The following is a 127,680-nucleotide window of genomic DNA, read 5'->3' as shown; positions in this document are numbered from 1 at the left end:
ATTCTATGTTATCGTGGGAATGTGATACTCGAAAGCGGAAAATTTCTGGAAGATTTTTTATTACCATCTTGCAATTTTGAGAAGATCACGCATTAGGTCTATAATTAAATGGTATGATGTTGACGATTATAGTATATAAATAGTTTTGAATTACAACAACATCGATCGACAACATCAAGGGAATTACAAAAATCGGCATGAAATAACAACTTCAATAAACAACAAATGTATATTGTTCAGTTTTGTGTTAATTGAAGACAAATACTGGCAAAATAAAAGGATTTGCCAAAAAATTACACCCATTCATTACACCCTCAGCCATATGGCTACAGAGTGTATACAGGGTGAGATAAAAAACTGCAACAAAGTCAAACGCCATAATTTTTATTTTTTTTTTATTTTTATTTTTATTGAATGAAAGCAAAAAATTTCGGAAATAGCATAAAATTTTAGAAAAGTTTAGTTTTGTTCGAATTGGTCATCTTTGGCACGAACTATGGCCAAATGATATTGGTCCATTCCTGGCGAAGCGCATGTTTGGGGTGATCGACACTTCGGTATTTTTTAGTGCCAACCTTGCTTTCCTAAATACTCCAGACACAATAGTCCAACGGATTGGTATCCGGAGATTTTGGTGGCCATTGTGCGCTGGAAATGAAGCGAGGAACCTCATTTTGTAACCATTCTTGGGTGGCTCGTGCTGAGTGCGATGTTTGAGTGCCCAAGGCTTTAATACACCCTCCAGAAAATTTTCGAGATAATATTCGACATTTATTCTGATCCCAAGATCGATTAATACGAGCGGAGAGCGACCATCGGCTGTTATGGCGGCCCCATGGCCAGCGCTTGAGTTCCGATGGCCGACCGAAGGTGCACATTTTCAGCTGACCTCTTTGGCAAGTAAACACGGTCATTTTATTTGTTTACAAACTGGACAACGAATGTTTTCTCATCGGAGAAAACCAAATTCGGCAGTTCACCACTTTCGGCCAAGCGAAGCAACTCTTTAGCTCTTTTGGGTCTATTTTCTCTCTGTTGCGATATAAGTTCTTGCACTTTTTGCAATTTCAATGGCTTTACCCTGACGCGGGTTTCGATAAAGTCGCTTCTTTATTTTCGAACCATTTCTGCTGATGTTGCTGTTTTATTCCGTCCACTTCCTTGACGTCGGACTACGCTACCAGTATCACGGTAACGAGAGATGGTACGAGACATAAAAGATGTATTCACATTTAAAAGCGGGAATGTTCTAACGATAGCCACTTGTGGTTTTCCAGCCAAATATAAAGAAATCACACTATCACGCTTGAATTCCATCACGAATAACTTTTTTTCTAGAAAATTCTCACCAAAATGCTTTTGTATTCTTGTAAACAATATAATGAGCTGTCACTGGAATAATTTTAACAGATGTCGGACGAGAGTCTTAGAAATGACAGGAGTCTGAAGTTGAATGCAGTTCTTTCATCTCACCCTATATATATTCCTGATCCGAACAAAATTATTAGACAATTTAGCGATGTCCGTCTGTCTGTCTGTTGAAATCACGTCTACTTTATTTAATCTAGAGCTTTGAAATTTGCCACAAGGGTTTATATTATACTAGAAAATGCCCGCTACTTCGGGCAGAAAAAGGAATTTATATTAATTAAATTTATGTGTCAGTTTTTATAGGAAATGTAATGTATGAAATAAAAGACATCTATTCCTTAGTTTCAATTTATAACTTTGACGATTAATTTCAATACTTTGTACTTAGTACACATTTGTCTGTCTGTTTGTTGTAATCATGCTATCTTTCGATCGAACTGAGATACAAGGCTAATTCATACATATGTATTTTGCCAGTAGGCAGGTTCAGTTCAAAAATGGGCCGTATGGGTCCACATTTTCGTACAGTCTCTATATAAAGATACCTCCCAACATAGAATATTTGAATGATTTTAGCGACATTATATACCGGAATTGTTTCAAATATCGTATTGGAAGATCTTAATGGGTAATACAACCTATGACCAAAAATTACTCATGCAGGCCCACGTCATTGTATAGCCCCCATATAACGGTACCTCCCAATATTGGGTATTTTTAAAATTTTAGAGTCATTATAGACCGGAATTGTTTCAAATTTCGTATTTAAAGTTCGTAATGTACGTTCTACAAAAAATGTGTATGCATTTCCTCGTCTTTGTAGAACCCCTTATGACGATACCTCCCTTTATTCGGTATTTTCAAATCGTTTCATATTCTTATTTGTTTATATAATTATTTAAAGAATAAACTTCTACCCATTACAATATAACTTGGGTTAATTCAAAATATCAAGACCTCCAGCGAACATTTTTAAATTAAAAATATTAAGTGCCCAGTGTGTGATTTGAGCTATCCATCTTTAGCGTAGTTACTTTGTTGTTGCAAAATAGCCGAGCTTTATGTTATTAATGTATAAAACTTAGGTTTAGTTATTATTGGAGATAAGTAGTTTTTTTTTTCTTCGTTTCTGTAGTTTATCTTCTATTGAGCTTGCGAGGAGGAGTTCTTCTTCAATTACTCCACTGAAAAACCAAGGATTGTTGGCTCTTTCCGAAACCATCATATTCCCTGCCTTAGGCCCTGTAAAAAACATTACTATTTTCCCCACTAAGAAATAAACTCTGTTTTTATAAAAATTGACTAATTCGCTTCATTTTAATCACACTTTGTAAGAAAAACAATAAACAAGCCCTTTACGATTATTATTCAGGACTTGGATGGTTAGATACTTCGTCGAACGACAAGTCCCATATAACAAAACTTATAATATTAACAAGGAAAATTTTTATTTTATGCCTTTCTATTTGTAAATATAAATATAGATTTTTTTAACCATGAACATTTTGTTTGTTTTCCAAAAGCAGCAAAACTTAAAATGTTGCCAAGCTGACAATAAAAAGACCAAATACTTTTAAGAATTCCCCTCTCCAAATGATTGACAGGAAGTTCTTTAAACAAGATATACCTACTTTTTTTTGGGCAATAATTATAGGTTTCAACACTCATCACAATCATCAGCTATCATTGTAATCATCCGTCCAACGCCCGGTCTTTTTCAACTCATTTGGTGGCCATATGCTGTCGCCGGGAGTCAGTCATCGGTGCATCTTCTAAAGAGTGTTAGCGCCATCGTTTACTTTAATGTGGAAAACAATTTTGAAATATTCGTCTGTTTGTTTGTTTGTTTTGGCAGTTTGTATCAATTTTCAACAAATTTCAGCCTTTAATAATTTTTTTGTGCCGCTTTTGTGTTTTTACGGGTGTGCGTGTGTTGATCTTGGTTTCCAAGGAAGGCAATTTTAAGAAATCATTCAGAAGCGGCTCCTGAAGCTTCCTAATGAGTGTTGGTAGGTATATATGAATACATCTTTACATTTTTACTTGGCAAAACTTTTGAGCATTTGAACATTTGGTTAGATGTCAAAGAATCAGAAGAGACTAAAAAATAGATAATTATACAGATGGAAGCTGATTAAATTATATAATATTTTAATTTTATTACAGCAAACTTGCCAGTGAGATCAAAATTAAGGGGACAACTTGCCTTACTTTTTGTAAATTCTGTTCTATAACTGCTTTGTGAATTATATAAACATTAATTCCAATAAGACCCGTATTTAAATAATTGAATCTTGAGTCCAAGGGCGTTTGTATTTATTTCACATATTAGACGGAGAGCAAAACTTGACTTGTCTTTAGAGAATGCACTCTACTTCGTATGTGGAATTTATGTGTAATTTCATACTGTGTTAAATAAAATTCAAGTCATAAATTGAAAGACTTATTTCAATATACGTGAAAAATAGTACCTTACATGTGACAAAATCATATGCATTTATATAAAATCGTACGTCTCTGTTTAATAACTTTTTTTTCTGGAATACTCTAATCAAAATGCTTTTGTACGCTTGTAAACAATATAATGAGCTGTTACTGGAATAATTTCAACAGCTGTTGGACGAGTGGCTTAGAAATGACAGCAGTCTGAAATTGCTTGCAGTTTTTTCATCTCACCCTGTACAACGACATACAATTACCAATTTTTAGACATTTTTTATTGACTTCGCAATAACGAAAAGTTTAAATGTCAAATAACAGTTCATTTGGTAGAAATTGTAAGAAAAACTTGCAAAAGCACGAATTTTTAGTGGTATAATTAAAGTTTAAAGATTAATTTAAATATTTCGCCTTTATTGTGATTGCAACGAACGGCCGCATACACAGACGGATGTATATTAATGGCTAAATCCTTTATAACACTGATAATTGAGGTTTGAAAATTATATTAAACACCATGATATAACGAGTATAAAAAGGTATTGGGGAATAGAAAATAAATCGTAATGTGGAATTTTGTTATAATTTTTTACAAATGATTTATAAGCTCGAAAATACCTGAAATCGGCCAAATTAGAGCACATTTGGTCGACGAATATTAGGAGATAATATTATATGAGGGCAAAGATCGTCCTAAGAATGATATTAGAGCCTGTGCAAAGGTTGAAAGACACATCTTAAATTTGGTGACCTCTGTTGTAATTGCAAATGGTGAACGGAGAGGCTCACGGGCATAATTTAATCGACAAAGATTTCTACTCTTTATCATACTTTATGGAGTCCCTAACTTTTATGTTATTTAGGTTTTTAACTGTCAAACTAAAACCTGAAAAGTGGGATCAGGTTATTAAAAAGTTTTTAAAAACACTATAAGTCGCCCGGTACGTGAACCTGTATTGAGATTTATGCGATGCGTATTTATTTCTATTTAGTCGAATCATCATTTTTACTAAAAATGATGCCATTTATTTATATATATATATATATATATATATATATATATATATATATATATATATATATATATATATATATATATATATATATATATATATTTATATATATATGGACTTTGGGTTAATATAAATATTGGGATGTGTAAAATTTGAAGACAATCGGAATCTTACATCACATTTTATAAGAGTTGTAATTATTAAAAATTTTGACCATTTGTGGGGAGGTACTTGATGGGGTGGACCGATATTGTCTATTTTCACTCCTGCCTAGCACTGACGCAAATATTAGGATATGCAAAGTTGGAGCAAAATCGGATTATCATTTCCCTTTCTATGCAAAAATATATATTTTGAAAATGTCGACCTTTTATGGGGGAGGTACCAAAAGGAGTGGACCGATATTGCCCATCTCCGAAATCGATCCCAGTTTGGTGCAAATTGGATACTCCCTTCGAGAGTTATCGTGTGCATCAGCCAGACAGACGGACATCGCTAGATCGACTCCAAATGTTCTGAAACGGATTTGGTCCAAAGAGACTTAGGGTCTAAAACCTTTATTTTGACCAGGCACGTTTTGTCTATATCAACCTATAGCCATATGGCTGAGGGTATAAAAAAACATACCGTCATTTGTTTTTACCTAATCGTGCTTTGAGCTGGGGTAAACCGACTGATATCTATTAACTTGTTCTTGCTTTCTCATACAAAATATCAACGTTTATCTCAGTAAGAACTAAATTAAAAAAATATATTTTTGGTATTTGGACCTATCGATGAAAGCTTTTGGTGTTAATAAAAAATTCACAGACCCGTCCTAAAAATTACCTTAATCCTTAAACAAATTCTACCTGCAAATTGACAAACACAACCACAAAAACCAATTACTTAGACTATAAATAGGCATCAGTCTGCTTTAAAAAACCTAGTCATTTCCAATTTTATAACAACAACATGCACACCTGAAATACCATTCCCAAAAAAAGACACTTTGACACTTCATAAGGAAGTCTGAATAATTATTCGAAATCCCTTCGTTTATATGCTTGCAAATGTTTCAACAAATTGCCTTCCCACCCAGAACTCCTTCCTTTCAAGAAATTCTCGAAAAAACGAGACAAAGACATAAAACAAACAGACATTTGATTGATTATTGACCAAACTTGTGGACAGTTTCATGTTAAACTAATCTGTTTATGTACGACGAACAATGTCCTTTTAATGTAATGTTCGAAAGGAAGCACAGAACGAGCCAAAGAAGAATGCCAAACAAAGAGGACTATTCAATCAAGGGTAAATTAACTTTTATGTATGACCAAAATGAAGACAAACACATACACACACTCACACCCACACATGTATATTATCCTGCAATACTTAACCAATCAACTGACCAACCAGCCAACCAACTTTGTTCATTTGGATAAAATCTTTTAGCCTTTCGTATTCCTCATCTGTCGAGAAAATAAATTAAAAGTGAATAATTTTACCAAAAACAAAAAAAAAAACAATGAGAACACCAACAACAATAAAAAATAAAACCGAAAATGAATAAACAAAGAAGTCAAACCGACCAACCAACCATCCGTCCGTCCTTTCATTCTATCCAACAACACAATCAACTTATCGCTTTGACCAAAGCCGAGAAAATGGTCAGAAAGAAAGCAGAAACATCATGTGAAAGAAAGGAAGAACATGGAATATATCGTGGTCGGTAAGGTAACATCAAAGATGAATGAGATTCTGGTCAGGGAGGGAGAATAAAATCCCAATGATGAGGGACATATGCACACGTGTGTCCAGCTTGAAATTTGATGGACATGTACCATGTATTCATCTCGTCATTTATTCCTGAATATGTTAGCAAAAAGTGGTCACCGTGCCGGGCAGGATAAGATAACAATCCTGCAGATTATGCTGATAGTAAAATTAATGGGTAATGTCTTTCTTCTGAATAGAAAAAAGCTTCAAATCAACAGGCACGAGATTTGTGTTAAGGGGTGGAATTCAATTTCGTATACAATTTTAGATTTTTTATCGTCAAAATTTAACATAAAAATAGGATTCGTGCTTTCAAGAAACTACAAAAGAAAAACACTTGATATTACTGTAGTTAGAGTGAAGAGCTTTCCAAGAAAACTGTCTTTTATGCAATTCCAAATTCAAAAAAATATGATTTTAGTACCCACCTCTAACTATACGGAAATAAAACCACTTTAGGTCTCATATCTCAATTTTCAATTATCCAATTAGGGATTGTAAAATAAATGTCACACGACTGAGTGATTTTCTAAATTCAGATTCTCAGTCAAAATGACAGACATTTAGAAGGTAAATTCAGTTGTTGCCATTGTTTACTCTCTGAAACTTAAACAAAAAAGGAACAAAACTAAAAAATGTACATTAAACAAATTGTCAGTCATTTTCCACTAATAAACAAACAATGTGAGCCATTGCCTCAGCTATTTCCATAACTTAGCTAATAAACGAGAAAATATGTTGGGGAAATAATGGAATGGAATCATTTTTCATTGAAACCGTTAGAAAATACACTTGGGCCTTTACTAACAGCCTGGTGTTTTCCTTTGCAGTCAAAACAAGTAAAAAAACATTAAGCCGGGCCGAACTTTTAATACCCTCCACCTTTGGATAAAGAAATTCAAACGTTTAGTTAATACGGTTAAACTTTTCAAAAAACTATAAAGTGGGCGAGGCCTTTATTGCGGGCCATACCAAAGCGGGAACCTCAAGAATCGTCATCTATCAAATCCTATTGGATACCAAATTTCAAACAATTAGGATAACTAAAATACGAAATATCGCTGGGTATCGTTATATGTGTGCTGTAGGAAAACGTAGACCGAAATATATAATGTTCCGCCACCGGAGCTAGAGCCCATTGCGAACTACAATTTTTAGACAAATCGGTGAAAAATGTGTGAATATCGGGAGATACCGTTATATGGGGGACTATACTAAAGGACCTCTATATACTACATTCCGCTACCGGAGCTAGAACCAATTGTGAACTACTAATATCAATTTTTAGACAAACCCGTGAAAAATGTGCAAAGATCATCAAAATACCGAATATCGGTAGGTACCGTTATATGGGAGCTATACCAAAACGAGGGCCGATATATCTCATTTTCAATACTAACCATCCCCAACGCAAAACAAATTGTTCTGCTAAAATTTAAAGCTCAATGTTAAATAATTTAGGCTGTATCGTGATTCAAACAGACAGACGGACATCGCTAAATCAAATTAGAATTTTACGATGATCTAGAGTACATATTGATCAATCAAAACTTTAGTAGGAGTTGAGAAAGAAATCAGTTTTGTTCAAACTTGTTTAAGGAATTAAATTTTACAAGTTTTTCTATTTAGTAGGCTTTAAAAGGTTTTTCTTGCTGTAGCATCCGAAAATTTTCATTTAAGGCTTGGGGAAAATGGTTTTGGTTGGAATTTTTAATACAATAAATTTTTATTCCATATGCAAATTATATTCAAATTCTATGACTTATTGATAACAATAAAGAAGATTCCCACAGCTAATGGTCCCTGTGTCGAAAACAATGATATAATCATTCAACCATTGGGTCTTTCAAAGTTATTCTGAATTTCTGTTAGAAAGTAGGACAATATTAGTGTTATTTTTATATCCTCCGCCTTTTAAAGGAAGATTTATTTAATTTGTCATTCCGTTTGTAACACAGATTTGTCTAAAAAGTGGTATTGGAAGTTCGCAATGGATTCTAGTTCCGGTGGCAGAACCATGTATATATAGGTCTACTTTTTCATATATCCCCCCATCAAACTACCAACATGCAGTGTTTTGATGAGTTTTGCCACGTTATAACAAATTTGATATTAATAGTTAGTAACGGTACTCCCAACATTCGGTATTATGATGTTTTTTTTCCCACGGATTTGCTTAAAAATAAGTATATGTAGTTCCTAATGGGTCTACAACCGGTTTCAAAATATTGTTCATATTGTTTCCATATAACGTTACTGTTATATTCGGTATTTCGATAATAGGTTCAATGTAGGTTCCCTTTTTGGTATGTCCCCCATATAAGTTCGGATCAGCCAAACTTAATGATTTTTACTTGTATAAATTCCATTCGTAACAGCTCTTTGAAAAACAGATTGAAAAAATGTACTACTGGGACCATATTTACATTTTAAAATATCGAAATTTTCGCAAAATATTTAGGGATTAAAATTAACCAAAACCTGTTTTGAAGTCACTCTGAGAGTATTAACATCAGACGAAATATACGCCCAATTTCGATGGAGCTAAAGTTTAGGACAGGGCCGATAATTTGTCTTTTGTGGGAAAAAATGCAAAAATTTCCACATAGCCGCGAATATTTTAAATACCAAATCACATTCCGATAACAACTATCTGACTGACTATTTCGTTGTTGTAAATTTTCTGATATTGGAGATGTATACCGGATCCTCATTTTTCTTTTTTTATACCCTGAGCCATTATGGCTTTAGACTCTAAATCTCTATGGACCGAATCCATTTCAGAATATTTGGAGTCGATGTAGTCGTGAGTCGTAATATTACTACTCAACATAGATCGAGTTGGTAGGTGGAAAATGTCTGTCTACTCGCCCATACCTTCCCACAAAAGCTCAGACAATAATTTACATTTTATAGCAAAACCAGTAAAGAAAGTCTTAAAGTCGGGCGGGCCGACTTTATGATACCCTACACCACTTTGCTAATTTAGTAGAGCTCAAGATAACAATTAATTCTATACCCGCTATGATTATAATTATAATTTAAAGTTTAAAGGACTAAATATGCCGAAGCATTTGTATCTTTTAAATTCGGCCCATATGGTGCAAAATTTCAAATTAATTTTGCACCATCAGATAAAGATATATATGGGAGCTATATCCAAATCTGTACCGATCTCGATAAAATTTGGCAAAGATATTTCTGAGCTGTATTTGATATATTTCCGTGAGTGCATATTACGGCTGTGGGTAACAAATACAACAAATCGGATGAACAATATATATGGGAGCTATAGCTATATCTGAACCGATCTTCACCAAATATGACATTCTACCTTCTAGACTCGGTCGTATGTGCCTAATTTCATGCCATTTGGGCAAATATTAGACGTTTTGTGCACAATAAAAGGTAAATCGGACGAAGTTTTATATGGGCGCTATATCCAAATCTGAACCGATCTCGATAAAATTTAGCAAAGATATTTCTGAGCTGCATTTCCTAAAATATTGTTGTAACAAGGTGCATATTACGGCTGCGGAGGACAAAAATAACAAATCGGATGAACAATATATATGGGAGCTATAGCTGTAACTGAACCGATTTCGATCAAATTTGGTATAATTATTTTCAGGCCTAATTTGGTTGTATGTGCAAAATTCCATCCTATTCGGGCTGATATTACACGTTTGGTGCGCGATAAAAGGTAAATCGAACGAAGATATATATGGGAGCTATATCTAAATATTTACCGATTATCAATAGGGTTCGTCCTTGGGCCAAACAAACGTTGTTTGGAAAATTTCATCTCAATCGGATAATAAATGCAACCTACATTTTGTTCACAAGAATACATGGACAGACGGACGGACGGACTGACATGCATAAATCAACTCAGAAAGTGATTCTTGGAGATCCTCAAAAGTAACTATGGGTCTATCTCACTCCCTTCTCCATGTTACAAACAAATGAAAAAAAAAGACATAATACCCTTACCACTATGTGGTGTAGGGTATAAAAAGGATCATCCTATTTTCTTTAAGTGTTGATAATAAAAATATTTTTATCAGTGATGGTCAGGTGACATTATATTGGCCCATTCCATCAAGTGATAACATTGTGGTACCTCACTCACAAAGGGGTATATATTTTGAATACTCTCATAATCAATCTCGCACAACCTGCGAAACAAGTCAGTGACCAAAGATCTGATGTGAATATGGAACTTAGCGGTTCAATCCTTCTGCTACCTTCTAACAAAAGATTATAATTTGCATGGTTTCGTGCCTCCGATACTATAGTGATGGTATGATCAAAAGAGCTTGGAAGAGCTTGGTTAAAAAAGTAGGAGAACGCAGTAGAAATGTAGTAAAAATTTCAAAACTATGGCAAACCTTAGGCAATCAAAATTTCAAGCAATCAGAAGGTGACAATCATGTTATTTTTATAATCCAAAATTAGTCCAGCAAAAATTAGTAAAGGAGAATGCCATATTTTTGTGTGTTCTCTTAACTTCGCCTCTAAATGTCTGTTCATATTTGGTAGAAGACTGAGAAACATCTCGAAGTAGGGAATAAACACCACTTGCATAAATATTATTTACTTTTTATTTATTTTTCTTATTTGATTTCACTTCTTTCTCCCTAATCTGCCCTGAAACGCATTTCGTGTCATCAGTGTACTAATTTCAAACACTATTTGTCACAACCTACAGCTAGTTGCCACGGTATTTAAATTTTCTTGATTTTTCCCCTCTAAACTCTAATGACATATCAACTGTCATATGCTCTAAAAAAACTAAATGTTGACAAAACAAAACCTACAAATGTAAACAAAGTCAAATAAATGGAAAAACTCAACAGCTCCGTATCATGGCTGCCAAATGTCAACCAAGCAAATATAGAAGTAGTTAAAAATGTCATATCATCTGAACCGATGCATAGCCGGCACACAGAAAAAAACATAATGTCTGCCACTTAAATTTAATATCGCTTTTTTTACTTGGATTTCATAAAATGTCCGTGTGCGCTGGTGGTTGGTTGTTCTTCTCCCACCAATCTTCCGCCTATTCGATTATGTATGTATGTACGTTGATGACTTTGTTTCCCATACTCCTTGGGTGTGTGGACTAAACCGAGTGGAAGGTCCATTACCTTTTAGGCAATCGTTCCACTCATTTCATAGCAACTACACAAACAAAGGGATCGAGTTAAAATGTGTCCATACTTTTGGACATTAATAAATGTCATAGCCGAACTCATTAGCCTGTCAACGCAAGGAAATTTTCAATTTTTTATAGGCTACTGCATGGCATGGGCTTGAGTCTGATGTCTCTCTGCCTCTTTTATGTGGTGGTTATTTTGTTTTTGGCTGTCATAAAATCATAACCATTGTGTCTAGATGTACTAATAATTACTTCGAATTGAAGTAGGAGTTTTTGGTGGCGTAAATATTAAAATTTGTTTTTCTACAGAAATTGCTACTGTCATCAACCGTAATTTTCATTTGATAAATTATGATTTAATGATGTCGAAGTAATTGAGGGTTCGGGGGTTTTATTTACAACATTTTATGTAAGATTTGGATGAAAAATATGTAGAACGATGTGTTTAGAGAGTGGAAATGTTCTACGGAAGTTACACCACACGCGTTTTGAAACCATTTCCAAAAGTCTCCAGTCGTCAGTGTACTACTGAGTACTTCTCGTACTTTTTCTACGCATTTTCAAATTCATCTCCACTCGCAAAAATTTCCATTTAGTACTTTCCCTACACTATAAAGTACGCTTCCAAATATACCAACTTATCTAAACGCTACAGACTCATATCAAATTAATTTGGTAACATTTGGTACTTTTCGTACACTTAAAGTTAGAATTTCCTAAAAATTAGTAGCCATTAGCACATTTTGTAGACTTAACGACCAAATTTCCTGAATATACCTTTGGTATATCTAGTGTAGCACTCCTTTAATGACCTCTCATTCCAAAATTTAGAATTCTTGCTCATTTCTAATGTTGTCATTTTTAGTTACTTTTTGTACTTTTCGTATCCTGCTGATATGAATTTCCAAAGTATTTTCCCCTACACCTTTTTTGATTATAAGACAATCCTCCCTCTTACATCTCCCAACCGAAAAATATTAATAATTATTACCTTATTACCAAAAAGTAAAGAAGCGACTTTTGTTGCAAAATGGTCAGGCTTAATCCCATTATTGTTGTTTTTATAAAAACAATGTTTGTTTATTTGTGGAGAACGATGGTAATGGGGAGAATATCCCAGATAACAAACAAGGGAACTGATGAGGATTGGTGACTCTTTCCGAAACCTAGCCTTACCCCCTGGTAAAAATTACCATCTCCACTAATAAACAAACATTGTTTTTATAAAAACAACAATAATGTCTTTAAGCCTGACCAATTTGTAGCAACAAAATGTAAGGGTATCCCGAACAAACATGCCGACACTGTTCTGTAAAGAAGCGACTTGATCGAAACCCGCGTCGCAGTGGCCGAAAGATGGCTCGTGAGCTGAACATATCGCAATATTTCATTCGGCAAATATTGAAATATGAGCTCGGTAAAGGTAAAGCCATTGAAATTCCAAAAAGTGCGAGAACTTACACCGCAACGGAAATAAAATAGACAAAAAAGAGCTAAAGAGTTGCTTCGCTTGTCGAACTTGGGTTTCTCCGATGAGAAAACATTCGTTGTCCAGCAGTTTGTAAACAAACAAAATGGTCGTGTTTACTTGCCAAAGAGGTCTGCTGAAAATGTTAACCTTCGGTTGGCCACCAGAGCTCAAGCTCCGGACATGGTGGTGGTGTGGACCGCCATAGCTGCCGATGGTCGCTCTCCGCTCGTATTAATCGACTAAATAAATGCCGAATATTAACGCGAAAATATTCTGGAGAGTATATTAAAGCCAGGGACACGCAAACATTTGGGACGCAGACCTTGAACATTCTATCACACACAGAACGCGCCACATTCACTTCATTTCCAGTGCGTAATGGCCTCCAAAATCTCCAAATACCAATCCTTTGGACTATTGTGCCTGGAGTATTTTCGAAAGCTTTTGGAAAGGTTGTCACTTGAAAATACTTCAAGCAATCGCTTCGCCGGGAATGGGCCAAAATGCCGCAGAGCAACATTCGGGAAGTGTGTGACGTTTTCATTGGCCGTTTGGACGCCATAATTCGTGCAAAGGTGACCAATTCGAACAAATCTAAACTTATTCTAAAATTTGACGCTATTTCCGACATTTTTTGGTTTCATTCGATAAACTTCAAACAAATTATTTAAAAATTATGGTGTTTGACTTTGTTGCAGGCTTTTAATCTCACCCTGTATATACCCTACACTAACCTCCAACATTAATCTTAATTCCAAATTTCAGGATTCCAGCTCTACCGGTTCACTTAAATCCAAATTGTCCCAAATTTAGTACATTCACTACATATAAGCACAATTTTCTAAGACTATCTCCATTTCCCATTCATACGCTCCGACAGTGAACATATTTCCAAATTCCTGAATAACAGATCTATTAGTTCACCCAAATTGAAATTGTACCAAATTTAGTACCATTTAGTACACAAAACGATGGATTCCCAAAAACTTATCTCAGCCCTACAATGCAATAGTAATCTTATTTCCATATTTCAGAATTTCAGTTCACCCAACCGAATTTGTATCAAACTTAGTACCCTTTAGTACATTTCTTCGCATATGTACAAATTTCAAAAATTTCTCCAAGTAAGTACAAATTTCGAAACCTTCCTCCATATCCCAGTCCTACACTCCGTCAGTGATATTAAATTCAAATTTCAGGATACCAGCTCCCATTTCCAAAAACACTTTGAAACATCTATCATACAACCCATCAGAGACCATGTCAAATTTAACAGTTCTAGTTATACTGCTTCATCAAATACAAATGGTACCATATTTAGTACCTTTCTTACCGTTCTAGTACGGATTTCCAAAAATCCAGCCTTTTCAAACCCCTTCGGATCAAGAGTGACCCTCACTGAAAATTTTAAAATTTTAACTTCAGCCATTTCGTCTGTGCATTGACGAATCGGAATTGGAGGTGAAAGCCAAAAAGTAATGTGTTTCAAAGATAAAAGTCAGAAGATCAAAACTTATACGAGGAAAATTTGCAGTTAAAACAAGTAAAAAAGCTGTAAGTTCGCCCGGGCCGAACTTTGAATATCCTCCACCATTTGGAACGAATTTGGCAATTCTCAAAAACAATAAAATCCGTTAAAAATTCTGTTAAAAACTTAAAAATACCGAATGTAGCTGTTACATACGACGACATGGACCTGCATAGGTAACTTTTGTCATAAACCATCATAATATTAAAATGCGAAACTTAAAAAAAAGGTGAAGGATGGTGATGGTGAAGGATATAAAAAATCATTAAACACCAAAACTATTGGCCAGCAACGCAGACCGGGCCAGCTAGTAAACATATTTCTATTAATAATATTATTTAAAATCCTAACTGAAATCACCTAAAAACATGTTTCGATGTTGGAAGAATTTTAAGCTATGTTTTACAAGTGGTCTTTGGAATCGATTCAAATTTCGAATATCTGATTTTGTTTAAATGTTATCCAGGAGTGGAAAACATCAAACAGTATCAAAAGTGATTATGATAAATTAATTAGGTTATGAATATATTGAATCCAACATAATTCAATATAAACTAAGATCCAATTAAACTTGTCTTCTTTTCATCTATTTTTTTGTTAAATCACAACATTCATAAACCCTAAAAAATTTCGCCCCTGCAAAAAAATCTCAATTTAGACCAATGCCCGCAAACACAATATAAATGACCTCCATAAAATACCTCCCCTTAAAAGAAACACATCGTAGAACCGAGATTTTACACTCCATAACAATTTAATGATTGGCCATCTTTCAATCACTTCGCTTTTCAATAGACAACAATTCCATTCACACTCCACCTTCAAGTGGACATGCCAATGGACATCCACATTCGAAGGTCCATAAAAGCTTTTCAATTTGTACAACCATGTCCTTCTTCAGATTCATGCAGACGCATTTGTGTGAATGTGAGATAAAATTGAATTAAGAATGTGTGCCTGTGTGCCTGTGTGTGTGTGGGCGATGTATGCGTATGTGTGTGTGTATACAAGTTAGGACTTTCAATTTATTGCCAATATAAATTTAACAGATGACAATAAATGTTGAAAATTGATTTTAAAAAATTCATTCATACACTCACTCACTCATTCATTTGGCCATTCTCAATTCACACTTCCCAAACACTCACTCGCACTTCAATTCATTCACTTTGCCAGCCATAAAAGCCAGCTATCTCCACCCGATACTCAGTCAGCCAAGCAGCCCGAAACGAAACGACAGCCCACTCCATAACAAGTGATGGGTAGTGAATGTCATTCATGGTTTTCATTTACGATTGTTTTTTATTGCTATTTTTTTTTTTTTCTCCTTCTCTTTTCCAATTTTATATGACCATAGCCTCATGTTGTTGTTACTTTTGACTTGCCGTTCATTTCTATAAATTATTGAATACCTGTAACAATTTATTGGATATTCCATTAGAGTTATGGCATCTGATGAAGGTGTTATATGGTGGGTTGGGGGAGAGGGGGTATTTTCCAGTTCTGGCCCCATGTCTGTTTACGGCCGATGATTGAATTAAATTGCATTTGTCTGCCGAAGGATTTGTGTAAACCTGGGATTGAGCCATTTACAGTTGTAATAATCTTGTTAAGAGCCATCAGAATAGAACGATTGGAGAGAAGCAAAATTTATAATGATTTTATTGCGGTGTTAAAATTTTAACCTTTTAAAGAAAAGAACGAAATTCATTGACAGTTAAAATGTGTTTTCCAAAATTTTCAACGCTCATCTGAAGTGGAAGTTAAAAGTGGTAAGTTTTTTCAACAACCTAGTATTGAAGAAGTTTTTAATTTCCGCCTTGAGGGAGGGAGATGACGGTTTTAGTATATTAATATAGATACATTCTGCGTATTTTGTGTTTGCAGCGTGAATTTGTTGTCTATGCCATTATTATTAGTTCAGCCCTAGGACGAAACCTAGGTGATAATCGGTCCAAATTTAGATTTGGATCCCATATGTATCTTCGCATGATTTCACGTTTGTTGTGCAACAAATGCGTAATATATTTCCAAATTAGATGAGATTTAGCATATACTATAGCCAAAAGTAGCCTAAAAGTATGTCGCATTTGGTGAGAATAGGTTTATATATTACTTAGCTCCCATATATATGTTTTATCCGACTTGATATCTTAGTCCGCCAAAGGCGAAATTTGCACTCTATAACAATAATATCTGATATACCATATCAGATTCAGCCCGGAAACATCAGTGTCATATTCTAAGAAATTCAGATTAGATTTGGATGTAGCTGTCATACAGACCTTTGTCCGATTTCAATTGTATTGTTCACAAAATGTGTAAAATATTTTGGTGAGAATTTTCCAGGAAAAAAGTTATTCGTGATGGAATTCAAGCGTGATAGTATGATTTCTTTACATTCGGCTGGAAGACCACAAGTGGCTATCGTTAGAGCACTCTAGCATTTAAATGTGAATAAATCTTCATGTCTCGTACCATCGCTCGTCACCGTGATACTGGTAACGTAACCCGACGTCAAGGAAGTGGACGGAAGAAAACAGCAACATCAGAAGAAATGGTTCTAAAAGTAAAGAAGCGACTTGATCGAAACCCTCGTAGCAATGACCAAAACTGGCAATATTCCATTCGGCAAATAATGAAAAATGAGCTAGGGGTTCCAATTCCATTGAAATTCCCAAAACTTGCAAGAACTTACACTGCAACAGAAAGAAAATAGACTCAAAGGGCTAAAGGGTTGCTTCGCTTGGTCGAAAGTGGTGAACTGCCGAATTTGGTTTTCTCCGATGAGAAAACATTCGTTGTCCAGCAGTTTGTAAACAAACAAAATGATCGTGTTTACTTGCCAAAGAGGTCAGCTGAAAATGTGCACCTTCGGTTGGCCACCAGAACTCAAGCGCGGGTAATTGTGATGGTATGGCCTCCATAACATCCGATGGTCGCTCTCCGCTCGAATTAATCTACCGTGGCATCAGAATAAATGCCGAATATTATCGCGAAAATATTCTGGAGGGTGTATTAAAGCCATGGCCAAGCAAACATTTTGACCGCAGACCTTGGACATTCCAACAGGACTCAGCACCATCGCACTCAGCACGCGCCACCCAAGAATGGTTACAAAATGAGGTTCCTCGCTGCATTACCAGCGCATAATGGTATCCGCAAAATCTGCGGATACCAATCCGTTGAACTATTATGTCTGTAGTATTCCGGAAAGCAAATTGGGCACTAAAAAATACAATAGTGTCGATCACCACAAGCAAGCGCTCCGCCGGGAATGGGCCAAAATACCACAGAGCAAAATTCGGACAGCGTGTGACGCTTTCATTGGCCGTATTAAGGCCATAATTCGTGCCCTGTGCATGTTATACACATTACTTCTAAATTTGGTACAATTTGCATTTGGGCGAACCGAATATATCCTCCTTCGGGAACACTCTTAAAGGTTATGTAAGACTCCGATTTCTTCAAATTTCATATATCAAAATATTTCTATCAATACCGGAGCTGATGTGAAGATGGAATATATGGAACTACTCCTTCTGCTACCTCCCCCACAAAGGGGTCAACATATTGATTGGAGATGATAGATATCAGCCCAATACTTCTGGCACCTCCCACCTAAAGGGTCAACATTTTCAATACTTCATCAATTTTCATCAAGTCATCAATTTTTTTCAAACTTGGTATTTCTAAAAATTCTCTCAACCTATTAATGTAAATATGGAAAAAGTTGGCAGAAGCGACAAATTCATTTTGTTGCCCTAAATCGAACCACATTAATCTACCCACACCCAATGGTAACTCCACCACAAACAATTATTCTCATAAAAATGGAAATAAATGTTCGATTTTCTTTAAATTTTGGTAAATTCTAATCAGTATTAGATGCAGTGGAAACCTCGGGCCCATATGATCTGGCACCTCACGCACTTTCCATTTTTTTCCAAATATTGTCACACAATTCATAAAATATGAAGGAAGTACTTCAAATCTGAACTTGAATTTATAAAAAGCGTTTGTATTATCCTTTCCCTTCGTCTGAAACTAACGAAAATTTTAAAATGATTTTTATTAAAAGCAACGATTTAAAAAAAAAAAATTGCTGTTTCCCCTCCATTCTCAGCCAGTCATTCAAATGTCCTACACGTTTGTCCGCTCAACGAAAGGATCAATTGCATCGCATATATCATTTCTCTTTAAATTGCTATTTTGCCATCAGAAATCCTGTGTCGTTTATTTGCTTGATTGATCAAATTCATTAGGTTTATTAAAAGTTATACATTTATATTCACATTTTTGGCATATTTCACACCAAACTCTACCCTCCCACCCACTGGTGATGGAAAACAGACCACGATGGTGAACCTGCAAAAGGAAGTAGTTGCAAAACAAGTGATTCTCACCACCATTTTTCGCTGACGACTGCTCATCCTTCACCCACTCCATCACGGAAGTGGTGATAAATACTTAGTTGTTGGTTGTGTTGTTGTTGCGTTCTCAGTATTGCCAACAAATGAAGAAATTAAATTGCCTCTTTTTATAGACATCGGCGGTGGTGGCAGCGGCGGCAACAACAATAAAAGTTATGAACGCAAAAACATGTTTCAAATTGAATTCCTAACAAGCTAATCGATCCTCAGGGATGTCAAAAAGGCATCACTAAACACCAAGTTCCCAGCCACACTCCCATGCACACCACTTGCATGGTCTGCCGTCGGCAATGGGCCATAAAAGTCTCTGGACGCACGTTGAGCTCAGGGAATTGGGGAATATGATTTCATATCTTTTACACATTCAACAATGGGAAACGGTCGAGGACCGAGGCAAGAAAACGTTGAAATCCTTACAACAAAAACATATTTCACACAATGGCAATTGAATAGAGGTGAAAAAAATCTATAGAAGAGGGGGTTGGTTAAGGAATTTTTGGTTAAACATCAAGTCTTCGAAACTTATATCGATCAAATCGATAGTGTACAAATAAAAGTAATAGTACGATGGCTAATATAGGGCAAAATTAAAGTTTTTCAAAATTAGTTCTAAAAGTGTACGAAAAGTGATAAAATAACTAAACATTAAAGCACTGGTTTTGAACGACAAGACTTGTAGATAAGACTGTTATATAGATAATTGTATATAAAGAATAAGAAAACATCAAAAAAGTGTACGAAGAAGTACTACAAGGTACTTAATTTTGTACAGTTGTACATTCAGGGATAGGGCGAAGGTAGAACACTAAATTGTTGTAAGAAGCTTTGTCCACGATACATTTGTGTGCTAACTGAACTTAAAACAATGGAAGTGTCAAAATTTATATTTTTATAACTAGCAAGTGGACGCAAATTCAGATACTAAAAAGACCTCAATATCAAATTTAAGGATTCCTTCTCTATCCCTTCACCCAATACCAAATTTAGTACCATTTAGTACTTTTCGAATATAATTTGTACGCATTTCCAAACCCACCTAGAAATGCCAAACATAGATACCATCAATAATCTCTATCAGAATTTTATACCTACCCCTTCACCCAATAAACCAAATATGGTACCATTCCGTATTAGTACTATTAGTACAATTATAGTTCACATTTCCGAATCCAACTACATATGTCCAGGCTACAAATGAACAACGATCCTAATACCAAATTTCAGATTTCAAACACTGTATGTTCACCCAATACCAAATTGTATCGAATATAGAACCATTTAGTACTTTACGTGTACTTGAAGTACGTTCTAAAAACACATCTTTATTACAAACCAACAACAAACACTGACTCCAATACAAAATTTCAAAATTCATCCGTTCACCCTAAACCAAATTTAGTACCATTTAGCACATTTCACACACTTATTAGACATTTCCAAAACCACCTTCATATATCAAACTTATTTGGTAACCTTGATTCTCATACCAAATTTCAGTTTTTAGCTCTATCCGATCACATAACGCCAAAAAGTACCATTTAGAATTTTAGTATCACTTTTCATTACCTTAAAGTTCAAATTTCCAAAAACCCTGTGGTATATTTAGCCTGCACTCCATCAGCGACTCTCATTTCAAATTGCATAATTCTAGCTCCATCGGTTCATCATAATTTCAATTTGTACAAAATTTAGTACCATTTAATACACAAAAGTACGAATTTCCAAAGTATACTCCAATTATACACTTCCACAGTAATCCCAATACCATATTTTAAGATTTCAACCCCCCCCCCCTTCCAATCCCAAATTTTAAGATTTCACCCCCCATTGATTCGCCTAAACACAAATTTTACTTTATTTAGTACAATTTAGTACATTTAAGTACAAATTTTCAAAACTAACTACATATTCCAATCCTACACTCCGACAGTAATCTTATTTCCAATTTTCTTATTTCCAATTGGTTCACCCAAATCCAAATTGTACCAAATTTAGTACCATTTAGTACACTTAAGAACATATTTTCATAACTACATCATATATATATAGTTTTCAATTTAAGGTTTCAATTCTATTTCAGGATTCCAACTCTACCGTTTCACCCAAAATTTAAATTGTATTAAATTTAGTACTATTTAGTACACAAAAGTAGGAATTTCCAAAACTACCTACATTCCTCAGTTCTAGAATGTAATAGTTTTTTTTTTTTCCAAACTTCAGGATTCCAACTCTATTGGTTTTCCCAAAATTTAAATTGTACCAAATATAGTACCATTTCATGTACGAATTTCCAAAACTAACTACATTCCTAAGTCCTAGAATGCAATAGTTATCATATTTCCAAACTTCAGGATTTCAACTCTATTGGTTCTCCCAAAATTTTAATTGTACCGAATTTAGTACACATAAGTACTTATTTCCATTACTACCTACATTCCTCAGTCCTAGGATGCAATAGTAATCTCATTTCTAAAATTCAGAATTTCACTCAAATTTAAATTTTGTATTTTAGTACCTTTAAGTACTTTTCCTATACATGGGTACACATTATGATCCTCAACCTTGATTTTCATTAAAAATTTCAAGTTTTTAACACTAAACGTTACGAAATGGTACTAAATGTAGTACATTTTACTACTTTTCGTAAACTTATAGTGCGCATTTCCAAAAACCCTTTGGTACATCTATCATACAATCCATCAGTGACCCTCATTCAAAATTTAAGAGTTCTACTGCTTCCTCAAATATATAGGGTACCATATTAAGTAACATTTAACACCGTTCTTCTACGAATTTTCAAAATCGCATCCTTATCTGACCCCTCCAGACTCATCCAAAATTTCAAGATTATAAAGAGTGATTCGTTAAGAGCTTGATAACTTTTTTTTAAAAAAAAAAACGCATAAAATTTTTGAAGATAATTTCATTTAAATGTTGACCGCGGCAGCGTCTGTGTGGCATGTAGCGCCATCTTGTTGAAACCACATGTCAACCAAGTTCAGTTCTTCCATTTTTGGCAACAAAAAGTTTGTTAGCATCGAACGATAGCGATCGCCATTCACCGTAACGTTGCGTCCAACAGCATCTTTGAAAAAATACGGTCCAATGATTCCACCAGCGTACAAACCACACCAAACAGTGCATTTTTCGGGATGCATGGGCAGTTCTTGAACGGCTTCTGGTTGCTCTTCACTCCAAATGCGGCAATTTTGTTTATTTACGTAACCATTCAACCAGAAATGAGCCTCATCGGTGAACAAAATTTGTCGATAAAAAAGCTGATTTTCTGCCAACTTTTCTAGGGCCCATTCACTGAAAATTCGACGTTGTGGCAGATCGCAGTCTATTCATGATGAAATGTCAAAGCATACTGAGCATCTTTCTCTTTGACACCATGTCTGAAATCCCACGTGATCTGTCAAATACTAATGCATGAAAATCCTAACCTCAAAAAAATCACCCTTTAGCTTCAGCCGTTTCATCTGGGCGTTGATGAATCGTTAAGTCAGTCAGTCAATTATTTTATTATTAATATATTTATAAATAGAGATGTTAAACTTCTTCTAGAACATTGGATATTGAAAATTAGTCTCATCGGTTCAAATTTTTTGAGCTATTAAATGTTTTAAACTGTGCAATATATTCCCATGTGTTTTGCACATAATTCGTCGCTTATACAATTAACATAATTTTCCACACTTAATAAAACAGCCTCGTATGCTGTGTATAATAATATCATCCTCGGAATATTGGAAACAACATAATATTCATCATTCTCGTAACCACCCTCCAACTAAAAGTAGCGGAAGCTGATTCGGTTTCCTCTGCGTTTTTCTGCAATTGTAACTTCTGTTTATTGTCAAGTGTTTTTATCCTCTGTTAAACATCATTAAACTGGCACACACACACAAGGGTGGGGGTCTGACATTTAAGGGGTGTTGTTACAACAAACACAACAGTAACAACAACAACAAACCGGACAATAACAAACAAACAAAAAGGATAATTGCATTAAAATGCAATTACACGAAAGCTATCTGCCCCTCTTGACTCGACACTCTGCCACTCAGCATTCATGAAATGATGCTGCTGAATTCGAAATGGAAGAAGACATGAGTGAAGCAAACCGAATGAGAATGCAGACACGAGGACTCTGGAAATGAGATTGGACAACACCACTTGCCAACGGCTCACAAAGACAATGCAGTGACATTGTTTCCCAGGATATCAAATGAAATCGTAGCTGAAACATTTCCACTGCCAAGTGTTCGCAAAACGAAAGTACAAGTGAGAATGTGGATATGCGTGTGTGTGTATGTGTATGTAGTTTGTTTCTCAGAGGGTGATAGGGTTCCGTTTGAATGTATGAAGAGTCTGTTTGATATCAACAAAGTTCATTTCATACAATGTTACCATGTTGTTGTTCTTGCTATTTTGTATATTGTGCGTTGCCATCGACCCATTGTCCTCGAGTGACAAGTCCTTTTGTCAGTGTTAATGTTATTTTGTGATAACCTTTTTGCGATGTGTGTCCTTGTGCCACAAAAATGAAAATGATGCTCACGCTCATGTGCATCTGTGTGTAATTGAAAATGCTTTTATAATGGCTCGACTGCAGTCGTTTGGTTGCCCCCAATGCCATTTGGCTATTTTCAAAATGAAATTTTCACAATTTTTGTAGTTGTGTTGCAATGACTGTTCTACTCGTATCTATCGATTAGGTAAGAATTTTCAATTACAGCCTCACGAATGGTACTTTCAATGGTGATGAGGACAAATCGTCTGTCGCCCGTGTGTATTGAATTCTTTTCCATTCCATCGTTTCCTCACATGAAATGCATTCGACATGAAGTGCTGACAATGGGCATCCAGCTTCATGACAAATTGCAGTCATCAATATGTCAGAAATCTTGCAGAAAGTGTTGATAGGGAACTTAATCGAAGCACACAGTAGGGCAGGGAAAGTAAAAGGTATTATGTGGTTATAAATAATTCATGGTTTCAAAATTATTATTAAGCATACGCACTTTTGCACATACTTTTCCGATCGGTAAATATTAATGGTACGACATTTAGTATCTTTCTAACGTAATCTTTTCCAAAATTCCTATTTTAAAAGTCCGAATATTACCACAAAGTACATATGGTTTAGTATACAATTTATCAGTGCGGAATTTAGAGTAAGGGTTAAGGTACAAAAATACTCACAGGAACTAAATTTGATAACATCGAATTATATGAACGGACTAGCAAGTGCCCGCTACCTTGTCAGTTATTAGTCCACCTTAAAATTTCGGATTCGTTCCAAAAGTTGGTGTTAGGCCTTTTTAGACCCTCCACCATACTATGGAGGGTATATTAAGTTTGTCATTACATTTGTAACACCTCGAAATAAATATTTTAGACCCCACAAAGTATATATATATTCTTGATCAGCATTGAATTCTAAGTCGATTTAACAAAGATTGTCCGTATGTCTGTCCGTCTGTGGAAATTACTCTAGCTTCTGAACAAATTAAAGTAGGTTGATAAAACTTTACTCAAATGTGTGTTTGATCTGCAGGACTTTTGGTATTGAAAATGGGCTATATAGGTCTACGTCTTCGTATAGCCCCCATACAACGGTACCTCCCGATATGCGGTATTTTAATGATTTTAGCGACATTATTCACCAAAATTGTTTCATATTTCGTATTACCTATTAGGAATAGGTACTACAGTGTATGGCAGAAAATTGTCTGTTCAGGTCTAGGTCTTCGTATAGCCCCTAAACATCGGTAGCTCCCGATATTCGGTATTTTTTGATGATTTGAGCGACTTTCTTCACCGGAATTGCTTCAAATTTGGTATTTGAAGTTCGTAATGGATACTACAGTCTAAGACAGAAGATTGTCTAAGCAGGCCTTCTCGTAGCCCATAAATATCGGTACCTCCTTATATTCGATATTTTGATGATTTCAGTTCTATCCTTTACCCAATACAAGACAAATTATAGTTTTCGTACAATTATAGTACACATTTCTCAGACCACCTTCATATCTTAATTTCAGATACCAACAATTATCTAAATATGAAATTTCAGAACTTTACCTCTATCCCTTCAACCAAGGTCAAATATATAGCAATATATACTTTTCGTACAATTATAGTACATATTTCTCAGACCACCTTCATATCTCAATTCCAGATACCAACAATTATATAAATATGAAATTTCCGAACTTTACGTATATCCCTTCAACCAAGGCCAAATTTAGTACTATTTAGTACTTTTCGTACAATCTCAATTCCAGACACCAACAATTATGTAAATATTAAATTTCAGAACTTTACCTCTATCCCATCTACCAAGGTCAAATTTAGTACTATTTAGTACTTTTCGTATAGTATAGTATACATAGTATACATTTCGAAAACCACCTCCATATCTCAATCCCAGATACCAACAGAGATCTCAATATCATATTTGAGGATTCCAGCCCCATTCCTGGACCCTTTACCAAATTTAGTACCATATACTACTACAGGATGCATTTCCAAACTACTACCAAATCTCAAACAAATATACCAACAGATATCTAAATATAAAATTTCATAATTTTATCTTTAGCCCTTCACCCAATTTACCAAATGTAGTAGAATTTAGTACATTTCGTACAATTATAGTACACATTTCCGAAACCACCTCGATATATCCAGCCTACACATGAACAGCGACCCATTACTAAATTTTACATATCACTATCATCAGCACTATCTGTTCTTCCAATACCAATTGGTACCAAATATAGTAATATTTAGTACTTTAGTACTTTCCAAAACCACCTCTTCATCACAAATATGCCACTAACAGGGACCAAAATTTAAAATTCCAGCTGCATCTGTTCACCGTAAGCAAACTTTTGAAAATTTAGTACCATTTAGTACAGTTCGCACACTTAGTACACGTTTATTAAAAAACCACCTTCAAGTATCAAACTTACTTTCTATTCTAACCTTGCTTGTCGTAAGTTTAGTACCGTTTTAGAACATTTCGCAACCTTAAAGTTTGAAAACCATTTAGTATATCTATCATGCACTCCATCTGTGACTCTAATTCCAAATTTCAGAATTCTAGTTCATTCCGTTTGTCAAATACAAAGTCCTCAATATTTGTACATGGTCGGAGCAGAAATGTAAAAAAGTAAAAAGTTCTAAATAGCACTAAATATTGTAACTATTGTAATGGATGTATGTATGGACTATTATTGTTGAAAAGGGAAATAAGAGGGCAAACCCCTACAAATATATGACTTTCAAGAAAGGAAAGTATTAAGCCTCACCCTACATAATGGATCCTCCTTCCCATTATTTTTGAAATGCATTTTTTGTACTTCAGTTTCATGAAGGGGTTTTTCCCAATACATTGCATCCCAATACATTGCATTTCCCAATACATTTTCTATATTAAACATTTTAGCAGGAAGATATTATTCGTACTTATTGAAATTTACATTCTCAGTCGAAAGCAAGTATTTAATTTATACAAAACTGCAAAGATCGTACATTTTCCTTGTGTACACATGTATGTGAAACACACATTCAGGCTTTCCCACCAACTACATTTCCAATTTTCCTTTCACACATTTCATTTTATTTTATTTGAAAATGTAATCATGAAAATGTGTTGCATTTTATCAAATATCAATTAATCTCCTGTAACTGGAAACTCTAATCAAATATGCCGTAATCCTTTAATCATTCCTAATTATCGCAGTTATGAAAAATAACAACAACAGCAACAATAATAACATTCAACAAACATCAGAGGCCAAGTCAAAGTCAATTCAAAACAAATGAAGTACCGGTAAACACTTGACATCCACCCTAAACCACCCCATTCCTAATCGAAATACTACTGCAAACAACAATTACTCAAATCCGAAAAAAAAAAACAACAACACACGCAAAGGATTCTGTCTCCAGCAGTGAGAAAGGACCCAACAAAAGTTGTAAACGCCACACGCAGTAATTGTCACAACGATTTGCAATCTGATATCCGTGTAACCTCAACAGCAATAATACCAGCAAAAACAACAACAACAACGATGACGACGAGACGGCAGTCAAAAGCCCAACACCAAAATTCAGACTGACAAAAGGATGAGCAAGCAACTGAATTAGAAAAGGCAGACGGACGGACGGACAGACATTTCGTCGTACACAACAAATGATAAAACGCCTCGTTTCCACCCTTTCAATTAAGTGACAGTGGACAAAGGTGATGAGGCAGTTGCTTAGAAAGCTGAAGGGGAGTTTAAACAACATAAAGCAATTATACAATTTTCATTTCCGATTCCGGTAGGCGGAGGGTTGGTTGGTTGGTGGAACTTGTTTACGATGTCCACTTGTTATGAAGTGCTCGTAAAAAAGGGAAAACGATTCGGCGTATCCTTTTGATTCGGCAATTTTGTATTTATAACAAAACTAGCGTGTTATTGATATCTTTGTTGGATGGAAATGGTGAGTTATTTTGGGATGATACGAAAATCATGGAAAACAAGCTAGAACGTCCAAAGACGTATTACCATTTATGTATATGTGTATATGAACAAGATGGGTCTAATTTACTCCAAATATCAGAAGATATAAACAAAAATACAGTGATATGTGAAATTTGAAGACAAATGGACACACATTTTCTGATAATAAGACTGTGCGACAAATGTCAATAGGTGCATTGGCGTTATGAAAGTTTACATCTCCCCTCTTCCAAATTTTGGGAAATTTTCGGATTAAGATTTCTCGAAATCCGTTCATTTTAAGTATATAGTGTCTTCAGCTATTTGCAAATAAAAGTTCTAGGAATAATTTGATAGAATTCTGACCCTCAAGTGAGTCAACAAAGCTTCCATCTTGGAAAGGATTGTATATTAAATTTGTCATTCCGTTTGTAACATCTCTATATATTCTACGTATAAAGTATGTATATTCATGATCAGCATGAAATCTAGGTCGATTCAACGATGTCCGCCTTTCTGTTAAAATCAAATTACATTTGGCACAATAGTTTGTATTGTGCGTATTATGGTCGGTATTGAAAATCAGATGTATCTGTATGTATCTCTACATCTCATTTTCAATATATACAGAGTGTGATTAAAAAACTGCAACAATGTCAAAAGCTATAATTTTTACATTTTTTTTAATTTCATTAAATGAAAGCAAAAAATGTCGGAAATAGCATCAAATTTTAGAATAAGTTTAGATTTGTTCAAATGGTCACCATTGGCACGAATTATGGCCTTCAAACAGCCAATGAAACCGTCACAAGCTGCCCGAATGTTACTCTGCGGTATTTTGGCCCATTTCCGGCGAAGCGCTTGCTTGAGGTGATCGACACTTTGGTATTTTTTAGTGCCAACCTTGCTTTCCAAAATACTCCAGACACAATAGTTCCATGGATTGGTATCCGGAGAGTTTGGTGGCCATTGTGCGCTGGAAATAAAGCGTGGAACCTCATTTTTTTTCTTGAAAATTTTCTCCAAAATTCGCCTAGTTTCGACAATAGACAAAGGAACTCCCACAATTTGAAATATTCTCCGAAACATTGAGGATAGAGGTTTATAATTTTACAGAGATCCAGAATCATTGGTACTTAAAATGGGGCCACTTTTTCGAACAATTACCTTGTAAGGATAATTCCGATTTCAAGCGCTTTTTACGTTTTGGCCATTGTTATACCCTCAGCCTTATGGCTACGGCCAAAACGCGACTCATCGAAATAACGGTTTTAAGGCCAAAGTCAGTCTAAGTAAGGGTGCCCGCCCATCTGTCTCTCTGCCTAGATGGTGAGCACGATAACTCTCAAAGGGAGTATCGGATAAGATCCAAACTTGGTACATCGTCATCGGCAATATCCGTCAATTATAACTCTTTTTTAATGCGAAATAAGCTTCCGATTCTCATCAAATTCCATATATACTCATTTTTACAAAATCTGAAGATCTAATATGAAGATAGTAGATATAGATTCACTCCTTCTGTTACCTCCCTCACAAAGGCTCAACCTTTTGAATATCAATAAAGCTTATGAAACGCAATATGAGAATAAAACTCTGCACATCATAATATTTCTATCAACACAATATCAGGTGTGAAGATGAAATATGTCGGACCACTCCTTCCGGTACCTCACCCAAAACGGGTCAGAATTTGGAATAATTTTCTATCTTACAAAATGAGAAATAAGGATCAGATTCTCTTCAAATTTAACACATCTCTACAGTTTTGATAGAACAAGATCAGGTGCGAAGATGGAATGTGTCGGACAAGTCCTTCTGGCACCTCGGCCATAACGGGTCAAAATATTGAATAACTATAACTCTTAAAAAATTCAAAATAAGCATCCTCATCATCATCATCCTAAGCAGCATAGATATCGGCCTATCCCTATTGGTACCTCCCCACAATTGGTCACAAATTTCAATATTTATATATCTCATAATTTACGAAACAATTCTCAACCAGAGAGCTGATATGAATATTATCGACGTACTTCTCCTGGAACATTTCCCAAAAAAGATTAAAATTTTTATAAACATATATTCACATAAAATTTTTAATAATTGTTCAATTTTCCTTTAATTTTGCATATCCCAATATTTTTATCAGTATCTATTTCCTCACGTTGTAGCTCCTTCAAAGTGTATTTATATATACGGACCTTGGCTGAGGGTATACATCTGCCGAAAACCGATTGGAAATTTTGAGTTCTTTTTAGTTAGAAACGATATTATAAAAGTGACCGCCTTTTGGTGTGAGTACCTTTAATACATTTTAGGACTAATTTTCAAACCCCAGCTTAATCACAAACCTACTCACAAATTACTGCGTGCATGCAAAGTTTGTGATTCTTAGAGAGAGGCACCAGAAGGTTGGTTGTGGATTTTCGCACCTACCAATGTTCCGCCGATGTCTTTTTCTGTGTTCAACATTTTACTAAATCATTAATCCTATCACCCTCCAAAATGCCGACCCTATGTCACATTCTGTTTGGGCATTTTTTAACAAGTTCATCAATTTCAAATTATTCTCGTGATCTGGTTGTTCATTTCTAACGGGCACACGTCACTCTTTTTTGATATCTTCCTTATTGCAATCCTAAGGGAGTTAACTACCAGCAATCCTGCCTTAAAAAATACGGCGTACTACCCCCAACCCGCACAAGTGGTGGGCAATTGTTTTTACAAGTTCGTAATGTCGTAACATGGTCGATTTTATTTGCCAAAAACGTTTCAATTGTCGTTTATTTTTACAACTTGCCATTTGTCAACCAAGTAAATGGTGAGTGAATGAGTGAGGAAGGAAGGGTAGGCAATCAAGGAAACCAATTTTGGAAAAGTCATTTGAAGCCAATCAATTGGTAGTTTTTGGGAAAATGAAATTACAAAAGGTGGTAAAGGGAGGTCCTGAGTAATTATTTGATAAACATTGAAAGAACATTCTATTGAGTCTATACTCTATAGGATCCTGATTATTTGGAAACCTATATTTCGAAATATTTAACAATTTTTAACTCGAAAATCGAAAACTTCATTAGTGGGCTAGAGTTTGGCTGCCCTCTCCTCATATGCCCGAATCTTTAAACAGGGGTTAAAGAGGGTTTCTTCAGCGTATATTTAACTCAAAGGATCGTGTCTTTTTTTTTCTCCCATACCAATTTCATCAAGATTTCCAGAATGTTTTATTGCAATTTGTAAATGTTAAAACGTTATTTTAATATTCATTTGGGAAAGATTCAAGGACTCGCACCTTTCAAATGGCTACAGTTCTTTTTTTGTAATTTTCCAGCAAAATTCCAAATAAACGGGAATAAACAACCAAACAACGACCAGCAGCATAAAATGAGGAATGGGAATGGAGGCCATAAATAAAAAGCCCAAAGAAATAAAACAAAACAAAAACACCTTTGCAATTGTAATCCGGCTATTTAGACAACATTTCAACATCGTAACGGTGTTAGTGTAAGGACCTCAGTGTATAGTACACAGTTTGAGTGTGCGTGTGGTAGAGGGAAAGTTTTTTTTTTTTTGCATAGTAAACGGTCGACCAGCCAGCCAGCTCTTAACAAGAACGAATAACTTGCCAGAAAAAAAAAATCATAAAAACGACAATGACTTTTACCCCCTCCCACCCCTCTGGAATCCAAGGGATGGATACTAAAAAGTGATTTCTCATTTTCTTTTGACATGCAACACGAGGCAATTGAGTAAATTTCAATTATTCATAACTTTGTTCTTTTATTTGTGTAGACGGCAGAGCATTTTCAAATGTGGAGGAATTAACGGAGCAAAAACTCGCAACGAAAAGTCAAAACGCAGCAAAATGGATTTCCCTTTTTCACTTTTTTTTACTTTAATTACAAAAAGATTAATTACACAACGAAACGGTAAACAATGCAAAAGAATATGTCTTCTTGTCCATCACCACATTTTTTTGTCAATTGCTTAGAGTGGGAAGTTCAACGGGAGTTTATTTTTAAAAAGACGAGGGTAAAATAACAATTATGTGAATTACATTATACACTACATATTTAGCACCATTTGTTTAAAAAAAAATTGGAATGAATTTTTTTCCCAACAGAGGTAAATCTTCAGCCTATGGTTGAAGAATATTCCACCAAATAGTCCAAATTCAAAACGAGTTAAAAAGTATCAGACGATATGGCCTACAGATGTATACCCTCAGCCTATGCCCGTTTATAAAAATATATTTTAACTTACTTTATGATTATTTCAACTTTTGACGCTTTATGGAGGGGTTCCAAAGTAGCGGGTCAATATTGTCCATCTTGTATGTGCCATAAGGCTGATATAAATATCACAAGGTACTGCTCCTTTACTTAATATGAGATATGTGAAAATTATTGGAATTGATTGAAATGTGTGTGAGGTACCAGATATAAGGGGTCGAGGTATTCCATTTCATCTAATACTGATAAAAAAATATTGAGATAACCACTATCCAGCATTTATTTTAAAATTTATGCGAATAATTGTTAATCACAATTTTAAACTTTTGTGGGGGAGGTACCAGAAGGAGAGAGTCGATATATTGTGTCAGATCTCTGGTTGATAGAAATATTTAGATTATCAGTTTGAAAAGAATCGCTGACTTGTTTCCCAAATTCGAAAGATTAAATTTGGAAAGAATTCACTGCTTATTTCGCATTTCATGAGCGGTTTGGTATTTAAATTGTTATTTAAATTGTTATTTGAAACTTTTCTGGGGGAGGTGTCAGAAGGAGTGGACCGATGTACCCACTTTCATACCAGATTTTTTGTTAAGAGATTTGAATCTGATGCTTATTTCGAGTTTTGGGAGATATAAATATTCAAAATGTTAACTCGATGTGGGACGGTACCAGAAGGGGTGGTAAGATATATTATCTCTTTACACCTCATTTTGTACTGATAGGAATACTGGTTTGAATTTTAAAGGAATCGGATGATTATTTCGCGTTTTATGACCTTTATGGTTATTCAAAATGTTGACCATTTGTGGGGAGGTACCAGAATCAGTGATCTGAACTATCCCATGTTCAAAACAGACACAGAATGGTTAGAAGTATTGAGATATGCAAAACTTCAAGACAATTAGACTCCTATTTCACATCACAGCGTTGAGATTATTCAAAATTTAGACCCGTTGGGGAGTGGTACCAGAAGGAATGGTTCGACATATTCCTTTTCTCACCTGGTTGTGTGTTGATAGAAATATTGAAATGTGCCGAGTTTAAAAATAATCGGAGGATTATTTCGCGCTTTACGAGATTCATGGATATCAAAATTTTGACCCGTTGTGGGGAGGTACCAGAAGGAGTGGACCGTCATAACAGATCTTGGGTTAATAAAAATATTGGAAATTGTGAAATTTGAAGATAATCGGACATTTATTTCTCATTTTATAAGAGTTATAATTATTCCAAATTTTAGACCTTTTTTTTGATAGTATCCACATTCGCACCTGACCTAGAACAGGCAAAAATATTGTGACATGTAAAGTTTGCTCAAAATTGGGCGATACTTTCGTTTAAGTTAAAGTAAATCATTTTCTGTGAAAATTTTAAAATACTAGACGGAGTGTCCTCTCTAAGTTTGATAATAATATTACGATGCACCAAGCTTGGACCAAATCGTATGCTCCCTTCGAGATTTAACGTGAGCACCACCAGTCAGGCAGAAAGACGGACGGAGGACATTCCCAGATCGTCTCCGAATGTCCTGAAACAGATTTGACGTTTGGAGAGAGCCATATAGCTTAGGGTATAAAAAATTCGAACTTCATTCAGTAATAACCGTAACGGTTAAACTAAAGTTAATTTTGTTCAAAATCAGAGCTGAAACCTTTGGATTTTACTCATTCCTTGGTAATAAAGAAAATAAGTTATTTTGCATCATTTTCACCTATATGGTTATACAGAAGTTAGTTTGTTTCCTTTACTTTTCAATGAGTTGTTACGCGTATATGTAATCTTTTATACCCTCCACCATAGTATGGAGGGTATATAAAGTTTGTCATTCCGTGTGTAACGGCTAAATTTTTGACCAGCATAAAATTCTAATTCAAATTCAATCTAATTCATAACTTTTGGTATTGAAAATGGGCTAATACGCCTGCGTTTAGGTATAGCAGTCATATAACTATATCTCACTATATTCGGCGTTTTGATGATTTTATCGACATTGCTCACGGAAATAGTTTCAAAATTCGTACTTGAAGATCTTAATGCATGTATGTGCAGGTTTTCGTATAGCCGCCATATATCGGTACCTCCATATATAAATATATTTTTGCCGGAATTGTTTCAAGTTTCGTATTTGAATATTGTAATGGCCTACGAAAAAAATTGGCTATGCAGATTCACGTCTTCGTATACACCCCAATACGATTTTAAAAGAATTTTTTACGGATTTTATTTTTCCTGTGTATACCCTACAACACTATGTGTTGGGGGTATTATAAGTTTGATTAGGCCAGAATTTATGTAACACCTCGAAATATTGGTTTCCCATATAGGAAAGTATATATGGATCTTCCTAGCTCGCCGAGCTGAGCCGATCTAACTATGTATGTCCGTCCGTCCGTCTGTCCGTCTGACCATGTTAATTTGTAATCACTCTTCAGGTCACTCTTTTGCACGAAGGTGGGGTTTGGGTCAGAATAGAAGCCTATTTCTTTTAGAGATGATCGCCAAATGTTTAGGGGTTGAAATGGACCAAATACTGAAAAATTGTGGGATTTTGCAGTAGCTATACAGGTCGCAATTATAGACCAATCGACGCGGAATTTCGCATGTAGCTAGAGTTTTGGGCAGGGAAGAGGCCTACCGGATAATATTTAGCGGGTAAAATAGACCATATCTTTTGTGTTGAAAAAATTCAAAATTTTTCATTAAACCGCGAATATTTTAAATCCCGGCGAAATCACAAAGCCATGACAAGGTTACTTCTGAACTTTACATTGATGTTAACATCCAACAAATCGGATATATAGCAAAATATGTGCGATATATATGTCTATCCAAGAAGATATATGTCGAGAACGGCTGAATTGATTTCGACAGTTCTCATTAATTCAGAATGGCCTCTTGGTAGGAAAGAAAAAACGTCTAAAAAAATCGCATAAAAATATCTCTCTAAAGATGAAAATATTGATTTTGTAAAATTTTCTCATATTTTTTCAATTTTGTCATAATTTTGGCATATTTTCATTTTGAATTAAACATTTGGTAATATTTCTACAGCTAACAAAACTAAGTAGTTAGGATATCAGGATATCATATACAGATCGCATTTATGGTCCGATCCTTACGAAATTTTGCATGGGGATAAGATGAGGGTCAGAATAGAAGCCTACTCTTTTTGGAGATGATCGCCATATATTTAGGGGTTGAAATGGACCAAAAAACTGCAAAATTATCAGCAGGTCGTAATTATCGCCCGATCCTCACGCCTATTTGAATGGGGGTTACCGGACATTGCAAAAGCCAAGCAGTTTTGAATGGCCATCCAAAAATATTCAATGTGTGAAATAGTTTTGTAGACAAAATACGAAAATGTCCCTTCCAGAGACTTTTTGGAGAATTCACAAATACAGAAAAGACGCACTTCTGACTATTTCGTTAATGCTGATTTCGTTGAAGAATATAGTCAAATGTCTATATCTCACATAGATGCGTTTCAGTCAAAAACCAATAATAAATGTTAATCTTTTGCCACTTCTGAGAGATTATAAGTCTTTGGGAAATATTGGTTCCAGATCTAGGAATACCATTTAAATGCAACATCCACAAACAAATTGGAAATGAGCAAATTAGTTTAAGTTGCTATTATTCGAAAATTAGAGAACGAAACTTGATGGTTTTCTTTTATTATTTGTCACAATATCTTGTGGAATTCTTTCGAGTATCTCGCCTATATAAATTGTATCGTTTATTATAGTGTTGTAGGGTATTCAACGGTCGGCCCCGCTCGACTGTAGCCTTTGCTAACTTGTTTTTGTTTAATTTTTGATTTCTTAAAATTCCTAAAAAGGAAATATATTTTTTAATAAAAAATAATTGTAATAAAAAATATTTCAGTATTAATATTTTTTCGTTATTTGTCCAAAAAAAATTAAACCTATTTTCTTGAAATTATTATATCTTAAAACCTACAATTCCTGATATCAAAAAAAAATTAAACAAACTAATCCAAAATTACAAAATCTGTTTTATGGCATTTTATTGTTCATCCCTTATCAAATTGAATCTTTTTCGTTTTTTTTTCCTTTTTCTTCATTCAGTTTTATTTTTACATTGCCACGTTTTATTTTCTTTCACCGACCGACCAAATCTCACAAAATACAAATGTCAGATTCTATTAACGAATGAACTAAAAAAAAAAACTCCAAAATGACCCTTAAGTACTGTTAGCCAAAGCCAACCAAGCTTATTGTCCTGTCTGCAAAAAAAACTAACTCTCCCACCAGGGGTGGGGAAGGATAACATTTTAATTTCACCAAGAAAAGATAAAGTTTTTTTTATTCAACATTTTCTTGAATTTCATGTTAAATATTAACGTAATTCAAACTGAAAGGTCAAGTGGGAGTGTTATTAGAACCTGACATAATATGGGGGAAAAGAGAGGATGGAAATTCTTACATTTGTGTGTGTGTTCTTGTTTTATTCACCTCCTTTAAAAACTCCATTTGCCATGCGTCTTCATGGTACGTCACATTTAAAATGGACCAGCCGGTGAGGAGAGTAGCATCATAAATGGCCAATGGAGAATAGAAATTAAATCCAATATTTTTAATCATACTTCATTCGAAGAAAAATGGAATAACGGAGGAGAAGTCGTAAGCGGAATAGGAAAAGGGTCAAGGGTCATCCAGTGGTAGAAGGTTTCAATAAGAAATATTTAATGAAAATTTGATTTTTTTTGTTTAAGAGTATTTTATAAAACCTGTATCGATTTGAAATATAAAGGATTTGTGTTTACAGAGTGAGATGAAAAAACTGCAAGCAACTTCAGACTGCTGTTATTTCTTAGCCTCTTATCCAACAGCTGTTAAAATTATTCCAGTGACAGCTCTTTACATTGTTCACAAGCGTACAAAAGCATTTGGTGAGAATTTTTCAGGAAAATGTTATTCGTGATGGAATTCAACCGTGATTTCTTTATATTTGTCTGAAAAACCACAAGTGGCTATCGTTAGAGCACTCGAGAATTTAAATGTGAATAAATCTTTTGTGTCTCGTACCATAGAATAACGCTACCCGTGATTCTAGTAGCGTATCCCGATGTCGAGGAAGTGGACAGAAGAAAACAGCAACATCAGCAGAAAGGACTCGAAAAGTAAAGAAGCGATTTGATCGAAACCCGCGACGCAGTGGCCGAAAAATGGCTTGTGAGCTGAACATATCGCAATATTCCATTCGACAAATATTGACAAATGAGCTGGGGGTAAAGCCATTGAAATTCCAAAGAGTGCAAGAACTTAAACGGCAACAGAAAGAAAATAGACTCAAAAGAGAAAGAAAATAGACTCGCGTGGCCGAAAGTGGTGAACTGCCGAATTTGGTTTTTTCGATGAGAAAACATTCGTTGTCCAGCAGTTTGTAAACAATAAAAATAATAGTTTTTACTTGCAAAGAGGTCAGCTGAAAATGTGCACCTTCGGCTGGCCACCAGAACTCAAACGCCGGCCATGGTGATGGTGTGGGCTGCCATAACAGCCGATGTTCGCTCTCCGCTCGTATTAATCGAACGTGACATGAGAATAAATGCCGAATATAATAGCGAAAATATTCTGTAGGGTGTATTAAAGCCTTGGGCACGCAAACATTTTGGCAGAGGACCTTGGACATTCCAACAGGACTCAGAACCATCGCACTCAGCTCGCGCCACCCAAGAATGGTTACAAAATGAGGTTTCTCGCTTCATTTCAAGCGCACAATGGCCACCAAAATCTCCGAACAACAATCCGTTTGACTATTGTGTCGGGAGAATTTTGGAAAACAAAGTTGGCACCTAAAAATACCAAAGGGTCGATGAGCTCAAGCAACCGCTTCGCCGGAAATGGGCCAAAATACCGCAGAGCAGCGTCTGACGGTTTCATTAGCCGTTTGAAGGCCATAATTCGTGCCAAACGTGACCAATTCGAACAAATCTAAACTTATTCTAAAATTTGATGCTATTTCCGACATTCTTTGCTTTCATTCAATAATATTTAAAAAAATGTAAATATTATGGCATTTGACTTTGTTGCAGTTTTTTTATATCACCCTGTATATTATGAACGAAGCTTTTAGTCAAAGGTTTATATACATTTATGTAAAAACAGTTGTACTAAATTTATTAAATTATGACCCTAAATGAAGTACCTTAACAAAACTGCAATAATGTAATTCTACGATAACCGATGTTCCCTTTTTGAAATCGAAAGAATTGCAAAAATAGTAGATTCTTACAGGTTCTGGAACAAAGTATAAATATACATTAATATGTTTCAATGTGAACTTTAAGGTTTAACTTGTATCTTTTGAAAACTCTTTTGTTTTTGAAGCAAAAACAAATTGAATTAAAAAAAAAAAAAAAAAAAAAAACAATGAATAAAGTTGTTCAAATATTACAGAATTGGGTCCATGATCTTATATTTATTATTTCTACACAATTCAAACATTTTATTAGAAAGGTTATTTTTCGACTTAGAACTCCTCTTCAGCAGGTTGAAAGAACTTGAATGCAAAACAAGCAATAAAAGTTTATTAACCCTTTATTTCGCATTTAACGAAATTACACGTGCAGATAGATCTTATGGCATTTCTAATTTTGAAACATTAAAAGGATATAAAAACTAATGACAATCATTTAGACAGGTGAACATATAAATGAATGGACGGATAAATGAATGGATGGTTGAAAAATATTTAGAACCGAAAACATTCAGCGCTCTCGACCAAACAACATCAACACAAATGAATAAATATTAGATGTGGAAGAGACAATGGAAATAACCTTAACCGCAAATAGCTTAAATAAAACTATTAAAAGGCAAACACACAAAAGTTAGTCGGCATCATAACATGGCTAATTGGACTTTTGTGAACAAAGTCAAAATAACAATTTGAGAGAACTTAATAATAAAAAAGAATGCGAGAATTTTGAAGTTTTAATGCATAAATGTCATTTGAAAAATATGTCTTTTTCTCCACGAAAAGCTTTATAACTTATCAAGCTTTACAACTTACAATGATGTTGAGTCTTTTAGTTATTTATGAAGTATATGACTTGTATTATTTATAGAGTACAAAAGCCAGTAAATATTCTTCAGAATTTATTTTTTGACAGAAATTCGTTTGACATTTCTTATAAAAATTTAAAGGTTTTATAAACACATTTCTTAAAAAATTTCCTATATAAAGAACTATAGCGAAGAATTTTTTGGAAGAAACTTTCTCACAAAATATTAAAAAAAATACGTAATGTTCTAATGTTATGCCAGAATTCCAGTCCTTGAAAAAAAACAACAATGTAAAAATAAAAATTTGGAAATCATTAACAATTGTTTTCCAAGAAGTCTTCGTAAAACATATTTTTAAACAAGTAAAAAAACATTAAGGATTATCAAAATACCCCATATCGGTGGTTATCGTTATATGTGTGCTATAGGAAAACGTGGACCTAAATATTTTTCTCTCACCGGAGCTAGAACCCATTATGAACTACAAATACCAATTTTAAGACAAATCCGTGGAAAAATGTGGCAAAAATTATAAAAGTACCAAATATCGGGAGGTACCGTTATATGGGGGCTTTACAAAAACGTGGACCTACACATACAATGCTTCGCCAAGAGAGCTGGAATCCATTATGACCAACTAAGAGCAATTTGTATACAAATCCGTGGGAAAATGTGGCGCAAATCGTCGAAGTACCGAATATCGGGAGGTACCGTTATATGGGTGCTATACAAAAACGTCGACCTATACATACAATGTTTCGCCACCGGAGCTGGAACCCATTATGACCCACAAATAGCAATTTTTAGGCAAATCCATAGAAATATGTGGCAAAAATCATTAAAGTACCGAATATCGGGAGGTATTGGTATATTGGGCCTATACAAAAACGTGGACCAATACATACAATGTTTCGCCACCGGAGCTAGAACCCGTTAGACCCTGATAAGCGTAAAATTCTAAGTTGGCTTAGTCCGTCCACCAGTTGTAATCACACTTGAGTCCACATGGCTTTCTCTAGAAAGTTAAAATTTTACAAAGAATTGTTTTTTTGTCTTCAGGCAGGTCAAAAGTCAACCGTATCGAGTAGCCCCAAAATAACGGTACCTTCCAAAATTCGGTATTTTGACTACTTCAGCCACATTTTCCTATGGAAATGTTTCGAATTCGGTGTTTAGAGTTCGCGAAGGGAGAGCATTGTCTGTATGGAATATAGACTTTATAGGTTAACATTTTACTATAGCTCCATACAACAATACCTTGCGATATTTAATATTTTGACATTTTCAACATTAGTCCATTTTTTTCTATAACCTTAATAGAGCTGTGCCTCTGAAAATTCGGTATTTTTATGTTTTTAGCCACAATAAATAATTTTTTTTGGGTTCATCCGAAAAAAATTTTACAAAATCTATGTTAGACCGAAGGTCCCTTAACAAATATGTTTAAAGAATCCGCGTTTGTAACTCTAAAAGTCCCTCTAAAAATATGTTTAAATAATTCCCGTTTGTAAATCTAAAGGTCCCTTTACAGTATCCAATTTTGAAGATGGTTCTAAAACTATGATTGAAAATTTTACGTCTATCTATCTCGAAGACCCTTTAATAAATTGTGTTTCTAAAAAATGTTTAAGAAATCCACGTATAGTAGTCTAAAGTTGGCTCTAAAAATATGTTCTGTCCTAAGTTGCATCAATTTTGATTGAATGATCCAAACTCCTTAACATTTTCTGAAAACATTGAAATTATTATTATTATTATATTGAATCTTCAAGACGAATAAATTCCCATCTTTTGTTTGACTTTCTGATCCTTTCGAAACATACGTCTAAAAAACTTTACGAGTTTTAATGAATATCAATCACATTTATTTAATTGTTGTATTTAATTTAAACTCTACACACTCATTAACATTAAAAAAATGTCCATATAAATATATTTACATAATATCAAAAAATGGAGAAGTTATCATTTATGTAGGTATGTTTGTGTGTGTTACAAGTCAACATATTTTCGTATTATAAGCCAGCCTCAGATGATGTTTTTTGGTTTTAATTTTCTTTTTATTTTTTTGCATTTTAGTAGCATTTTTATGCTAGATTTAATCATTCGATAATTGTATAAAGGTTAAGTTGAGTAATTTCCGTATCGCGTATTATAACATTAAAATCGAGTTCCTTGTTAGTGTCCTGTTGTCGTTGGGGGCTCATTGTTCTTCCAAAATATTTCCGTTGTTATTTTTTTTAGTGTTTGCCATAATCATCACTGGCATCAATAAGCGAGCTATTCAATTCCTCAAACAACTCATTTGATTGATGACTTCTTAACAGGGGATTATTGCCATTATTCAGTTTGCTGTTGTTGTTGCCATTTTGATTGCCGGCGGACAATGGATTCAAAGCCAAGGCAGCAGCTGTTGAGCGCAGCAGCAGAGGATTCCTTAAAGCATGTTGAAGTTGCAATAGACATCTAAAATCGTGAAAATTAATTTTAACTTCAATATTTTTTGCTTGACAATTTCTCACCTTTCCAATCGCCTCTCATTCACATCTTGAATATCAAATATTTCGGATAGACCCTCATCGTCTCTGTGAAATATATTTGTGGCAACATTTCCAGGTCCATTTCGTTTCCCATTGGTCCAACCGCGTGAGTATTGGAATGTCTGGGCCATGCAAGCCATGGAAAAGAGGAACAACAACACAAGGACACGCAACATGGAATATTGGAAGGATTGACCCATAGATGCCATTGGGAAGTGTGTATAGGTTGTAGTAGGTAGTGGTATTGGGATGGGACTGCGAAAAGACAAAATATTTGTAAGAATTTAAAATAATAGGTGTTAATTTATTGAAAAATTAAAAAAAAAATAAAAAAATGCAAATATATCAAATTTTTCATATTTCATTATATTTCAGATTTTTAGAAACATAACGACAAATTCGCCTCAATTATCTAGTTTTCGCTTTGAACTCTCTTTTTGATTGGCAGTACTTATTTAAATTCGCCTTTTAACCAATCTCTACGTTTGGTTTATGTCTCCGAAATTTCCCGCATTGTATCTGTAGCGAAGGCATAAACCACGTTATACTTATTTCGTTATTTTTATTGAAGATTTAAACCATCACGGACCGTTATTAAATTCAATTCAAAATTATAGATATTTCCCACCAATAAACGGTCAATTGTGAACAATTAGTGCACATTTTGTAAAAATCCTCAGAATCAGTAATAATTTGACGAAAATCGAAATACTATAAATGTCGTATTTAAATCTCATATTGAATTATATGTATATTATTTCTAATGTAATTCTAATATTCTCTCCTTTTTTTAAACTCAATTACGCTGTGCAACACAAAACATAAAATCGGGGAAAATTCTGTAGATTATGAAAGTAGAGCTAAAAAAGAAGACACGTGCATCAGCGTATTTAAAGTTTGCATCCAAAAGTAGCCAAAGTAGTTTCCTCTCTTCCAAACTTTTAGAAATTTTGAGATTCGGATTTCTCGGAATCTGTGCGTTTTAAGAATATAGTGTCTCCGGCAATATTGCAAGTATTGTTTTTTTTTATCCCTTTTATACCCTTCACCGTAGTATAGAGTGTGTATTAAGTTTGTCATTCCGTTTGTATGTCGATTTAACGCTGACCGTCCGTCGGTCTGTGGAAATCACTATAGCTTCCGAACAAATTGAGAAAAGGTTGATGAAATTTTACTCAAATATGTGTTTCGTCTGCAGGACTTTTGGTACTGAAAATGGGCTATATAGGTCCACGTTTAGTTATAGCCTCCATATAACTGGAATTGTTTAAAATCTCGTATTTGAATTTCGAAAAGGGTACTTAAGTCTATGACAGAAAATTGCATATGCAAGTTTAAGTCATCGGTACCTCCCTATATCCGGTATTTTTATGATTTAAGCGACATTATTGACTGGATTTATTTCAAACTTCGTACCATAGCCTAGGACAGAAAATTGCATATGCCGGTCCTCCCTACATTCTTTATTTGAGAATTATAGGGACATGATTTACCGGAATTGCTTCAAATGTCGTTTTTGAAGTTCCTAATGGGTAGTCCAAGTCCAAGTCATCGTATAGCCAATATACATCGGTACCTCCCTATATTCGGCATTTTGATTATTTTTGGCTACATTATTATCCGGAATTGTTTCAAATTTCGTATTTGCACTTCGTAACATTAGGCTTTGACAGAAAATTGGCTATTTCTTTAACAGAATTTTTAACGGATTCTATTTTTTATTTATTTATTTTTAAATTTCCAATTTTTTTTTCAAATGGTGGGGGTATTCAAATTTTAGTCCGGCCGAACTTACTGCTTTTTAACTTGTTAATTCTGAAAAAAAATAGCAATTCGTTGCAAATTTTCCTATAAATTTACCGTGCAATAGCCAGTCTGGGTTGTGGAAAAAACAAGTTCTGGGTTCTTAGGTCCATATAGGTCCACTTTTTGAATATCCCCCTTAAATTTCAAGTATTTTTTACATTTTTACACATGTTTTCATTTTAATTTTGCCAAATTTTACAAAAAATATATATATTAATAAAGTTTCAGAGTACAGCCGTTATATAATGATACCTCCTGATTTTAGTTATTGCAAAGGTCTTGGCCACATTTTCTAATTGACTTGGCTTTATCTTGGTTGTCGGTCGATTGATTAACTTTTCTCAAAAAGTTTGGCCCAGGCGAACTTAAAGTCGGTTTTACTTGTTTTATTGAACATTTTGAACTTTATGGATGAGGCATCAGATAAAGAAATATGAGATCCAAACTAACTTTTTCGAAATACCTTTTGTAACTGAGGTCTGAGGGACAAAGTCTATGGAAATTCCTACTACAGGGTACATAAATTGCTTAGATATGATAAATATGGCTGGTTTATGAAATTTAGTAACAAGATCTGAGATAAAGATGGACAACGTTACTATTTTTGGGTAAGGTAATAAATAATGTACCACTCCTATCAGAAAGAAAATTTTGTACAAATTATTGTTAGAAAAGTTGAGCAATCGAAAAAAACAATAGCTTTTCTTTCGTCGGCGAAAATTTGATATTGTACAGATGTGGTATGTTATGAAAGGTATAAACTTGAGTTGTATACATCGTGGTCTTCCGAAATATATGTAGAACACACAAACAAACTTAAAGGACTTTTCCTCAATTTCAGAAACATGATTTCGGGTTTTTCACACGATAAATCATTATATTGCTTTTAGAGCCAATAAGAACTTAGATATCAGTCCCATTCTTTAAATATTCATTAAACTATAAAGGCCAAACAGACGGCACCATACGTTAGGTTGTGATTGTAATATAGTTATGCCAGCCTATCCAAACACACCGAACAAGTTTCAATTACAATTCACTAAATTATTTTTTTTTAATCCTATAATATGTTTTTCTCTTTTTAAAAAAAACAATTTTTACACCTTTGCTATTTAATGTGATCGATTTTGGTTATTTTCCACTTACATTTGCCGTCGTTTGGAAACTACACAAACTGCACGTCTACTCAAATGTGATTCGAAACTGGGAATGAATAGCTAACTGGAATATGTTCCTCGTTTTATACCTAATTTCTGCGTTCCAAAACAAACGGGATAATTTGCAGTTAACTAAAAACACAATCTTCACCAGCAATTATCTTTGGAAAGAGAAGCAAAATAGTATTTACTAAATACACTGCAAAAACCGTTCTCCCCCAAGCAATATCCCAATCTTCCTCCCTCATGCTGGCTTCACAACTAAAATATTTCCTCAGTGTAGCACGTCCATCCTCTTCATTTATTAACACTTGTTTTATTTAGCATCTACAAGGATTAAATGTTATTAGAAGGCAATTGTTTTTATTCACTTTCCCAAAAAAAAAGAAACTACAACCACAAAAACTCTTTATGACGATATGTGTAAGGCGAATACAAAAACAAAACTTCCATTACAAGTCCTTAGTAGAAAACAACAGCTTTTGGTGCCGCACCAATGAACAAATTGAATGCATTTGTTGATTAAAAAATTATCACCTTCACTTTCGACGAAAAATCAAATAAACCCTTTCACAGGCATTCCCCTCCCCCTTACGAGCAACGCACAACAGTTGGCCTTTAGGCGTTGCTAAAAATACGCAGCAGTTCCATCAGCCACAACTCCTTGCGATAACCGCCAAGATGTCTATGCCGAGATTGCCGATGAAAGGATTATTGCGGAGGTTAAGGAATGAGAGATAATTACCAACGGGTTGGTTGATCTTTTGTTAAAGAGTTCGTGTGTAAACATAATTACACACATACATACATACGAAAATGAATATTGCTAAAGCACAATTAATTGCTATAATCGTGGTTTCTAAACACATTATTTCAAAAATGAGTCCTCTTTCTAAATATTATTTATAATCATTAATATAATTAAATATCCTTTATAATCATTAATACATCCGAGAATTTGGAAATTTAAATTAGTAGATTTTAATGTAGGGCCCGGAAACAGAGAGAAATATTGCGAGAACTTATGACGTACTACTAAAAAAAACTGTAAGCCGTACAGCCCCCACACAACGGATCTTCCCTATTTATGTTATTTGCTTCTGATTTTTTCAACCGAATTTGTAAACGTCCTTGCAAAGAACAAATTGTTTTATAGACACCATACGATGGTACTTTGCGATTTTCGGGTTTTTCTAAGCTACTTTTTTTATCGGAATTGTTTCAAATTTGATATTTAGAGTTCGCAATAGTTACCATATTTTTAGGGTACCTGCCATTATACAGGAATAACTTTTACTCATTGAAAGAGGATGAAATTTCTTTCCGGATATTTGGAGTTGATCTAGAGATGTGTGTTTGAACGTCTGATTGGTTGGGGCGCACGATAATTGTGGAAGGAAGATCCCATTAATTTGAAAGGGGTCGGTTGACCGGTCCTCTCAGAATAATATTTTAAATTGTAAAAGAAAAATGTATGTATCATAAAATGTATGAAAATACTGGCTTGTCCTCGTAATCACGCTATTGTCAAAACTAATTAAAATAGGAAGCTAAATTTTGCACAGATCAGTCTTATGTCTGCAGGCAGGTCAAGTTCGAAGATAAGCTATATCGGTCCACGATATAGCGGTAACACTCGATATTTGATATTTTGATGCTTTTATCCACATTTTTCTATGGAATTGTCTAAAATTCTACAAAAGAAGTTCTTTGTGAGTACTCAATAGAATCCCATATAACAGTACCCCCGATATTCGGTATTTTGATAATTTTAGCGAAATTTCTGACCTGAATTGTTTTAAATTTCGTATCCGTAAAGTTCATAATGGGTACTACAGCATATGACAACAAATTGCGTATGTAGATCCACGTCTTCGTATAACGATACACCACAATACTCGGTATTTTGGTCATATCAGAGACATTAATCACAGGAATTGTTTCAAATTTCGTATTTGAAACTCGTTATGAGCACTAGAACCTATGACGGAAAATCGTCTATAAAGGTACACGTCTTTATATAGTCCACGTATATCGGAACCTCCATTTATTCGGATTTTTTATGATATTAGCGAAATTTTTTAACGGAATTGTGTTAAATTCTGCAGCCTATGACAAAAAATTACTTATGCCGGACCACGTCTTCGTATACCCCCAAATAACGATCTTCATTGAGCGCTATTTATCAACGAATTCTTTTGGAATTTTTCAAGTTCCTTCAAAATGGTGGAAGGTAGTAAAATTTCGGCCCGACCGAACTTAGCTGCTGTTCTATTTGTTAAAACATAATTCGAAATATATTAGTTACAATTCGTAACATTTCATTCTCAATTCGAGAATTCCGGCAGGTACGGTTAATGGAAAAAAATTAATCTATGTAAACAAAGCAAAAAACACACACGAAGTAGAAAATTTCCCAAATTTAAATCTCAGCTAAAAAAAATCAGGTGAAAATTTAAATAAAATCATCAGATTTTCGTATATCGGGAGGCATAGCTATAAATTGGCTATAAGGCCAATGTTTACAATTACCTCCTACACAATAACATTTTATTTTATTAATACATTTTTTTTTTCAAAAAAGGTCCACTAAAACGTTGACCTAACCTAGACCTGAATCTGCTACAAAAGGTGGGACCCACAACAAACCCCAAATACCTACTTTTAAAAAATGTCATTAAATAAAGTGTCGGAATCATAAAATTATCAAAATGCCAAATATAGGCATGCTACGTTATTTAGGACCTATAAAATAATTTTGACCTGCATGCACAATTCTATGGTTTCGAAAAGAGCCATTAATCCTCATAAGATTTTTTTGTGAGAAAATATTCTAGGTAGGTACAGAGAAAAAACGCATTTAAAAATTGACTTCTGGAATTAAAAAAAAAATTATAAAAGAAATATAACTAATTTTTGTAATTTTTAGAAAGTTACAAATTTTAGTTTCGTTCCAAGAGATCGTGTTAGGCCTTTTAAGTACTCTAAATGCACAATTTGTTCAATTTGACAATTTTTTTAATCAGAACTTTATGCACCGTACGCAATTATCAAAAATTTCTTTTTTAAAATGTAATTCCGGGTTTTTCCTTTTTAAATAGTCTTAAAAATCTTTCATGCTGAAGTTCACAGAGCAGAATATGTAAATCGGAAAAACCAAGATTGACCTCAATATCAAATTTCAAGATACTACTCAGAACAGTTCATACAATAATAGTACTCCTCAGATACAAACAGAGACCTCAATATCACATTTCGGGATTCCAGCTTCATTCCTTCACCTAATACCAAATTTTGTACAATTTGGTACTTTTCGTACAAATATAGGACGTATTTCTCAACCATTTAACCAAATAGTGGTTTTTATATAAAATTTCACAATTTCGTCTCTATCTCTTTGAATCCGGACCAAATTAAGTACAATTTAATACGTTTCTTACAGTTAAAGAACACACTTCAAAAACCATCTCCATATGAAGAGCGACCATGTTAATTCCCGAGCTTTGTGTCCATCCATTTTCCTGGGAGAATAATCATTTATTTATTTTTTCATTCAAATAAAAACCCGTTACAAAAAGTCATAACTATTTTCCATTAATTACAGCAGTCAGCTGCTTAGCCAAAGCTTTAAAGCTTTTCTATTAATGTATGTAAGCAAACATATTTGTTTTGACACCAATTCGCCAGTCAAGTAAACAGCAACAAGTTGTGTGTTTAGATTATGGCGATCAAAACAAAAAACAACATCGACTGCATGCGGGACATGCGCGTTACGTCTTTTGTAATTTCCTTTTTTTCAGAAGGAAAAGCCGATATGACAAATGTCAACATAGACCAACAGTCTATTGGAGGGACTTAGTTAAGCGAGTCGTAGTCTGGCAACTGATAACAAAGGAAATTTTTGTGTTTTTATCCATATAAGGTTTTGTGTGTATAACTGTAAATGGAAAATTTGGAAAAAAGAAATATTTAAAAGTGTTAATTAAAAGAAAACTGAAGTTGTACGTGAAAATGTTATGCTTTAGATGTGTTGAGAAAATGATGAAATATACTTAGGAAATAAGTTTTGTTTAGATTTCCTATTTTGAACTATATCTGGAACCATATGTTTTATGTTGTATATACACACTCACATATGTATGGATATTATCATTCCATAAAGTATTCTCTAAAACTTGTTCCATGATTCCAATAGACTAGCGCATTGTTCTGTTCACGTGCCTCTGTTGCAGAATTTCCTCAAATATTCATTTGAAAACCGGAATCCTATGATGAATATGGAAAATATGGGTCGACTACGCAAGGTGAGTGTGTGTGGTGCGTTGTGGGTGACTTACTATTTTAATGCAGTAGTTGTTTATGTTGTTGCTTTAAAATTTTGCATTCCTGTCGCACCAACTGACCTTCACATTGGTTTAACCACAACGACTTCAACGATTGTGGCCAAAAAAATGGGTGGGAGAGTGAGAGGGAGGCAAATTCTTATATTGAGAACAAGTTAAAAAAATGCGTGTATTTACAATCCAATACAATAACAGTTATAACTTGATGTCTCTTTGAGCGAATCAATTAAACGTTTAATGCAAGTGTTTTTGTTTTGTGCTCAAACCATAAATCAGTCATCAGTGTAACCCAGCAAACAAAACATTATAGGTTTATTTAATAAGCCAGATAGTATATTTTCCAAAAATGATTGAGGTAAAAACATGGATCAGTAAGATAAAAAATTATTGCTCTGTTGCAGACCCTGCAATTTTTTCTTCGATACTTTTACATCCTTGCGGTTCTGGAACAGACTATATGTTGTGTTTATTTTCGTGACGAACTCGAAGAAAAATAAAAATTGAACTTTTAAAAAAGAACAAATGTAAAATTACTAGCAACTCTAGCCTAATAAGCTTAATAGGACTTAAACCTTCTAAATGCAGATCTTTATGGACAGGTATACAAGATAACAATTTGCGACTATCCTGTCGGTATCATTATAAGGGAGATACGTCGACCAAATACGAAATTATGCCGTTCTCAGTTGACGAAATCAAAAAAAAAATCCAAATGGCAAGTCCGTTGGCTATAATTGGTTTTTTAATCGGGCGGTTAATTTGGGGGTTGCGTCTAATCAAATACGATGAAATTCCTTTAAGGATATTCCGAGTCAATCTGGGATGTCCATTTGTCTTTGGGCACAATCATTTTTGGAAGGACTGTTATATTCGGTCGAAAATTAACACATCGTAATTTTAGATTGAATTCGGAGATGGACAATAGCACTCCTTCGGACACAAGGTCAGGTCTTAAATGGGCAACATTGGCTCGCTTAATCACTCGCTCGCTCTCCGCAAAAAAGTTGAAATTTACATATAAAAGCGTAGTGGAAAAACTGACTGACAAAGCCCAGACGAAACGGCTGAAGATATTAAAATGTACTAATGTACCATTCCGTTCATTCCGTTTGTAACTCCTCGAAATATTAATGTCAGACCCAACAAAGTATATATATTCTTGATCAGCGTAAAATTCTAAGTCGATTTATCGATGTCTGTCTGTCTGTCCGTCTGTATGCCTGTTGTAATCACGCTATCTTTCGAATGAATTGAGATAGAAGGCTAAACTTTTGCACACATGTTTATTTTTCCAGTAGGCAGGTTAAGTTCGTAAATGGGCTATGTAGGTCCACGTTTTCATTTAGCCCTCATATAACAGTACCTCCCGATATTCGGTATTTGGATGATTTTAGCGACATTATTCACCGGAATTGTTTCAAATTTGGGATTTGAAGTTTGTAATGGATACTACACCCTAAGACAGAAAATTGTCTGTGCACGTCCACGTCTTCGTATAGCCCCCATATACCGATACTTTCCAATATTCGGTATTTTGATGATTTTAGCGTCATTATGCACCAGAATTGTTTCAAAGTACGTATTTAGAGTTCGGTATGGGAACTACAATCTGTGACAAAAAATTGTCTTTGCAGGTCCTGGTCTTGGTATAGGCCCCATATATCAGTACCTTCCTATATTCGGTATTTTGACGATTTTAGGTACAATACCCATCGAAAATGTTTGAGAGGTTGTATTTGAACTTCGTAATGGATGCTACAGCCTGTGACAGAAAATTGTCTAGGCAGGTCCAGGTCTTCGCACAGCTCCGATATAACGGTATATACGACATTTTGATAATTTTAGCTACATTATTCACCGTTTATTTCAAGTTTCGAATTTCAATACGGTAATGGCTTATGACAAACAATGCCTATGTAGGTCCACGTCGTATAGAACCCAATATAACGGCTATATTTGGTATTTTTAAAATTTTAACAGAATTTTTTAAGGATTTTATTATTTGAAAATTTCCAAATTCGTTCCAAATGGTAGAGGGTATTCAAAGTACGGTCCGGCCGAACTTACTGCTTTTTAAGTTGTAATACTTTATATTGGAATGAGCTAGAAATCTGAAATTTGTAATGAGAATGGAAATTGGTACGAAAAGTGTACAAAAAGTACTAAAATGTAATACTTTATATTGAAGAAATAAAATGAGGTAGAATTCTGAAATTCGGAATGGGATCCGAAGATGGTTATGAGGTGTTGTAAAATGATACCATTTTGTATTATGTGAAAGGATTTGGACTTGAAATTTGGTATGAAAATCAAGGTTAAACATGATTTTGGAAATGTTGTACTAAGTGTGCGAACTGTACTAAATTTGGAACAGTTTGGTTAAGGTTGAACGAATTTAGCTGATATTTTGTATTGGAGTTCCTGTTGTTGGTAGATTTGTGATAGAGAGGTCGTTCTGGAAATGTGTAGTACAAGTGCACGAAAAGTACTAAATAGTACTATATTTGGGAACATTTTGTATTGGGCTAACATATAATGCCTGGAATCGGAAATTCAGGTCGCTGTTCATGTCTATAATCGACATAGTGAGGTGTTTTCGGAAACATGTACTATAACTATACGAAAAGTACTAAATGGTACTATATTTGGTATTGAGCGAAAGGATCGAGATAAAATTCTGAAATCTGATGTATAGATTACTGATTGTACCTGTGTTTGAGATTTGGAGTTGGGTTTGGAAATGTTGGGATAGAGACGAAATTCTGAAATTTTATATTGAGGTCACAGTTGGTGTCTGGGGTGAACCGAATGATGTTGTTTTGGTCATCGTAGTGAAAAGTATGGTAATAAATTTGGGATTGAGTTTTTGGGTAGAACTGGAATAATGAAATTTTATATGGAGGCACAGTTGGTATAAAGGAGATGGAGGTGGATTTGGGAACGCGTGCTAAAATTGTTCGAAAAGTACTTTTGCTATGGATAGAGTTTGAATCCTGAAATTCGACTGTTGGTTTTTAGGATTTAAATATGATGGCGGACAATTTTTATTATGAAACGACGTTAAAATAGTTTGGCCAGAAATATTGGATGTATTATTAAAGTTCATATATTTCAATATCTTTACTTATATAACAACTAGTTAGAATACCAAAATATTGCAGCCATTCCGCAACATGGACGAATATTTACAATTTTTGGCGTTGATTGGTTTTTTTCCAGTTTTTTCCAGAAAAGTGTCTAAAACTTCGCATTTTGGATAACAAGTTTTTTTGAGAAAATTTAAAAAAAAAATTATTGAAGAATTATTGAAGTTTTCAGTGAAAACGTATTTAAAATATATTTAAAAGTTTCCACACACCTCTCAATACCAAATTCTCAAAACAAATCTCCTCCTTCCAAAACTCTTCCAACGTATGTTAGGTTAATCTATCTCACACATACATTGACTACAAGTTTTTTTGTTTGCTGGGCCACCTCTCACTCAGCTCCACTGTTGGCCACCTAGCCAGGCAAACATCGAGATAACTAAAATCGAATTTATATTCACAACACGAGTTAGTCATTGTCAAACAACAAACAAACAGACTGACAACTTGAAACTAAAACTAAACGTTGTTATTGTTGTTGTGGTCGCTGTTTTTGTAAGCCACCAGCGAGCAGTGGCCACTGGTGGTCAACCGCTTATGTTTCAATTGAGAAGCAGTTAGTAATTTGCTAAAATTCAACAATAACGGTTCTCGCTTGAAAACAGAAAATACATTTTCGAATAACATTTACCTTGTTCTGCATCTTAATTTATATTCTTTGGTTTCGATTTCTCTACCCTAGCCGGCCAATGCTGGTGGTAATGATACCCAACTTTTATTGAAATCTTCACCGAATATTTTGGAAAATTTTCCCTACGAGGATTTCAAATTGAAATTGGATCGCTCGCAGCCGAAACGAATGACGTCACCACCAATACGCCACCAACAGACGACCTCACGTTCAAAGTCACCGCTGTTTTGTGACACTCTCGAACGTCATGCCTTCATGCAAAATGTCATTAACACGAAATCGAATACGCGCAGCAACTATGATGTCCGCTATTCATCGCCCAGCCAAAAGGAGGCCACTGTGCGCCGTAGTTTGGAAGAGATTTCCAAAGACATCAAGGAAATTGAAGATTTTCTAACGGTAACGGAACAGGTGCTGAAGCAGGAACGTGAATTGGATATGCAAATGGAATTGGAACAGAAAAAGAAGCAAGGCAGCAAGGATGGTAGTCCCAACAAGGAGAACAAATCTCCATCGCCCACGGGCAATCGTTCGCGACGTAACTCCACCAAATCGGTGACCTACAAAATCAATTCATTTCGCAATCGCAAAAAGAAAAACGGCTCCCCGAGATTCCTAAATTCGCGTTTGTATTTTCGCAATGGCCGTATTGGCTGTTTGGAAGCCGAAAATGCCACATCCAATGTGGAGAGTACCCATGCCCTGGTAAAACATATTCTAAAATATGAAAATGAAAAGCCCCTGGTAAGCCCGGAAAGTGTCAGGAGGGTGTTGAGTGCTGGACCCAGTGATTCACCTCCCATGACAGAGTCCAGGACACCAAGAAAACTGTCCGGCTTAAATGCCAATCATACCACCTTACCCGGCCAAGTTTCAGAGAATCCAAATGGACGCGAGGAGTCCTTTGAAATGCAACCTCTGCAGGATGTCATTTCGAAGGCAGCTGGTAAGGTTCTGCTAGATCATGGAGACTCGGGGGTACACAACTCGCCACAAACTGAAAGTTTTGGTTCCAACAGTCAACCCTTGGTGGATGAAGATGAACAGGATGTTCAGATATGCTATGACGAACTACCGGAATTGCCCAATGAGGAACACAATATGGGCGCTCTAATGGATAGTGAAATGGACGTAAATGATTGCGAGATACCGGCCCATGTGATAATTAATCGGCTCTCAAGTGCCGATAGCTTGGATTCAGAGGGTCAACAATTTTTACGGGATCAGGTGAGGCATTTGGTGCGACGTTTTACGGCTAGAGCCAATAAGATGAAGACACGTCTCGAAATGCCACCCACACCGAGTAGCAGTGCCTCATCCCCCTCACCGCCACCACCAGCCATCAACTCGAAGCCAAACTTCGCATTGGCCTCCTCCAAGGGAAATGAGCCGCCAGTGAAAAAGAATCCAACACCTCAGCAAACCCCTAACAAAAAACCTCTCTTTGTGGCTGACACACCACGTTCTAATGTCTGGCTTTGTTCCAGTCTTTGCAGCACCGATGATCAGAAGACACTTGATCCCCAGGGAACCCTGTACATTTCATGGCTTTGTGTCGTCTCAATTTCATTTCTTTACAATGCCTGGGTCATTCCGTTACGTTCCACGTTTCCCTTTCAAACACCGGAGAATACCAACACTTGGCTGATTTTGGACTTCTGCGCCGACATTGTCTATTTGGTGGATGTTGTGTTCTTCAAACATCGCATAATGTATCTCTTCGAGGGTTTTTGGGTTAAGGATAAAAATCTAACGCGAAAGAATTACATGAGGAAGTTGCAGTTTAAGGTATGTAGGAGGTGGGGGTAGTGAAATGAGGCATTTAATTATTTTCTGTGTATTTACAGTTGGATCTGTTGGCCCTGTTGCCTCTGGAGTTGTTGTATTTCAAATATGGAACGAAGGCGGTTTATTTGCGGTTCCCACGTTTTCTCAAGATTCAGAGTTTCTGGGAGTTCTTTAAGCTGTTGGATCGTGTTATTTCATCGCCACACATTGTAAGTTTTTATACGCTCCACCATAGTATGGAGAGTATATTAAGTTTAGTAACACATCGACATATACCTTTAAGACCCTACCAAGTATATATTCGTGATCGGCATAAAATTCTATGTCGATTTGACGCTCCGTCGGTCCGTATGTCATTCCTTATGTGGAAATCACATAAGCTTCCGAACAAATTGAAGTATGTGGATAAAATTTCGTATTTGAAGTTCGTAATGTATACTTTAAGCGATGCGATGCTTATTTCGCATTTGATAAGACCCAAATTTTGACCCTTTGTGTGGGAGAGGCATGGTGCACTCGCACCTGATTTAAATAATGGGATTTGCAAAGTTTGTTCAAAATTTTTATACGTTAAATTATTTTTTGTGAAAAATTCGACCTTATATGGGGAAGGTACGAGTAGGAGTGGACCGATATAGGCCATCTTCGAACTCAATCTAAGTTTGACAATAATATGAGGATGTACCAGGTTTGGATCACATCGGATACTACCTTTGAGAGTTATAGTGCTCTAGTGCAGCCAGACAGACGGGCGGACGGACCGAGACCTCTAGATCGGCTCTAAACGTCCTTAAATCTGGCTCGAAGAGACCTAGGGTCTAAAACCGTTATTTCGATGGGGCACGTTTTGACCGTATCAAATTTTATACCCTCTGTAGCCATATGTCTGACTCCCTTTTTATTAATGTTCATCATTCCAATCCCCTAGGTCCGCATAGCCAAGACATTGTTGTATATGCTCTACATGATTCACTTGACGGCGACATTTTATTATGCCTACAGCGTTTATGAGGGTAAGTTTGTAACATTCACGCCCTAACTTGGCTATAACATCCAATATCACACAGGTCTGGGAACCAATCGCTGGGTATTCAATGGGAAAGGACATCCGTATGTTCGCTGTTTCGCTTTTGCCACAAAAACTGCAACGTCTATTGGTAAGTCATCAGATGTCCTTAAATTAAAACTTTCATTAAAAACTCCTCTTCCCTTTAGGTAAAAACCCCAAACCCGAACATGAGGGGGAATATCTGTTCATGACCGCTGCCTGGCTAATGGGTGTCTTTGTGTTTGCCTTGCTCATTGGTCAGATAAGAGACATCATTTCGACAGCAACCAGAACCAAAAACGAATACCGGCAACTGGAAGATGAAACCTTGGAGTATATGAGACGTTTGAATCTACCTCAGGAAGTACAGAAAAGAGTCAAGATGTGGTTTAAATTCACCTGGGATCAACAGCGTACCCTAGACGAGTCGAATATTTTGGATTCTCTACCCATTAATTTGAAAACCGATATAGCCATTTCGGTTCACATACAAACTTTGTCCAAGGTGCAACTTTTTGCCGACTGTGAAGAAGCCCTGTTGCGTGATTTGGTATTGAAACTGAGAGCTGTAACCTTCCTACCCGGTGATTATGTGTGTCGCAAGGGCGAAGTGGGCAGGGAGATGTACATCATTAAATTGGGTCAGGTCCAGGTGATGGGAGGGCCCAACAATGACACCGTTTTGGCTACACTTTACGAAGGCTCAGTATTTGGCGAGATAAGTTTGCTGGGCATCAATGGAGCCGATCGTCGTACAGCCGATGTGAGATCGAAGGGTTATGCAAATCTCTTTGTTCTCTCAAAATCTGATTTGAACGAAGTCATTGCCTACTACCCCAATGCCCAATCCATTCTGAAGAAGCGTGCTCGAGCTCTAATGCGTAAGAATGCGGCACGTGAGAAAGAGGAGAGGGCTCGCAGTGCTGAGCAGGCTGATGTGGTTATTGGAAATCCGAAAACACCAGAAAATCCTCCAAAACTTTTGCAAACCGTTATACAAGCATTACCCTACGAATCGCCTGCTGTTATGTTGATAACTCGAGGCTCGAAACGCATGCGCAAAAAGCGACATTCCGTAAAAATGGAAACAATCGAAGATCGTGAAGTGGAAGAAATCAATGAGGGCCAAAATCAAATTAAAGCCCGTGACAGTTTTATGTTGCCTCGTGACTCGAAGTCCTATTCGCCGGATTTGTTATCTTCAATCCAAAGGGAATTGGAAAGTAAACATCAATTCATTAATTTAACAGATTCCGAAAAGGCCCTCATCATATCCACCTCGAGCAATGATTCTGTACGGGTAGAGGATATTGAAGAGTATGGAAAGTGAAGAGAGAGAAATAGTATATAAAGGATAGAGAAGTTATTAATGTTTACATTTTAATAGTATTAATCATGTTAATTGCCAAACACTATTATTCAAAATAAATGTGCTTTTAATGTTTTAAACAAAAAAACATAATGAAAATGAGAGGATTCGAATTTTAAAAATAGATCGGCTTAATTAATTGCTGGAATTTAGTAAATCCTCTATATTGGATATAAAGCGTTGGACCCGGACGGAAACTCAATGGTATTGTTCAAACACCTGGATACGCCGTGAGTTGAGTAGCTGACAAAATTTCTCAAAATGTCACACTGCTCCCGAAGCCTCGAAAATGTAACGGGATTGTCCCGCTACTGAAGCTACGTAACGATACCGGCAAAGGCATCGTACAGGCTAAATTTCCTTTTTTCGCCCGTAGCAAAGTACTAAAATGCACTAAAAAACAAGTAAAAAAGTATCGGTCGGTTTTGCCGACAGGAATTCGTGTCGGACCTAAATAAATATGATATAAAGATTGCGACGTGCTAGGTTTAGACTGCCTTGTGTTAATGGAAATTTTGGGATGTACCCAGCTTTGAATAGAATCGGATGTCAATTTTGCTTTTTATGAGCTTCCCCTTTTTGTGGGGGAGGTACCAGAAGGAGTGGACCGATATATGCCATCTTAACACCAGATATTGGGACAATCAGATCTTTTAAGACAATTTTGTAAGACTTAAAATTATTCAAAATTTTACCCTTTGTGGGGGAGGTATTTGATAGAGTGGACCGATATTATCCATTTTTGTACCTGACCTAAAACTGATGACAATCTTTCTGTGCAGAATTTTTTTTTTTAATTTTTGACCTTGTGTGGGGAAGATACCATAAGTAGTGGATCGATATAGTCCACCTTAACACCAGACCTTGGGTTACACATATTTTATGAAAGTTGTAATTATTAAAAGTTTTGACCATTTATGGGGGAAGTACTCAATGGAGTGGACCATATTGTACATTTTCACACCCCAACTACTACTGACGCAAATATTAGAATTTGCAAAGTTGGAGCAAAATCGGATTATCCGTTCTCTTTTTGTGCAAAAAATATATTTTTTGAAAATTTCGATCTTTTGTGGGGGAGGTACCAGAAGGAGTGGACCGATATTTGACAAAAATATTACGATGTACCAAGATTGGACCAAAACGGATACTCCCTTCGAGAGTTATCGTGCGCACCAGCCAGACAGACAGACGGTCGGACGGACATCGCTAGATCGACTTCAAATGTTCTGAAACGGATTTGGTCCAAGGAGACCTAAGGTCTAAAACCATTATTTCGACCGTATCAAATGATATATACCCTCTGTAGCCATATGGCTGAGGGTATAATTAATAATTTGTGTTCAACAAAAGGAGTGAGCTAGAATTTTAAAATTTGGAATGGGTGTCACTAATGGAGTGAAGAACCAAAGGTTTTTGGAAATTCAATATTTAAGGTTGCGAAAAGTTCTAAAATGTAACCATTCCGTATTATGTGAATGGATACAGCTAAAAACTTTAAATTTGGTATGAAAATCAAGGTTGAAACGTAAGTTTTATATATGAAGGTGGTTGTGGAAATGTATACTAAAATTGTACGAAAAGTACAGAAAGGTACTAAATTGAGAATAGCTTGGGCGAACGGATGAAGTTAGAATTTTAAAGTTTTGTATTGGGGTCCCTTCTGCTGGTAGGCTTGTACAAGTACAAAAAAAGTACTAAATGGTACCATATTTGGTACAATTTCGTATTGGGTGAACAGATAGCGCATAAAATCTTAAATTTGGTATTAGGTTAGCTATTTATGTGTACCTTGGACATATGTAGGTAGTTTTAGAAATATCTACTATAATTGTACGAAAAATACTGAATGGTAGCATATTTTGTATTCGGTGAAGGGATAGAGGTAACATTCTGAAATTTGACTTTTAAATTACAGATGGTAACTGTGTTTAAGATTTGGTGGCGGTTTGAAAATGCGTCCTATATTTGTATGAAAAGTACGAAATGGTACTAAATTTAGTATTGAGTAAAGGAATTGGGCTGGAATCCTCAAATTTGATATTAAGGTCTCTGTTGATATCTGCCATTGAGATATGGAGGTGATTTTGGAAATGGGCACTATAATTGTCAGAAAAGTACTAAATGTCTCTAAATTTGGTACTGGGTAAGGGGATAGAGATAAAATTGATATTGAGGTCTCTGTTAATATCTGGTATTGAGATATGGCGGTGTTTTTGGAAATTGGCACTATAATTGTTCGAAAAGTACTTAATAATATTGGTACTGGGTGAAGGAAAGGAGATAAAATTATAAAAATAGATGTTAAGATTACTGATGTATCAGAGTTTGAGATTTGGCAGCGGTTTGAAAACGCGAAATGGTACTAAATTACGTATTGGGGGAGGGGAATCACGAAATTTGTTATTGAGTTCTCCGTCGGTATCTGGAATCGAGATATTCGGTCTTGAATGGATTGAGATATGGAGGTGGTTTTAGAAATTTGATTTTGGAGTCACAGTAGGTTTCTATGGTTTATATATGGAGAAGTTGGTCAAGGTTTTGGACAGAAAAATTGGATGTGGGTCGATTGTGCATTGGTTTTACTAATATTCTCCTCGGTAAACTTCACAATGGAAGATTTTGAAGACTTTTAATGTAAAAGGTAAACAATTTCCTATTATTCTTTCAGAAAAATAAAACCTTGAATAATATACATCAAGGGATAGTCTTAAATTTGTGCACGATATATGACGTTTTGATAAAAAAAATGTTGTCAAACCGAACTTATTGTGCATTTTGAGTACTAATATGGCCTAATACGAAATGTTGGAACAAATCTAAAATTTTTAAGGTGTACATTTCGCTGACGAAGTAGCGAAGTACATGCATGACTATATGTATCGATGCCAGTTGTACGTGGAATTTTGGAATAAAAATCCCAAACCCCGTTGAGTGAAGGAGTGAAATTATATCGCATAAGCGTCGACAGACCTGTACAAAACCTTATCCTACCACAGATCTAATTGATTTAAAGGAGTTTGGATCATCCTTGCTCACAATATATGCATTAGTAGTGGTTAGAGACTCCCTCACCCTGCAAAATCAATGGTAAATGAGAATGATGAGAGAATACGTGTGCTTTGTTCATACTTTTTCGTTCGACGCTGTCCATAGCTGGTTTAGAGTTTTGGACTGGTGAGCGAGCTTTCGTTGTTGTGCAGGGCTTATATTAGCAGAGGTTGTTTTTATGCAGGAATGATTAAAGAGATTTCAATTTTTTTTTGTGGTTGTCTCAACTTTATTAAATAAAAAATAAAAAGGGGATAGAGATAAAATTAATATTGAGGTCTCTGTTGATATCTGGTATTGAAGTATTTTTAATTATTATTATAATATTTAATTTAAATAATTTTTCAGAATACCTACCATTCAACACCACATTTTTAATAAAATACTATAAAGGGTTAGTTGTTAACTAAACTAAAATGTTTATTATAAATAGCATTGCATGAGAAACCAAGAATGTGAACTGCAAATGAGTGCTTGATACATATGTGGACGAAATTATATAATAATAATAAAAATATTTATTTTTTAAAAATAAATTTTACAAATAGTTTTAATATTTTAATATTTCAGGTGCTCATTCATATCCTGTATTATTTTTTCAAATTAAAAATAAAATATTTAAATTATTTATATCTACAGCTATGACAACAAATGTTGCTGCTTTCATTTACAGGGTTTAGATTTAGTGCCTAAATTTTTGTTTGTTATATCTTTTTTGTTTATAAATTTTGTTTTACGTTTTTGTTTTTAATTTTAGGTATAATACAATAAAATATTTATATTATACATTTAAAGCTCATTCAACATTAAGTCTGACATTTAATCGAATTAAACAAAATACAATTCCTGGAATTTTTGTAGATTTTATTTTTTCTGAATATAAATAATTAATATTTTTTTATTTTAATTTTTGGATTTGCTTTAAAATCATACGGGAATTTGAAAATATCACGGATTTAAATTCATTACTTCAAAGACGGATTTTGGAGAAAATTGTAATGAAAATTAAATGTTTATTTTATGATTGGCTTAAATAAATACGAAGAGGTGTTTTGAAAACAGCCTGTTTTAAATGTTTGTTTTTATGTAGGTATATATTTTACTAGAGTGTTTTTTGTTGTTATTTTATACAAATATTAATATATTATTTAATAATATACGAATATAAAGTTTACGTTTTATTCAAGTGTTATATATTCAGTTGCTTATAGTTTGATCCATTTAATAAATATATTTTTGTTAGGAGGCTACAATAAATGTTCACATTTTACTCTGCTGTGATATACAATAGCAAGCGATGTCACAATAAGGGCGTCTGGCGATGACGGCATCAATCATTTAGAATGCAATAATTTAGAATAATTAATCTTTGTATGATTCTTTGAAATTAAATAAAAGATTTTGAATTCAAATGAATTTTGAAAATTGAAAATTAATTTTTTTAATTTAGGTCTACTTATTTGAAATTATAAAGACAAAACTCATTTATTTTTAATTATATTGGAGAATTCTTAATATAAATAAATAACTCCAATAAAAGCCGTCATGCCTATCAAACATTGATTATTTATATTTTTTTTATTAAAACGTTACTCTGATTTTAAAATATGTATGTATGTAAATAAATTGATTGAAAACGGTTCTTAATTTTTTTATTCTTTTTATCATTGATTACCGTGGCTTTTATTAAATCGTTTCCGGAAAAAAAAGCGCATCGCATTCAAAAAGCTATTGAGTTGAAAATCTTCGGCTTTTCTTAATTGTAAAATACACGTTCGGTTTTAAATGGACAACGCCGAGTTAAACGTTTTTACGGTTTAAATGTTGCCTTCGAGGAAATAACCATAAAAAATCTGCGGTGTTTCTATTTATTTCAAAGTTTCTTTTTGTTATGTTTTATAAATCGTAAACATTTGCTATTTATTATTTTATGTGTTATGTATATACGTATGTCTGTGAATCGGAGTGGTATATGTGATCTATATTTTTGGTTAATATTATTTTTGTTTTTCTTTATTTTTATTTTCTTGCTAGGAATACTGTTTAAACATTTGTCGAACTGGGACGCATATAATTTGTATGGGCGTAGGAACGCAACAAACGATTGTAGGGATACTGTGCTGCCGGCCAGAGTTCAGGTTTCTCAGTTAGGGTATCCGACAAGGCTTGCAATAAAACATCTGTAAATTGAGTATTTCTGTCAATGAAAAATTATCAGAATTATGAAAAATGCACTTACGTATAACTTTTTGCTCCAAATCTAAGGGTATGACACCCAATTCATGTTCACGTTCAAAGAAATCCATTAACTTTTTGATTTCTCGCTGTGCCTCATCGCCATGTGTTAGGGATTCAGTAAACATTATCTGCAATATCATGAATTAAAAAATATCTTTAATTAATGTGTTCAATATATTTGGATATTCGGGAAATTTGTATGCCTAGTCCACATAACGGTTGTGCTCACAGCATGCAGTTTGTGTTTCCAGCATGTAGGAAACGTTCTAGCAAAGAAATGCCCTTTTAGATCCAAGTTTGATTATAATCCCCAAATAACGGTACATCCAGGTATAACTGTTTTACAGCATTTTTCAACTAGGTTTTTTAATGTTTGCGAGTTTGATCCAAAAGGTAAAGGATAATAAGTTCATTCCGAACGATTTAATCTTATTTTTAATATATTCTATAGAAATATAATTTCATAATTTTTATAAATATGTACTCTACCATTACTTGGCTCATTCTCTCTCTCTCTCTCTCTCTCTCTGTCATTTCTAGTGGTGATTCGCGCTTTCTCTCTCTTACTCACTCACACACACACACCATTATTTCTACATTTATGAACTGAGTTCATAAAATCCAATTATACGATATTATCCAGTGCCAGCAATTACGTCAGCGAAAAGTCCACCTTAAAATTTTAGATTCGTTCCAACAATTCGCCTTAGGCATTTTATACCCTTCACCACACATAGTATGAAGGGTATATCAAGCTCGTTATTCCGTTTGTAACTCATTGAAATAAAAATTTTAGACCTAGCAAAGTATGTACAAGGTAGGATGAAAAAAAACTGCAACCAACTTCAGACTGTTGTCATTTCCAAGTCACTCGTCCGACAGCTGTTAAAATTATTCCAGTGACAGCTCATTATATTGTTTACAAGCGTGCAAAAGCATTTTGGTGAGGATTTTCCACAAAAAAAGTCATTCGTGATGGAATTCAAGCGTGATAGTGTGATTTTTTATATTTGGCTGGGAAACCACAAATAGCTTTAGTTAGAGCACTCCAGCATTAAAATGTGAATAAATCTTGTGTGTCTCGTACCATCGCTCGTTATTGTGATACTGGCAGCGTAGCCCGACGTCATGGAAGTGGACGGAAGAAAACAGCAACATCAGCAGAAATGGTTCGAAAGCTAACGAAGCGACTTGATCGAAACCGGTATCGCATATCGTAATATTCCATTCCGCAAACATTGAAAAATGTGCTCGGGGTAAAGCCATTGATATTCCAAAAAGAGCAAGAACTTACACCGCAATAGAGAGAAAATAGACTCAAAAGAACTAAAGAGTTGCTTCGCTTGGTCGAAAGAGGTGAACTGCCGAATTTGGTTTTCTCCGATGAGAAAACATTCGTTGCCCAGCAGTTTTTAAACAAAGAAAATGATCGTGTTTACGTGCTAAAGAGCCACCAGAACTCAAGCGCCGGCCATGGTAGTGGTGGGGTGCGACCGTGGCAAAATAAATGCCGAATATTATCTCTTTAAATACTCTGGAGGATATATTAAAGCCTTGGGCACGCAAGCATTTTGGATGCAGACCTTGGACATTCCAACTTGACTCAGCACCATCGAACTCAAGAATGGTTACAAAATGAAGTTCCCCGCTTCATTTCCAGCCCACAATGGCTACCAAAATCTCCGGATACCAATCCGTTGGACTATTCTTTCTGGAGTGTTTTATAAAACAAGATTGGCACTAGAATATACCAAAGTGTCGATCACCTCAAGAAAGCGCTAAGCCGGGAATGAGCCAAAATACCACTGAACAACATTTCGGCAGGGTGTGACGGTTTCATTGGCCGTTTGAAGGCCATAATTCATGCCAAAGATGACCAAAATCGAGCAAATCTAAACTTATTCTAAAATTTGATGCTATTTCCGACATTTTTTGATTTCATTCAAATTTAAAAAAATTTAAAAATTATGGCGTTAAACTTTGTTGCATTTTTTTTTTTTTTTGTCTCACCCTGTAGGTTGAAAATATTGTATACCCCCATATAATAGTATCCCTCAATATTCGGTATTTCATGATTTCAGGCAAATTTTTTAATGGAATTTTATCTACCAAATGGTGGAGGTTATGAAAAATTTGGCCCCGTCAAACTTAGCTACTTTTTTACTTATTTCTTTACTCACCATTCAATATAAACCCCAACTTACCCTTGCCAATTTGTAAATTATTTCCTCCAAATTATATTCCTTGTGATCACAGTCGGCAATTTTAGGACGTCGTGTTTCATTTTCATCTTCACTTGTATCTGAAAAAATAAATTCTTTGAATATACCACAGAATATGTCAACATGGTAAACCCCTCCCACCTACCTTGACTTGCTTGATTGCCTTGATTCATGGCTTGCAGTTTATGCCAAAGTGCAATATTATCGAGGGCTTTGGCCAAATTCAGATTTTCGGGTTCTTCAAGATTTTGTTCGAAATTCAAATATTGTAAATCAGGCTTAGGTGTTGTTGTTGTAGTAGTCGTGGTGCTGGTAGTTGTAGTAGTCGTAGTGGACGGTTTAGTTATAAAGCTCTTCTGCAAAAAACAAAATAAAGGCAACTTTAAAATCACATACTGTGGAAGGAAAAAATAAATAAAACTCACTTTGACAGTATTGTGATGGATCTCCTCGGGGAAGATACGATTCGCATAGGATTTCTGTAAATATTCAATACCCACTCGTATTTCATGCAAAAATTTCAAAGCATCTTCACGGCTCATCTAGCAAAATAGTGGGACAAGCGATCCTTGTTAACAACTACAATTCTCTGAAGGGGGCAACTAGTCGTATTAGCATCATACTCACCATATCCTGTTGGATTAGCTCCTCCACAGCTTTTGCCACCCCAGCCTCATCGCCAGTCCAGAAAACATATTGGGCCATATCAAAGGAGGAATATTGGCCATTTCCATGCTTCAGTAGGCTTTCGGCCGTCTAAATCAAAAGAAAAAAATTCGTTATTTAATATATTGCGCCATTAAAGCTTTCAATTTAACGAGAACATTAAAAAAACAGAACGAACAAAGCTTTCGTATTTGAAGTGCAAACAATTTTGTTGCTAATAACTGCCGATTGTTAACTTTTTTTTTGATTTTGATTTTGGTGGATGCATTGCTAACTAAAGGCGTTTAAGAAACGGAACAGAAACAAAGGTCCTCTATTTAAATATTTTGTTGTTGGTGTTGGGGATTTTTTTTTTCTTTTGTGGGAGAAACTCTAACGCTATTTGAATGGAAGCATAAAAACCTTGGGAGTCATATGGGTTACAGAACGCCGAGAGGTGGACTTGCGTAAGGCTGATTCATCCTCGAGAACCAAATCACCGATCACTTGGCGTTCGGGCTCTTCGTCTCTCCTGGGTTTCTTTGTTGTGCGATACGGTCTGTAGGTGTAAACCTGGGTAGGAGCTTGAGTTGTTGCAATTGTCACAGGCACAGTGGGTACCTCTGGAGGGGCTTCAGTCACTTCGATTTCGGACGGTTGATTAACTGTTTCACCATCATCTGAGGTTTCAGGTGCCGGTTCTGGTGCTTGTTCAGCATTTTCTACATTCTCTACGATATCTTGATTTTCTACTGCCGGTTCGGCAGGCTCACCAGGCTCTGCTGAGACATCAGAGTCGTTATCACTTTCGTCACTGTCATCCTGGGCTGGTACTTCCGGTGCTGGAGGTGGTGGTGGTGCAACTGTTGTTGTCGTTGTCGTGGTAGACTTCATTGTGGTGGCAGCCGGTGCGGAAGTTGTTGTTGTTGTATTCGGAAGTACAGGATTTTGTCCATAAACAAGACGTGCGGCACCGTACATACCCAGACGGCACTAGGGAACAGTTGATTTTATTAATTCATTTAGCAGAGAACTCAGATGGAAATCTATCACTCCAAGGATTTAATTTTTATAGCATTTTAAATAAGCCTGACCAGATTTAAAAAACAGAACATTTAACGTATATCAATCTGTCTTACATGGGCTTATCAATTGTTTGCCTATATTTTCAGAATTGTCGGTAAAAATTCCGGATCTGTTTCAAATTTCGTATTTGAAGGTTATAATGGGTACTACAGCCTATGACAGAAAACTGTCTATGTAGGTCCAGATCTTTGTATAGCCCCTAAATGTCAGTACCTGAAATTTTCTATGAATATGCACTCCGAAAAAACTCGTTCGAATTTGTACATAGAGTGAAATTCACTCGAATTGGACCAAGTGTTCGAGTTAGAAATCGCTCAAATACGAGCAGATTTTACTCTAGTCGAGCACGCATTTACTTTTTGCCATACCGTTCCTTCATTGCTATGTATGTGTTATATCACCCCTCTTCACGCCTCTTCCTCTCTTCACTCCTCTCCCTCTTTTTACTCCTCTTCTCCCATATCTCCCATATTCCCCCTCTATCCTCCAGCACACATATACGCGCACACATATCAGTATACAAAATATACTTTTCCGCTCGATTTCACTCTTACAAGAAAACTCTCGCTCTATTTCGAGCGATTCGGTTCCCACTGGAATTTTTCATATACGAGTTAAAAATGTTGTATTTTATCAAAAATAAAAAATGAACAAAAAAGGGAGAATTACCCATTTTGCAATATTTTATTAACAATGTTTTTAAATGCCGATTTATTGTAGCAATAAAAAAGGAAAAGGGTTGCTAGTGATTGCGAAAAGGAGCAAAAATCTGTTAAAATGTCTCTCTCGAATCTTTCAGCTCGTAACATGAATCAACGCGTGTGTTATGTTTACCCCTTTAGTACCATTGAAGTACGAATGACAAAAAATACAGTATTATCTTTTCCCTTCACACATTCCTAACCAAAATTTCCGCCAATAGTTCATCACTTTATTTTTTTTTTTTAAATTAAACTCCTTTGAATTTTGTTTAACATTTCGAAACTAAAAAATCCATCTAATGACACGAAAATTGGTCTGTTCCAGAACTGCAACAATGTAAAAGTTTTTACTACCATAACAGATTTTCCCTTTAGGATATTGAAACTAGTAGACTCTTGCAGGTTCTGGAACACAACAAATTTATTAGTGATTTTTATGTAAAGTATTTAACCGATTTTTTATAGTTTCCTTACAACAATTTACAAACAAATTTTTAAATTTAAATTACAGTAACATCTTTTAATCTTACCTTGGCTTTGGGTTTCTCTCCATTTCCATCGGTTTTGCCGCCATCGTTATTTTGTAGAGTTGGTGGTCGGTGGCCACCAAATGACTTTATTTGCTCGCCACCATTATTGCCAGACTCTGGTGGTGTTTCACCGGCACTTTCGGCCGGGACCTGGGGACCCTGAGTACTTTGGAGCTGTGGTGTTGCCGCTTCCAATTGTTGTTCCAACCCTGGCAGAGTTTCATCCGCCATTATCAGTGGTTGAGGTTCTTCGGCCATTAATGTTTCCGAATTCTGTTGATGGCTATAACTAAGAGGTTCCTCAGGATGTACCTCCCGCAGTTGTTCCAATTCTAAGACATCATCGTCAGTCTGAAACGTGGATGTGGGTGTGTAAACATTACATACTCTTAAATTCGTATGAGCATAAGTGTATCAATGCTTACCTGTGGGAAACCCATATTTTTATTTTGCAACCCCAATTCATTGTCCATTGATCCTGTGGGTACAAGGTATAACAAGAAGAAAAAAAAATAAATCATGACATAATTAAATTACTGGCTTGAAAGCATTTTCAATATTAAATTTGCCAAAAAGACGGATATTGAATTATCGACAAAAAATAAACGCTGTCAATATATTGTCAACGATGGCAGCTGTGTCCCGTAGCAGTGACACTCAAAAAAATATGTTAGTTATAAAGAGGACGATTTTTGAATTGTAGTCACTACATTCCCATTGCGATTTGTATTAGTTTTTGACTTGCGTTATGATTATTCAAACTGTTGACCCTTTATGAGGGCGGTTCCAAAAGAGTAGGCCAATATTAACTATTTTCATATCTGATATAAATATTACATTGTGACAGATTTGAAAGGTATCGAATATTTCTTTTACTTTATATGAGATATGTGATAATCTTTAGAAAATGTTTAAATTAGAGTGAGGAACCAGTTAAGGTGGACTGAAGTATTCCACTTCATCTAATATTGATAAAAATGTTTGGATGTGCAAAATTTGAACAAAATCACAATTATAACCAATTGTTTGGGAAGTTTTTTATTATAATTTTAAGCTTTTGTGGGGGAGGTACGAAAAGGGATTTACATCAGTTCTTTGATTGAGAAAAAAAATGTGTATATATACCAAGTTTGAAAAAATCCCCGATTTGTTATGAGAGATATAAGTGTTGTAAATTGTGAACCTTTGTGGAAGAGGTACCAGAAGGGGTAGGCCGATATTTTTCATCTTCACGCCAGATCTTGTGTTAGCAAAAATATTTGGATGTGTGAAATTTGAGTGGAGTTGGATGCTTATTTCGCTTTCTTGGAGCGTTTTGTTTTTCAAAAACTTGAACCTTATGTGCGGGAGGTACCAGATGAAGCAGACCGATATATGTCATTTTCACACCAGGTGTTTTGTTAACAGAAATATTGAGATATGCTGCGTATGAAAGTAATCGACTGCTTATTTCGCATTTTATTCGAATTACAATTATTCAAAAATGTTGACCTGTTGTGGGGGAGGTACCAGAAGGAATGGCCCGATCTGTACCATCTTCAAAACAGATCTTGTGATAATGGAAATATTGAGATGTTGCACGTCTGAATGGAATCGCAAGATAATTTCGCATTTTATGAGCTTCATGGATATTCAAAATTTTGACACTTTGTGGGGCAGGTACAAGAAGAAGTGGGCCGATATATTTCATCTTTTATAAGTGTTATAATTATTCAACATTTTAACCACTTATGGGGGAGGTACTTGATGGAGTGGACCGACATATTTCTTGTTTTGTGTTGATGAAAATATTGGAATGTGCTGAGTTCAAAAATAAGCGGATACTCATTTTGCGTTTTACGAAAATGTTGATCCCATTGTGGGATAGCTGCCAGAAGAAGTGGACTGATATAGCTTAACTTCACACCTATATATTCTTGGTCTGCGGAAATTCTAAGACGATTTAGCCCCGCCTGTTATAATCCCCCTAGAGTCAAAACTAATTAAGATAGGAAGCCAAAATTTTGCACAGATCAGACTTTTGTGTGCAGGCAGGTCAAGTTCGAAGATATAGGCCATAGGTGCACGATATCGTATAGCTCCCATACAATCATAACCCCCTGATATTCGGTATTCTGATTTTTTAGCCACATTTTTCAAAGGAATAGTCTGAAAATCCACACAAGGAGTTCTCTCTGAATAATTTACCCCCTGGAAGAGAATTGTCTGTATAGGTCCACGATATCGTATAGCCCTAATACAATGGTACCCCCCGATATTCGGTATTTTGATGATTTTAGCTACATTTTTCAATGGAATAGTCTGAATTTTTACACATGGAGTTCTCTCTGAGTACTTTACCCAAAGAAAGATTATTGTCTATATGGGTCTACGTTTTAGTATAGCACCCATACAACGCTACCCCAAGATATTCGGCATTTCCAGGATTTTCGCAATAATATTCACCGGACATTATTCAAATTTCGTATTTGAGATGGTAATGGGTACTACAACCTATGACGGAAAATTGTCTATGCAGATCCACGTCTTAGAAAGCCACCATATAACAGTTCATCCCTTTATTCTGTATTTCGATGATATTAGAGTTATTATTCCCGGAATTTTTTCGAATTTCGTATTTGAAGTTTGGAATCGGTACTACAGTTTATGACAGAACATTTCTTATCCAGCACCACGTCTTCGTAAAGCCCCAAATAAAGGTTTGTTTTGAGCTTTTTTCTCGACGGATTTTTTTCTTAAATTTTCAAGTTCCTTCCCAACTTAGCTGCTTTTTTACTTGTTGTTTATAAAAATTTAAGTTTAAACTTTTCCTCTTCTGGAAATCCAAAAGTTATTACAATATTCGACTGGAACCTTTTCTTAGCAGTAACCAACTTTTTTAGGAAAGTGGTACAATTGTCAATAACAAAGTTAAATATTTGAAGAGTCTTACTTTTAATGGTACTTGGAAAAGAGTACTGTCCAAAAATGGTATGTTTTTATAAATTGATTAATAACAAACATTTCTCCTTTGGCATAAGCAGCCATGAGTGCGACAAGTGATGTGCCACTCACTCACTACATTGCTACCCTGCTGTTTGTTCACGGCTGGAGAGGACATGTGTCAATAATCTATTTAATCCGTTTCAAACGAACGCCTAGCCACGGCAAACAATGTGTAATGTTGTGGTGTGTGGTCTGGAATTTACATAATATAAGTGCCATGCAACTGAACAGCTAACCATCCATCCATCGAACCAACGGCTGGCTATCCAATCACCCATGTCGAGGGCTATAATGTAATGGCGTTTCAAAAGAAATTACGCTTCAAATAAAATGTTTGCAAGAAACTATTATCACCCCACACGCCGGGCCGGTAGAATTTTGTAAATGCCAATTGGATATTTTCTCAGAAGGTCCACACACATATGTGGATTTACGTACTCATACACACACATATTGGCATTATTATGTGCACATATTAGACTGTTACTGCTAAATTGCATAAACATGATTAGCTATAATGTGGTGGTGGTAGTAGTTTGCCATTGTATTGGCATTGTTGTATCATTCATTATGTTGCGTATTAAATTGCAATTGTGTATTCGTCAAGTGGATTATTGTAACAAACCGGAAGTTAAGCGAAACAAAAAAATCGATGAAACACAAAGAAATTTGTTTGTTACAAGAAAACAAAAAAAATAAAACAAAATAAGAAGGCCACTAACGTTGATAGATGAAAGCAAAAAAAAAGTTCGGAATTACCTTTAATTAAAACTGTTACCAATTGTGGTTTACTGCGAAATTGGCAACAATGCGAAAATGTAAGAAACAAGAAAATTCTATGAAGTAAACACAACTAATTAATTTAACGGAAAATCTCCAAAAGAGATATATAAACAAGTAGAAATATATTTAGGTTCGGTCGAATCAAACTTTCTACAGTTTTAGGTATAGGCAAATAACCGCTTTATGGGGACCACAGGGTGAGATAAAAAAACTGCAACAAAGTCAAACGCCATAATTTTTACTTTTTTTCCATATTTTATTGAATAAAAGCAAAAAATTTCGGGAATAGCATCAAATTTTAGAATATGTTTAGATTTGTTCGAATTGGCACGAATTATGGCCTTCAAACGGCCAATGAAACCGTTACACGCTGCCTGAATATTGCTCTGCGGTATTTTGGCCCATTTCCGGCGAAGCGCTTGCTTGAGGTGATCGACACTTTGGTATTTTTTAGTGCCAACCTTTCTTTCCAAAATACTCCAGACACAATAGTCCAACGGATTGGTATCCGGAGATTTTGGTGGCCATTGTGGGCTGGAAATGAAGCGAGGAACCTCATTTTGTAACCATTCTTGGGTGGCGCTTGCTGAGTGCGATGGTGCTGAGTCCGATTGGAATGTCCAAGGCCAAGGCTTTAATACACTCTCCAGAATATTTTCGCGATAATATTCGGCATTTATTCTAATGCCAAGGTCGATTGATACGAGCGGAGAGCGACCATCGGCTGTTATGGCGGCACACACCATCACTATGGCCGGTGCTTGAGTTTCGGTGGCCAACCGAAGGTGCACATTTTCAGCTGACCTCTTTGGCAAGTAAACACGATCATTTTTTGAAAACGGATGTTTTCTCATTGGAGAAAACCAAATTCGGCAGTTCACCACTTTCGGCCAAGCGAAGCAACACTTTAGCTCTTTTGAGTCTATTTTCTTTCCGTTGTGGTGTAAGTTCTTGCACTTTTTGGAATTTCAATGGCCTTACCCCGAGCTCCTTTTTCAATATCTGCCGAATGGAATATTGCGATATGTTTAGCTCACGAGCGACGCGGGTTTCGATCGAGTCGTTTCATTACTTTTCAAACCATTTTTGCTGATGTTGCTACGGGCTACACTACTAGTATCATGGTGTGGCGATGGTACGAGACACAAAAGATTTATTCACATTTAAATGCTACAGTGCTCTAACGATAGCCACTTGTGGTTTTCCAGCCAAATATAAAGAAATCGCTTGTATTCCATCACGAATAACTTGTCTGGAAAATTCTCACCAAAATGTTTTGTGTACGCTTGTAAACAATATAATGAGCTGTCACTAGAATAATTTTAACAGCTGTCGGACGAGTGGCTTAGAAATGACAACAGTCTGAAGTGAGTTGCAGTTTTTTCATCTCACTCTGTATAAGTACAAATTTCCACAACTACCTACATTTCCTAATTCTACACTCTGACAGTAATCCCATTTCCAACTTTCAGGATACCAACCCCATTGGTTCACCCAAATCCAAATTGTACCACATTTAGTACCATTAGGACAAATTGCACCAAATCTAGTACCACTTAGTATACATAAGTACTATTTTCCAAAACTACATACATTTCTCAGTCCTAAAATACAATATCCTAATTGCACCAAATTTGGAACCATTGAGTACTTTTTGTGCACATGAGTACACATTTCAAAAACTTCCTCCATATTCCAATCCTACACTCCGCCAGTAGTTTTATTGTCAAATTTTAGGATTCCAGCTCCATCATTTTTATAGGCGAACGGATAGAAGTAGAATTCCCAGAATTTGGAATGAGGGGGTCTCTGATGAATTGTAGCACAAATGTATCATAGAATTGTAGGAATGATGATTTCTAACGGGCAGAGTTAAAATCATGAAATTTTATACGGGAAATAAAGCTAGGAAGTATGTCTGATATAAAATGGTGGTTTTTGATATATGTACTTAAGTGTACCAATTGTAACAATAATAATAAGTCAGGTGTGGAATTGTAACAAATTGTTTTAAATTTTTCCCAGGTTTTATCAACAATCTGCCCCGATGCATTCAGTTCACTTTGTGATACCATATCCATACAATGAATTGGATGAAATCGTTGGAGCATAGTTTAACAATCTTTAATGATGAACTTAAGTCTAATATTTTGGTAATTCCCATATAGCAATTTGTTTTTTTAAGAATTTTAACCTCATGTAAAGTGCATATTTTACATATGAAATAAAAATTGTAAATTCATATAATATTTCATTCACCCCGTTATACTTCTGCATTTGAATAAAAGTTCAAAATTCTCTTATGAAACTTCTGTTGTTAAAAAACTAATGATTAATGTTTGCTGTGAATTGTGGAAATTATAGACGAACTTTCCACAAAAGTCATTGCCATAGAAATGATAGAAAAGTTCGTCGTTGAATGGAAGAATATTGACATAACATTAGCACCCATTTCACTGCAAACTTTAATTGAATTGCTGTTGTGCAACGAAGGGACTTGTGAGAATGCCACTTAATTTTATTTCATTTGAAGATATCAAAAAAGTTTGTGATGAGCTGCGAATTATTGGGAAAGGTCAAAAGATAATGCTGAAAAATAATTATTATAAATGAATTCCAGGGTGAGATGAAAAAACTGCAACCAACTTCAGACTTTTATTTCCAAACCACTTGTCCGACAGCTGTTAAAATTATTCTAGGAAAGCCACAAGTGGCTATCGTTGGAGCACTCCAGCATTTAAATGTGAATAAATCTTTTGTGTCTCGTACCATCGCTAGTAATCGTGGTAGCGTAGGCCGACGTCAAGGAAGTGGACAGAAGAAAACAGCAACATCAGCAGAAATGGTTCGAAAATTGAAGAAGCGATTTGATCGAAACCCACGTCGCAGTGGCCGAAAAATGGCTTTTGAGCTGAACATATCTCAATATTCCATTCGGCAAATATTGAAAAATGAGCTCGGGGTAAAGCCATTGAAATTCAAAAAAGTGCAAGAACTTACACCGCAACAGAAAGAAATTAGACTCAAAAGAGCTAAAGAGTTGCTTCGCTTGGCCGAAAGTGGTGAACTGCCGATGAGAATACCTTCGTTGTCCAGCGGTTTGTAAACAAACAAAATGATCTTGTTTACTTGCCAAAGAGGTCAGCTGAAAATGTGCACCTTCGGTTGGCCACCAGAACTCAAGCGCCAGCCATGGTGAAGGTATTGGCAGCCATAACAGCCGATGGTCGCTCTCTGCTCACATTAATCGACCATGGCATCAGAATTAATGTCGAATATTATCGCGAAAATATTCTGGAGGGTGTAATAAAGCCTTGGGAACGCAAACAATTTGGCCGCAGACCTTGGACATCTGGATACCAATCCATTGGACTATTGTGTCTGGAATATTTTGGATAGCAAGGTTGGCACTAAAACATACCAAAGTGTCGATCGCCTCAAGCAAGCGCTTTGCCGGGAATGGGCCAAAATACCACAGAACAACATTCGGGCAGCGTGTGACGGTTTCATTGACCGCTTGAAGGCCAGAATTCGTGCCAATAGGGGACCAACTTGAACAAATCTAAACTTATTCTTAAATTTTATGCTATTTTCGACATTTTTTGCTTTCATTCAATAAAATTTGAAAAAAAATGTAAACATTATGGCGTTTGACTTTATGGCAGTTTTTTTTATATACGAATATATGTATATACGAAACATTTCGTTTATTTGATGCACCAAACACGATACGTATGTCCAATTCCAATGAAATTTGGCATGAGTGACTAAATTTGGTATAAAAATAAATTTGTCAACTTATATTCAAATCCTTTCAGATTTGAATATAGCTTCTATATATTTTTTCGGCCGATTTTATATATTTTATGTTTCCAAAGCGATATTATTCCAATGAAATTCGGACATAGAGATGAAATTTGCTACCAAAAGAAATTTGCCAAATTATATAGAAATCGCTTGAGGTTTGGGTATAACTCTCATGTATATATTTCGGAAGATTTCATGTATGTTATGTACCAAACACGATATGTATGACCGATTCTAATGAAATTCAGAATGTGTGGCGGAATTTTGTTGCAATAATAAATTTGACAAATTAAGAAGGAAGGTGTGCCAGAATTCGGTGTAAAAGTAAATTTTGTCAAATTATATTGAAATCGGTTCAACGCCTTTGCTAAGATATTAGGCTAACAGTAAAAAACTACACAACGATTTAATTGAGGATACGATTATTACAGGGAAGTATGTTGCTACCTTGAATTCTCTAATTGCAGCAGAAATGCCACTCAACTTCAAAAGATTGCATTTTCCTGCACTCTTAGCATTTGCTATGAATTTAATAAATCCGAAGGACAAACCCTTCGTGTGTGCGGACTAAATTTGACATGTTCCTGCTTTTCACAAGGTCAGCTGTTCCTGGCATGTTCACGTGTTGGTAGACCGAGCAATTTGTTTGTTTACGCGTTAAAGTATTAAAATAAATACGTTTTTTAAATTCTTGAATTTGTTTTATTATTTTTTTGAAACCAAAAAATATTCGTATACAAAATTTTGAATGCACATAAAATAAAAAGGGGTAGCGAAGCGTGCTGGCCTGAGGTAGTTTAGTTTTTAAATTGAAGGAAGTAGTTGATATAGTCCAAATCTGGCACGTTGTAATATTCATATCAGACTTAGGTCAGATACGAACTGGAAAATAGTGGCCCACTCCTTGGAACTTCCCTCATAGGAAACAATCAATCAGTTTTAAAATTAAAAAATTAAAACGAAATTGTTTGGCTCTGCAAAAGATCAGTCCGGGTATTAAGGCATGTTATTTGATATAAATTAAACTTCATATGTGTATCTGTGTATGTTGCAAAAAAAAATGAAATAAAAAACTCCACCAAAACTACAGAAAAATAAAAAGTAAAATTTATTTATACAATTGTCCTTGGTTTCCTTTTCTATGGACATCACACCAACAACAAAAAAAGGAGACAAAAACATGAAAACAAAACGTTTGGCAATAAAAATAAATTCCAATGTGTGTCTCTATCACTTTAAACGTTTCCACATTCATTCATTCGTACATATATTTGTGTGACGTCTTTACTGGCAATTTCTGTATATGAGGGTCCTTTTATTAACCCTCTAGGGGTATCCATTGGATGTCAGCATGCATTGAGGTCGTTGAACGTTAAAATTGCATTGAATATTTCATTTGTCATTTTTTAAACATTTTCTGGAATTCTGCTTATCTGTGTGGTTTGGTGGCTGTCACGAGCATTTAAATTTTGAAGCAAAAAAATCGCAAAAAAATGGTAAAAAATGGCTTTGGTATTTTACAATGTCATATAACTTTTGGAAATAGCGAATCGGAACTTCGCAACTCCTATGTAATATATTTCTGCTCCTTTTTAATAATATATGCATGTTATTCTTTACAATCTTAAATACCAATAATCCGCAATTCCAAGAATTTTGGGTTAATACTTTCCAATGGGATTTGTTTTCTTTCAAAGGAATCCAATGTTAAGCAGTTGGATTAAAGCCAACATCTTTATGTATGTACAAAAACAACAAGAATCCCAGACAATAACTAAGACGCCATTATTGTTATTGAGAATTTCCATGGCAAAATAACAATGCACACACACACACATTCATACATATATGTATCGGAAATCAATATCAACATCAGATATTTCCTTATTCTTGATCTAAATAAATGTGACCCATGTTAATTAAATCACTTGTAAATGGACTTCCTTTCCTCAAAAAACGAATGGAATAAGAAAACTCCACCCGGCATTTTGGCAAAAGACAACCATAACAGAAATACACACTTACTTACATACATACATATTTAAATAATTTTTACAATACTTACTGTGCAAACGAGGCATAACCAGCGATGGAAAAGCCACGGAAGTGTCTATCCAACACAACACCAGAAGTGATGCCAGTCCCAACATCAAAGTGGGATTATGTAAATTCATTTTTGTGACGTTGGCAGAGATGACGTGCCTGACTTTAATAAACTGAAAATAGAAAAGACATTTGGATTACAAAAAAATTCAAATTCATTCAAAAGTATTAATTTCAATTCAGTGACAACAAAAGGCACGCATTTAAAATATCGCCAAGAGGACGAAAAAGAAAATGAAAACAGAGTTTGTCAGGAGGTATGGTTGGGAAAGAATATTTAAAAATAGATTCACTTTTTCTTTTCTCGCTGGTATTTCTTTTGTTCGTCTCTATGCATTTCTTATTCCACTGAATTATAAATTTGATATTGAATATAAAATTGGAGAAAAAAAATAGAAAATGGTTGATTGTATCAGAAAATTGTTTAAATCGCATTATGCTGATATTTCATGTAATTCACCAATGGTGGCAAGGTGTGCGGTTGCGAAAATTATTGATAAATTCAGATATTCAATAAAAAAAACAATAATTTTACCTTGAAATTTATAAAAATGAAACATGTAAAAAAGCAGCTATATTCGGCCGGACGAGACTTTTAGTACCCTCCAACATTTGGAACAAATTTGGAAATTATCCAAATTTGGAAATTATACAAAATCCGTTATAAATTCTGTTAAAATCTTAAAAATACCGAATATAGCCGCTATATTGGGGTCTATATGAAGACGTCATAATCCATTACAATATTAAAATACGAAACTTGAAAAAAATTCCAGTTAACCCTTTCAGTGTCAATGAAAATTTTTGTCGAGATAAAAATCTGAAATTCCGTACTAATTTACTAAAATATGCTCAGAAATTCGAAAACGAAACTAATAGAATAGAACTGCAATATTTTTAAATAGCGAACGTGTCTGTTATTAAAAAATATCAAAAATAACGGTTCGTAAGAAAAACAAAAAATGGCAAAGAAAGAGAGTACTTTTAAATGTCAAATATATTTGACAAAAACACTGAAAGGGTTAATAATGTAACTAAAATCATCAAAATACCGGATATAAGGAGGTACCGTTATATCGGAGGCATACGAAGACCTTTACCTGCATAGACAATTTTTTGACACAGGCTGTAGTACCTGTTAGGAACTTCAAATACGAAATTTCTACGAATTCGGTGAATATTGTATTGTATGTTCAAAATACCGAATACCAATAAAAAATATTGACGATTTACCGTTGTATGTGGACGAACTTAATATAAAAATTCATCACAGTACGGAGGGAGCGTATACTCAACATTCACCAGTACTCATACGCCCAGTACTATTTATTTCAAATATCGAAGTTTTTAAGTAAATAAATGAAAGCTGGTTAAATCTAGTAAATATTTGAAAATAATACGTTTAGAATTTGAATTTAGTAAAATTCGACCGGTCCGAACTTTTTCTACCCTTCTCCCTGCCATGGAGGATATTATATTAACTTTGTCATTCAATTTATAACTTGTAACGTGATAGAATCGATCACATACATAATCAGAACATCCTAACAGTAGCAATACCATCTAGAGTTGTGTCAAACTGGTCTTGGACTCTTGTCGTTTGTATGAAAACTCTGCGTATGAGTGATATGAAATATGTATACTTTATGCATTTCCGTGAGGGACTTTGTTGTTCTATGAGGGACTGAAACACAAAATTGCAATTAATTTAGCTGAAATCTTCAAAATGCTCTAAATCGGCTGGTTTTGGTATCGTATTCCAGTTTTATGTTCTAGTCTATTTTTACAAAAAAAAAAAAATAATAATAATTATTATTATTTAAGAAGTGTAACCGATTGTCAGCTCTAGTTTTTGGTTTTGAATGATGGGATATACCTCGACATGCTGCATTGTATGTCATATTTTTCGAATGGGTTTTAATTTCGAGTTATCAGTGGGTAGGAAATGTCCAACACCAGCTCATATGTTGATTTATAATTAATAGTACTAGCCGAGAACAATATTTCCCAACAGCCGATATCTCACGTATTTCGATGAGATGGACAGATGGACACGATAATCTGGGATTTTACGTATTTCAGATTTCTCTTTGCAATAGATATTCATAGTCTGGCCCAAAGGAACTTACAACAGTTTTTACTTGCGACATCAATGATTATTGACCACTGTTGAGATTGTTATGATACTTCCACAGTACTTAAATTTTAAATTTTAGGAAATTTTATTTACCTTCAAGATCGACCCGTGATAGATCAATTCTTCTCAGGTCTATAACATTGACCATTTATAATTATTATTTAATAAACTTACAATAAATTAGGCTTAGGATATATACATCAAAGTTCAAAGTTTTTAATGGTGTCTGGCCTCCCTACGGCAATCACATAGATTCTTTGATGGCGATTAGAGGATGTAAGGAGTTTTGGAGAAGAAAACGAACGAGGTGTGAATGAAACAAAACCCATGAATGGCTAAAAATAGCAAAGCATAAACCAAAGGCAACAACATCACTGAAAATCAATAATAAAAACGAAAAAAATAACAAAAGAGCGAACAAAACGAAAATAAAAATTGGCTACCAGAAACAATAACACCCTCCCATGTACAAATACCCATATACATTTGTGTATGTACATGCACAATAACACTATGCTACATTCGCATGATAAAGATGAAATGACAACGATCTAAATTTAAGGCCATTCCAATAATTCATACGAATGCTGTGGTCACTTTCCAATCAGTTATTGAAATCGTTGTAAAGCGCGCCAGCAGTCTTTAAAACATTTGAAAATGTTAGTAACTTTCAGAATGTATGTGTGGGTGGTTATACATATCACACCACATAGTGGTAAGGGCATTATGTCTATGTGGGTATTATGTGGAGATAGACCCATAGTTATTTTTGAGGTAAGTCCGCCTGTCCGTTAGTCTGTCTATGTATTATTGTGAACAAACTCCAAGTCGCATTTATTATCCGATTGAGACGACATTTTGCAAACAATATTAGTTTGCCCCTATTTAATGAATAATTTTGTTGAGAATTGGTTCAAATTTAGATATAGCTACCATATATCTTCAACGGATTTCGGGTTTATTGTGCATCAAGTGTTCAATATAAGTCCAAATGACTGAATGATATTTGGTTTCGGGTATCAGGTACTGCTTGAAAATACGTATGCTAAATTTTATCAATATCGGCTTAGATTATGTATGTATTTTTATCAGATATCAAGTTTATTGTGGATTAAATGACTAATATCAGCCCAAATTAACAGAATTTTGGCAATTACAACTGAATTCATCCTAGAAACTAGTATTTCACATTTGGTGTAAATCGGTAGCTAGAGGCCATATATATGTTTCATCCGATTTGCTGTTAGTCCCTCACATTATTATTATTATTATTATTATTATTATTATTATTATTATTATTATTATTATTATTATTATTATTATTATTATTATTATTATTATTATTATTTTTAATATTAATGTTTTTTACCAATATTATCGTCATCTCAAATTAATTCAATATTATTTATAAAGAGTTCTGAGATAAGCGTACGGTTTATTAACTTCTATCAAGGTAAAGAGTATTTGTAGAAAATATTTACAGAAACAAGATCATGAAAAAACAAATCCAGGAACTGGGTATTTAAATTAAGCATTTTCAATATGATCCCGAAATTCTTCATCACTACGGACACATATGTATGTATGTGGTACATTGACGTCACTCTTAAAAGACAAACTAAAAGGAATTTCGAAATTGAAAGTATTGTTATTCAATACAAACTAGGTCGCCAGTATATAAAATATATATATTTTTTTTTGTTACCCGGTGTTGTGGGAAACATAAATATGCACAAACACACTAACTACAGTCGCTTTATTGTATCAATTTCTTGTGCCAAACAATGGTACGACTTAAAACGGAAAATACAATAAAACAAAGTGGTATTGGTTGCAGGTCAGTCGTTTCGATGGTTGGGGAGAAACACTCATGCAAACCCACATGCATACATACATACATACACTTTTATTATTTTCTAAAACAAAGGGAAACAATGCAAACGGAAGTTGCCAAAACACAGACACAGACGCACACATATATATTGCATTAGATGGCCACCACACAGCAAAGGGGGTCTCCACCACATAGGGAAAGCAAACAACAAAAAGAAGAACTGACTTTCAAACTCCCACTACAACTGTCTCACTTGCATAAAATATTGTCCGAACTGGCAATAACAATAATATAAATTACAAAAAGACGACTTTGCATTTTGCTCTTTAATTTCTGGGCAAATCGAGAACATGACTTTGTTGAAATTATTTGCATGTCACCACAGTGTCTGTGGCAGAGACGAAAGTGAAATCAGAGTACGTTAGTATGTATGTATGTACGCTATTCGAATGCAACTATTGATTAGACACCAGATAAAGGTCCTTTGAGGGCAATAACATAGAAACCTAAAATCAATTAACTCGAAGAGCTGTTATACATAAACATTGTTTTGTTTGTGTTTGAGCTGAGTGCAAATGAACTTCCGCTGCCGGAGGCCAGCAACATATTTTTCAATGTATCACTTTTGTATTTTAATATACACTGTCATTTTTATTACACCAATTTCAAATGTATTTTTAAAATATTCACCTTTATTTGTTAAGAATTTGTGTAATTTGAGTTTGCTTTAATTTAATATTTTTCTTCTTTAATTTCTATAGTATATTTATGACCCGTTTTAAATGGTATTCTGGTGTTCTCCTTATTTACGTTTCTTCCGCTGTGATACACTTGCCGTTCAAACGCTACTGTTATGTCTTTTCGAGCCGATGATTACAAACACTTTGAATGGCGAAACACGAAAATTGTCATGCCTGAACCTATGACAACTGTTTTCTTGCGTCAAAAGCTTTAATGACCTTTGGAGCTTTTATTCCATCAGTGAGATTTTATTTGGGGGAGAGAGATTGTAAAGCTTACATTGGTTACAGATAAAATAATTTTGTTGGGGATATCGAAAAAGAAAAGTTAAATAAAATAACAATAACTTTTTTCCAATATCCAACCAGTAAACATAGTCTTAAAGTCGGACGGATCGACTTTATTATACCCTTTGCATAGAGAGCTTCACATAACAAAAATAGTTTTTATGGGGAATTTATGGGAACTCAATTATATAAACTATGATTATAGTTATAATTTAAAGTTCAAAGGAACTAAGATATAGGAGGAATATCCTTCTCTGAATCGATTTATACTAAATTTGGGCTTATATTACCATTTGGTGCACAATTAACTTGAAAACGGATAAAGATATATATGGGAGATATATCCAAATCTGAACCGATCTCGATAAAATTTGGCAAAGGTATTTCAGAGCTGTATTTCATATATTTCCTCGAATATCGTTGTTACGGAGTGCATATTACGGCTGTGCAGAACAGATATAACAAGCCGGATTAACAATATATATGGGAGCTATAGCTATATCTGAATCGATTTTCACTAAATTTGACATACAGCCTAGAAACGGCTCAATTTGGTCATAAGTTCCAAATTCCATGTTTGGTGCACAATAAAAAGCAAATCGGACGAAAATAAATATGTCCTAAAGTTGAGCCAGATCCGATTATTTTTAATATTACCACGAAATATATATCTAAATCTATGTCTCTACTTGGCTATCTCAGAGGGAATTTCACATTTCTTTATTTTACAATAATGTTTCAGATCCAATTCAAAACATTGTATATGTAATTCGAGAATTCCATTTCTAGTTCGAATCATTGCTTTTGAAATGTGAACCAAACTAAATCAAACAAGTTATCAAGTTTTATCATTATAAAGTATGGGAATATAGCAAGTATAATTACTAATTGAATATTCCCTAAAATCGTCTTTAATAAAAGTTCCCTCTTTGTTGCTCGAAAACAGAGTCTGATCACAGTGTCGTTTGCAAGTTAACAAGAAAAGCTTTCGCTGGACTAACTTCTCACGTTTCTCGAAAAGTTAATATGAATGAATTTGAAATGAGGATTCCATGCGTCGTTCTAGGAATACATCTAACAGGTTGAGGAGTTTTTGTTTTCATGTCAGTCTTCCTTCGCTGGTAAATTTGTTTTATTGCGTGTTTTTAACAACGTTTCTGCTGTAGTTTGCTTTTTTGTGTTGGTAAATCGTCATACGTGTCTCACAGAGTTCAGGAGGATTACCCTGCGAACAGGGGTAATGGTAAAGGCAGAAAACACCAACAAAGCTTGCTCGTGGTTGTTTCTATTTTTAGATTTGTGTTTTTCGCTTTTTTGTCGTTTTGCTGTTAAGTTTAGTTGGAAAAAAAAGAAATAACGAAACAGCCGAACGGATTTCTCTTACGTTCGAATGCAGGAGAATGAGAGTTGTGGGTCTTGATTGAAACATATGGTCATACAAATGTAAATTAATGATTAAACAAAGTTCCGTTGATGCCATATAAACATATGGACAAGGTCCAAGAACATAAAAACAAAAACACACAAACAACTGTCTCTATAAATGGGGATATTTCCGGCCAGCTTTACTTCGTACATATGTATGCAGTGGGTTAATCGGATTACAGAGATATGTAGATTTCAAGGAAATGGGAAGATTTATTACAGTTTTTTATGCAATGACTTTAATAGCTTCAGGTTATAACTTAAAAGGATAGTAAATCCCTTAAAAGGGCGCTTTAATCTTTCGCTAACTAAGTTTTTAATTATTATTTTGTAATTTGTACAACTGAGTGCAAAGACATTACATATAACCATATTAAGTTCAAATCTTTTATAACAATTAAATTCCTCATTGTAATAATAAAAGCCTACTAAGCTCCCCTCATTGTTTACGTGGAAATAATATTATTTACAAAAAAGTTTTTAAATATATAAAAATATCAAGCTCAGTGTTTCCAATGGGTGACAAATCTTCATCTATTTGAACAACTGAATTTTTTTAAAATTGTTTCCAATATTGAACGTATAAATACGTAGAAGAAAAACAACATTCCATTTGGTTTAGCTGACTTACCTGAATTTCTTACAATATCGTAGTTTTAACAGAAACTTATTGTTCAAATAAATCTCAGCTTAGTTATTTTAATAATATAATAATTAGTACCGGGAGTGAATGACATGGGACATCAAGGACATCAAATCAACGTCTGATTAAATTCTATTATCTGTCATTGTTTGGATTGCGACCAATGCACAGCTAAATAAAACTGAAGTAGTAGTTCAGCATTCCAAATAGAAACATTAAATGTATATTCTGCTACTTCATATCTCGTTATATTGTTCATTACCATTTAATGTCGAAGAAGTTCGAAAATTTATCTAACAATGCTTCTTCAATCACTTATAAAGACTCACGCAAAAAAGTCATTGATATAAACTGATTGCTAGCTCTACCACTCCTTTGAAAAGCCATGACTTCTTTTTATGGCCATGAATCGTTTAAACTACCCAGTGACAAGTATGCATCCAAGGTTGCATCCAGATCAGTTATCAGCGCAAGTGCCGCTGTACCATATCTCATGACATACAATAGGATGCGGCGGTTAAAATTAATTTCGATTTTCTTCCTTTTAACTTCTTTATCACCATATTAGTTTTGAGTCAGCTCAAATGTGTCATAAAAATGAGTTCCAATACTATCATATTCGTAGTTTATGCCAGTTTATGCAAAGTAGTTCTGTCAAAACCACATAATAAGTAAATTTTTATCTTCATTAAATCTCAACAAAACATCGTCTTTAAGTAAAAAATAAAAGTAAATTATTTTTTAAACAAGTAAAAAACATTAAGTTCGGCCGGGCCAAACTTTTAATACCCTCCACCCTAGGGTAAAAGAACACTAGAAGAAATGTGGCAAAAAACATAAAAATGACGAATATCGGGAGGTACCGTTATATAGGGGCTACACCAACACGTGCACCTATAATTACAATGTTTCGCCACACGAACTAGGACCCATTATGACCCACAAATACCAACTTTTACACAAATCAGTGAAAAAATGTGGCATAAATCATCAAAATACCGAATATCGGGAGGTACCGTTATATGGGGACTATACCAGAACGTGGACCTATACATGCAATGTTTTGCCACACGCTCAGGGACCCGTTGTGACCTACAAATACCAATTTTCAGACAAATCCGTGAAAAAATGTGGCATAAATCATCAAAATACCGAATATCGGTAGGTACCGTTATATGGGGGCTATACCAAAACGTGAACCTATACATGCAATGTTTTGCCACACGCTCAGGGACCCGTCATGACCTACAAATACCAATTTTCAGATAAATCCGTGAAAAAATGTGTTATAAATCATCAAAATACCGAATATCGGGAGGTACCGTTATATGGGGACTATACCAGAACGTGGACCGATATATCTCATTTTCAATACCAACCATCCTAGGGACAATACACACACTTGTGCCAAATTTCAAAGGTCTACGTCAAATAATGTGGGCTCTATCGTGATTTCAACAGACAGACAGACAGACGGACAGACAGACAGACAGACAGACGGACAGACAGACAGACAGACGGACATCGCTAAATCGTCTTAGAATTTTATGCTGATTATGAATATATATACTTTATGGGGTCTACGACGAATATTTAGAGGTGTTACAAACGGAATGACAAAGTTAATATACCCTCCTACCCATGGTGGAGGGTATAAAAGTTAATATACCCTCCTACCCATGGTGGAGGGTATAAAAAGGAAGCAACAGATGTTTGCTATTTTACCATTTAATAATCAAACGTATTGAAAAGCCGGCTAGCACACACATACCATATACACAAAAAAATTATGAAAAACCTCTTTCAATATTATTGTTTTTTATTTATCTAATTTATAGATTGAAGTTTAAATTACATTGATAACAAATAAACACTAATAATTCACAATAGATGTTGAGTGGGTGTCCCTTCAACTGTTCAACTGCAACCTGGGAATGGATCTTCGCGATTTTTCCGTAGTACAAATTGGATTTTGCGATTCATGTCTTCATTGTAAATCGCTTTACACTTTTCAAAGTTGACACGACGTCTAACCTGTTATTTATTACAATGAAAGGAAGGATATTAGTACGGGAATTTCCCTTTAAATCAAGAGGTATTACATACTTGATATGGCTTCTCATAGTAACGTGTGCGACGGAATTGGTCAAAGATCTCCTCCTTACCCAGAACACGATTCAGAAGCCGACAAGCTTCTTCCACATTGTTATTTTGGACAAGCACGGTGCGTGCCAAGAATTGAGCGTGTCTCATGGTTCTGAAATTATAGTTTTATTTTATTATTTATATTATTTATGTTTTTTAATTTATTAAATAATAGTCTCACCGTCTTTGCCACCAAAATAGGGATACACAAATCGATGTTCAACTCTCTCTCTCTCTCTTGGTTCCTTTATTCTCTTGAATTCGTCGATTTTAATGTTGCCAAATTGTTAAAATGTGTATAGATTTAATTTCATAAAATCTTAAAACCTGTTTATATATGTAATTTTCGAATCGCAAAGTTATGAAATACACCCTAATTTAAACAATTTGACCATCAATATTTAATTATTGAAAATTTCTAATATTATTGCAAAAAAAAAAGCAATAAGAGTACATTGTCAAATGAGTAACCAAAAAGCGAATATAGAGGGAAAAAACTACTCATTCAATTTTGTAAGCGCCTTGCCAGAAAAATAACTATGTTACAACGTATTTGAATCAGCAAATTTGTCATTAAATATGGAGCAAGTTGAGTTTAGGGGCTGTGCTCTGATCATTTTGAAATTTTTACCACAGGTAGGTATTTTTAAACTGATTACGGCAATATAAATTTTTTGTGGGGGAAATAACCGGTTACCCGGTTATTGGACCCGAAAGTTCAGATACAATGTTCGGTTTTTATCCGGTTCCACTGAACCGATACAAACAAAATGGGTATCATTGGAAAGCTTATGAAAATACCTATCCAACAAGTGGTCACATGAACCGGTTACAAGAACCGGTTCCAGAGTAATGCAAGAAAATTGATATTTTTTACCAGTACTTTTTGAAAAACCCATAAAAACTCAAAAATGGACCCATTATAAGGTATTAAAATCTACATACCGTATTATAGCCAACAATATTGCCTTTCCAAAATGGTATCATACATGTTGATATCTTTTGTAGTTCCGAAGATATTAGTGATAGAAGTCATTAATTTGCAATTTTTTCTCCAGTCAAATGTATCTAACCTCTATAGCATTTTTAAACAGCCGGCCTTCGGCCGGGGTTTGAGATTTTCTTCTCTGGGGTATGTCCAACACCGGCTACGCGATCGCTAGTTTTTCTTAACATCGTAATCTTTGTAGGTAGCCGGCCTTCGGCCGGGGCTTGAGATTTTCTCCTCTGGGGTATGTCCTACACCGGCTACGCGATCGCTAGTTTTTCTAAACATCGTAATCTTCGTAGGTAGCCGGCCTTCGGCCGGGGCTTGAGATTTTCTCCTCTGGGGTATGTCCAACACCGGCTACGCGATCGCTAATTTTTCTAAAAATTGTAATTTTTGTAAGTAGCCGGCCTTCGGCCGGGGCTTAAGATTTTCTCCTCTGGGGTATGTCCAACACCGGCTACGCGATCAATAGTTTCCTAAAAACTGTAGTTTTCGAAATTAGCCGGCCTTCGGCCGGGGCTTAAGATTTTCTCTTCTGGGGTATGTCCAACACCGGCTACGCGATCCATAGTTTTTCTAAAAATTGTAATTTTTGTAAGTAGCCGGCCTTCGGCCGGGGCTTAAGATTTTCTCCTCTGGGATATGTCCAACACCGACTACGCGATCCATAATATTCTAACAACACCAAATTAAAAACAAAGCAGATTAACAAGAACGTTAAACCCGACATAAAACTTGGCTTCACTCATACTACTTTCATAAGTAACAACTTTAAAAGCCAATATCTTCGGAATTACAAAAGATATCAACACATATGACACCATTTTGGAAAGGCAATAGTGTTAGCTATAATATTGTGTATAGATTTTAAGACCCTATAATGGGTCAATTTTCGAGTTTTTATGGGTTTTTCAAAAAGTACTGGTAAAAAATATCAATTTTCTTGCATTACTCTGGAACCGGTTCTTGTAACCGGTTCATGTGACCACTTGTTGGATAGGTATTTTCATAAGCTTTCCAATGATACCCATTTTGTTTGTATCGGTTCAGTGGAACCGGATAAAAACCGAACATTGTATCTGAACTTTCGGGTCCAATAACCGGGTAACCGGTTATTTCCCCCACAAAAAATTTATATTGCCGTAATCAGTTTAAAAATACCTACCTGTAGTATAAATTTCAAGTCAATCCGAGCACAGCCCCTAAACTCAACTTATGCCTTAAATATACCTCAAATTAATAAACAACAATTAGTTCCGCTGCTCCATTATAATGAATCGTCCAGCTGATTGCGTTTCCCCATGCCTTATTCGTAAAATTATCCATCTCTTACAACGTCTTATTTCCATCTTCTTTCTCTTTCTTAACCACCGTCTCTCTGTTTTCATCTACACATTCGTAAACTCGGCCACTTTGTTTTCTGTTTATTTTTTATCGGCCCCTCTTTTATCTTTGTGCTTTGCTTCAAAACCAAGATGGCGAACAGTGTGAAAAGTGAATGAATTCGAATGAAAAGTGAATAAAGAAAAAAAATAAAAGAGTAGTGAAAAGTTTATGTAGTGCAACTAATTTTCGTTTTGAAAGGATTTTGAGGCAAAAAATTACAGACAGGTACGCAGCCATGAATGCTCCGCGGTTGAGACGAACATTTTTTTCTAATTCCATCTGCAAGACAATGACAAGTCAAGTGTTTTTCGTCTTTTTCACATTATCTCAGATCCATAAATAAAATAAAAAATTGTGTGTTAACGTGTACCTAAAAGTAAATTGTTGTTGCATGTCCCCAAAATATTAAATGAAATCTAATCAAAGTGTTTTCCAATGCAATATCGTGGCCTATTCACACCTGATGTTCCGCTTCTCCTCTCTTTGATTAGTACTTAAGTTACAGCACTTGTAATAAGTATGGGAATGTTGATTGTATGCATGATATGACTCAACCCTTGTTTGCTTGTTTTCTTTTAGCCTGATCGACGACAAACAATACCCGAGATTAAGCCAAGACGAGTTTGACCAGCTCTGCGCTTGCAGTTATTAACCTGACCCTCAAACTACCCGTTTGCCAAAACTTTTTCGTTGACCCCATTTATTGATCAGTGATAGCAGAAAGAGGTGCGAGTTTACAGTTTTCTGCCAATTCAGCTTGTGGAAAATGAATGTTCCACCAATACCACCACTATTATGTAGTACTCCACCGCCCATCGATTTTGGTGATGACGATGATGATGTTTTACCACCTACACTGGATGAAGATGTAGATGAGGAATTTGGAGATTTCTCGGGGGGAAACATGAAAATAGACGGTAAATATCTAACACCAATTAAACTTAATATCTATTGATTGTATTCCTATTTTCAGAACCTTTGCCATCACCCAGACCGCCCTCCGTTGCAGATTTACCTCCTGTTAGTATATATGATAGTTTTATTCCACACGACGAGCTGTTAGAAGGGGAGACTACCAGCAAAGAGGCATCAAAGAAAACACAACCAACAACTCCTATAGTAGAGGCATTTAACTACAGTATTATTGAACAACAAACAAAAGAGTCTGAGGAGGAATGTAAACCCGTAGCATTTGATCATGATTCTGAAAAGGGTAACGTGGAAACTGCAACTGAAGGTCAAATAGGTGATCATGTAGAGTCGTCTACATATTGTCGAACTGAAGTATTTGCTGGAGATAACAGTCAAGTTATCGATGAAAACGACAAGACAATAAGCGAACCATTGCATCAGGAAATCAATGAAAATGTTGATACTCCCGTCAGCAAAACAGATAACACAACTACTTCATCAACAAATGGACATTTGCCAGTAACGGAATTAGAAAGCAATATGAAACCCACAATAAGTCCACTCCCCAATATAGTGTCAATTGAAGATTTGGAAGATGATTTAAGCGAAGATGAATTATACTCACCAAGAACGCCCAAAAATTTGAACGAAGCCGATATCACAAGCAAAGACTTCTTTAAAATTCAGGAAATTGATGTAACAAACGATAAATGCAACACAAATGTTGACAACTCCAGAACGGAAACTGATATTCCAAAAAGGTCAACAGATAGTTTTGTCTTTGCAGACTTTAATGTACCACCACCTTTGAATGATGTCCCACCTTCAAACACTAATGACGGCATGGACAATGATGACGATTTTGGAGATTTTGCTGATTTTCAGGACTTTTCCAGCAATATTAGTGCACTTCCGCCGTCAACATTAAATGAACCCTTTGTCGAAACAAAATCTACTTCTAATATAACGGAGAGCAAATCTGGTCAAATTTGTAATGATTTGGAGGACGATTTTGACGATTTTATACAACATTCACATTCAGATGGCGACAGTAACCATTCTCTCCCACGTCAGCAGGCTAACGAAGGAGAGATAGCTTTTCCCTCCGATGATGACGAATTCGATGATTTCACTTGCGCTGCTGGCGTTGAAACACAAGTTAGTTCCAAAGTACCAGAAGCCAATACGAATTTCACTTCTGAGAAAAATCTAAAAGAGAATGCACTTGGTAGTTTTAATGATTTGTCAAAAGTATCTGAATCCATACCGAATTTGGAGCACAAATCAGCAAGCATTGAAAGCCACAAAGAATTCTCCCCTATCCATTGCGACGAAAATGACGATGACTTTGGCGACTTTGCAGACTTCAACGAACAACCAATAGCTACCGTTCCACCTCAAATTCTTCAAAAAACTGAAAGCCAACAACACAATATTGATCACATTGTAGAGGACGAAGACGATGATGATGACGATGACTTTGGAGACTTCAATACCGCAGAACCAATAACAACTCAAACAGAGGCAACAACAACTACTAGTCGAACAACATGTTCTAATGCAGTTACTGCAACACTTCAAACGCCTAAGAATCTTAACGAACGCATATCAAAAATCCTAGAAGTTATGTTCTCATCCACAAACATTCCGGCCGCAGAAACGGAACCCAATGAAAATTATGCTGAAGCGAAAAAACGGAAAATTCAAGACATACCTTTCACTTCGATAGATGCTGCCAAAGCTTTAGAATATCAATGGTTGAATTCGGATACGAGACATGCTTTTATAAAATCTCTGGGAATTGATTCACGAAATATTGTAAGTCACCCTGTTGATTTGCCTTAAAGTAGTTGCGATTTTTTTACAAACTCTTATCGCTGTCTTCCCTCCCTTATTTAGCTATATGGTGAAAATTGGAATCCTTCTTTGCCACGTTTTGCAGCAAATTTAAGTTTTAATCCCTTGAAACCCATGAAACCTGTAAGCTCCAATAGCGGAACCGAGTCCAATACAAATCCTCCTTGTCCACAATCCTTAGAACCCGTTCCAGTGAGTAAAAACGATCTTAATAAAACTGTAAATAATTTAGCTGGGAACAAGCGGGATATTGCTGAACTAGATTGGAAAATGCCATCCGCCGAGCAGAATATTGAAGGTATATTTATGCAATGGTAGAAAAGACCAATATAGTATTAAATATGTATATTATCTATAATTTTTAGCTCTGAATGACACCACTGCAGACGCGCAGTGTGCAAATAGTAAATCATCAGCTTTTCAAGTGGCGACATCTTCACCATATATTGCCACCGAACCACCCGAGTCGTTGACCATATTCGATAATCCCTTAGATGTCGAACCAGATAAATTTTCCAAAACACCACCCATCAGTGAAATGGAGTCTGTCAATTCATTTTGTTCGCCCATGCCATCTCTATCGACCCTTGAAATCGATATACCACCTGTGGTATCAGCTCCAATTGTAAATACGATGAAACATCTAGACTTGAATGAGCCAGGCAATTCTGAAGATACCCTTGAAGTTGTAACATCTACAACATTTTCGGGTTCCTTCAAGGAAACTCACATATACACACCCCCCAAAACACTGGACAATTCCTCATCCACTCCCTCGTCTACTTCAACAACATCACCAGCTAAGGCAAATAACATTGATTTTGATTATGAAAAAGCGGCGATGGGTGTGATAATCGACGAGACTGTTGTGAAGAAGGAGTACCGCGATATCGAATATAACCCACCTTTCACAAGGGAATCTCTTACCCGTACTCCATCTTTAAAGGCAGAATCAATGGAACCCTCAAATAATTTGCCAGTTCAAACATTAGCAGTAAATACCTTTAGTAGCGACAATACTAAGGATGACTTTAACGATGAATTTTCCGAATTTCAATCTGTGCCAAGTGTTGCCCCTGTTATTCCTGTGGCCACCAAGTTCGCGGCGACAAACTCCAAGTCACCCACACACCAACAATCCAACCGCACAACTGCGGACATTTCAAAATCATCAAATGCCGGCATGATTCTTAGTCCAGCAATATTAATACCTCAGGCCATATCTATGGAATCCAATAAACCAAAAATTGAATGGGGCGATTCGACAGCATCCATAAATCCAGAAGAGCTCGCCCGTATTGAAGAACTATTCCCAGAACCTACAAAACTGGTCAAGTCCAACAACACTAACAATTCTTCCCAGAAATCCACGCCAACTCATCAAGCTTCAGCTCCCACTACTATTAGCGCTACTGTTGCAAATAGAGAATTTGAGGGTATTAACAATGGTGGCGATGAAGACGATTGGTCTGACTTTATATCGGTACCGGTGGCGACCAACAACAACAATAACAACACCAAAACACCGGTAACAAACAACAATGCCAGCACAAAGAGTCAAACGAATTCTCCTTTCAAGCAAAGATCTCCCCTTAATTCATATAAAATGCCGAACTATAATAATACTACTAACGATGACGAATGGTCTGACTTCGTCAGCAGTGCTCCATCACCGGCAACAATGCAACCTGCTGACATGGGTGCAAATGTACAAGGACCTCCACCGACTCACAGAGTCCCACAGTTCAATAGCGGAGCTTGGCAAAATGCAAATTTCTACAACAACCCTTTAAGTTTGTACCAAAAGGGTCCCCTCAATCTGCACTCCAGCTCACAACAGTCGCCCAAGAACTTCTTAAATAACAACAACTACAATCAATTTCAAACAGCCAACATTGCTGGTCACCAGCAACAAATTCATGTCATGCAAAATTTCTCTACAGCACCAGTACCTAATGCCACAGCAGATCGCCTTGGAAGTTCTACAGCCAAAACCTCAAATCAATTTCAAGTAGGATCCTCGGTCAAAGTGGCACCCAGTATAGCATTAATTCCTGATTTGGGCTTTGTGGCACCCGCCATACCCACACATACCTCGTTTATTAATTCGCTGCCCAAGCCAAGTATTAACACAAAGAAATGACGTTTGCTCAATAGTCAGAGTCCGAATCAGGATCAGTCACAGTCACAGCAAAAACAAAGCCTGGTAAATTCGCAACATTCCCAACGTTCACAACGTTTTCAACAAATAATGACAACAACGACAACTGTGTCGAAAAACTCAACTTACCGTTCCAGCAATGCAAACGTATGTGTGGCTTCAAGTTACAGTGATGATATTTTAATATAGAACCAAATCCTTTTAACAGTTTTAGTCGTTTTAGAGTTGAAAGAGTGAAGTGAGTACGTACATGCATATGTATATGTACATTAGTTTAGTTGGTCGGTCTAGTATTGTTTGTAGATCGAAGTACATATAAAATAGGTGTATTCCGTACGTATTTATAACTTAATTATCGTATTGGAATCGAAAACATAACTAATTTTGCTTTTTTTGTTTTTAATGGAGAAACTAAATTCTGATTTGCATATTTATTATGAATTTACATTTCTTACTAAGTAATTATTAAGAGTGGTCGAAATTTTCGAGAAAAAATTGTCAAATATAAAATTGTACTTAATTCCGTATGGACATTTCTTAAAAGTTGTGGAAAATTAAAAAAATGCAATTACAAAACATACCACGAAGTGGTATATATTTGGAATTGTTTCTTTCTATAACACAAAAATCCCTTGCAAGTATGGTGCCACTTTGTCTACTTGAATTCATTTTTACACCATAGAATAGAAATTTTTCTTTCCTGCAATTTCATGTAAATCATGCGCCAAATGAAGTGACAATCAAACGAAAATAAAACCTTAATTCACCTAAATGTCCTTTCATAGGGTATATATTAAATTTTGTTATACTAACTTCAAATTTACATAGAGACTTCAAAAATATCTACTTCAATATTAGAGTCCTCGTCAAAGTCCCAACACGTTAACTTAACTTTGAATAACTCCGAACAGATTAAGGTTTATCTCCTATCAACCTGCAATTTATCAATACACTTCCTTAAACACGATGAGTAGCCATGAAACAGTATACCGAGTGCAGAAAATATACGCAAAACTATATTTTATTTCCGATCTACATTAAGTTAATGTTTATAAAAAGTTTCGAAAAATGTACTCTTTGAAAAAATATTAAATTCAATGGATGCTAAGTAGATGCAATTAAAGTGTAAAGGGAGGAAAGCTTATTTCACGACTGCCTGGACTGCTTAAAAACAATTAGTGGAACCATTAGTTTAAAAATGCACTTGGCTGGGTAGAAATGTCCATACTTTAAAATACTTGTTAACATGGTACAGCATATAAGGTATTCTGTTGAAAACCGGCTGTATGATGTTTTTAAAATTGTTTTGAATAGTTTTTCAAATTTCAGTTGCAATGAGAATATTATGGATGAATTTGCAGAGATTTAGATGCGGAAGCTTATTGTTTTTAGATTCCTTTGGCGAAAACTATGTTTTTACTTAATTTCGACTTGTTATGATTTTATTTATTAAAAACTAGATTTGTATGTATATACCATGGAAATATTTTAAAATTATTAAACATACTTAAAACCACAACACATATATCTATGTGTTTCGTTATTATTTTAGTTATTATGTTTTCTTTTGTTTAAATGAAGGAAACGATATGCTATTACGGTTAAAATACGAACGAACGAATAATTTTATGTTGTTATTTAACTGTTTGGCATAATGAATGGAAATTAATCAATAACAACTACTAATCTGACATACCATAATAATAATAAAAAAAGACATATATAAACAACAATATTGTTATAATAAATTTAAAATGATTTGAATTGAGTGTTTTATTATGTAAATTTGCAGGAATAAGTTTAGACATATTTGTTAGTACATTCTCCGGATCCAAAAATATTGTATTCAGATTTTTTGGCAAATGGGACTATTGAGGTATGTGTAAAATTATTTTGTATGTTAGTTGTATCATATTCGATTGCATTTTCAAATGGTGCAATATAATTATCTCGAACCTCAGTGGTCATGCCGGTGTTTGGTACAGGCTTAACAAGACTTGGAAACTCGCATCGCCTTTTGACACATTCATTCGTTTGTAATTTATCACATTGTTGTGGATCTTTGGCCGGGAAAACCTTTTTTGTGCGATATTCCATGTTTCTCCAATTCCAAAATGTTATATTATCTTTGGCTGCAATGCCACTCATTACATCCTGAGCACTTCTATGGCAATAGTCTAAACGGGATGTAGTTGCGGAAGGATCTAAATATTTGCTATATCCCGGTTTGGCACGATCAATTGATATCTTTGTGGCCGCCACAGCGGTGGGTAGATGCATTTGGATAGGAGGTTCTTTTGTAGGCTCTGGATTCCACAAATAATCAGAATGCGAAACGCTTGCAGCCGGGACCATAGGTCGTGTTAGGAACTTCATTTTGCATTCATAAAAGGGTTTAATACCATCCATTTTAGCCAAGGTGGGATTACGAACTTCATTGGGATCTCCAAACTAATATATGTACAATAGATTATATTAGACGATATGCAATGATAGTCATCTCGTATAAATACCTTCCATGTGTAGTTCGTTTTGTAATCGCTTTGTCTATGCATCGCCAGTGTAACATCTTCTCTATATGGTGGCGTCTCCTTAAATTTGCAGTTTATCGTATTGCCTAACATTGTATCTGTCATGTATTTGTTGCCAAAATATGTTGATGTTCTCATATCTTGTTGTTTATTTAGCGGTTGTTTGTAATCAATAAAACCAAAATTATCCAATTTATGAGTCTCGGGATTTGGGAATGACATTCTATAAAAATCCGGCACGGACGCAAGTATTCTTTCAAACAAACAATAGTTTATTTCTCAAATGCAATTCGAAAATAATAAAAAAAACACAAAGTAGGAATAAGTTGGGGTTACCAGGAAACGAATTAAGTATGGTTTCTATGCTACCCACTAAAATAAATAATTTCTTTGGATATTGGAAATGTGATTAAGAAGTAGCTGAATATAACCAGATTTTTAGTCACCCATGAAGTTAAACTAGCTTTTTGGTTGCGCCATTGTATCACTAGATTTTCAAGGAAGGAGTCATGTGCTATTCAAACGAAATTTCTTATGTATAATCGACTATAATTTACATTTTTGTACCCTCCACCATAGTATGGAGGGTATATTAAGTTTGTAACACTTCGAAATATATATTTAAGACCCCACAAAATATATATACTCTTGATCAGCATAAATTCTATGTCGATTTAGCGAAGTCCGTCTGTCTGTTGAAATCACTCTAGCCTCCGAACGAAATGAAGTAGGTTTATACAATTTTACTCAAATGTATATTATGTCTAAAGGACTTTTGGTATTGAACATGGTATAGCCCCCATATAATGGTACCTCCCGAAATTCAATATTTGAATTGATTTTAGCGACATGTTTCACCACAATTGTTTCAATTTTGTATTTGAAGTTCGTAATGGATACTACAGCCCATGACAGAAAATTGTCTGTGTTGCAAATTGCACCTCCCGATATTCGGCATTTTGATGATTTTAGCGACATTATTCACCGGAATTGCTTTAAATTTGGTATTTGAAGTTCGTAATGGATACTATAGCCTATGACAGAAAATTGTCCATGCAGGTCCACGCCTTTGTATAGCCCTCATATAACGGCACCTCCCGATATTCGGTATTTTCACCGGATTTGCTTCAAATTTGGTATTTAAAGTTCGTAATGGATACTACAGTCTATGACAGAAAATAGACTGTGCAGGTCCACGTTATGGTATAGCCTCCATATAAGGGCACCTCTCGATATTCGGTATTTTAATGATTTTAGCTACAGGTCCACATCGTCGTATCGACCCTATTATAACGACTACATTCGGTATTTTTAAGATTTTAACAGCATTTTTAACGGATTTTATTTTTTTGAAAATCGTTCCAAATGGTGGAGGTACAGCTTTTTTACTTGTTTTCCCAACCCAAAACGATATTTTATGGCGATCGGAAAACAAACATTGTCACCGAAGAGATTTCTTTTTCCATAGTAATTTGTACGAGCCCTTTAGTATAGGGTGTGTTGTAGCCTTCTTTCGCACAAATGTGTTATTTATTAGTTACACAATAAGAAAGCGTTAATAAATGCATTCACTTAATTAAGTTATTTTTCGTTAAGAGACGATCGTACACCCTCAAGTGACGATGAGTCAGTCAGTCATTCATTAATTATTCAATGAATGAACGCACTTGGCGCTCGTAACAATTTGTAGTCAAGTTTAAAGTCATCACTTGTTTATAAAAGTATTTAGCAATAATTTATCTGTATTTGAATTTCATTAAGTTAATTGACAGAATTTGTTATTACATTTTAGGCATTGTCTTTACAATTGTAAAAGCGATGTATTTTCTGCGCTACAATAATTTCATTTAAGGTTAGGAATTCGTTAATATGAGATTCAAGTTATTTGAGGGACGTGCCAAACCCTCTTTTGTTTTTCAGAGCCCAAAATATCAAATTGTTGCTTTTTTTAGAACATGGTTAGGATGCTGTTGACATAGGTTCATATATATTTCTTTTTGATATTCTATTAACGGCAATTGTTCTTGGAAATTGCATTGAAAATACCAAACATCAAGATGCCCCGTTAAATACGAAGCCATTACAAATCAATTGGAAATTATCAATTCATAATATAAAATGTGTGTTAAATTTTACAGATCTACATCTAGTCATATTATATAACAAACATCTCAAAATTGCCAGAATTTTTTGTTGATCAAGAATGATTTTGTCGATGTCACCAACAAAATCCATACACCAACATCTCAACTATGTTATAAATACCATCCCCGAATATCCAACAACACATTTCTTTAGTAACGTAGGGTATAAGTTGTTACCGGCATCAACTGTTCGCTGCCCTAATATCAGTCATCGTTATCTTTTGAATTTAATTGGTGTGCAGGTGGTAGTGTCTTCTGTTTGAGCATTCCAACACTCATAGATACAACATAAGTTAATTTAGATACAATATCTGTGACTCTCAATTTCTCTTCATTCACAAACTACTACCACATTGAAATTGTGTTCTACAATCTGTACGAGCAGTTTGTGCGCTCGGGCAGTGGCTGAATGAGCCAGACACAAACTTGTTGCCGTTGTTACTAACATTACCAGTTGTAGCTGAATATTTGGAAACGTTAAACGTGTTTTTGTATCCGATGAATGCAACTTCACCTAGTTTTGTGTGGTTTGTTTTGATTTCGATATTTTGTTTTCATTTGCGTACGCAAACAACGCCAACAGCAACTCAATAATCTTCCACCAGAAACAACAAAAGTAAAAGTATTAAAGAAACCATAAACAATAAGTGTAATGGAAAGCGAAAAATAATTAATTCGAATTATACACGGAAAACGGAGTAAAATATTGAGGAATAGTAGTGACTAATACAACAACTGTACTACCCTGCTGCTTCATAACAGACAAGAGAATAAAAAAAAAACAAAAAATTAAAAAAATGTCTTACACCACAGAACAAACGTTAGCTTTTCTTTATCCCCTCGTGATTGTTTCCTCGATCGTCTGCTGTGTCACCGCTGGTATTGGTTGGTCCCATTGGCGCTATGTCTTAAACGCTTGCCCAGAAACCAATTGCGGCTGCTATTTACACGCTCGCTCCACCTACACCTCCTTCGAGGGGGGACATATAGCCTATTGTCACTATGCTACATATGGCTTGATTTTGCCACTCTTGTTCTGTACCGTCTTGGGTATATATCATGTATACCGAGTTTGTTTGGGCAAGGGCAAGAGGAAAACTGGAACCACGACTATTAAGCAAAGGTAAGCGAGACCAAATGAGATGTATTTACTATACTAAATACAAGATGTATCAAAATATTTTGGAAAATCACTTTCTTATTCATAAAAGTTAAGATTATATTCAAAATGTTGGAACATAATTCCACTCAGCGCCTTTCTTTCTTGTAGCTGAAAAGAGGGACATATCTAGTATTTTGCAGAAAAGGCGAACATAGATTCATGTCATTTCTATATATAGCTTTTCAGCATTTTACATGGTAGAAGAAAAAATAGGTAGATGCATCAACACTTGGGAACATTGATATGTCAACATTTTTTAAGAGCTTTGTCAAAAATAAGTCGATTTTTATATGTTTACTTATACAACGCAAATCGGATTCAAATTTCAATAATTTTTCATTCACGATTTTCAATATCTAAATCGGTTTGACAGTTCATTGTCCCAGCGGCTGTATCGATGTGACTACCTATATTCTTCTACCATGGTATTTTACTCAAAGTTTTAATTACATTTCGAAATTTTTAAAAGATCTGTATAAGTTTTTTTTTTGCTTTTTTTTGGATGATGCAATCTCTTCTTAAGAACGTTCTTCTTAAGAACTTGATCTGTTTTGTCGCATCGGATAAAGATATAGTTCAGAGGTTAATTTTTCAGTAAAATGGTGTCAATCGGTTTTGTCGACTGATATATACCCCAAGCCTTGAGGCATGATTATTCAATGGCGGAGGTTCCGAAGCAGTTGGCCAATACTGACTAATTTGTATCTGACCTAAGACTGATATAAATATAAGAACGTGCTTTGGACTTGGACTATATCGTCTATTTCACCTACTTTATATGCGATATGCGCACATTTTTGGAAAATGTGGATATATGCGTGATGTAACAGATGTAGCGGACAGAAATATTACATTTTCATACTTCATATAATACACATAAAAATATTTTACATTTATATCTAATTTCATGCGAAATCATAAATTTCGATTAATTACATATTCTTATCAGATTTTCGGTTAAGAGAAATATTTGTTTCGTAAGCTATGACAGATATAAGTATTGAAGGTATAAAAAATTGAGGGTATACAAAATCTGTACAATTTGCAATTAGAGTTATTCCAATTTGAATTAAACATGTTTAGATTTCACTTACAAGATTGGCTATCACTTCATTTATCTGATTATGAAGAAATATTCTGGCACAATATTTTCATTTTGAACATGCTCAACACTATCGTACAACTGCACATATCACTTTTTTAAACAATAGAAATTTGTTGTTAATGTTGTTTGCAAATATGCATGAGCTCCATTCAATCAATTGAAATAATTATTGTATTCTTAGCGTTGGCCATAGGTCACTCACTGGTCATTGCTTAAAAGTGATGGGGGCAATTTGTATCTTATGATTCATGTCTGCTTAATTTTAAATTATTTTTAAAAGTTCCCCCGCTATTTTACATTTTAGATGAAAAATATTGTCCAAGGTTGAATGGCTAAAAGTGTGTATGTGGGTCGATTAATTTAATAGGTAGTAAAATTTACAAATTTCTTATTTACTCACTGTTTTTTTTTTTATTAATTACAGATCTGGTGAAGTGGTAGTTGTCACAACCGAATCCGAAATAACAGATAACGGAATATCACCCTATTATTGGCTGCCAACTAGCATTATAGCATCCATTATGGCTCTCTATACATTGGTGTATGCATCAGTTTATACTGATGGTTTTGAGGTAACATGCAAACAATATCGCGAAGCCCTTTTAAAAGAAATCCAGGGAGTGGGCAACATTGTTCCTGTCATTAAGGGTCGACTTTCCTGCTCGGCCATATTTGATTTTATGGTAGTGTATTACCACGATTTCCATAATTACAAATAATTATTCATCCTTCTTCTTTAGGATTATTTAGTTGAAAGCATATCCTACGAAAGACGTCGTTATGGTCGCATCAACAGTTCTGTTTGTTTCCACATGACTTTATTATTTGCTTGGTTGGCCGTATTTGGTTGGATTGCAATTGCTGCCATCAATATTGTACAGACACGAAAAACGAAAGCGGCCCGAGTGTAGTTTTTGATGGAATACTTGCACATGTTTATTAATACTTTAAGTGATGCCATTATTTTGTACAATCTATTTTATTTTTATTAAACGATTAACAAACAGTATATAAGATTACTTTTAAATATTAACGAAACATTTGAATAAATAAAGTTCTTATATAAAATAACAATGTATTTCGTATATAAAAACATGATACATCATAGACATGGGAGGACATGTTTGCCATCTCTGAAGCAGTTAATTTAAAATTCTTAATAACAAGTGCAATAAGATATCTTATATATTTAATATTTTGTTACTTTTTTAATTTAAAACAATATAGCGCTTCTAAAATGGTTCTTATTTGTTGCATACCAAAACTCAAAAATTTCCTTTCAACGAAAATAACATTTGGATATATTTTATCACGATGATTCGTCGCTTATTTAACATTGTAAAACTCAAAAAATCTAAATTGTTATGGTTTATTTTGTATGGGAAATTATGTAGAAAAGAAATCGGGTACAATGCGAACTTGGTATTAGATATAGATAATTTAAAACTTTGAAAAAAGTTTGAAGCATACTTTTAGGCTTTAATTAAAATTATAGATATTATATTATATATTTGGTGTAATGTGTCACATTAGTAGAGTAGCATTAGCTCAGCTGACCGAATTTAATATGTCCAGATAAGTCAAAACAAACTATTAAAATTTGGTCTGTTCCAGAACTGCAAGAATGTAATAGTTTTTACTACAATAAGCAATTTTACTTTTCCGAAAAAATTTGCAAAATTAGTAGATTGTGAATAAAAATATATTATATAAATATGGCTAAACATAAGGTGTGTTTTCAAAATGATTCGAATAAGAGCAGTTGCTACCCTGTTTTAATGTAAAAACACAACGTATATTAAAAAAAAAATTTGAAAAGATATATGTGTTTTTATATTATTTTTCATTGTATTTTTAATTAATTTTACAATTAATTTAAATTAATTTTTCCCTATTTCTGTTGATACATCCTAAAAATCTTTGATATAAAAGAAGTAGATATGTGTGCATTTTTTAAATTCCATTGATTTAAAAATATAAATGTCATGATTTCGAAACCTAAAGTTCCGACACGATTATATTAATCTATATCATGAAATTACTCGTATGTGCAAGATCGTATACTTGATCAATTTGCCTCGGAACGAGTTAAGAAAGGAGACTAGTGAACTAAAGGAACTAAATGAAAACAAAGCTAACTGTTCCGAAAGTTCCTTTGAGGGAATAGTTACATTGAACTACTTCGTTCCGAACGGAACCAAATCTGACAATCTGGAAAGATGACCCATCCTCTGGAAAACAAAAGCCGCCCCCGCAAATATCCATTCATTAACATGAAATTGGATGATTTCACGATACTTGATACCATAGAAGGCCGTTTCAATTGCTCCCAATGTCAGCGGTCCCGCAAGTTTTTCTGCTACAATTGCTACATACCCGTTGGGGATTTGGGTGAAATTGTACCCAAAGTGACGATACCCATCAAGATAGACATCATAAAACATAAGAAGGAAATCGATGGCAAAAGTACGGCAATACATGCTGCCGTTTTGGCGCCAAATCAAGTTCGAATTCATACGTATCCAGATATACCAGACTATAGTCAGGAGGAAGGTGTCGTACTTATATTTCCCAGTGTGGAAAGTGTAACGGTAGCACAACTGTTCGAACGTAATGTGAGGCTGTGTAAAGAGAACAATTTTGGATATCCCAAGGGGCACAATGTGGGAACATTGTTGAAAAGGCGATTAGATGAAGTTGTGGAAGAATATACAGATGACATAAATGGAAGAATATACACATATGACAATTTACCCATCAAAAGGGCGGTGTTCATAGATAGCACTTGGAATCAAAGTCGAGGCATTTACAAAGACGAACGTGTGCGATCGCTTAAACCTGTCATATTGCAGAACAGATGTTCTCAATTTTGGCGCCATCAAAAGGGTAGTCCTCGCTGGTACTTGGCTACTCTAGAAGCTGTCCATCAATTTCTCTTGGAAGTACATGTCAATGCATGGGGTTTAAATAAACACTATAGAGGCCTAGATAATTTAGAAATTTGTGAGGCATTTTATAAAACGGCGAAGCTTGTTGATGATGCTGAAGACAATATGGATCCAGTTGCACCTTATAATGGCCAATACGACAATTTAATGTACTTCTTTGCCAATATGTACGATTTAATTCACAAATACTATGACCATCATGAGCTAAAGTCATATAGAAGACCCATATGAAAATAAATGCCAAAAATAAAAAAGTGCCAAGAAGAGTTTTAAATGCAGTGTAGAGTAGATTCTAGATGAGTCAGAGTCATACTTGTTAAATATTTGTTTTTATCATTCACTGGGGAAACATTATTTTAATTTTTATCGACTAATAGATAAATGAACCAAGTCCTTAATGCAAATAAAATATTGTAGCTATTTTGTATATTTTATTTTTGTGGTGAGATATATGCTAATCTTTTAACATAATACGGGAATGCCTTTGTAATAATATATGTGGTTTATTTTTTCTTCTTTTGTTTATTTTCATCACCATTGCTTCCGCCACTTGATGGCTCAGGTTTTGGTTTCTGCCAATTTAGAGGGTTGCGTCTGTACATAGGCCAGGGAGGAATTGTCAACTGCAGCGAGCAAAACAATATTTTAATTAGCGATACATCATAATTTATGAAGTTTTCAATTCTTACCAATGAAGCTAAAATGAACCCAGCTCCCAGTGTATAAACAGTTTGAGAGAATTGTTGAGTTATTGCTCCCCAGATTAAACCAACAACTCCAAAAAGGGTGATGATGAAGCGAGAGTACATCTCAGCTTTGTGTTGGCCAACGAAGTCCTAAAAAAGTTTAAAAATATTTATTTATGAAAATGGACCACGGATTCATGAAGGCATTAATTACCATATGTGTTTGTATGTTTAAATTCAGCATTTTTCTTTAATTTTATTTCTTCCTATTGAAATAAACACGTCTGCAAAATTGCGGCTGTCAAACAATTCTACCTCTGGAATAAAGTAGGTATGTACTACGAACTGATAACACCAAAAAAACATAAGCGGCTGTCAACTGCAGAAAGTTTCAAGGAAAGAAAAAGACGATGAAACAGCACAAAAATTTCATTTAAAGTTTCTAATGCAAATTTGGGTTAGCGCAATGTTATTTCTTTTTTTAATAGAAATCCGTTCAATACGAAATTTTGTGATTTTAAATTAGGAATTGCATTTGAAAACCGAGAATCAATATTTTATGACGTTGTGAAACAAACCGTAAATGATTTGTTTTATTCAAGCGTTGAAAATCGCTCTGAGAAAACTAGTACATACAATACAGTATTAGGTGAGCCGGGTACTTCCCAGTAAGATTTATCCACTAAATTAGCTAGGAAACAAGCAACGTTGCAAATGCTTATATCTTTTCTATTGTTTCTTCAAATTAAGAGTTTCTAAGCGGCCTTTAGTCGGTATTTAATTCGAACTTTCTAGTTAAAAAAACCGGATAGTCGTGTACGACCGGCGGGTAATATGTACTTATTTGTAATCAAGAGGCCAAGATCTATGGTATAAATTTCAGACCGATCCGAAAGCTATAGCTTAATTAGGATTAAGCCAAAACATTTTTATTAATAAATTACTTTCTATACCAACAATGTTGTTCATACATACAACTTAATTATTACACCCTAATGCAATAGTACACTATAAAGAAATACTAGAATTCCAATGAAATACCGAATGTATTTTAGATTTCTAATTAATATGGGTGTATATTTTATATATTTTACTTTTCAATATAAAGCGAATTTTCAACATTGATGATCTTTTCTCATCATTAGAACATTAATCGATATCTTAAATATAAAAAGTGCTTTCGCTTGAAGTTGTTATAATTCTAATAATTCTTAGTATGGAATTATACGTATGTTCGCCGTTCGTGGGAAACGTCAATAAACAGAAGACTTAAGCGACATCACAAAATCATAGGAGAATATTTAGAACGCAAAGGCATTTTTCAAAGGAAACATATGCGGAGTAGATTTAATCGTCATCTTGTAATTCCAAGAACTGAGTACAAACATCGCGACTACATTCGCCTTTGCTATTGAACAGGAATTTGTAATAATGACCATCGGCACATATAGCTGAAAATATGAAGATGTTGGTGTTCAAAGTTTTTTTTTTTTTTTTTTGATCAATTTATAACACGCACCTATAACAGAATTTGAATCCGAGCCAAAAGCGCAAATACAGGGTGGTTCTTTTGGTATGGAAAATTTTACAAAGCTCCATTGGCTCGAAAAGTACTTGGGAACAATCGGTAGAGACGATTCCTTTGGTTTGGTATCATCCAAGTTGAACACATGTATGGTTCCGTGATCCGATGATACCACCAACATTGTTGAGGCATGATTGAAATTAATGCAATATATTGTGGCCTGATTGCTGCCACGTCGTAGTTCATTGACCTTTTTTCCGGTTTCTGTGTCAAATATGCGTATTAATGTGCCCTTTTCACTGGCTGTAGCCAATCGTGTTCCTTGTAGGTTGAAAGCGATACAGCAAATGTTTGCTTCATGCGCCACAATCTCCAATGCCGCCCTTTCTGTATTGCCCAAATCGACAATCTAAAGTGAAAACCATCAGTGTTAAACATTGGAAAACATTTGTCATGGTTCAACGCACCTGTACATGCCCGGTACGACGGGCTGGGAATGCCAACAAACTTTTATTGCTATGCGGACACAAAACACACAGTCCATGGGGATTCGAATTTGTCTCAAAAACGTGCAATTGCCTGGGCTGCTGGGTAAAAGTAAAAACCTTTATAAAACCTGCAAACACAACAACAATGCGGTCCCGCCTTAAGCGAACAGCTTTAACAGGTTGATTAAAGTCTAGGGATATGGCTGGAGCTTTCTTGAGGTCATCCCAGATAATGAGTTTATTTGGGGGATACAATGGACGTATTCCACCACCAACAACAGCTAAGTAATTGCAGCGAAACAGCATCTCAACATAACTAAGACCTCCTTCGGGATAATACTGTCGTTCCTTTTCCTTTAAGGGGTCACTGTTGAATACTCGAAATCCCGAATCCGTAGCACAAGCGAAACACCCTAAATAAAATAATTTCTCAGCAATGCCATTAATAGAAATAAAGTGCTAACCCACCTTGATCTTGATTAAATCCTACATATTGCAGCCCATTCCCATAGGGATTGTGATCCACCAAATCCATGATTTCTTTCTGATGACTGTTGTGTTGTGTTTTTGTTTTTTGCGTACTTTGATGATAATTTGTTTTTATCGATTATAAGGTCAAATCTGAAATTTTGCTACGAAATAAACAAAATGCCATGGCATAAAGAAACTTGCTTACATTTCAAGGATGCTAATAATGTTGGAAATTGTAGCTACTATATTCTACCTCAAATCATTCCAACAAAAAACAACTTTCAATGTTTTTATCTCTAAATGATGAAAATTGATGTATGTATATTCGTATACGGTATAAAGTATACGGTTCCCCTTCCAAGCCTTCTGACTACCAAATTTAATGTCAAAATGCAATTATTGTGATTGAATTAAAAAATTTTCTCCGATATCATTCATAAAGTGAAAATCGGTTATCGTAGTTTGACAGACATGGTATAAAAAGAAAAAGGAGGAAGGTAGTCGCACCGGCGTTGTATTTAGTAATGTAATTGGAAAGTAATAGGTCTGTCTGTGGTAGAAAAGTAATGTGTTTTGTATTTACTAATTGTGATTTTTAAAACGATATTTTGTTACATTTTTGCGTATCTATTTACACAAAATAGTTTTGTCATTACATACATAAGATAATAAAAAAGTTGATTTTTGAATACACATTTGAAATTTGATTGATCTTGGAAGTTGTTATATAATAAAAAGCAAAAATTAACTTTCTAGCATGGAAAAAAAAAACAGGGTAGAATTTAAGTTATAAAGGTGAGAGCACATAAACAGCTTGAAGTCTTCGCATGGCATATTTTGTGATATATCATAAAGGGATGCCAGAGCCACACTCAATTCTGCTGTCGTTTCCCTTTGTAATTTGACATTAATAAGCCTACCCAAGATGCCAAGCTGCTTATCATGGTAAAAATCATGGTAGAAAAATACAGGTGGATGAGTCAACGCTTGGGAACATTGATATATTAAGAATTTTTAAATGTCTTTTCAAATATAAGTAGATTTTAATATGTTTTCTTATACAACGTCATTCGGAGGTTATTACAATACGCGTTTTTCAACAATTTTTACAAATTTAAATAATTTTTCATTCAACATTTTCCATTCCAAAATTGGTTTGACAGTTCGTTGTCCCAGCAGCTGTGTCGATGTGTCTATCTATATTCTTCTACCATGGTAGAAATATACAGGTTGACACATCAATGCCTGGGAACATTGTTATGTCAATTTTTTTTTTAATGGTGCGTGAAACCAAATAGAGGATGACGCATTCATTGTGCTCTTGGTGAGAAATGACAGTGTTTTTTTTTTTTTTTTTTGACATAAAAGATTTACAGTCGTCTCTCAACTCTCGTTGACTTTAGACTACGTGCGCGCCGTTTCGCTTTCTTTTTTATGCGTTTTGTTTGTTTTGCTTTGAACACCAATACACACACAAATACACACATTCCTTCCATCTAACCAATAACACAAACATTATTTTATTTGGTGATTTTGCTGAAATTTAATATTCCTAATTTCAACAAAATATACAATTTTCTGCGAAAATGGGTGATGAGGAGCCGCCTCCTCGTTTAGACCCGAGGAAAAGAATTGAGCTTTTTAGCAACCCTGGAAGCAAGAAGTTTAAAAATAATCAGCCTTCTATGCAAAATAAAATGCCGCAGTGCTCTGCAAAAACAACACCAGCAAAAGAAAACACCACTCTCACACCATATGAAAATCAATATTTTAATGATACAAAGTCCATCTCCACCAACACAACTAACAACTGTCACTCCAACAATAACAATCCCTCCAATCCATCCAATATACCCAAAAACACAAACAAAACAGATATTTACAGCTATGATAACTATGAAAACCAAACAATTCTTTACAGCCCAGCCCATCCAGGTCCATATTATGTACTTCTTACTTCTGATGAGCCCATTTGCCCTAGAAGAAAGAACTCAGAATTACATTTGTATGCCAAATTAGCCAGTGCCAACATAAATGCTCATTTTGTATCAAAGAATATTGCATATAAAACCTTCCGCCTGAGCTTCAACAATTATAACTCGGCAAATAATTTTGTTTTGGATCCAAATGTAAAATCTATTGGTTTGAATGCTTTTATCCCAGATAGATTTGTACAAAAATTTTATGTTATTAAATCCGTACCAGTAGAATTCACTGGCAAAATGATATATGATCAAATCAACAGCAGCGACAATGATTTCAAAGCTGTATCAGTATATCGTTTCAAATACAAAAATGAAAATGGTCAGTATGTGCCGTCGCAAACCATTAAAGTAGGTATTGTAGCGGACTACGTTGTAAAAGAACTTAAAATGTTCAACTCTATAGTGGAGACGGATTTATATATTCCACTTGTACGCTTATGTAAAAATTGCGGTCGTTTAGGTCATATAGCCGTAAAATGTAGAGCCAAAAAAAGATGCCTTCTTTGCGGGATAAACATTGAATGTCCCACAAACTGCACAGAGCCAAAATGTGATACATGTTTGTCGACAATTAAATGCAAAACATACTGTATTCTACCCAGATGTATACTATGCAACATGGAAGATCACAATGCCATGGATGTCAAAAAATGCAAAAGATACAGCAATGAAAAAAATATTCTGGAGGCTATGGCAATCACCAACCTTTCAAGGAAAGAATGTATCCCTAAAGTTTCAAACAATTACTTTGAAATTTTAGATGAACCAAATTATGAAAATCAATTTCCCCAAATTTCTAAAACAAGCAGAAGACCAGTTACTTCCTTCAATGATGAACTCAACAGAAGGAGAACTAAAGTCAATTACAATAAAGTAGCAGCATCAATACCTCGTAGAACACATATTACAGCTGAACAGGAAACGATTGTACCCTCTAAACCATCCTTTGAATTCTCAAATTTTTTCAAAGTTTCTGAGTATGAAAAAATATTATCCACTTTCACTCAACAAATGGCTGCCGCATTAACCAATGCCAAGTGTACAGAAGGATTACAGATCTTAGACAGTTTTTCAAATGCCTTAAAAGCACCAGCAATAGATGGACCTTCCAGTTCTAACCAAACCGAACATGATAATCTTACAGCACAACATACAAAGTTTGAATAAAAATAAAAATTATTTAGAACTTTACTTAAACAAATTTTCTGTCGATATATGCATCTTAAGCGAAATTTTTAATGTAGATGAAAATGCATCATCATCTTACGTAAACAATTATGGATTATTCTGTAAAAAAAGAATCGACAATTATGGTGGCGTTGCCATCCTGCACAAAAAAACTATTAAAATAAAAAAATTACCTTTTGCATCGGATTTAGACATCTTAATATGTCAAACTACAAACCTGTCTCAAAATTTAACGATTGTCTCAGTATACTTTCCGCATTCTGTAAAATCCAATGTTTTAAAAACTGAAGTATCAAAACTTTTAATCTTTCTAAATGGAAAATCAAATGTCATTATTGGCGGGGATTTTAATGCAAGATGTAAAGCATATGGTGACGTTTTTGACACAGTTCGAGGATCCACTGTGCAAACCTTGATGGACAGTTCGGCATTTCGTTGTGTTAATGATGGCTCAGCAACCTTTAAAAAGAATCTATTTGACAGTTCTTTCGGTTCTGTGTTAGATCTTACCTTCACAAATATGTCTTCAAACTTTAATTGGAATGTAAAAAATACAAGCATAGGAGGAAGCCACCACAGACCAATCCTTATTAACATAGATAATTTCACATCAAAGCAACAGTACTTCCTAGCAAAAAAACATCTCTTCAAAAACTTATCAAATCTAAAAATTGATTCCAATATGAATGATATTCAATCGAAGCTAAAATCAACAATAAAAAATTCAACTTTTCTCATTACTGCTGAAACAAAATTTCAAACATGGTGGAATAATGACATTACCATACTCTTACGTCAAAAAGAGGCCGCAGAACAGAAATTTGATAGATACAAAACCACTGAAAATGCCCTGAGTGCAATCAACGCTATATCTAAATTCAAAAAAGCCGTAAAATGTGCCAAAAATCGCGACAAACGTCGTAAACTGTCAGATTTAAGCCAATTATCTAATTCAAAATCGCTTTTCCGTTATGTAAAGAGCTGTAAATCGGTTTTCGAACCCCAATCTGCTTCTAAATGGAACACTGACAACAACGAAGCCTTCTTACGTCATTTGAGTGAACAGGTTCCCAACAACAGACAAACTATATCCATTTCAATTTATAACAATCAATCTGTAAATTTCTCCATGGAAGAACTAGACAATGTTCTACAGCAAAAAACTAAACCATCTGCAGCTGGTCTGGATGGAATCACTTATGAAATGGTTAATAAACTATCCCAAGATAGTAAGCAGCACCTTTTGAATTCCTTTAATAATCAATGGAAAAACTGTGAGTTTTTTGAAGAATGGAGGAGAATAAAAATTGTTCCCATACCGAAAAAAGGAAAAAATTTAGACATCTGCACAAATTTTCGGCCAATTGCTTTAATATCTGTACTGGCAAAGATTTTAAACCTCATGGTCAAACAAAGGCTCAATGATTTTCTAGATGAACATAAAACTCTTCCACCTAGATCTTATGCATACCGCAAACATGTGTCAACTTCAACATGCATTAATGACATACTACACACAATAAACACCTCCAAAGAAAAAAATGACAAGGTGATTGTTCTCTCGATGGATGTATCGAAAGCCTATGAGTGTGTCGATATAAATTACCTGAAGAGGATTTTAATAGAAATAAACATTCCACTCCAAATAAGATTATGGATAATCAATTTTCTCTGCAAAAGGACTCTTTGTATGGGAAACTCCACCCTAAATATATACAATGGGATCCCTCAAGGCAGTTGTTTAAGCCCAACACTATTCAACCTATACACAATAGGCCTCCATGGTTTAGCTGATGAAAACACAAACATTTTCCAATATGCGGATGATTTTATTTTGCTTGTGGCAAGCCATGACTTTGATAGTGCCAACAATATTTTACAAATCAAAACCAATAACATGGTATCCTTATTAAAAAAACTAAACCTTGACGTCAATGTTGAGAAAACTTCAGTAATGTACGTGGCTAAAGGAGGTCGGAGAAATCCCAACATTTTACTAAATGGAGTCCAAGTAAATGTTGTTAAGTCCATCAAATTTTTAGGGAGACATATTAAAAACAGTCTATCACTCAAGGAGCACTACGAAGAGGTGATGATATCCTGCAGAAATACTGTTAATGCTTTAAAAATGGTCACGGGTCCAAAAAGTGGAATTCATCCCGCAAAAGCTATAAACCTGTCAAAATCACTTATCTTTTCAAAGACCGAATATGCAATCTCATCGATGGCTCACAGACCAATGTATATAAACAAGAAGCTAACAAGCTTTCAAAATCAGTTGTTAAGAAAAAATTTGGGACTGGTGCCTTCCACTCCAAATCATGTGGTATACGCTCTTGCTGGTATGCTACCAACAGATTTAAGAGCTCAACACTTGGCGGCTAAAGAATTGATAAGACTTAAAATATACAACTCTTCTCTGTATGAATACTTCACCTCAAATACCTCAAGAAAAACTAGTCTTGGATATGTCTATACAAAGTTTCGCACAATTTTTGAAAATCTCAAAATTGGTTACAATCAACATCCGACCAACAAGGTAGATTTCATGCTGGATATATTTAATACTACCAAAAACAATACACCAACAGAATATTTCAAAGCACACTACTACGAATTAATTAACGACTTCAGATCCGAAGGCGTTTCTATTTGGGCGACGGATGCTGCTGTTTTTAACAACAACACAGGCTGCGCTGTCTGCAATATATCTGCTAATCAAAATTTTGTTTTCAAAATTAATGAAAAACTTTCTTCTCTTACTGGTGAACTATGTGCAATTGAAAAGGCAATTGATTTGATGATCGAAGACGGTGTCAGCACAGCTGCTTTATTTACAGACAGCAAAAATGCTTGTCTTCTGCTTAAAAACAACACATCTCACAATTTCACTGTGTACAATATTCTAAACAAAATAGTTAATTCGCATTTAATTAAAATCTCGTTTGTTTGGACACCTTCCCATGTCGGTATACCAATCAATGAAACAGCCGATTATTTTGCGAAGCATGCAGCAAATGTTGGTTCACCAATCAACTTCTGTCTGTCGGTCACAGATGCGTCGAAACGCATTGAGTCACTCCTGTGGAATGAGTTTATAGAAAATTACAAGGACATCTCACGGACTAAAGGAACTTACTTCTACCAATTCTTCCCGGCGCCTGCTAAACAGCCCTGGTTCTTTTCATCAAACATGAAACCTGAAAACATAAAGATTGTTAATCGATTGCTCACTGGTCATACTTACACCAAAAAATATTTCCACAGGATTGGAATTGCTGACTCAAATCTTTGTGAAACCTGCAACGAAATTGAAGATGAAAAACACATAATTTTTTTCTGCAAAAAGCATCAAAATCATAGGAATGATTTTGATTTGTTCAAGAAATTTAATAACTTACCGGAAATCCTGATGTCCAAAAACCAACAAAATATAGATGAATTAATCAACTTTATTGCACTTTGCAAAATTGAAGTTTGACTTTTATTTGTAAATAATCATCATATTTGCTGACAGTTCTTTATTTTTTCCTTTAGTTTTGATTTTTTTTTTGTTTTGATTTCTTATGTATTTCATTCATATCACTACATTCTGTAAACACACATATACTGTAAACAAAAAGAAAACGAAAATAAAAGAGTACTGATACTTTTCAAGTAACCAATAACCGGTCATGGTGAATGGGCACGAAAGTGTTCTAACCACCAACATACTTGACGACGTAGAAGTACAAAAAAAAAAAAAAAAAAAAAAAAAGATTTAATGTTAATATAATCTTGATATAAGCCATGGCTTTTAGGGCTGCTGCGTAATTAATGTTCTACAACAATCATAATTTTATATAATATTTAATAAATATATATGAAGCATAACTTATTTAATGAACATTGTTATTGTGATATTAAAAAACAATACATTTCTCTTTTTTTTTATTAAAATAATTGAAGAATATGGCAGAAAAGACAGCTTAATTTTCAAGTAAAAGGTCATGTATATGCACTCGTGGTGCTTTTTTATATAAATAAATTGTATTTGTCACGATAAAAACACGTTTCAGCAGTTCCATACATTGGGATCATGGTAGAAGAATATAGGTAGACGCGTCGACACAGCTGCTGGGACAATGAACTTTCAAACCAATTTTGTAATTGAAAATGTTGAATGAAAAATTATTTAAATTTGTACAAATTCTTGAAAACTGCATATCATAAAACCTCCCATTGGCGTCGTTTAAGAAAACTTATAAAAATCTATTGAAAATTTTTTGACATATCAATGTTCCCAAGCGTTGATGCATCTACCTGTATTCCTCTACCATGATTGGGATCATACACATGAACTGATTACATTTTGAATGATCCATTGGTTCATTTGCATTGCATATTTCATATGATAGTTATTTGTTAGGTTCTGATATAATCAAACAATTCACTCGATGTGTCCCTTTATTTCAAGTAATAAAACAATACAATATTTTGAGGAAAAGTTTACATTTATTCATGTCCTGCGGAAAAATGTGAATATATTATACATTTATATTCAATTAATAAATTTATTCAACTTTTTCTCGATATTTTGAACCAGACATTTAGTTTTCTTTTTCAAAGCAAAAGAGTTTTATGTAAACCAGCTATTACTTTTATATCTCCAATAACGAACTATAGTTCCCTTGGGTAATTACAAACGCCGTTGTTCGTTCAATCCTCTCGACTCAGTTTTCGCATCTCAGTTCTTGTTTTTTGTTTAGCGTTTTAGTTTTTATTAAATTTATTTATTTTTGTAATTGTTTTATTCTATAGAAATATGTGAAACAAGGAGATATACTAGTGTCAAAGTGAAATTTATAGAAATTGAATGGTTCTCTCAAAAAAGTTTGCTAAAAAACCAAGGTGAAAAAGTAGTTTGCATCTCGTTAATCAATTTATGAGAAGAAAAATCGAAAAAATCACAATCCGCCTTCTAGAAACGCGTTTTCTGTGTGCCAGCATTGTGTCGTCGTCGTCGTTGTTGTTGTGTCGTGGTCTTAAGTTATCTCGGGACGTTGCTGGTTGGTGGTGTTTAACTTGTTGGCTGGCTGGCTGTCTGGGCAATGTTTTCATGTGTTTGTTGTTGGCGTTTTCATTTGATTGTTGGCCAAAACAAACCAAACCTAGCATAAGCCGACTTTTCTTTCCTGTGTCGTTGTTTGTGTATTATTCTCGTCATCTCTGCCAGTCTATTTCGACTAGAGGAGCAAGCGTAGCTAAGCAGCTACAGCAACAAACACACTGCTGGGGGAGAAAAACAGGATCAAGATTAGTGTGACCGCAGAAAAATCAATTTCAAGTTTACGGCTCCAACTTTAGCAACTCACCTGTATGCATACATACATCATCATAAGCCGAAATACCGCAAACTTAGCTTGCAAACTTAGCTTGTATTCTTGAATGAGTGTTGGTCTGTCGCATCTTCAACTAAATTGTCAAGTAAGACGGAAGCAAAAACATTAAAAGCTGATCATTTGCTATTGGCAATCTCTCGAGGAGGAAAAATAAGTTAAAAGCAATTAAACGAAGATTCGTCGAGTAAAAGTACCCATTCCGACCAAGTATCGACTTACTCCCTTCCTATGTGTGAAAGAAATCTCAGACCAAACAACAACATTAAGCAATCAAACACTAACATCATTAGCCGCTTCACCTTTGACGTTTGCTACATCGTTCATTGTCTTCGTTTTCTTCATTGCCGTTCGCACACAATTAACTAGATTTGGTTGGTTTTCTACACACTCTCTCTTGGTTTTTGGTATTTTGTCATCGTAGTTAGCATCATTATCACCAGCAGGCAACACATACACCATCATTATGCTGCGATTCTTGAGTCGACGCAAAGCTCGAAATAATTACGTAGAAACTGCTAGTGCAGACAACGCAAATGATCGCACCGATGGACGAGGTCCTTACGGGGCTGGAGGTGGTGGCGGCGCTAACTCCTCACAAATAAAGCCACAACGAATACCGGTGAATAAGAATAAAATCGATTGCCGGGTAATACTTTTGGATAACACAGATCTCTCGATTGAATTGTCGGTAAGTTTGACACAACACAACAGCAGTGAATTTCTTTAATGGAATATCAACTAAAATAAGAAAAAAACTATTTACGCCCCTTTTTTATGTAAACAAATTATGTGCAACTAACTGCTCACAATGCACTATGCTGATCTCTCTTTGTATTTGGGAACACGACATTCCCGATATGTTAAAGCATTCATAGATATCTATTTGGAATTCAAAATTCTCACGTATAGCAGATTTCATTTTTAATATGAAATTGAAAATTAAGCCAGAATCAAGAATTTGAAAAATAGCACTCCAACTACTCAGTGCTTTTTATTTGTAAAAGTCACATGCATACACTGCGAGTACAAGGGTATTTGTGTAGCTGTTTTATTGCTTTCTTTGATAGGTAAATTGGCAAAATTCAGAATTTTTTGTTTTATAAACAAAAGTATTAATAAAACAACGTTTTCTCAATACAGGGTGCGACAAAGTCGAACGCCATAATTTTGACATTTTTTTTTATTTTTATTGATTGAAAGTAAAAACTGTCGGAAATAGCATCAAATTTTAGAATAAGTTTAGATTTGTTCGAATTGGACACTTTTGGCACGAATTATGGCCTTCAAACCTCCAATGAAACCGTCACACGCTGCCCAAATGTTGTTCTGTGGTATTTTGGCCCATTCCCGGCGAAGCGCTTGCTTGAGGTGATCGATGCTTTGATATTTTTAGTGCCAACCTTGCTTTCCAAAATACTCCAGACACAATAGTCCAATCGATTGGTATCCGGAGATTTTGGTGGCCATTGTGCGCTGGAAATGAAGGGAGGAACCTCATTTTGTAACCATTCTTGGGTGGTGCGTGCTGAGTGCGATGGTGCTGAGTCCTGTTAGAATGTCCAAGGTCTGCGGCCAAAGTGTTTGCATGCCCAAGGCTTTAATACGCCCTCCAGAATATTTTCGCGATAATATTCGGCATTTATTCTGATGCCACGGTCGACTAATACGAGCGGAGAGCGCCCACACCATCACCATGGCCGGCGCTTGAGTTCTGGTGGCCAACCGAAGGTGCACATTTTCAGCTGAACTCTTTGGCAAGTAAACACGATCATTTTGTTTGTTTACAAGCTACTGGACAACGAATTTTTTCTCTTCGGAGAAAACCAAATTCGGCAGTTCACCACTTTCGGCCAAGCGAAGCAGCTTTTTTTTGGGCCTATTTTCTTTCTGTGGCGGTGTAAGTTCTTGCACTTTTTGGAATTTCAATGGCTTTACCCAGAGCTCATTTTTCAATATTTGCCGAATGGAATATTGCGATATGTTCAGCTCACAAGCCATTTTTCGGCCACTGCGACGCGGGTTTCGATCAAGTCGCTTCTTTACTTTTCGAACAATTTCTGCTGATGTTGCCGTTTTCTACCGTCCACTTCCTTGACGTCGGGCTCCGCTACCAGTAACACCATAACGAGCGACGGTACGAAACACAAATTATTTATTCACATTTAAATGCTGGAGTGCCCTAACGATAGCCACTTGTGGTTTTCCAGCCAAATATAAATCACGCTTGAATAACATCACGAATAATTTTTTTCTGGAAAATTCTCACCAAATGTCAGTGGAATAATTTTAACAGCTGTCGGTCGAGTGACTTGGAAATGACAGCAGTCTGAAGTTGGTTGCAGTTTTTTCATTTCACCCTCTATGTCTGAAAAACGATACCAAAATCTATGGATTAACATGTCAAAATGTCTCCCGTTTTAAATAATGCTTTAAAATATATAACAAATATTCTCATGGCATTATAAACTAGGAAATTAATACTTTTTCTGGGGTTGACCTTGTGTGACTAATGTTTAAATAGCGAATTAAATTTTGTTTGCAAACTATTATCTACATATATGCAAAGATATTTTTCTTTTTTTTTACTTTCAATGTTTCTCCAACGCCAACGCTTGTTTCTGTGTCAATACTTCGCTTACGCATACAGATTTGTTCAAAGTTTTATCAAATCGTTTTTACTTTCAGAAAAAGGCAATGGGCAACTTTCTGTACGAGCAGGTATTCTACAATTTGGATATTATTGAGAAAGACTATTTTGGTTTGCAGTTTATGGATGCCAATCATGTCAAGCATTGGCTAGATCCCACAAAACCCATCAAGAAACAAGTGAAAAGTAATCACATTTTATAACTGCCCTCTTTCTATTATGAATAACAATGTGTATAAATATTTCCTTCCAGTTGGTCCGCCATATACATTCCGTTTGAGAGTAAAGTTTTACTCTTCCGAACCAAATACTCTGCGCGAAGAGCTGACACGCTATTTATTTTTCCTACAGCTGAAAAATGACCTGCTGGAAGGTCGTCTGGAATCTCCTGAAGATAAGGCTGCCGAATTGTGTGCTTTGGCATTGCAATGTAATTATTTTAAAACAATACAACTGACATGAAAATGTTTTATTCCAAAATTTTAATTACTTTTAGCTGAATTGGGCGATTACGATGAACAAGTGCATACCGCTGCAACAGTATCGGAATTTCGTTTTGTACCCGATCAAACAGAAGAATTGGAAATCGCTATTTTAGAAGAATACAAAATGTGTCGTGGTCTTACCCCAGCGCAAGCTGAGTTGGCGTTTCTGAACAAAGCTAAATGGCTGGATATGTATGGTGTTGATATGCATACAGTTCTGGTAATTGTTTCTCTTTAAATCACATCGCTGCATATGTCTTAAATAACTTTATTAATATTTCTTTTTATAGGGCAAAGATGGATGTGAATATCACTTAGGCTTAACTCCAACTGGCATATTGGTTTTTGAACGTGATCAAAAAATTGGTTTATTTTTTTGGCCGAAAATAAGTAAACTTGATTTCAAGAAGAAGAAATTGACGTTAATTGTCATTGAGGATGATGACGAGGGTCGTGAACAGGAACACACATTCGTGTTTCGTTTGTATAACGAAAAAGCCTGCAAACATTTGTGGAAATGTGCCGTGGAACATCACACATTCTTCCGTTTGCGGGCACCCGTTAAGGGTCCATCTGCTCGTCAGAACTTCTTCCGTATGGGTTCACGTTTCCGTTATTCTGGCCGTACAGAATTTCAGGCTACTGTTCAGAGCCGAGCCAGGCGTACCGTACAATTTGAACGTAGACCGTCTCAAAGATTTGCCAGTCGTCAATCGCATTTGATGCGCGAACGCCAAAAGGCGTCGCAGGAGAATGCTGCCTCTGCTTTGGCTTCTGTGAATGCTAGAGCAGCTGCTGCGGCCGCAGCAATGGCTTCACCCTCTACCCAACCACCATTGCCCTTAACGCCCGATAATCTAAATGCAACCGTAGATTCTATTCTATCTACAGCCACCGTTGACAATCAACCCACCATAAATACCATTACCCCCTCGCCTTCCATTCAAACGGTTATACACAATACATCTGTATTTGATGATGCCATATGCGGAAGCTCAGTTCATTCGGGATCACAGAATAATGCCTGTGCATCATTAGGCCGAAATTCGATCAGATCGAATTCGAGTACTGATGATCCGGCGTACAGTAAGATTGGATCATTGGGCAAAGCAGCTGGATTAACTGTGAAGTGAGTGTTGAAAAAATGTTCCATATTATATTTAAGCTGTGGCTTACTAATTATGTTTGCATTGTTCTATTGTAGATTGGATTCAGAATGTGCTGGTGCTACAAATATTGCTCCCTATTCTCCCAATAATATCAAAAACTTTGAGGAAACAAATCCGTTCCGTACCAACATATCTCACAATGGTTCATTTGGCAAGGCGTCCATACATTCGGGCCTAAGGTTTGTATTTGTTGGTGTTGGTAGATTCGTTGTTCATTAATGTATTCTTTCCACTGAGATATTTGCTAACACAACTTGATTCTTAACATGTTGTTATTATATATTGTTTCCATTTAAAAACCATGCTAAAATAAAAAGTATATTCTTAGCGGGTTGAACATATTTAAAAAATTCAAAATTATGCTTGTATGCAATTGTGTTCACATACAAATGCAAACAAAATTGCAATGTGCCTTTTCTGCAGTAACATAATTTCAATTAAAACATTTTTATAATTTGTGTTGGCATCGTCTCGTAATATTGTTTTGGTCAACCATTTGCTAATATGTAAAACTTGTATTGTATTTTGATGTTTTTCATCGTTTCGTGTACTTTTTAATATGCTCATCAAGTTTTTCTGTTTCTGTTCTTTTTTGTTTCATATTTTTTGTGTATTTTATGTACAGCATTAAGAGTGGCTTGTCGGATAAAGATAAAGAGCTAGATTCATTACTAAAGTCCATTGTTAAAGATCCATCCCCATCAGTCTTAGCTACTGAGGCAATTAACGATGCTAACAGTATCAGGTAGAGTAAACCAATGCCTAATATTTATTTGTTATCAGAACCAAAAGCACTTAATGAAATACTAACGCTTATTTTAAATTTTAGAGTAACTATTAATAAAACGTACGACATGGATCATAATACGGAAACGCTGAAACGGTTATCATCGACTTCCGAGAAGCCCAACAATCAAGTGAAGTTGGCTAATGTTGGAGCAGGTGCATTACCACCTGGACATATTAAATGCAATATTTTAAAAGGTATGATATTTTATAGAAATGTACTTAGTTTACATGATGTCAGAGTGGAAAATGATAAAAAAAAATTCTAAGGTTTTTGTTGGAGCACAGTTAATCTGATAAAATAAAAAGTGAACCCCATACCTGAGGATCTTCATAGCAAAAATATTTTATAGTTCTCTTATCTTCTTCAATTAGCCCATCTCCATTTTTTATATAATGATTATTCTGAATTTTCTGAATACCATTTAATTATCTTAATTTTCCAGTTCCCTTTTTCTATACAAAATAACTTTTTTCCTGAACAAATGCCACTTCCTTAGGCCATTAAAAGCTTAACTCGAAAGAGCAAATCAAACCAAATATTCATCAAAAACTTATCTTCACCTTAACAAGGCAAACATTTTAAATAAAAAAATTCTTGTTTCAATGGTCGTATCTCTCAACTCGCAATTCGCCGTTTGCTACAACCTAGTATTGGTTTAGCTTTCCTCAATAATTTGTAAACAAATTTGAAATCAAGCCCGAATTTTTGTGTCCACAAAGTCCTATTGGAAATTAACCATATTATGTAATATTATAATTATTTTAATAATTTAATGTAAAAATTAACCATATTTATTTAATGTTTACATTTATTTATATTCGTTTTTTTTTTGTTTATTTCCAAACTAGCTCGAGTCGAAGAGGAGCTTGGAGCGAATACAAATGCAAAGCTGACGAATCAAATGTTTGTGCCTGCAGCTACATCGATAAATAACAACAATAACAACATCAATTGTAATAGTAACATAACGAACAACATTATACACCACAGCGAAGGACCGGACTCCATCAATGCCACCTACATTTCAGTTGTAAGTACAACATTCTAAAACTAGCGGGTTTTTTCCTGTTTGTATGCCTGCACTTGAAGTGTGCCAAAACATTCAACAAGCTAATGGCTTCATATATGTCAGGCATTTACTGCTCCACAAAAATATTTATTATATGTGTGTGTGTATGCGCGCATGTGTTATATACCTCATGATTTTGTTTATATTTTGCTTTTGTTTGCTAAGCACTTTCATTTTATTTACATTGCTATTATTGTGTTTTTGTTTTTATTTTTTATTTTCATATTTGCGTTGTTGTTATTTTATGTTTCTAAACCATAACGTTTGTTATAAAAACGTTGTGGCATGCTTGTGTGTTTGTGTAACATAACTTGAAAATCGCCAAAACAAACATTGTCTGCCAGGGGGGCGATAAACTGACTTTGAGCATAACGGAACAGAAGCCCACCACCACCGCCCTGAATTCTGGTAATAATTTATTTGGTTTATCCGGCACGAGCACAAGCTCTAATAGTATTGGTCACAATACCTCAACTACCACCACACCAACATCTCCATTTGCTAATGCCACTTTTATATCAGAATTCAACACCAACAGCACCCATCAGACATCATCAACCACCACTTCTCCACCAAACTCTCTAACCATTTTGAATACCATACCATCGTCGTCGTCGTCCAATCATAACAACAATAATACTAGTAACACTACCACAAACAACAGCAGCACTGGCCCATCTGCAAGCACAATAACAAACAACACATCGTCCTCAGCGACCAATACTAATGCCGAGACGACAGGTTCATCGTCAACGTCAGCACAAACGAAATGCACAACTCCCACACTAACATCGACTACGGCGGAAATGTTAATAAATGAGATATTCATTAATAATATTATCAATAACAATGTAAAAGCCAGTACTGAGATGAACAACAGCAGCGGCAAGCAAACAAACGGCCACAGCGAAGTCGATTCGTCGCCGGCATCCTTGTCTCGGTCGTCTACTAACAATCCCACTCCATCTGTGGGCACCCTATTGTTTTCTACTTTAAGCGAACAGGAACGGCAACAGAAGCAACGCGATGCCATAAATAAACAGAATTCAATGTATGCTCAACAGGCGAGTGAAAAACCAGAAAGTTTTGCAGATAAAAACAAGGTTTGTTTTGGTTTCACTTTTAATTTTGATTTTTAATTTATGTAAATTTATATTTTGTTTCACTGTTATTTGCATATGTCTACGCTTATGTGTTTTATATGTTTTATATATACAATTTTTGAAGAATTTTCTTTGAGCAAAATTTTACAACATTCATGCTTGCTTTGTGTGCTTATAAAGTGGTAATATTTTATACTTTTTTTTATTTAATTATGTGAAGTTCTTCACAATGGGGGTATTATGTTTTTATCCTCTTGTTTGCAGAATGTAAGAGAAAATTGGATAAGTTCCAAATTTCTTTTGAGCTGGTTCTCTTTTTAACCCTCAGCCATATGGCTAGAGAGGCATTTAATACGGTTAAAACGTCCCTAGTCAAAATAAAGGTTTTAGGCCCTATGTGCCATTCGACCAAATCCGTTTCAGGACATTTGGAGTCGATCTAGCGATGTCCGTCCGTCCGATGTCTGACAGGTGCGCACGATAACTCTCGAAGGGAGTATCCGATTTGGCCCTAAATTGGTACATTATTGTCAAACTTAGATCGAGTTCGAAAATGGGCAATATTGGCCCACTCCTTCTGGTACCTCCCCAAAAATATCGAAATTGTGCGATTTTGTTCCAACTTTGCACATACTAATATTTGCTATATATAGTGCTAGCTCAGGTTCAAGTACCTCCCCCCAAAGGGTCGACATTTTGGATAATCTTAACTTTTATAAAATGTGATGCAAGAGTCCGATTGTCTTCATCACAAGTGGTCATCACAATATTTTGATAAACCTACGGTCTGGTATAAAGATGGGATATTTCGGTCCACTCCTTCTGGTACCTATACCACAAAGGGTCAACATTTTGAATATATATGAAGCTCATAAAACGTGAAATTAACATCCGATGACAAGTAAAAAATATGGTGAAAAATACTGTTCAAAATCATAAAAATGCCAAATATAGGAAATTACCGTATAGGGAGGGGCCGATATATGAGACCTAGACGAAGACGTGGACTTGCATGCCGAATTTTTTTTTGGTACAGGTTGTAGTACCCTTTACGAAATTTGAATAAATTCTGGTGAATATGTCGCTAAAGTCGTCAAAATACTGAATATTGGGGGCTACACGAGGTCATGGACCCGCATATTCAATTTTCTGTCATAGACAGTAACACCAACAGCGAACTACAAATACGAAATATGAGATCATTTTGGTGAATAATGTACAGGGAAGTACTGTTATATGGGGACTATACCAAAACGTGGACCTATACAGCTCATTTTCAATACCAACAGTCCTGTAAGCCAAACACACATCTGTGTAAAATTTTGTCAACCTACTTCAATTGGCAAGAGGTAAATTGACATAGAATTTCATGCTGATATATATATTTCTTAGGTTCGACAATGTATATTTCGTGGTGATCCAAACGGAAAGACAAAGTTAAAATTCCCTCCATACTATAGTGGAGAGTACTATAACTGAGGAAATACATCTGTCGGCAAAACCGATTAATATTTTTTTTTTGCCAAGTTAAGAAAATCTCGTTTTATAACAATCCATCACCATATCCATTCAAAGAGCAATTCTTGTATATTTGGCTAAAACTTGAGAATTGACAGTACCTCTATTATGGACTTTAAAAGAGTTTTTTTCCTAAAGTGACATTTATGTAATTAATCTAATCTTTGTATTTGCAATTTTCTTTTCCAGCCCTATTCACAAAAACAAAACCTTCACAATCATGTCATAACAACACAAAACGATGCAATGGTCTCACCATGGTTGGTATCCTCCGAAGTAGTGTCTGCGCCTAAAAGTAAAGAACCAACGATCATCAGAAAATCTGTTATTACAACACAGTTGTAAGACGAATTTTAATTTATTCCCCCGTTATTACATTATCTATTTGACTAACTATGTATCTATTTAATTATCTATTTATTTTTCTACTTAAACAAAAAGTGATCATGAGCATATAATTCGTGTAAAGATTTTAATTTGTATCTTCGAAACAACAAAGGCAAAGCACGTTTGCAACTGAGAAAGCAATTTCGAAAGACAATGAATTTTCTTTTTAGATTGATAGATAACTTTGAAAAAGTTAACTTTAGATTATAAGTGCCTTAAATGCAGCTATTGAATTTTATTCGAAACAAATCTACTTAAAATAAGTACTTAAACATCCATTCCAATTTAAATGGAATCCCCCTACCCCTAAGCAAAAGTGACTTATATATCAAAATTAATGATTTACATGGACCATCGTTAGTAAAGGCATTTATTTTATTATGTGTATCTTGAATATATCTATATTTGTGTGTCTATTCGATAACAATAACAAAACAACATTCCAATTTTTGAATGTAACTTTGATTCCTTCCATTAATGTGTATTTTTTTTAATTTACCTAAGTAGTTAATGTCTTCTTGAATATTATTTAAATTGTAAGCATTGTATTTTATACATATTTCCATACATACCGACACATAATGCATATGTTTTACCATACACCAACTCACAACAATACATTACAATGTATTGAGTTGCCCCCCTCAAAAAGTATTATATCCGAAAACGTATCATCGACGAATAAACAAACATACAATACAATCAAATTGAAACAATTGCAATTATAAACATACATACATAAATATATTTTTTAAATCCAATACAATAAATAACAACGATATTTTACATAAACCTATCTATACATATATATTTAGATATATAACTACTATTATAAAAAGTATATACATACATCTTTATTTAAATAAATAAATAAATATTCCCACATATACAAGCAAAATGAAACTTTTTGAACTTATCTCTAGGTACAGACGATTCCTGTACCAAGTAGGGAAATTCAATTCGCTAAAGGGCTCTTAATTTTTGTTGTTTTTTTTAACTGTAATAAACCTTAATACCAGTCTTAATAACAAATTTAGAAGATGATTTGAAACTATACTTTTAAATGTATTTTTTTATTCTCGTTAAATAAATATTTCCAAATCAAAAACTATTCCTACATATACAGGTTGAGATGAAAAAACTGTAACCAACTTCAGACTGCTGTCATTTCTAAGCCACTCGCCCGAAAGCTGTTAAAATTGTTCCAGTGACAGCTCATTATATTGTTTACAAGCATACAAAAGCATTTTGGTGAGAATTTTCCAGAAAGAAAGTTATTCCGGATGGAATTCAAGCGCGATTGTGTGATTTCTTTGTATTTGGCTGGAAAACCCAAGTGGCTATCGTTAGAGTATCCCGCATCGATCGAAACCCGCGTCGCAGTGGCCGAAAAATGGGTCGTGAGCTGAACATATCGCAATATTCCATTCGGCAAATATTGAAAAATGAGCTCGGGGTAAAGCCATTGAAATTCCAAAAAGTGCAGAAACTTATACCTCAACAGAAAAAAATAGACTCAAAAGAGCTAAAGAGTTGCTTCGCTTGGTCGAAAGAGGTGAACTGTCGAAATTGATTTTCTACTATGAGAAACCATTCGTTGTCCAGCAGTTTGTAAACAAACAAAATGATCGTGTTTACTTGCCAAAGAGGTCAGCTGAAAATGTGCACCTTCGGTTGACCACAGAACTTAAGCGTCGTCCATGGTGATGGTGAGGGCCGCCATAACAGCTGATTGTCGCTCTCCGCTCGTATTAATCGACCCCAGCATCAGAATAAACGCCGATTATTATAGCGAAAACATTTTGGTCGCAGACCTTGCATATTCCAACAGGACCTAAGAATGGTTACAAAATGAGGTTCCTCGCTTCATTTTCAGCGCACAATGGCCACCAAAATCTCCGAATACCAATACGTTGGACTATTGTGTCTAGATTATTTTTGAAAGCAAGGTTGGCACTAAAAAATACCAAAGTGTCGATCACATCACGCAAGTGCTGCGCAGGGAATGGGCCCAAATATCGTAGAGAAACATTCGGCCAAAGGTGATCAATTCGAACAAATCTAAACTTGTTCTAAAATTTGATTTTAAGCTATTTCCGACATTTTTTGCTTTCATTCAATAAAATTTAAAAAGAGATAGAAAAAATATGGCGTTTTTTGTGTCTCACCCTGTACATGCAGAATTATTTTTTTAATTATTTCTGAAGAAAATCGAAAAAGTAACAAAATTCAATTGTTTTTAGGCCTTTTAGTTTTGATTACAATATATTTTTAAATTTTAAATAAAAAATTCAGAAAAAGTTAGTGAAGCAACTTTTTCTAAGATGAACATTTTTGAAGATGATTTTATTGCTTTATTTGACGACTCTTTTAATCTTCGTTTGCTATTTTCATTTGATCAGTAACAAGAACGTTTTTTTATCTTACCCACATCTAAATTGTGACTTCCTGCTTCACTGTAACATTACATTATTGCAATTAAAGTAATCTCATGTATTAATCAGACCATATGCCAATTGTATTATTGGCCATAAAATTTCAAAATTTATTACGATTTTAATTTCAAAATAATAATAACCTGAAATTAAAATCGGTATAATTGAAAAGTAAAGTTATCCAATAAAAAGTCTATTTTAGCACTTTCACAGATGGGAGTGGCAACATATCGATTGATTTCAGTATTTGAACTAAATGGCCAATAACATTTCACATTTTATGACATTACATATAATTAATATGTAGGTGTGTATTGACATTTATAGGACATAATTAAATGCAAAAAGTTTATTGGAGACAAAGAGTTTGTGCACTACAACAGCTGAAAATAATAGAAGGCAAAATCCAACTTTCCAACTTTATGTAGGTTGAAGTTTGCTATTCAATATTTTGTGGTTTCTGACGTTGTTATAAAAATAGTTCTTTATTTTCTGGACGAATAGGATTTTGGTATTTTCAAAGCGGTCTACTGAATGTTATATTTTGCACTTATAGCTCAATTACAAGAAAAAAGTTTATTTAACTATATTTTTTCGATAATTATTTGAGTTAGTAAGTTTGTATATTTTAAATTACAATAAGCAAAAAAAAAAAAAAAAAAATAGAATTTTTTCATTTAAACAAACCCGGTACTTTTATTCATCTTTCTTCTTTTGTTCAGAGACTCAAAATAAAATTTGATCTATAATAATTATTGATTGAGGTAGATTTGGACTTTGATTGGAAATGTGATAAATTAAATGTAAAAAAGCAAACACATCATTTTTACTTGAAAACTGTAGTACCCAGATATATGGTTTATTTTGAGATTTATATTGAAAGATTGTGTAGAATATTTCTTCTTTAGACACTTCCCACCAAAAATGAAATTTTATTTTACTGTCAGGTGTCAACTTGAAAAATTCCGAGGAAAATTGGTCAACAATTAGGTATTATTTTCTTTTTTATTTGAGTGGA

At 34.9% G+C, this 127,680-nt stretch overlaps 11 protein-coding genes across 19 annotated transcripts; 5 read left to right on the top strand and 6 right to left on the bottom strand.

Moving 5' to 3' along the window:
- Window positions 1–40,819: 40,819 nt before the first annotated feature.
- LOC101899677 (pro-corazonin) lies at window positions 40,820–44,500 on the bottom strand. Its single transcript, XM_005180505.4, has 3 exons — window positions 44,440–44,500; window positions 41,470–41,742; window positions 40,820–41,413 (listed from the first exon to the last, which is right to left on the bottom strand). The coding sequence occupies exons 2-3, from the start codon at window positions 41,694–41,696 to the stop codon at window positions 41,188–41,190; spliced, it is 453 nt and encodes a 150-aa protein (XP_005180562.1). The 5' UTR covers window positions 41,697–41,742; window positions 44,440–44,500; the 3' UTR covers window positions 40,820–41,187.
- Window positions 44,501–48,216: 3,716 nt separating this feature from the next.
- LOC101899852 (cyclic nucleotide-gated cation channel beta-3) lies at window positions 48,217–56,835 on the top strand. Its single transcript, XM_011292976.3, has 6 exons — window positions 48,217–48,754; window positions 52,622–54,358; window positions 54,418–54,567; window positions 55,287–55,371; window positions 55,426–55,515; window positions 55,574–56,835. Exons 1-6 carry the CDS (start codon window positions 48,719–48,721, stop codon window positions 56,734–56,736), a joined length of 3,261 nt encoding a protein of 1,086 aa, XP_011291278.1. The 5' UTR covers window positions 48,217–48,718; the 3' UTR covers window positions 56,737–56,835.
- Window positions 56,836–60,221: 3,386 nt separating this feature from the next.
- LOC101900020 (mucin-2) lies at window positions 60,222–81,785 on the bottom strand. Of its 2 annotated transcripts, none has more exons than XM_005180507.4 (11): window positions 81,588–81,785; window positions 76,889–77,039; window positions 67,674–67,726; window positions 67,249–67,599; window positions 65,355–65,924; window positions 64,914–65,042; window positions 64,712–64,828; window positions 64,432–64,642; window positions 64,269–64,366; window positions 62,066–62,192; window positions 60,222–62,006 (listed from the first exon to the last, which is right to left on the bottom strand). In XM_005180507.4, the coding sequence occupies exons 2-11, from the start codon at window positions 76,995–76,997 to the stop codon at window positions 61,870–61,872; spliced, it is 1,902 nt and encodes a 633-aa protein (XP_005180564.1). In that variant the 5' UTR covers window positions 76,998–77,039; window positions 81,588–81,785; the 3' UTR covers window positions 60,222–61,869. The 2 variants fall into 2 exon arrangements, with proteins under 2 accessions (XP_005180564.1, XP_005180565.1); XM_005180508.4 differs by having other exon boundaries at window positions 64,712–64,765.
- A 4,009-nt stretch (window positions 81,786–85,794) lies between these two features.
- LOC101900838 (small ribosomal subunit protein bS21m) lies at window positions 85,795–86,469 on the bottom strand. Its single transcript, XM_005180513.4, has 3 exons — window positions 86,320–86,469; window positions 86,100–86,250; window positions 85,795–86,027 (listed from the first exon to the last, which is right to left on the bottom strand). The coding sequence occupies exons 2-3, from the start codon at window positions 86,244–86,246 to the stop codon at window positions 85,911–85,913; spliced, it is 264 nt and encodes an 87-aa protein (XP_005180570.1). The 5' UTR covers window positions 86,247–86,250; window positions 86,320–86,469; the 3' UTR covers window positions 85,795–85,910.
- Window positions 86,470–88,578: 2,109 nt separating this feature from the next.
- On the top strand, window positions 88,579–93,823 carry LOC101900314 (mucin-2). 3 transcript variants are annotated; one of them, XM_005180509.4, is made up of 5 exons: window positions 88,579–88,740; window positions 89,095–89,432; window positions 89,489–91,245; window positions 91,327–91,582; window positions 91,650–93,823. In XM_005180509.4, exons 2-5 carry the CDS (start codon window positions 89,282–89,284, stop codon window positions 93,425–93,427), a joined length of 3,942 nt encoding a protein of 1,313 aa, XP_005180566.1. In that variant the 5' UTR covers window positions 88,579–88,740; window positions 89,095–89,281; the 3' UTR covers window positions 93,428–93,823. The 3 variants fall into 3 exon arrangements, with proteins under 3 accessions (XP_005180566.1, XP_005180567.1, XP_019891281.1); XM_005180510.4 differs by lacking the exon at window positions 88,579–88,740 and adding an exon at window positions 88,871–89,025; XM_020035722.2 differs by lacking the exon at window positions 88,579–88,740 and adding an exon at window positions 88,873–89,032.
- A 1,343-nt stretch (window positions 93,824–95,166) lies between these two features.
- On the bottom strand, window positions 95,167–96,265 carry LOC101891396 (uncharacterized). The gene is made up of 2 exons (XM_005180544.3): window positions 95,959–96,265; window positions 95,167–95,896 (listed from the first exon to the last, which is right to left on the bottom strand). Exons 1-2 carry the CDS (start codon window positions 96,196–96,198, stop codon window positions 95,246–95,248), a joined length of 891 nt encoding a protein of 296 aa, XP_005180601.1. The 5' UTR covers window positions 96,199–96,265; the 3' UTR covers window positions 95,167–95,245.
- A 2,267-nt stretch (window positions 96,266–98,532) lies between these two features.
- LOC101901012 (uncharacterized) lies at window positions 98,533–101,924 on the top strand. Its single transcript, XM_005180514.4, has 3 exons — window positions 98,533–99,243; window positions 100,812–101,070; window positions 101,128–101,924. Exons 1-3 carry the CDS (start codon window positions 98,918–98,920, stop codon window positions 101,296–101,298), a joined length of 756 nt encoding a protein of 251 aa, XP_005180571.1. The 5' UTR covers window positions 98,533–98,917; the 3' UTR covers window positions 101,299–101,924.
- Window positions 101,925–102,523: 599 nt separating this feature from the next.
- LOC101901186 (tRNA-uridine aminocarboxypropyltransferase 1) lies at window positions 102,524–103,762 on the top strand. The gene has a single exon (XM_005180515.4). It carries the CDS (start codon window positions 102,607–102,609, stop codon window positions 103,564–103,566), a length of 960 nt encoding a protein of 319 aa, XP_005180572.1. The 5' UTR covers window positions 102,524–102,606; the 3' UTR covers window positions 103,567–103,762.
- Window positions 103,745–104,392, bottom strand: LOC101901357 (signal peptidase complex subunit 1). Its single transcript, XM_005180516.4, has 3 exons — window positions 104,236–104,392; window positions 104,025–104,171; window positions 103,745–103,958 (listed from the first exon to the last, which is right to left on the bottom strand). Exons 1-3 carry the CDS (start codon window positions 104,263–104,265, stop codon window positions 103,839–103,841), a joined length of 297 nt encoding a protein of 98 aa, XP_005180573.1. The 5' UTR covers window positions 104,266–104,392; the 3' UTR covers window positions 103,745–103,838.
- Window positions 104,393–105,070: 678 nt separating this feature from the next.
- Window positions 105,071–106,898, bottom strand: LOC101901521 (WD repeat domain phosphoinositide-interacting protein 3). 3 transcript variants are annotated; one of them, XM_020035725.2, is made up of 5 exons: window positions 106,759–106,898; window positions 106,503–106,666; window positions 106,014–106,447; window positions 105,541–105,955; window positions 105,071–105,472 (listed from the first exon to the last, which is right to left on the bottom strand). In XM_020035725.2, the coding sequence occupies exons 2-5, from the start codon at window positions 106,567–106,569 to the stop codon at window positions 105,369–105,371; spliced, it is 1,020 nt and encodes a 339-aa protein (XP_019891284.1). In that variant the 5' UTR covers window positions 106,570–106,666; window positions 106,759–106,898; the 3' UTR covers window positions 105,071–105,368. The 3 variants fall into 3 exon arrangements, with proteins under 3 accessions (XP_019891284.1, XP_058981423.1, XP_005180574.1); XM_059125440.1 differs by having other exon boundaries at window positions 106,711–106,882; XM_005180517.4 differs by having other exon boundaries at window positions 106,503–106,655; window positions 106,711–106,882.
- Window positions 106,899–114,376: 7,478 nt separating this feature from the next.
- On the top strand, window positions 114,377–124,934 carry LOC101901686 (band 4.1-like protein 4B). 4 transcript variants are annotated; one of them, XM_059125292.1, is made up of 12 exons: window positions 114,378–115,747; window positions 117,745–117,892; window positions 117,960–118,136; window positions 118,203–118,411; window positions 118,482–119,320; window positions 119,396–119,539; window positions 119,986–120,105; window positions 120,190–120,344; window positions 120,999–121,180; window positions 121,564–121,627; window positions 122,078–122,322; window positions 124,030–124,934. In XM_059125292.1, exons 1-12 carry the CDS (start codon window positions 115,523–115,525, stop codon window positions 124,183–124,185), a joined length of 2,664 nt encoding a protein of 887 aa, XP_058981275.1. In that variant the 5' UTR covers window positions 114,378–115,522; the 3' UTR covers window positions 124,186–124,934. The 4 variants fall into 4 exon arrangements, with proteins under 4 accessions (XP_005180576.1, XP_058981275.1, XP_005180575.1 ...); XM_005180518.4 differs by having other exon boundaries at window positions 121,564–122,322; XM_005180519.4 differs by lacking the exon at window positions 119,986–120,105 and having other exon boundaries at window positions 114,377–115,747; window positions 121,564–122,322.
- Window positions 124,935–127,680: the final 2,746 nt, after the last annotated feature.

This window comes from Musca domestica, unplaced genomic scaffold (assembly GCF_030504385.1).
Source record: "Musca domestica strain aabys unplaced genomic scaffold, Musca_domestica.polishedcontigs.V.1.1 33, whole genome shotgun sequence".
Classification (NCBI taxonomy): Eukaryota; Metazoa; Arthropoda; class Insecta; order Diptera; family Muscidae; genus Musca; species Musca domestica.
This window is presented reverse-complemented; position numbering and strand designations above follow the sequence as displayed.

What these genes read in the sequence shown, in the direction of transcription:
- LOC101901186 (XM_005180515.4), top strand. Translation starts at nt 102,607, where the DNA reads ATGACCCATCCTCTGGAAAACAAAAGCCGCCCCCGCAAATATCCATTC.
- LOC101891396 (XM_005180544.3), bottom strand. Translation starts at nt 96,198, where the DNA reads ATGTCATTCCCAAATCCCGAGACTCATAAATTGGATAATTTTGGTTTT. An exon ending in AAACGAACTACACATGGAAG is followed by an intron (nt 95,897 to 95,958) that starts GTATTTATACGA and finishes TACATATATTAG; the next exon opens with TTTGGAGATCCCAATGAAGT.
- LOC101901686 (XM_005180518.4), top strand. Translation starts at nt 115,523, where the DNA reads ATGCTGCGATTCTTGAGTCGACGCAAAGCTCGAAATAATTACGTAGAA. An exon ending in CATCAAGAAACAAGTGAAAA is followed by an intron (nt 117,893 to 117,959) that starts GTAATCACATTT and finishes ATTTCCTTCCAG; the next exon opens with TTGGTCCGCCATATACATTC. An exon ending in GTGTGCTTTGGCATTGCAAT is followed by an intron (nt 118,137 to 118,202) that starts GTAATTATTTTA and finishes AATTACTTTTAG; the next exon opens with CTGAATTGGGCGATTACGAT.
- LOC101901357 (XM_005180516.4), bottom strand. Translation starts at nt 104,265, where the DNA reads ATGCTGAATTTAAACATACAAACACATATG. An exon ending in TAAACATACAAACACATATG is followed by an intron (nt 104,172 to 104,235) that starts GTAATTAATGCC and finishes AAACTTTTTTAG; the next exon opens with GACTTCGTTGGCCAACACAA. An exon ending in GGTTCATTTTAGCTTCATTG is followed by an intron (nt 103,959 to 104,024) that starts GTAAGAATTGAA and finishes TGCTCGCTGCAG; the next exon opens with TTGACAATTCCTCCCTGGCC.
- LOC101900838 (XM_005180513.4), bottom strand. Translation starts at nt 86,246, where the DNA reads ATGAGACACGCTCAATTCTTGGCACGCACCGTGCTTGTCCAAAATAAC. An exon ending in ACTATGAGAAGCCATATCAA is followed by an intron (nt 86,028 to 86,099) that starts GTATGTAATACC and finishes AATAAATAACAG; the next exon opens with GTTAGACGTCGTGTCAACTT.
- LOC101901012 (XM_005180514.4), top strand. Translation starts at nt 98,918, where the DNA reads ATGTCTTACACCACAGAACAAACGTTAGCTTTTCTTTATCCCCTCGTG. An exon ending in ACCACGACTATTAAGCAAAG is followed by an intron (nt 99,244 to 100,811) that starts GTAAGCGAGACC and finishes TATTAATTACAG; the next exon opens with ATCTGGTGAAGTGGTAGTTG. An exon ending in CGGCCATATTTGATTTTATG is followed by an intron (nt 101,071 to 101,127) that starts GTAGTGTATTAC and finishes CTTCTTCTTTAG; the next exon opens with GATTATTTAGTTGAAAGCAT.
- LOC101899677 (XM_005180505.4), bottom strand. Translation starts at nt 41,696, where the DNA reads ATGGCATCTATGGGTCAATCCTTCCAATATTCCATGTTGCGTGTCCTT. An exon ending in AATGAGAGGCGATTGGAAAG is followed by an intron (nt 41,414 to 41,469) that starts GTGAGAAATTGT and finishes TCACGATTTTAG; the next exon opens with ATGTCTATTGCAACTTCAAC.
- LOC101900020 (XM_005180507.4), bottom strand. Translation starts at nt 76,997, where the DNA reads ATGAATTTACATAATCCCACTTTGATGTTGGGACTGGCATCACTTCTG. An exon ending in AGGCAATCAAGCAAGTCAAG is followed by an intron (nt 64,367 to 64,431) that starts GTAGGTGGGAGG and finishes TTATTTTTTCAG; the next exon opens with ATACAAGTGAAGATGAAAAT. An exon ending in TTTGGAGCAAAAAGTTATAC is followed by an intron (nt 62,007 to 62,065) that starts GTAAGTGCATTT and finishes CTCAATTTACAG; the next exon opens with ATGTTTTATTGCAAGCCTTG.
- LOC101901521 (XM_020035725.2), bottom strand. Translation starts at nt 106,569, where the DNA reads ATGGATTTGGTGGATCACAATCCCTATGGGAATGGGCTGCAATATGTA. An exon ending in GTCGTACCGGGCATGTACAG is followed by an intron (nt 105,956 to 106,013) that starts GTGCGTTGAACC and finishes TTTTCACTTTAG; the next exon opens with ATTGTCGATTTGGGCAATAC. An exon ending in GGATTCAAATTCTGTTATAG is followed by an intron (nt 105,473 to 105,540) that starts GTGCGTGTTATA and finishes TCATATTTTCAG; the next exon opens with CTATATGTGCCGATGGTCAT.
- LOC101900314 (XM_005180509.4), top strand. Translation starts at nt 89,282, where the DNA reads ATGAATGTTCCACCAATACCACCACTATTATGTAGTACTCCACCGCCC. An exon ending in GGGAAACATGAAAATAGACG is followed by an intron (nt 89,433 to 89,488) that starts GTAAATATCTAA and finishes TCCTATTTTCAG; the next exon opens with AACCTTTGCCATCACCCAGA. An exon ending in GAATTGATTCACGAAATATT is followed by an intron (nt 91,246 to 91,326) that starts GTAAGTCACCCT and finishes TCCCTTATTTAG; the next exon opens with CTATATGGTGAAAATTGGAA.
- LOC101899852 (XM_011292976.3), top strand. Translation starts at nt 48,719, where the DNA reads ATGATGAATATGGAAAATATGGGTCGACTACGCAAG. An exon ending in TTATTTCATCGCCACACATT is followed by an intron (nt 54,568 to 55,286) that starts GTAAGTTTTTAT and finishes CCAATCCCCTAG; the next exon opens with GTCCGCATAGCCAAGACATT. An exon ending in TGCCTACAGCGTTTATGAGG is followed by an intron (nt 55,372 to 55,425) that starts GTAAGTTTGTAA and finishes AATATCACACAG; the next exon opens with GTCTGGGAACCAATCGCTGG.